Source organism: Pleurodeles waltl, chromosome 4_1 (genome assembly GCF_031143425.1).
Source record: "Pleurodeles waltl isolate 20211129_DDA chromosome 4_1, aPleWal1.hap1.20221129, whole genome shotgun sequence".
Taxonomy (NCBI): domain Eukaryota; kingdom Metazoa; phylum Chordata; class Amphibia; order Caudata; family Salamandridae; genus Pleurodeles; species Pleurodeles waltl.
Genome location: NC_090442.1, coordinates 14,280,400 through 14,402,295, shown reverse-complemented (window position 1 = coordinate 14,402,295; position 121,896 = coordinate 14,280,400). Strand labels below are relative to the sequence as shown.

General features: G+C 46.7%; 2 protein-coding genes and 1 pseudogene across 2 annotated transcripts; 2 read left to right on the top strand and 1 right to left on the bottom strand.

Annotated features, from left to right (window-relative positions):
• Window positions 1-1,159: 1,159 nt before the first annotated feature.
• On the bottom strand, window positions 1,160-50,649 carry LOC138287243 (zinc finger protein interacting with ribonucleoprotein K-like). The gene is made up of 3 exons (XM_069227605.1): window positions 50,126-50,649; window positions 21,182-22,326; window positions 1,160-3,481 (listed from the first exon to the last, which is right to left on the bottom strand). Exons 2-3 carry the CDS (start codon window positions 22,308-22,310, stop codon window positions 2,661-2,663), a joined length of 1,950 nt encoding a protein of 649 aa, XP_069083706.1. The 5' UTR covers window positions 22,311-22,326; window positions 50,126-50,649; the 3' UTR covers window positions 1,160-2,660.
• LOC138287244 (zinc finger protein 135-like) lies at window positions 50,644-69,240 on the top strand. Its single transcript, XM_069227606.1, has 2 exons — window positions 50,644-50,767; window positions 61,527-69,240. The coding sequence occupies exon 2, from the start codon at window positions 62,243-62,245 to the stop codon at window positions 63,554-63,556; it is 1,314 nt and encodes a 437-aa protein (XP_069083707.1). The 5' UTR covers window positions 50,644-50,767; window positions 61,527-62,242; the 3' UTR covers window positions 63,557-69,240.
• A 4,871-nt stretch (window positions 69,241-74,111) lies between these two features.
• LOC138286905 (zinc finger protein 883-like) lies at window positions 74,112-96,649 on the top strand (annotated as a pseudogene).
• The last annotated feature ends 25,247 nt before the right edge of the window (window positions 96,650-121,896 follow it).

Genomic DNA, 121,896 nt, shown 5'->3' with positions numbered 1-121,896 from the left:
TCCGCGCCGCCGGGCGTGCTCCTGGTATATGAGCAGGAATAGGAGTGCGGGGATGACCTGCAACTCTGGCTCCATACTGCCGGAATCTCGTGTGGAGTGCGTAGAGGTGAGCGTTTTCCCGTTCGTAGTCTGTTTCCGCCGTGTTCTTATCGGCGGTGCTCCCGCCCCGGAAAAGGTGGCAGATTGGTGGGTCGTAATAGGGTGGGCGGTACATTGTCTGCCGCCGGGCTGTTGGCGGGAACCGCCGCGCTGTTTGTTTGTACCGCTGTGGCGGTCGGAGTGTTAAGTTGGCGGGCTGTGTTGGCGGTTCCCGCCAGGGTCAGAATTGCATATTTTAGACCGCCGGCCTGTTGGCGGCTTGGCCGCCGCTTTATCACCGACCGCCAGGGTCAGAATGAGGGCCTATATGTGTCACTCATGTCTACACTTCAGTCCTGTAGACCCAAACACAGAAAATGTTTGTACATACAGAGCGCTGCTTTACCTACTAATTATGAATCTTATTGCAACTTAGAACTCCTGTTGGGCTATCAAGGGCACCAAGCATGGTTTTGTGGACAACTACTTCATGTATTTCAGAAAATCAGAATGGCACCCTAAAGGAAATAAAGGGGCTTTGTGGTTTACTGTTCACCTAGTTCTCTATTGTTGGGTGGACTGAGTGACACCAGTGACTGGCCAGACAAGGAAACTGGTGAAATGTCCTAGGCTATGGCCTCTGTCCTACACACAAGAAGCATGTGCTCTTCCCCCGTTATTTGTTTCTTTTGTTTCACTTATGGGGCTGCTGCCTTATGACTCATTCCAGTGGCCACATTTTACATGTTTTTCCTGTTACTCTTACATCCTTTTTCTTTGACTTTGCTGTGTCGTAGTTTGACTCTTGCTCTAGGCAAGACTGCTGGTTTAAGGTTGACAGCACTTTTTTGTTTGTAGGCGACCATGCCTATCCTACAACAAGTCACAACTGTCGTCCCAACCCTCCCAGCTCACAAGCATTACCTCACCAAACACATGACAGTAAAAGGTGATTTGCACCAACCTTTACGCTTGGACTCAATAAGACGACATCTCAGGGAGGTTGTGGTTAAACGGAGATTACCGTTTTCTGATATGAGCAATAAGTCTCATTCACACACAGGCAATGAAGGAGATGCAGTGAAGTTTACAATAGGTTTTATTTCAACAATACTGCGAACTGCTATAGAGTGCATGAGATGCAATAATTAGGATAATGAAAAATGCAAGGAACAGAATGGTAAAAACGAGAGTCATGAACACAAAATCCCCACCATCTTGCAATTACATGAAGTATGAATAGTTGTGAAATAGGCCTAGTACCCTAGCATGGAAAACCTAACCCCTAACCTAGAAGAGAGCTAGGTATGATAAACCTAAACTGCCACTGCCATGTCCATGGAAAGCGCCCCCAACCCTCATTACCTTGGAATGAGGTTTCTAGATCAGACTCCGTGAGGACACGAAGGCTGGGTCTGCATCAAAGCAACGTGTAGCATAGATAGCGTTGATGGCATCGGTAGGAATACCTCTGATGGCCTTGTCTGTGTGAGATGTATGTATACAGATCTGGTGGGACCCCTGACGCAGGTGTGTTCTCAAACAACAGATAAGAAGAAATACTTGGATGGCAATTCTATAAACAATTCCTTGAAAAGCACATTCTGGTGACTGTCGCACATAAGTAGGAAGGTACCTAATGTGAATACCTACGTAACTTCTTCTGACACTGATAAGGACGTCTTTACGAAGTAGCACTGATAATGTGTAATATAAACATCGTCCTAACTATAAACATGGCAGCCATGTTTGAAGAAATAATTAAATAAAGGTGCTAAAACAGAGCAGCCCACGTAGGTTAAAAGTCACTAGGTGATGGGGCACAGACCTGCAAGCCTAAAGGCTAAACTGAACTCCTGATTCCCGATAAAAACTAATAGGATCCACTACAGCTTCAGATCCAGGTCTTGCTACAAGCAACAGCACCCTCCCCACACATGCCCAGCTGTGGGTGGTGAGTTGGACACTGGTGTCTGCGTGACTCCAGAGCAGCCTCACGCAAGGCCTAATACCGGGTATCTGTAGGTTCCATGCTTCAAGGCCACAGATGAATGTGGCTGGATCTTTTTTGTGGGGTGGCAGAGGGGGAATGGGAGAGGAGACAACCTTCACCAGTATGCTTCATGACTCCATACACTAGAACAATTGCTTCAACGTAAAGGTTTGAAGGAAAGCCTTGTGCACTCACTGATGGCATAGGGCCCAGAGTAATCCGTCTATATTAATCCAAATAAGCTCAGTGAATACAAAAGTCCAAGCGACAAATGTGCTTCCAAAACAATTACTCTATTAAACTCCATAAGTTGTCTTCGGAAACATCAATGGTGCAAACTGTACTTGTAACACTTGGACTACTCTAAAAACACAGTGACAGTACTATCTACACACTTGATTGCCGCACATTGGAGGGACTGCACAGTCTCCACTCTGAGAAAGTGAGAACCTCAGCCCTGATGGATCCTTAGATGCTGTAGATGGCCTAATTTCATCTATACATTCTTAGATAACGTAAAAGATCAGCTTTCTTTTTTTAAATGATGCTGTTTTGGCAGTGCTTTGGAAAGGCTTCTGTCTTTTATGTGTTACTTGATGTTGCTGAGGAGCCGCCTTTTTTTTAAACCTTTTTTCATACCCTGTGCAGCAACATAGCGTTTTCCTGTGTGTATTCTCTGATGTCCTAAAAGTCGTTCTTTACAATAAAAGCTCTTGCGACACACACTGCAGTGAAAAGGCCTTCTGTGTGTGATTTGATGGTGTGCAAGGGTTCTCTTATGATTAAACCTCTTTGCACACACACTGCACTGATAAGGCTTCTCTCCTGGGTGTGTTCTTTGATGCCCTGCAAGGCGTTCCTTGCGGTCAAAGCCCTTGCCACACACAGGGCAATGATAAGGCGTCACCCTTGTGTGTATAGTGTGATGGTATACAAGGCTTCTCTCATGAGCAAACCTTTTAAAACACAGACTGCACTGATAAGGCTTCTCTCCTGTATGTGTTCTGTGATGTATTTTAAGATTTCCCTTCTGAGTAAAGCTTTTCTCACAGATATAGCAGTGAAAGGGCCTCACTCCTTTGTGAGTTATTTCATGGTGTATAAGAGTTGCCTCGTCAGCAGACCTGGTTTCCTGCTCAGGGTAGGGACACTGTCTTAGTCCTGTGTGTGTTTTTTCGTGCAGTAAAAGATGCGTCTTTCCAGTAAATGTCTTCGTACACTCAGCACATGGATACGCTCCTAGGCCGCTCTGTTTTCTTTTGGGCCCTAGAAGTGCAACATTGTTAAAACTCTCACTCTTGTGTAACCTTTGGTGTTTCTTTTCATTCATTTTGTGAGCAAAATTCTTCCTTCCAGCAGAAGCGTGCTGTATCTCGTTACCATTCAGACTTTCTCTCCGAGACTGCGGTGCTGTGGAGTGAAAACAACACTGAAAGTTACACACAGGAAATATTTCTTGAAACAAATACACTGCTATAATACGTGAAAGGTGGACTAATATCTAGGAAAGAAGGGGAAACTTACTACCTGTAACCAATCGTTTGCTGCTTGTCGTACTGCAGATCGCATGTGGTGCACTATCCTGCCATCACATTCTGGGCTCTGAAAAAACATGTTTAGTTCAACCATTGAGTTTCGATTTGGAGGACGACCGTGATCCTATAGCTGAAATGCAGAATGCTTCAGCATGCAGACTCCAACTTAAATTATTGTATGTTTTCTCCATAAACAGACATCTGTTTACATGTGCAATATAGAAAATAAACTGCTTAGTGAAAATGAGTAACCTATATACTTTCCACCCACACAGCAAGTAGGTGGCGCACATGTGACCCGACAACATTACAAGTAATATTTTCCCTTTGCACCATGGTGTGGCACCATGGTGTGCAACAACTTAGAAAAATCTTTACATTTGGGGAGGAGGGAAAAAGAGGTATTTGTGTGACTGATGGTTTCAGAACAATTAGGCACATTTGGGTTTCTTTCCTTGCATAGATTCCCACCCAGAATTACTTTATGAGTGAATGCACAGAACCTCATGTTGCTGCTTTACAACTATCTACTATAGGTATGTTGCTTAGTAAATCCATTTGGCACCTTTTCTGCCTGTGGAACGAGCCTGTGGTTTATTTTGGGGGTCTCTGCCCGAGTGTCAAACCTAGTGCCAAGGTGAGCAAAAAGTGATGGATTAATTGCTTGAGTTAATCTCAGCCCTTGGTAATTACTTGGGGGGACATCCCAGTCCTTCGTTACTTTCGCACACCATACCACCTCAGTTTGAACCAAGCTATATGCAAATTGGTCTTGACCTTGCTCCAATGGGAACAGTCCAGCCAGAACTGTCAAGCCAGGTCTTCCCTGAACCGAACACATGTAATCCAAGGCTGTTTTCACCCTTGTTAAGGGCTCATCGGCTGGGTATAGCTTGGTTCCAGTGACACAGTGTACTCCTTACCCACATCTGAGGACACCCTTCCCACTTAGTGTGACATATTAAAGTTTACATAAAGTGATGGATGGAATGCTTGAATTAATCTCTTTGGTAATTAGTCGTTATTTTACACACCACGCCACCACCATCACATTCTGAATGCATTAAAATCTCAACTGGGAGCCAGAGTCCTCTAGGTGGCAATAACCCTCCTCAACCCTTCCACGAATGTTTTAACTAGAGTTTTGTCAAATGTACTCAAACGTAAGTGTAGGCGGGGCCAGCTTCTTTATGTATATGTGTATATGATTTCTATGGTGCAAGCCTATCCTAAAGGCTGCAGAGCACTGTACAGGGACAAAGACAAGCACAGAGTTTGTTTAAAGAGGTGAGTCCTCAACTCTGCCCTTAACTGGACCAGCCCTGGGACGGTCCTGATGGATATGAGGATTTTGTTCCTGATCATTTGTCCATAGATGGAAAAGGCCTGCTAACATGTTGTTTTCTTTGTTACACTTGTAAGTCTGCAGTCTATTGGAGTTCTCCAACGCATTTGTTGTGTTTGAAAATAAGAGCTGGTCTTAAGGGAATGAGAATGACGAACCAGTGATTAACTTCATAAAAGGGATGACAGCTAGACTGACAAAACAGGAGGAAAAGGGAAAGGCTAAAAAAAGAAGCCATTTTTAACCGGAAAAGCAAGAGTACAGACTGGGAAGAGTCTTAACCTTTGCAACACAATACGATGAAGTAAGGAGAGAGGTAAAAAATGACTTTGACACAAAGACAACAGGAGCTTCTGACAGTGGAGTCCAGCTCAGAAGGTCACTCGGACTCAGGAGATTCTGCTGGTACTCCCCTAGAAGAAGAAACCCTAACTGCAACTTTCATTAGCCGAGTACAGGTACTCAGACTGGGGTGGACAGTGGAAAGTCATAAAAGAGGGAAGGCACAACAAAAGTGGCACCAACAGAGGAAGAGAAGAAGGAGCAGCTGGAAGACAAAAAGACAACTCGTCTCACAGGAAGATAAAGGTGATGAGCAAGTCAAGGCATGACCATAGGTGGGAATAAACTCTCTATTATCAATCTGACAATGTATGAACAAGATCTCCTGAACCTTGGCTTATATTCCTGCCCCAGTAGGCACTTTGATTACAGTCCATGTAGAATTTACCTATTTCTGTTTCTAAGAGACCTAAAGCTGGTTAAGGCACATCAAATCAGGCCTAAGCCAATGAACAGGAGACTAGCGGAGCCCAAAACAGTAATGTATTCAAGTGACACTGATACTTTAAAACATCATTGGGGCAGGATAATGGAAATATATGTGCAACAGAAGAGTGGGAAGCCATGCTAGAACGGGGGGTACAGATAGATTAGGGGATCCTATGTGGCTTCAAAAGGAAACCCACATATAACTCCTCACTGCCTCATGACAACCTGGATATCTTTAACACATTACGCAATGACAACAGCATTATCATAAAGTCCTCCGATAAGGTGGGGATTTGGGATAAAATCTCTTTCCAAGCACTGTATAAGGATGGAGTAGAAAATTCGGACTTATAGTGTTTTGCACTGTTGCGACTCAACAGTTACAACAAACAATAATTTGATAATTATCTAGGATGTGATTTCACTAAATGTACGTAAATAGCACACGTAAGGTTTAAGCGCATGCAAACACTTGTTTTGGAATAGAACAATATCTCAAAATGAATATACACTGATGTTTAGACTTTTGCCTACACAACAATATTTTCATATTTAAAAGTACGTATTACAGGCAATCCTCAGGAACAGCAATGGCACTTTATTCAAGGGCTGATGAGAGAAGCAGGTGGTCTGGACATCACAAAATAATGTGGGAAGAACGTAGGAAATAGCTGAAAGCGTCACCCAGAGACTGACTAAACATGATCTGAACCTAACATTCACTCATGAGATCACACAGACCAACGCCAGCATCAGGGACTACCTATCCCAGGATCCTAAGCGCTGCCCCAGATGACTAAGACAAGAAGAGCCTGAGCTATAAACAGCGCTTTTCACTGTCCTGCAGCGTTGGAGGCACGCAGCCGAAGCCTGGGACAAGGACAGGCCGTCCACGCCCGTCAGAGCCCAGTGGAGGCTGGGCTGAGCCACCCCTCTAACATTCACTGTCTTTTTATTACCGACTCCACCGTTTGCCTTTGTTGCTCACAATTAACTCCAGATACAACTGGGCAGTTCCGTAGTCTCTATGTGTTTTCAGCACTAGCTGGTGTCAAGGGAAAACCTAAACAACCTCCCGCACCTTGTGACCGAAAACAACAGTGCAGGGGTTCCAGTATTCTAACAGTTTTGGACTTCTGCTGTTGACGCAATAACCAACGAAATCATCTCAGTAGAAGAAGGTCTAGGCGCATCTGCTGCCATACATAACAATCGCATCACTGGCTGTAGGCCTTCACCTGCAGGGGGTGTTCCTTCCACAGGTGAGGTCTCCAGTTCACCCACAGCGGGCAATGTACATTTGGTTGAGGCCTTCAGCCACCTGCAGAGGGTTCTGTTCTACCATCACCACCCCTCAGCCTCTTCGGAAAAGCAAGAAAGTTGCAAAAGTCGGAGCACATAGCAATGTTGTGGTGTCACCGGAATTTGTGGGTGACATGCATGTAAATCACTTTCATGAACTGCAAAAGGCACTACCATCCAATTTTCCAGCTTGTAATGATTGGTTGGCTAAGGGAAAGTTTGCTTTGTCGATCGAGCTGAGACATTACCACCGCCTGCGTTAGGGGTTCTGTCGTCTGGTATTATTTCAACAGTACGGTCCCGGGACTTAACATCATCAGAAACAGGTGATCAGCATACCATCCAAGCTCATCTAGTTGATTAGCTCCAGTCAAAGGTTTCCCACAGTTAAAATAAAACAAAGTTATTCATTGGTTAGAGGGGCAGTTAAGAAATAAAAATCTACATTTGTATAATTCTATTATTATGGCACGAAAGGTAAACTGGTTCGGCAGGCTACCTAAAATATGGATTGGGCTGTATTGTTGTGAACTTTAATAATCCTAGTATTGCTGGCCATTTTTTGATGGGGCTCTCACATCTGTGTATGACCCATGCCACTAAGCAGTCTCTCCCTTTGTGTTATTTTTATAGACCTACAATTAAATCCTGTGCTCCTAAAATGTGCCATCAAATACCCTTACTTACTCATGCTGGAGCTGCAGTTAGAGACCTTACTCAAGGCGTTTCTACCCAAAATAGGTTTGGCCCTTTGAGTTGGCTCAATGACAATGAATGACTTTCCCGTGGCACGCCCTCTGACGACAGTGTCACCACAGAGACAGGATTCTCGAAAAGTTTGCTTAAGGTCAACCGGTTATTCTAAGTTGGAATAAGGCTGGGGTATCCGAAAATGCTAATAATGCTGGGTGGGTCTCTTTGCTGAGGAAGCACAAAGTGGTTTTCTTACATGAAACTTGGGGGGCATCGAACTGTTTGTTACTGGAGGGTTACAAGGTTTTTGTAGTCCAGGTGACAGGTTTTGGCTCGGGTAGAGCTAAAAAGGGTCTCTTAGTTTTTATTTCTCTAAGCCCGACCTCCGATGCTAAGCAAATGGATACTAGTTCCCTGAATTTGCATGCTATTTGCTTCTCATTTCGGTATTATGGAAATATTTTGCTTGTTAGTTTTATAAACGCAAACCCGTCCCTATCCCGGATGACAATGCACTCAAGCTAAGAGATTTGTTGGATAAGCATTACTTTCCACAGTGCTTCTGGGTGATTTTAACACTCACCAGTGTGAGGCCGGTCCCATTCAGGATGCTTGCAAGTGGTCTCCTCTCCCCCAGTTGCGCACCATTTTAGTCTCTCTGCTGATGGTGAACTTTTAAAATCTATTTTTAGCAGCTTCAACCTGGTCTTGCTTGAAGATCCTAGCTCATTCATGAGTCTTTCTCTGAGTGGGCCCACCTTCTTCAGGAGAAGCTATTTTTCTGTAATTTATTTTATTTTTGTTTCCTTGGGATTGGCTCTTTCTTTATTGAACTTTGAGGTGTTTTGGGACTCTTGAAGCGACCATAATCCCTTAATAATACTTTCACCTGGGCAAATAATTCTGTACCCTTCAATCACGATTTGTGCGAGCCAGTTTCTATTAAAGATCAGGGATGGGGAATTAGCTGGGACAAAGCTATTCCCAGTCAAATCTATCAAGGATTTTTCTACTTGCTTTTACGAAGACCAGTAGATTTCAACCTCTATTACTGCCATCTGCACTGAGGTGAAATCCATCATTATGACCAGTAGGACTAGTCTTCTAACTCCTAGATGATTTGACCATTCTTTTTCACTAACTCACAAAAAGCCCATGGAAGCCTTGAAGGAGAAGCCCAGAGAAAAAAACTAAAGTCAAATCTTGTTGTGATTATCATTCTCCCATTAGGAGCAGGAAGTTGATATTAATGCAAGAAGTCTGAGAAGATTTGGTGAGCTCATATAATTCCAAAGAATGTTTGAAATGCTGGGAAATAATTAATTGTCCTCTTTTAACTTGTTCTTCGAGGAGTGTTATTCTCAGGTTATTTCTGTATAGTCATGGCTTAAGCGCTATGCTACCATTTAGGATGTCCCTGCCCCTGATGGCGGCACAGATGTGCAGCTGGATAAGTCTACGTCCCTTTCTTTGGTCTTTGTTAGTGCTCAATTCAGCAGAAGTTAGGGATGCCATTACTGATCTCCCAAAGAATAAAGCCCCAGCTCTGATGCTGGACCACCCATTGCTTTTAAATCAAATGTTGACCTTTGGGTACCCTGCTCTAGGGTTTACGTGTTATGACACGTATTTAGGGTTCCCAAGAAAGTCGGGGTTGGAATGCGGTTGCGGGATGACCACGAGGCAGCTAGAGCTGGTTGCTAATGAGGAAGGAAGGGCTTTCTGTGCTCTTTTCTCAATCGCTATTTTGCTGGATCTAAAAAAACGTGTTCCATGACAACTACATTGTGTAGGAGCCCTCTTTTTCACTAAACACCCTTTTTATCTCTTTATATCAATCTAGCCATTAGACAACAACTTCCGTCCTCATGGTCAAATTCTGTAATTGTTCCTGAGGGTGACAAAAATGACCCTCGGTGTTGTGGCCCCATCTCTATGATTGTTTCCACTGTAAAGGTGATGGGGATAAACCTGTTAGGTAGGTTAACCAAGTGGGCTAACAAGCAGCAGATTCTGTCAGAGGTACAATATGGTTTTCAGGCTGGAAAGGGTACAGTGGACCAAGGCTTAAATCTCTAAGGTGGGTACACTTCATCTAGGCTTCATGGACCTAACATCTGATTTTGATAGGGTCAGTAGATCCAAACTGTGGAAAATGATGCTGGCCATGGGTGTTGACAGGTCCACTATGGGATTTCTTAGTGAGCTTCACTCTGATCTCACTGCTACTGTTCATTATGGGTCTTCAGGTGAGTGTACTTCAAAATTTGCCTTGAATAGGGAAGTCAAGCAAGGCTGTATATCAAGACCTATTTTACTGGTTTTGTATATCAATAATTTGAATAAGGTTCTTTGAACGGTAGATCGCGACCTTTTTAAGGTAGGCTGCCAGTCAGTACCAGCTTCACTGTATGCTAATGAAGCTATCTTGATTTCTAGTACTGCAGCAACTTTTGAAGAGCTTTGTCAACTTCATGGATAGTTTCAATTACACAAATTACATAAAATCCAATATTATGATTTTTATACTAAGAGTAGAGCATATTATACTAGAGGTAACATGCTCAGCTATAAACTGGATACACACTGGTGACAAGGAGCTATAATAAGAGAATACATGTACAAATCTATCATTAGAAAAAGCAGTCGAAGAAACAGCAAATAAGATTAAAAAAAGAATTAAACAACGGAATTGAGGAAACATCTGGTAAAGTTGAAGCAAAACCACCACCTCCAAGGAGAACATTTTTCAAAATGGATAATTTTTGTTTCAGATGTGAATCTAAATTTCATGTAGATTCATCTAACAGTATCTTCCTAGAAGGGAAGAATGTGTTAAATGAAATTTGTTAGGGACTTTGGGTAGAATATGCAGGAATAGTACTAGAAAGAAGGTGGTCAATATGGTGGTGGTGAAGACAGACAAAGGGTTGCCAACCGCCCAAATAACGTGATGTGTGTGTGAGTGGATGGGAAAGATGTACCACTGGCCAAGGATCCTATTCAGGGCTTCAATACTGTCTTTTAGGGGAATATTGGTAAACAAAGATGCATTATTAAGGGTAACTAGTAGCTCATGATTTGGATGCTGGCCACCTGGAGTGTATGTTGATCAGTACGGACCGTAATCCTTTCTTCAGCAATATATGCTGTTGGAAACGGTACATAGATGACATCCTTTTGATCGGGTAGGCACAGAAGGTACACTGAAACTTTTCACTGACTGTCTCAACAATTGCCAGCCTCACTTGAAATTCACATTTAATGTCAAACCCAAACTCCGCTCGCCAAAGCCAGCTGGAAGTGGCTGCCGGGAGCCCTTAATGCCCCCGCCTCGCATGAGAATCACAACTATCACGGGCACGTCCAGACCAGGAGCACCTAAGGCTGCAATCCTGGAACATAGCAGGTGCCCAATCATTGTTGAAAACAGGCTCGCCACCAAAAGCTTGGCACAACATGGATTTAATTGCACTCCAGGAAACCTGGTCAGAACAGGTCTTTCCGCTATTGGGTTTCACGTCCTTTAAAAAAAACGCAGTTAAGCACAAGCAGCATGGGAGAGCAAGTGGGGGTCTAGCAGTCTACCTCTCACTAACCCTGAAAATGGACATAGAAGAGCTGCCACAAGAAGACAAAGACTGCCAAGTGCTCAAACTCTGCAACTGGAATTCCCACAGTAGGCCACCGGTGTTATTGGTTAATGCCGTACACCCGGCTCTTCCCTCAAACGAGCTGCAATAAAAAGCCTAACAGCCATCATTATGTACCACCTCCAGACCTACCCTGGTTGGGACATCATTTTGAGAGGAGACTTCAACTCAAATCTATTCAAGGCTGAAGAGGAAGAAGAAATACTAAGCGCCGACAATTCCTACTGGAACGTCCCGACACAGGTGTCATTGACCTTTACTCACCGTGATCAACAGGGAGCACATTTGGTGACGTCACTGGTGTAGGAGGCTGGCCTGGCTTGTAGTGGGTACCAGAGGTACTTACACCTTGTGCCAAGTCCAGTTACCCCTTATTAGTGTAGAAGAGGTGTTTCTAGCAGCTTAGGCTGATAGAAGGTAGCTATGGCAAAGCAGCTTAGGCTGAACTAGGAGACATGTAAAGCTCCTACTATACCACTGGTGTCATATGCACAATGTCATACGAAAACACAATACACAGAAGTACTAAAAATAAAGGTACTTTATTTTTATGACAATATGCCAAAAGTATCTCAGTGAGTACCCTCAGTATGAGGATAAGTTATATACACAAGATATATGTACACAAACCAAAATTATGCAGGTAATAGCAAGAAAAGTAATGCAAGCAGTGTAAAATTACAGTAGATTGCAATAGGAGCACATAGGTATAGGGGCAACACAAACCATATACTCCAAAAGTGGAGTGCGAACCGCTAATGGACCCCAAACCTATGTGAGCTTGTAGAGGGTCGCTGGGACTGTAAGAAAACAGTGAGGGTTAGAAAAATAGCCCACCCCAAGACCCTGAAAGGTAGGTGTAAAGTGCACCTACTACCCCCAGAGAGCACAGAAGTCGTGATGGGGGATTCTGCAGGAAGAACAAACACCAGCAATGCAACAACAGTGGATTTCCGGACTTGAGTACCTGTTAGACAAGGGGACCAAGTCCAATAGTCGCAACAGTGTAATGCCAGCTGAGGGTGCAAGGAAGCTGCCACCGGATGGAAGAAGCTTGGAGTTCTGCAAGAAAGAAGAGAGCTAGAAGTATCACGACTTCTGTGCTCTTTGGGGAACTTAGGTGCACTTTGCACCCACTTTTCAGGGTCTTGGGGTGGGCTATTTTTCTAACCCTCACTGTTTTCTTACAGTCCCAGCGACCCTCTACAAGGTCACATAGGTTTGGGGTCCATTCGTGGTTCGCATTCCACTTCTAGAGTATATGGTTTGTGTTGCCCCTATCCCTATGTGCCCCATTGCATTCTATTGTGACTATACATTGTTTGCACTGTTTTCTATTGCTATTACTTCATATTTTGGTATTGTGTACATATATCTTGTGTATATTTGCTATCCTCATACTGAGGGTACTCACTGAGATACTTTGGCATATTGTCATAAAAATAAAGTACCTTTATTTTTAGTATATCTGTGTATTGTGCTTTCTTATGATATTGTGCATATGACACTAGTGGTACTGTAGGAGCTTCCCTCGTCTCCTAGTTCAGCCTAAGCTGCTCTGCTAAGCTACCTTTTCTATCAGCCTAAGCTGCTAGACACCCCTCTACACTAATAAGGGATACCTGGGCCTGGTGAAAAGTGTAAGTACCCCTTGGTACCCACTACAAGCCAGTCCAGCCTCCTACACAGTATGCCAATGTGAATTGGTAAAGTTAGTCACTAGCCTGTTAGTGACAAATTTGGAAAGCAACGAGAGCATAACCACTGAGGTTCTGGTTAGCAGAGCCTCAGTGAGACAGTTAGGCATCACACAGGGAACACATATAGGCCACAAACTTATGAGCACTGGGGTCCTGGCTAGCAGGGTTCCAGTGACACATAACACACATACTGACAACATAGGGTCTTCACTATGAGCACTGGGCCCTGGCTAGCGGGATCCCAGTGAGACAGTGAAAACACCCTGACATATAATCACAAACAGGCCAAAAGTGGGGGTAACAAGGCTAAAAAGAGGCTACTTTCTAACACCCCCCCCCCCAATTGAAGGACAATAAGGCTAACCTTGGCCAGTTGAGTCTTTATTGTCTAAGTGGTGATAAGTGGAGAGTAGCTCTGCAATAGACTGGTTACTCCCTTTATCATCCACTATATGGTTACTTCCCTGTGGGGATATAAACCACACTGTTTGAAGTTTTTTAGCTAACCAACAATGTGAAGATATATTTTCAGAGTTCCTATCAGTAAGTTTTAGTTTCGAACAGTGGGAATTGTCCACTGCACCTATCTCTAGTGATGAGAATGCCAAACAGGGATTCTGTCTCAGTAAAGCCATAGCTGGGCAAAAACGATGTCCATATGGCAGTAACAGAGAACAGGGATGCTGTTTCTCCTGTTTTGGAGCAGGGCAGGGATGCTGTCGTATGAGATCCACACTAGGGCAGGGGTGCTGTCCTAAGTGTTTTGAGGTAGTGCAGGGTTGCTGCACTAAAGTTTCTCTGGGAGGGTTGGAAGGATGCTCCATGTTAACTACAATGGTGGACTTTTTCTCACCAATATTAGTGATCCCACAGAGAGGTATTGCTACCTCAGGGAGTACAGCTGTGCCAGCTGATGGTTCCCTTGGTACAGGTGCCACCCCAGGAGAGGTTTCTCCAACCACAGGAATGCTATCCTGAATGGCAGGGTGGGTAGGGGATACTTTGATACCCTTTTTACCTGTTGTTGGAGAGGGATCCTGAGTTTTCAGGCCTATTTCTCTCCTTTGCTTTTTCATTTCAGTAGAAATTAGAGGGAGCAATTCCTCAGGGATACCCAGCATGGCTGCATGGGTATAAAACTCTACCTCAGCCCAACCTGAGGTCTCTAGGTCATTACCTAAGAGACAGTCTACAGGTAAGCTAGGTGACACTACCACCTGCTTAGGACCAGTAACTCCACCCCAACTAAGCTGAACTATAGCTAAGGGAAGAAACTTAGTGGAGTTATGGACATCAATAATCTTGTACTGTTGTCCAATGATGTGTTGTTCAGGAGGCACTAGGTTTTCAGTCACCAAAGTGATACTGGCACCTGTGTCCCTGTAGGCCTGGGCCTCAACACCATTTATTTAAACTGTCTACCTGTACTTATCCATTGTAAGGGGACAAGCAGCCAGTGTGGCAAGGCCAATGCCACTAGGTGTGACAGAAACTGTTATCCCTTATTAGTGTAGAAGAGGTGTTTCTAGCAGTTTAGGCTGATAGATGGTAGCCATGGCAAAGCAGCTTAGGCTGAACTAGGAGACATGTAAAGCTCCTACTATACCACTGGTGTCATATGCACAATGTCATACGAAAACACAATACACAGTAGTACTTAAAATAAAGGTACTTTATTTTTATGACAATATGCCAAAAAGTATCTCAGTGAGTACCCTCAGTATGAGGATAAGTTATATACACAAGATATATGTACACAAACCAAAATTATGCAGGTAATAGCAAGAAAAGTAATGCAAGCAGTGTAAAGTTACGATTGCAATAGGAGCACATAGGTATAGGGGCAACACAAACCATATACTCCAAAAGTGGAATGCGAACCACGAATGGACCCCAAACCTATGTGAGCTTGTAGAGGGTCGCTGGGGCTGTAAGAAAACAGCGAGGGATAGAAAAAAAGACCACCCCAAGACCCTGAAATGTAGGTGTAAAGTGCACCTACTACCCCCAGAGAGCACAGAAGTCGTGATAGGGAGATTCTGCAGGTAAAACAAACACCAGCAATGCAACAACAGTGGATTTCCGGACCTGAGTACCTGTTAGACAAGGGGACCAAGTCCAATAGTCGCAAGAGTGTTGAGAGTGCGCAGGAGCCCAGGAAGTGCCAGCTGAAGGTGCAAGAAAGCTGCCACCGGATGGAAGAAGCATGGAGTTCTGCAAGAAAGAAGAGAGCTAGTGACTTCTCAGTTGGAAGACGGATGTCCCACGTCGCGATGAAGCTTGCAGAGGTTTTCCCACGCAGAAAGACCGCAAACAAGCCTTGCTAGCTGCAAGGTTCGCAGTAGAGGTTTTTGGGTGCTGCTGTGGCCCAGGAGGGACCAGGATGTCGCCACTTGGAGGAGGAGATAGAGGGGGCGCCCAGCAAGTCAGGGAGCCCTCACAGAAGCAGGCAGCGCCCACAGAAGTACCTGAACAGGCACTTGGAATAAGAGTGAACCGGAGACCACGCAAAGTCACAAAAGGGAGTCCCACGACGCTGGAGGACAACTCAGAAGGTTGTGCACTGCAGGTTAGAGTATTGGGGACCCAGGCTTGGCTGTGCACAAAGGAAATCCTGGAAGAGTGCACAGGAGCCGGAGCAGCTGCAAATCACGCGGTACCCAGCAATGCAGTCTAGCGTGGGGAGGCAAGGACTTACCTCCACCAAACTGGGACTGAAGAGTCACTGGACTGTGGGAGTCACTTGGACAGAGTTGCTGAGTTACAGGGACCACGCTTGTCATGCTGAGGGGGACCCAGAGGACCAGTGATGCTGTCTTTTGGTGCCTGCGGTTGCAGGGGGAAGATTCTGTCGACCCACTGGAGATTTCTTCAGAGCTCCTGGTGCAGGGAGGAGGCATGCTACCCCAGAGCATGAACCACCTGTCAACAGTCGAGAAAGCCGGCAGGATGAAGCGATACAAGGTTGCTAGTAATCGTCTTGCTACTTTGTTGCGGTTTTGCAGGCGTCTTGAGCAGTCAGCGGTCGATCCTTTGGTAGAAGGTGAAGAGGGAGATGCAGGGGAACTCTGATGAGCTCTTGCATTCGTTATCTGAAGAATTCCCCAAAGCAGAGACCCTAAATAGCCAGAAAAGGAGGTTTGTCTACCTAGGAAGGAGGATTGGCTACCAAGAGAGGTAAGAGCCTATCAGAAGGAGCCTCTGATGTCACCTGCTGGCACTGGCCACTCAGAGCAGTCCAGTGTGCCACAAACACCCCTGTTTCCAAGATGGCAGAGGTCTGGGACACACTGGAGGAGCTCTGGGCACCTCCCCTGGGAGGTGCAGGTCAGGGGAGTGGTCACTCCCCTTTCCTTTGTCCAGTTTCGCGCCAGAGCAGGGCTGAGGGATCCCTGAACCGGTGTAGACTGGCTTATGCAGAGATGGGCACCATCTGTGCCAATCAAAGCATTTCCAGAGGCTGGGGGAGGCTACTCCTCCCCCAGCCCTCACACCTATTTCCAAAGGGAGAGGGTGTTACACCCTCTCTCAGAGGAAGTCCTTTGTTCTGCCTTCCTTGGCCAGGGCTGCCTGGACCCCAGGAGGGCAGAAACCTGTCTGAGGGGTTGGCAGCAGCAGCAGCTGCAGTGGAGACCCCGGAAAGGCAGTTTGGCAGTACCCAGGTGTTGTGCTGGAGACCTGGGGATCATAGAATTGTCCCGCCAATGCCAGAATGGCATTGGGGTGACAATTCCATGATCTTAGACATGTTAAATGGCCATGTTCGGAGTTACCATTGTGACGCTGTACATAGGTAGTGACCTATGTACAGTGCACGCGTGTATTGGTGTCCACGCTCTCACAAAGTCCGGGGAATTTGCCCTGAATGATGTGGGGGCAACTTGGCTAGTGCCAGGGTGCCCACACACTAAGTAACTTTGCACCCAACCTTCACCAGGTGAAGGTTAGACATATAGGTGACTTATAAGTTACTTAAGTGCACTGGTAAATGGCTGTGAAATAACGTGGATGTTATTTCATGCAGGCTACAGTGGCAGGCCTGTGTAAGAATTGTCAGAGCTCCCTATGGGTGGCAAAAGAAATGCTGCAGCCCATAGGGATCTCCTGGGACCCCAATACCCTGGGTACCTCAGTACCATATACTAGGGAATTATATGGGTGTACCAGTATGCCAATGTGAATTGGTAAATTTAGTCACCAGCCTGTTAGTGACAAATTTGTAAAGCAGAGAGAGCATAACCACTGAGGTTCTGGTTAGCAGAGCCTCAGTGAGACAGTTAGGCATCACACAGGGAACACATATAGGCCACAAACTTATGAGCACTGTGGTCCTGGCTAGCAGGGTCCCAGTGACACATATCAAACATACTGACAACATAGGGTCTTCACTATGAGCACTGGGCCCTGGCTAGCAGGATCCCAGTGAGACAGTGAAAAAACCCTGACATATACTCACGAACAGGCCAAAAGTGGGGGTAACAAGGCTAGAAAGAGGCTACTTTCTCACAACTGGAATACCTCAAATTATGGGTATTAAACGAGAAGCTCACTGGTGACCCCCCCCTCGAACCACACCTTCCACGGCCCTAATTCACGGTCTATTCTAGACTACACCCTAGTCACGCTACCCCTGATCCCATTAGTACAGCAATTTCAAATAAAATATACCATTTCCAGTGACCATTCGTATCAAATCCTGACCCTAAGGTCCTCCTTGTCTGTTCACGAACCTGCCCTACCACAAATGGGGCCAATAAAGTCAACGAGCTTGAAGAGACTACACTGGTCATCTGCCACAATAGAAGCCTTATCTTTATCCGCAAAATTGAAGATGCTGGAGAACCTTAAAACCCACGAACACATAATGGATGCCTGGAAGGACTTCCCCGTGAAAATACTGGACCATTATTCCCATCACAACCCATCACAGCCAACTTGTCGAGTCACTCCGGCCCACCTCTCAAAACAAGCTCAACTCCTCAAAAAAGCTCAAAGGAAGCTTGCAAGACTTCTGAAGGCATGCCTAGGCAACCTGCTACTCTGGGAACAACTGAAGAACTCAAAGAAAGCGCACAAAAGACAAATACATAAAGACAAGGACAAAGTCACGAGCGCCTTTTGACTAAAAATAACACATGCCGCTAAAGGGAAAAATCACAGGGAATTCTGGAGTATTATCAATAATCTAAATATGAGAGGAAACTCAATTAACAACTCAAACATCCCGGAAAAGGCCTGGAAGCACAACCCCAGGAGAAACACCCCGCAACTGCCAGCATGGACACCCGACACAGAAAACATCTCACTGGACAACGGGGAGATGATCAAACTCACCCAGTCGTGTGATAGGACTTACCGAGCACTCCTTAAGGCCAACTGGGAAGGAGCCCCGGGCCCAAATGGCCTTCCACAAGTAATTTTTAGGGAACAAGTTTAGGAGGAGGCATCCCTGAGAGCTGGCGAGGCTCTATAATCAATACAATCTTCAAGGGTGGCAATAGAGCCAATCCGGGGGACTACAGGTTAATCGCCCTTATTAACATTGAGGCAAAGACCTACGCCTACCTGCTCCTTGCTGCACTAACAACATGGTCTCAAAAATATAAAATCATCCCCATCAAACAAACAGGCTTCAGGAAAGGAGTGGATACTACGACGAATATCTTAATAACTTCCCTCCTGGTAGAGCAGAGTAAAGGGCGGCATAGGAAACTAGATCTTGGCTTCATCGATTTCAAAGCCACCTTTAATCGAGTGAACAGATATCTGCTCTGGAGCAAGCTTATGCAATGGGGCCTTCAGGCCCCGCTTCTCAACGCAATAATTGCTCTATACTTAGACACATGGGTATGGATAAAGATGGGCGATGGCACAAGGCTTTCAAGGAAAATCTCTACAACCCTTGGCCTGAAACAAAGCTGTATACTCGCTCTCATCTGTCCAATATATTTATGGCAGACCTAACACCTGCTCTGGATGCCGGAAACGTTCACCCCCCCATGCTCATTGACACACCTACTTTACGCGGACAATCTGGTACTGTTCAGCTGCAATAAGGTCAGGCTACAAAGATCTCTAAACTTTCTTGCAGAGTATGTTCAATCCATCAAACTCATAATGACCCTCTGTGTGTTTCACTACTATTGTGCTAGTGGTGTACTTAGTGCTTATATATTATTCTGAGACTATTTTGGCCATTGGGGTCAGTATCTAGGTTGAAAGGCTGGATTCTCCTTTGTTAGTCTCAGTGACAGAATTACTTCAATTCACTGCATCATGACTTATTGTAGCCAGCTTATGATCTACCTCTAACTATAACCATCATTGAATAAAAAACACTCTATGTATAAATATATATATAAATATATACTGTTTAACTATCATTGCCAATATATGTGCTTGTGCTAGTGTTATATTAAATTCATAATGCATCAGATATGTATGTGTTGCACCTCACTGAGCGTCCTTTTTGATTTGTATCTAATTAACAGCACTTGGGTTGGTTGCCAGCAGCCAGTCCAAGATAATTGCACTGATTTTTTGGATCTGTTTCAGATGCTTCATGTGCATCAGAAATTTGCCATTGTGCTTGTGGACTACATGCCAAGGTGGTTGGAAGTGAGGTTTGTATGTGCCAAAGTGGGTTTTCGGTGAATTGGTACTGGAAAAAGTTATACAATTTGTCTTGAGGGAGATGGAGTTTTTTTGTTTTTTGGTGGAACTGTTATCAGCCATAAATGTACTAGTCTTTATCACCCACAGAGTAATGGGCAAGCAGAGAGGATGAACAGAGTAGTCAGTGAGTGTATCTGAGGTTGTTTGGTGGCAGATATAAAAGTGGAGGACTATGCTTTGGGATTATCCTAACACAGGGTACTGCACCATTTAGTGCATTCAACGTAATATACATTGGATAGTCTACTCAGGCGCCAAGATACATTAGCCATCTAAAGATGGCGAAAATATGAATCGACTCTAAGAAATGCATGTGAATTTGCAAAGCTATTGTTCGCACAGACATGGTCATAGAGCGAACAATTTCTTCAGAAATTATCCTACTCTAGAATAATCGGGGGAATCAGATGTCATATTTCCCCAGTAATTCCACATATCTCAGAAAAATCACCATTACCTTCAACCACCCCGCAGCAGAGTTACTGGTATTGCTGATATTGGGGACTTAGTGGTGGGAAAAAGTGACAGAAATGTAAAGGGATATATACCTGCAGGCACAGCAGGGGCATTATAATGGTGCCCATTTCAGATATAATAAATGTTAGCAAATGCCTGTATACTACAATACAACTAAACAAGCTGGACCTTCAGACCACCTTATACTGTGTGCATAAGCCTACAGACTACAGCATCACAGACCCTAATTAATCTTCAAACCCCCTTGAACTGATATGTTGTTCTACATGAAACAGTACAAAACCGGCCCTCTCTGACCTGCAGGTCCACCAGTTCTACACACATGTCCTTACAAAGTAAAGTAAAACAGTCAATGTTTAAGAAAAAACTGTAGATGCCATGGCCCTTGCCCTATCCATTCCATCACTACAGACCAAGCCTGACCTACACATCACTTTCTCCTCTACACACGGTCTTCCTCCCCTCCCCTCCTGAGCCATCTTTAATATGTTTAGTATGCACTAGCAAGAAAAAAGGACGCTGTCTTTTACTCTCAGTGATTAACATCTCACTTGCATCTAACACTTAAAGGACGAGGAGTACGAAGGTGCTTGGGGTGAAATCCCAGATTCTGCCACTAATTCCTCAGAGCTCCTGAGACCAGAATGTGGACTATTATGCATAGACCAGAATGCTCATTGTTTTTCATATGCTCCCAATTCTCCGCCTAGTTCTGAAGAGTATGGAACAGCTCCATTGTGGAAATAGAGGAGATACCAGGTACAGAACCACTTCAGGTGTATTCATAAATTGTGAGGGTTCACCCAAATCACGGCCCCCCAAAGATACCACTCCACACAACTCAGATTCAGCCCACTTCAGGTGTTACTAAAAATCTGGAAAGATCCACTTGGGAGAATTTTATGTTAAATTCCTTTAGAACTACACAGTTTAGTACCCACTTGTTACAAAACAAATACCTGGAATGTCTTTGGACAGCAATACATCTGATTCCATATGTCCTCTCTCTGATGGATCTGTGGTGATAGCTTCACCCCTATCAGCAGTATTCTCTGCCAAGAATGATGAGCCTACAGACAGGCCATGCGCATTAGTGCACGGTTGTTGTAGGTCATACTCCTGATCGGGGTTTTCAGGGTGCATTGGCTTCGTCTTGCAGCTCTGATGTTGTTCATGTGCAGAAAGCACCTGCTTCAGGGATGCGTTGTGCTGTAGACTCTGGTCCTCTTGAAATGCTGGATGTATGCAGTGGTTTTGCTGTGGACCCTCGCGATCAAACCACAACAGCTCTTGTTCATCAGGTTCCTTCTCATCTGGGAGCACTGGCTGTCTGCAGTTGTTTTGCTGTGGCCCATGCTCTTCGTGAATTGATGGCTGAATGAAGAAGTTCTGTTGTGGGTCCCAACTGTCTGCATACAATGGTTCCTTCTTCAAGTGTTCCTCTGGTTTGTGTACATCTGGGATCACTAGTTGTATGTACTGGTCCTGCTGTGATTCCTGTTCATCATCAGTCACTGGCAGAAGACCAAGGCTTGGCTCACCTGGGATGACTGGAATATCGGGAGGCCACCTGGAGACAGTACAGTTCTGCTGTGGTTCACGGCCATCCGGAGACATGGGTTTGAGGAGCTGGCTCTGCTGAGGTTCACACCCGTATGGGGGTGTAGGTTGAAGGTATTGGTTCTGCTCCCTTGCCCTGACTAAAAGAGGGACCGGAGGGGACCTACTGAAAGAATATTCTCCAATCGTCACCGGACTGACCACCTCCAAAGACACACTACCATTGTCAAGGTGATATTGATCCCGTGCTATCCATATTTGCTCCATAAGCCCAGCGACCCTAGACGGTAAATCCTCTAGGGTATTCTGAAAGTTATCCAATTTGGCATCCAACTTCTCTAGCATAGATAAAAGGATCACATTGGGAAGGTTCCCAGATAGCGGCTCCAGCTGATGGTTCCTCTCAGCATTATTTTTGGATCTTGAAGCTGAAACATTATGGACAGGAGAAGATGGAAGTGTGACTCTTACGGGTTCAGGTGAACACTGTACTTTTCTTTTTTTTCCTGGAGCTGGTCTTCTCCCCATTCTGATATTCAAGTGCCTGTGAAAGGAAGAAGAGAGAACAGAAAAACACATCATCACATGATAATTAAGTCACAATACTCCATCCTGTCTTGCCAAGCCCCTGTGTTCTCAGTTTCAGCTTTAAGTAAACATATGATTCATTATTTGTAATGCTATATGCCACCCTTTTCAGATTACTAAAATCTAGATGTAAGGAAATGCATCCTTTTGCATGTTCACCACCACTTTTTGGAACTGATGCTGCTTGTTTTTTTACTTTAAAAGTTCACTGAGGCCTGCTTACCATACCACAGTGCCAGTGATTAACCCTATACAAAAGTATGTTTCTTTGGCTACCCCCCAATTGGCAAGCACTGCCTTACTTATAAGTCCCTAATATATGGTACCCAAGACATAAAAGGCAGAGTGTCCACACAGGACCGCAGCACTGTTTGCGTGCACAAATCGTGAGAGACACTTCGGGGTGCCACTGAATACTTGAAAGGGCAGTGTCAGACTCTTTTAAAGCAGGGCTACAAAGTCATATGGCAGGGAGCAATATATTTGTGAATGAAGCATATGTTTTTATATATCTTTCCAGCAACACTTCCAAATTGTCATTTTGCTGGGGAAAATTAGAAGCCCCATTAGCTAACACAGGGTTAAATGGTTTACCCTTAAACACGTCTAATTCCTGAAGAATGTAGGAGGCTGGACTGGCTTGTAGTGAGTACCAAGGGGTACTTGCACCTTGCACCAGGCCCAGTTATTCCTTATTAGTGTATAGGGTGTCTAGCAGCTTAGGCTGATAGATAATGGTAGCTTAGCAGAGCAGCTTAGGCTGAACTAGGAGACGTGTGAAGCTACTACAGTACCACTTAGTGTCATATGCACAATATCATAAGAAAACACAATACACAGTTATACTAAAAATAAAGGTACTTTATTTTTATGACAATATGCCAAAGTATCTTAGAGTGTACCCTCAGTGAGAGGATAGGAAATATACACAAGATATATATACACAATAGCAAAAATATGCAGTATAGTCTTAGAAAACAGTGCAAACAATGTATAGTTACAATAGGATGCAATGGGGAAACATAGGGATAGGGGCAACACAAACCATATACTCCAAAAGTGGAATGCGAACCACGAATGGACCCCAAACCTATGTGACCTTGTAGAGGGTCGCTGGGACTATTAGAAAATAGTGAGAGTTAGAAAAATAACCCTCCCCAAGACCCTGAAAAGTGAGTGCAAAGTGCACCAAAGTTCCCCTAAGGACAAAAGAGTCGTGTTAGAGGAATAATGCAGGAAAGACACAAACCAGCAATGCAACAACTGTGGATTTCCAATCTAGGGTACCTGTGGAACAAGGGGACCAAGTCCAAAAGTCACAAGCAAGTCGGAGATGGGCAGATGCCCTGGAAATGCCAGCTGCGGGTGCAAAGAAGCTTCGACTGGACAGAAGAAGCTGAGGTTTCTGCAGGAACGAAAAGGGCTAGAGACTTCCCCTTTGGTGGACGGATCCCTCTCGCCTTGGAGAGTCGTGCAGAAGTGTTTTCCCGCCGGAAGGACGCCAACAAGCCTTGCTACACGCAAATCGTGCGTTTGGCGTTTTTGGACGCTGCTGGGGCCCAGGAGGGACCAGGAGGTCGCAAATTGGACCTGCAGAGAGAGGGGACGTCGAGCAAGACAAAGAGCCCTCACTGAAGCAGGTAGCACCCGGAGAAGTGCCAGAAACAGGCACTACGAGGATGCGTGAAACGGTGCTCGCCGAAGTTGCACAAAGGAGTCCCACGTCGCCGGAGACCAACTTAGAAAGTCGTGCAATGCAGGTTAGAGTGCCGTGGACCCAGGCTTGGCTGTGCACAAAGGATTTCCGCCGGAAGTGCACAGGGGCCGGAGTAGCTGCAAAGTCGCGGTTCCCAGCAATGCAGCCCAGCGAGGTGAGGCAAGGACTTACCTCCACCAAACTTGGGCTGAAGAGTCACTGGACTGTGGGGGTCACTTGGACAGCGTCGCTGGATTCGAGGGACCTCGCTCGTCGTGCTGAGAGGAGACCCAAGGGACCGGTAATGCAGCTTTTTGGTGCCTGCGGTTGCAGGGGGAAGATTCCGTCGACCCACGGGAGATTTCTTCGGAGCTTCTGGTGCAGAGAGGAGGCAGGCTACCCCCACAGCATGCACAAGCAGGAAAACAGTCGAGAAGGCGGCAGGATCAGCGTTACAGAGTTGCAGTAGTCGTCTTTGCTACTATGTTGCAGGTTTGCAGGCTTCCAGCGCGGTCAGCGGTCGATTCCTTATCAGAAGGTGAAGAGAGAGATGCAGAGGAACTCGGCTGAGCTCATGCATTCGTTATCTAAAGTTTCCCCAGAGACAGAGACCCTAAATAGCCAGAAAAGAGGGTTTGGCTACCTAGGAGAGAGGAAAGGCTACTAACACCTGAAGGAGCCTATCAGCAGGAGTCTCTGACGTCACCTGGTGGCACTGGCCACTCAGAGCAGTCCAGTGTGCCAGCAGCACCTCTGTTTCCAAGATGGCAGAGGTCTGGAGCACACTGGAGGAGCTCTGGACACCTCCCAGGGGAGGTGCAGGTCAGGGGAGTGGTCACTCCCCTTTCCTTTGTCCAGTTTCGCGCCAGAGCAGGGGCTAAGGGGTCCCTGAACCGGTGTAGACTGGCTTATGCAGAATTGGGCACATCTGTGCCCAACAAAGCATTTCCAGAGGCTGGGGGAGGCTACTCCTCCCCTGCCTTCACACCATTTTCCAAAGGGAGAGGGTGTCACACCCTCTCTCAGAGGAAGTTCTTTTGTTCTGCCATCCTGGGCCAGGCCTGGCTAGACCCCAGGAGGGCAGCTGCCTGTCTGAGGGGTTGGCAGCAGCAGCAGCTGCAGAGAAACCCCAGGAAGGGCAGTCTGGCAGTACCAGGGTCTGTGCTACAGACCACTGGGATCATGGAATTGTACCAACAATGCCAGGATGGCATAGAGGGGGCAATTCCATGATCATAGACATGTTACATGGCCATATTCGGAGTTACCATGGTGAAGCTACATATAGGTAGTGACCTATATGTAGTGCACGCGTGTAATGGTGTCCCCGCACTCACAAAGTTCAGTGAATTGGCTCTGAACAATGTGGGGGCACCTTGGCTAGTGCCAGGGTGCCCTCACACTAAGTCACTTTGCACCTAACCTTTACCAGGTAAAGGTTAGACATATAGGTGACTTATAAGTTACTTAAGTGCAGTGTAAAATGGCTGTGAAATAACGTGGACGTTATTTCACTCAGGCTGCAGTGGCAGGCCTGTGTAAGATTTGTCAGAGCTCCCAATGGGTGGCAAAAGAAATGCTGCAGCCCATAGGGATCTCCTGGAACCCCAATACCCTGGGTACCTCAGTACCATATACTAGGGAATTATAAGGGTGTTCCAGTAAGCCAATGTAAATTGGTAAAAATGGTCACTAGCCTGTCAGTGACAATTTGGAAAGAAATGAGAGAGCATAACCACTGAGGTTCTGATTAGCAGAGCCTCAGTGAGACAGTTAGTCACTACACAGGTAACACATTCAGGCACACTTATGAGCACTGGGGCCCTGGGTTACCAGGGTCCCAGTGACACATACAACTAAAACAACATATATACAGTGAAAAATGGGGGTAACATGCCAGGCAAGATGGTACTTTCCTACACAACCCCCCCCCAAACGAAGGACAATAAGACTAGCCATTACCTGATGAGTCTTCATTGTCTAAGTGGAAATATCTGGAGAGTCCATCTGCATTGGAGTGGCTACTCCCAGGTCTATGTTCCACTGTATAGTCCATTCCCTGTAGAGATATGGACCACCTCAACAATTTAGGATTTTCACCTTTCATTTGTTTTAGCCAAAGTAGAGGTTTGTGGTCTGTCTGAACAATGAAGTGAGTGCCAAACAGGTATGGCCTCAACTTCTTCAGAGCCCAGACCACAGCAAAGGCCTCCCTCTCAATGGCAGACCAACGCTTTTCTCTAGGGGTCAACCTCCTACTAATAAAAGCAACAGGTTGATCCTGGCCCTCAGAATTAAGTTGTGATAGGACTGCCCCTACTCCTAATTCAGATGCATCAGCTTGGACATAGAATTTTTTAGAGTAACAAGGGCTTTTCAGGACAGGTGTAGAGCACATGGCCTGCTTCAGCTCCTCAAAAGCTTTCTGACAGCTTGCTGTCCATAATACCTTTTTAGGCATTTTCTTGGATGTGAGGTCATTAAGAGGGGCTGCAATGGAGCCATAGTTCTTAATGAACCTCCTGTAATACCCAGTGAGGCCTAGGAAGGCTCTCACCTGAGTCTGAGTGGTAGGGGGAACCCAATCAATAATAGTTTGGATTTTCCCCTGAAGTGGTGCAATCTGTTCCCCACCAACAAGGTGTCCCAGATAAACCACCTTACCCTGCCCTATCTGGCACTTTGAAGCCTTGATAGTGAGGCCTGCCTTTTGCAGGGCCTCCAAAACTTTCCAAAGGTGGACCAGGTGATCATCCCAGCTGGAGCTAAAGACAGCTATATCGTCCAAATATGCTGCACTGAAAGCTTCCAGCCCTTGCAGGACTGTGTTCACCAACCTCTGAAAAGTGGCAGGTGCATTTTTCAAACCAAAAGGCATTACAGTAAACTGGTAATGTCCTCCAATGGTAGAAAATGCAGTCTTAGGTTTAGCATCTTCTGACAATTTGATCTGCCAATACCCTGCAGTCAAATCAAAAGTGCTTAGATACTTGGCAGATGCCAGTGTATCTATAAGCTCATCTGCCCTGGGTATAGGGTGAGCATCAGTTTTGGTTACCAAGTTGAGACCTCTATAGTCTACACAAAACCTCATTTCCTTCTTTCCATCTTTAGAATTGGGTTTTGGTACCAGTACCACAGGAGAAGCCCATGGACTGTCAGAGTGCTCAACCACTCCTAGTTCCAACATTTTCTGAACTTCCTGCTTTATGCAGTCCCTGACATGGTCAGGCTGCCTATAGATCTTACTTTTGACAGGTAAACTGTCTCCAGTATCTATAGTGTGCTCACACCAAGAAGTGGTGCCTGGCACAGTAGAGAAGAGTTCTGAAAATTGTCCTAGGAGATTTATGCAATTATCTTTCTGCTCAGCAGTAAGACAATCAGCCAAAACTACACCTTCCACAAGAGCATCTTGTTCTGTGGAAGAGAAGAGATCAGGTAGAGGATCACTGTCTTCTTCCTGTCCCTCATCTGTTGCCATGAGCAGGGTGAGATCAGCCCTGTCATAGTAGGGTTTCAGGCGGTTGACATGGAGCACCCTAAGGGGACTCCTGGCAGTGCCTAAGTCAACCAAGTAGGTGACTTCACCCTTCTTTTCAACAATTGTGTGGGGTCCACTCCATTTATCTTGGAGTGCTCTTGGGGCCACAGGCTCCAAGACCCACACTTTCTGCCCTGGTTGGTACTGAACCAAAACAGCCTTCTGATCATGCCATTGCTTCTGGAGCTCTTGGCTGGCCTGAAGGTTTTTACTGGCCTTTTTCATGTACTCAGCCATCCTTGATCTGAGGCCAAGTACATAATCCACAATATCCTGCTTAGGAGCTTTTAAAGGTTGTTCCCAACCCTCCTTTACAAGTGTGAGTGGACCCCTAACAGGGTGTCCAAAAAGAAGTTCAAAGGGGCTGAAGCCCACTCCTTTCTGGGGTACCTCCCTGTAGGCAAAAAGGAGGCATGGTAGAAGGATATCCCATCTCCAGCGGAGTTTTTCAGGGAGTCCCATAATCATGCCTTTGAGAGTTTTATTAAATCTCTCCACCAGTCCATTTGTTTGTGGATGATAGGGTGTTGTGAACTTGTAAGTTACACCACACTCCTTCCACATGGCCTTTAAGTATGCAGACATGAAATTGCTTCCTCTGTCTGATACTACTTCCTTTGGGAAGCCCACCCTGGAAAATATTCCCAGGAGGGCCTTTGCCACTGCAGGAGCTGTAGTGGTCCTTAAAGGAATAGCTTCAGGATATCTTGTGGCATGGTCCACTACCACCAAGATAAACCTATTGCCTGAAGCAGTAGGAGGGTCAAGGGGGCCAACTATGTCAACCCCTACCCTTTCAAAGGGAACCCCAACCACAGGCAGTGGGATAAGGGGTGCCTTTGGAGTGCCACCTGTCTTGCCACTGGCTTGACAGGTTTCACAGGACTTACAAAATTCCTTTGTGTCCTCAGACATCCTAGGCCAATGAAACAATGGAACCAATCTGTCCCAAGTTTTCATTTGACCCAGGTGCCCAGCTAGGGGAATGTCATGTGCTAGTGTTAGGAGGAACTTTCTGTACTCCTGAGGAATCACTAATCTCCTGGCAGCTCCAGGTTTAGGATCCCTATGCTCAGTGTACAAGAGGTTGTCCTCCCAGTAAACTCTGTGAGAGTCACTGACATCCCCATTAGCCTGTTTGACAGCTTGCTGTCTGAGACCCTCTAATGTGGGACAGGTTTGCTGTGCCACACTCAGCTCCTCCCTGGCAGGCCCCCCTTCACCCAAAAGCTCAGCAGTGTCTGCTTCCAGCTCCTCTGGTGTAGGTTCTGCACAGGGAGGGAATTCTTCTTCCTCAGAAGTTGAATCCACTGTAGAGGGAGGGATAGTAGGAAGTGGTTTGCTTCTACTAGCCCTAGCTTTAGGGAGCACTTGGTCCATTGTTCCAGGATCCAAGCTTCCCTGTCCTTTTTGCTTTTTGGCCTGAGCCCTTGTCAAAGCAAAAATATGCCCTGGAATGCCCAGCATTGCTGCATGGGCCTCCAACTCCACATCTGACCAAGCTGATGTCTCCAAATCATTCCCTAATAGACAGTCTACAGGTAAATCTGAAGCTACCACAACTTTCTTTGCACCAGTTACCCCCCCCAGTTGAGATTTACAACAGCCATGGGGTGGCTTTGTGTTATGTTGTGAGCATCGGTTACTTGGTACTGGTGTCCAAGTATGTGTTGTTCAGGGTGCACCAGTTTCTCAATCACCATTGTGACACTGGCACCTGTGTCCCTGTAGGCCTGGACCTCAACACCATTTATTAGGGTTAGTTGCTTGTACTTCTCCAAGTTATGGGGGCAAGCAACCAAAGTGGCTAAATCAATAGCCCCTTCAGAGACTAAAGTAGCCTCTGTGGTCTCCCTAATCAGACCAACCCCAACTAAATTACCAAAAGTGAGCCCAGCTACTCCCTTGGATTGGCTATTAGTAGGTTTGCTCCCACAACTACTGCTATTAGTAGGGACACTAGGTGTAGCAGTAGGGGTTGTAGTGGTAGGAGCTGTGGTGCCTTTCTTTGGACAACTGGGATCTGTTGTCCAATGGCCTTTTATTTTACATAAATAGCACCATGGTTTCTTTTCCTTGTTCTGATTAAAGGAGGATTTGGACCCACCACCCCCACCAGAGTGTTTTTGTGGGCCTGATGAAGACTCATTTTTAGATTTGTCCCCACCCTTGTCAGAAGACTTACCATCCTTCTTTTTGTTGCCATCTTTGTCACCCCCTGTATGAACTTTTCTGTTCACTCTTGTTCTGACCCATTTGTCTGCCTTCTTTCCCAATTCTTGGGGAGAGGTCAGATCAGAGTCCACCAAGTACTGGTGCAACAAATCAGACACACAATTATTAAGAATATGCTCTCTCAGGATCAAGTTATACAGGCTGTCATAATCAGTAACTTTACTGCCATGTAACCACCCCTCCAAGGCCTTCACTGCCTGGTCAATGAAATCAACCCAGTCTTGTGAAGACTCCTTTTTGGTCTCTCTGAACTTTATCCTGTACTGTTCAGTGGTTAAGCCATAACCATCCAGGAGTGCATTCTTAAGAACTTGGAAATTATTAGCATCATTTTCTTTTACAGTAAGGAGCCTATCCCTACCTTTTCCAGTAAATGATAGCCATAGGATAGCAGCCCACTGCTTTTGAGGGACATCCTGTACAGCACAGGCCCTCTCAAGTGCAGCAAACCACTTGTTAATGTCATCCCCCTCCTTATAAGGGGGAACTATCTTGTGCAGATTCCTGGAATCATGCTCTTTTGCAGGATGACTATGGGGAATACTGCTGCTGCCACCATGGGTATCTAAACCCAACTTCTGTCTTTCCTTCTCTATTTCTAAAGACTGTCTATCCAAATCCAGCTGTTGCTTCTTGAGCTTCAGTCTGGTTTGTTCCACTCTCAATCTATTGAGCTCCCTTTCTAACAATCTGTCATCAGGGTGGGTGGGAGGGACATTTCTAGATACAGAGGTATGATGGGAATGAACAGAAGGAGACCTGTCCCTTACAGAGGGCACCCTAACAGCTTGGCTACCAGCATAATGTGAGAGCACACCATCAGTATGGTGTGATTCAACCTCTGTACCAACTATGCTAGACTGTCTAGTAATGGGCAGGCGGAGAAGTTTCTTTCCTGAATCTTTTCCTGGGGGAGTCCCTGGATCAGATTCAGAACCATTAGCTACTTTTTCCACAGATTGGGCACTTATGGCCTTATCCTGTACTCTAAGCATGTTAATTAACAGTTCTAAGGAAGGATTCTTCCCTACACTCAAACCTCTCTCTATGCAGAGACTCCTTGCTCCTTTCCAGCTAAGGTGATCATATGCAAGTTTGGACAGTTCAACATTTTTTCCTGTGCCAGACATTTTTTAGAGAGAGTTAAAGTGATAGAAAAAGAGAAAAAAGTTTTCAGAACTTTTTGGAAAGACAGAAAAAAACTTTTTAAACTTTTAGGAACTTTTTGAAAGTTTAGAAGTACTTTTCAGCACTTAGAAAAGAGTGAAAAGAGGAAATGCAAAACTTTTTGGCTATGTGTATATACACTGACCTTGTTTTGTATATTTTTCTCTTATGAAAAGTACAATGACAAGAGTGGTAAGTAGTCTCAAGCACTTATCCCACCACTGCACAACCAACGTAGGAGGCTGGACTGGCTTGTAGTGAGTACCAAGGGGTACTTGCACCTTGCACCAGGCCCAGTTATCCCTTATTAGTGTATAGGGTGTCTAGCAGCTTAGGCTGATAGATAATGGTAGCTTAGCAGAGCAGCTTAGGCTGAACTAGGAGACGTGTGAAGCTACTACAGTACCACTTAGTGTCATATGCACAATATCATAAGAAAACACAATACACAGTTATACTAAAAATAAAGGTACTTTATTTTTATGACAATATGCCAAAGTATCTTAGAGTGTACCCTCAGTGAGAGGATAGGAAATATACACAAGATATATATACACAATAGCAAAAATATGCAGTATAGTCTTAGAAAACAGTGCAAACAATGTATAGTTACAATAGGATGCAATGGGGAAACATAGGGATAGGGGCAACACAAACCATATACTCCAAAAGTGGAATGCGAACCACGAATGGACCCCAAACCTATGTGACCTTGTAGAGGGTCGCTGGGACTATTAGAAAATAGTGAGAGTTAGAAAAATAACCCTCCCCAAGACCCTGAAAAGTGAGTGCAAAGTGCACCAAAGTTCCCCTAAGGACAAAAGAGTCGTGTTAGAGGAATAATGCAGGAAAGACACAAACCAGCAATGCAACAACTGTGGATTTCCAATCTAGTGTACCTGTGGAACAAGGGGACCAAGTCCAAAAGTCACAAGCAAGTCGGAGATGGGCAGATGCCCTGGAAATGCCAGCTGCGGGTGCAAAGAAGCTTCGACTGGACAGAAGAAGCTGAGGTTTCTGCAGGAACGAAAAGGGCTAGAGACTTCACCTTTGGTGGATGGATCCCTCTCGCCTTGGAGAGTCGTGCAGAAGTGTTTTCCCGCCGGAAGGACGCCAACAAGCCTTGCTACACGCAAATCGTGCGTTTGGCGTTTTTGGACGCTGCTGGGGCCCAGGAGGGACCAGGAGGTCGCAAATTGGACCTGCAGAGAGAGGGGACGTCGAGCAAGACAAAGAGCCCTCACTGAAGCAGGTAGCACCCGGAGAAGTGCCAGAAACAGGCACTACGAGGATGCGTGAAACGGTGCTCGCCGAAGTTGCACAAAGGAGTCCCACGTCGCCGGAGACCAACTTAGAAAGTCGTGCAATGCAGGTTAGAGTGCCGTGGACCCAGGCTTGGCTGTGCACGAAGGATTTCCGCCGGAAGTGCACAGGGGCCGGAGTAGCTGCAAAGTCGCGGTTCCCAGCAATGCAGCCCAGCGAGGTGAGGCAAGGACTTACCTCCACCAAACTTGGGCTGAAGAGTCACTGGACTGGGGGGGTCACTTGGACAGCGTCGCTGGATTCGAGGGACCTCGCTCGTCGTGCTGAGAGGAGACCCAAGGGACCGGTAATGCAGCTTTTTGGTGCCTGCGGTTGCAGGGGGAAGATTCCGTCGACCCACGGGAGATTTCTTCGGAGCTTCTGGTGCAGAGAGGAGGCAGGCTACCCCCACAGCATGCACAAGCAGGAAAACAGTCGAGAAGGCGGCAGGATCAGCGTTACAGAGTTGCAGTAGTCGTCTTTGCTACTATGTTGCAGGTTTGCAGGCTTCCAGCGCGGTCAGCGGTCGATTCCTTATCAGAAGGTGAAGAGAGAGATGCAGAGGAACTCGGCTGAGCTCATGCATTCGTTATCTAAAGTTTCCCCAGAGACAGAGACCCTAAATAGCCAGAAAAGAGGGTTTGGCTACCTAGGAGAGAGGAAAGGCTACTAACACCTGAAGGAGCCTATCAGCAGGAGTCTCTGACGTCACCTGGTGGCACTGGCCACTCAGAGCAGTCCAGTGTGCCAGCAGCACCTCTGTTTCCAAGATGGCAGAGGTCTGGAGCACACTGGAGGAGCTCTGGACACCTCCCAGGGGAGGTGCAGGTCAGGGGAGTGGTCACTCCCCTTTCCTTTGTCCAGTTTCGCGCCAGAGTAGGGGCTAAGGGGTCCCTGAACCGGTGTAGACTGGCTTATGCAGAATTGGGCACATCTGTGCCCAACAAAGCATTTCCAGAGGCTGGGGGAGGCTACTCCTCCCCTGCCTTCACACCATTTTCCAAAGGGAGAGGGTGTCACACCCTCTCTCAGAGGAAGTTCTTTTGTTCTGCCATCCTGGGCCAGGCCTGGCTGGACCCCAGGAGGGCAGCTGCCTGTCTGAGGGGTTGGCAGCAGCTGCAGAGAAACCCCAGGAAGGGCAGTCTGGCAGTACCAGGGTCTGTGCTACAGACCACTGGGATCATGGAATTGTACCAACAATGCCAGGATGGCATAGAGGGGGCAATTCCATGATCATAGACATGTTACATGGCCATATTCGGAGTTACCATGGTGAAGCTACATATAGGTAGTGACCTATATGTAGTGCACGCGTGTAATGGTGTCCCCGCACTCACAAAGTTCAGTGAATTGGCTCTGAACAATGTGGGGGCACCTTGGCTAGTGCCAGGGTGCCCTCACACTAAGTAACTTTGCACCTAACCTTTACCAGGTAAAGGTTAGACATATAGGTGACTTATAAGTTACTTAAGTGCAGTGTAAAATGGCTGTGAAATAACGTGGACGTTATTTCACTCAGGCTGCAGTGGCAGGCCTGTGTAAGATTTGTCAGAGCTCCCTATGGGTGGCAAAAGAAATGCTGCAGCCCATAGGGATCTCCTGGAACCCCAATACCCTGGGTACCTCAGTACCATATACTAGGGAATTATAAGGGTGTTCCAGTAAGCCAATGTAAATTGGTAAAAATGGTCACTAGCCTGTCAGTGACAATTTGGAAAGAAATGAGAGAGCATAACCACTGAGGTTCTGATTAGCAGAGCCTCAGTGAGACAGTTAGTCACTACACAGGTAGCACATTCAGGCACACTTATGAGCACTGGGGCCCTGGGTTACCAGGGTCCCAGTGACACATACAACTAAAACAACATATATACAGTGAAAAATGGGGGTAACATGCCAGGCAAGATGGTACTTTCCTACACCTAACCAGGTCAAGTAAGGCATCAAATTAATGGTGAAATTAAATCCGATTGATGGTCAGATCAGATTTAATGTCACTATTAATTTTATGCAACTTTTAAAAAGTTGCTACCTTGCATTGCAGCTAGTATAGTGGCCTCAAAACGGCCATTTACTCGACTCGTTCCAAGACACAGAGATTGTGGCTGCCATAAAAGCTACGGTTGATGGCATGCCCTATCCTAAAGGATTTCCTAATAAATATCAATACTTCATGGGAAGTATGCTCAACGCTGAGGTTAAAATACCTAGTGTAGGCATACGCGAGATCCCCAATAAAGTTGTAAGACCACAATTGATTAATGCAGCACATGAGGGAGTGGCATCTGCACATGCTGGCGTGGCCGCCACAATTTCACTATTACAGGCCCGTTACTGGTGGCCTGGTCTCTATAAAGAGACTAAGCAGTATGTCCTTTGTTGTGACATCTGTCAACAAATTAAAGTTTCAACAGCTAAGCGCCCGCCGCAGACACCCCTCTTAATATCCAACAGACCATTACAATGTGTGTACTTGGATCATTGCGGTCCACTTACATCGGATAGTGCATACAAATATATACTAGTCGCTGTTGATTCTTGCTCCAGATTTGGGTGGGTGTGGCCACATCGCTCGCCTGACGCTTGAACTGTTATTAAAGATTTGTGTGTCTTTGTCGGTACATATACAGTTGCAGCATTCCATTCGGACCAGGGCCCTGTTTTTGCCTCAAGGGCATTCAGGCCCACCATGGCTTTATTGGGGTCCAGCTCCAGTTCTCGTCTCCATTTCATCCTGAGGGAAATTCTGTTGTGGAGCGATTAAACCGCGATTTAAAGCACTCCTTAACAGCCAGAGTCTTAGGTAAGGTCGTAGTTGGCTAACCCACCTGTATGGAGTTCAGAGAGCACTGAATAACCTGCCTAGAAGGTCCCTGGGGGGTCGTACTTCATATGAGTGCCTGTTCGGAACACAAATGTTTGTTCCGGATCTTGATAGTCCTGGTGTGGAGGCAGCGGAAACGCCTTTTGACATAAATGATCGTGTCACTGTTTTGCAGGAATTACAACAGTTCTGTGAAGATAACTCTTCTAAAAGTGCTGCCTCCACAGGAATTAAGGATGTGCCAGTAACACCTACTGACTGGATTCCCAGAGTTGGGGCTCTTGTGCGTGAAAAGGTCGCAGTGAAAAAAGAAGTTGGCCCTTCTTATCGAGCACCAGTCCCTGTGTTGGGGATACACGGAACGAGAACTGTTATTTTACCACCGTTGCCAGGTGCCAAAGAAAATCGCTTTGTCTCCATTGACAATGTCAAGTTACAACATGTGGCCGATTCTGCACAGCAGACCAAGAGGAACGTCCAGTAGTTCCCGAATCCCTCTCACTACTGGGGAAGATGTTCCGCTTCAAGTTATCTATACCAACAATGTTGCCTCTCTGATCTTGGGGAGGGTGGATGATGATCTTGCATTAATTCCACTGACAACAAATAACTTAGAAACATTTGATCGAGTCACCATGATTACTGACGTGGAGGATGGTGCTATCTACAGTGTACCACTGCGAGAAACACCAACTCCTCCATTGAATACGGCGACACCTTTTGCACTAACTGCCTCTGGGTACTTTGCCAACAACAACGATGGTCTATCGGACTCGTTTGCCTCTTCAACTACTGACCCAGGTCCACGTAAGCTGATGTGTTGGCTTAAAGATACATATTTTGTTTTTCCTTGGAACTATTTGTGGCTCTTATTGTAGGAAAGTACCATCTTGCCTGGCATGTTACCCCCATATTTCACTGTATATATGTTGTTTTAGTCTATGTGTCACTGGGACCCTGCCAGGCAGGGCCCCAGTGCTCATAAGTATGTGCCCTGTATGATGCCTAACTGTCTCACTGAGGCTCTGCTAACCAGAACCTCAGTGGTTATGCTCTCTCTGCTTTACAAATTTGTCACTAACAGGCCAGAGACTAAATTTACAAATTCACACTGGCATACTGGTACACCCATATAATTCCCTAGTATATGGTACTGAGGTACCCAGGGTATTGGGGTTCCAGGAGATTCCTATGGGCTGCAGCATTTCTTTTGCCACCCATAGGGAGCTCTGACAATTCTTACACAGGCCTGCCAGTGCAGCCTGAGTGAAATAACGGCCACGTTATTTCACAGCCATTTACCACTGCACTTAAGTAACTTATAAGTCACCTATAGGTCTAACCTTCACCTGGTGAAGGTTGGGTGCAATGTTACTTAGTGTGTGGGCACCTTGGCACTAGCCAAGGTGCCCCCACATCGTTCAGGGTCAATTCCCCGGAATTTGTGAGTGCGGGGACACCATTACACGCGTGTACTGTACACAGGTCACTACCTATGTACAGCGTCAAAATGGTAACTCCGACCATGGCCATGTAACATGTCTAAGATCATGGAATTGCCACCGCAATGCCATTCTGGCATTGGGGGGGAAATTCCATGATCCCCCGGGCCTCTAGCACAGAACCCGGGTACTGCCAAACTGCCTTTCCGGGGTCTCCACTGCAGCTGCGGCCAACCCCTCAGACAGGTTTCTGCCCTCCTGGGGTCCAGGCAGCCCTGGCCCAGGAAGGCAGAACAAAGGATTTCCTCTGAGAGAGGGTGTAACACCCTCTCTCTTTGGAAATAGGTGTGAAGGCTGGGGAGGAGTAGCCTCCCCCAGCCTCTGGAAATGCTTTGATGGGCACAGATGCTGCCCATCTCTGCATAAGCCAGTCTACACCGGTTCAGGGATCCCCCAGCCCTGCTCTGGCACGAAACTGGACAAAGGAAAGGGGAGTGACCACTCCCCTGACCTGCACCTCCCAGTGGAGGTGCCCAGAGCTCCTCCAGTGTGTCCCAGACCTCTGCCATCTTGGAAACAGAGGTGTCTGTGGCACACTGGACTGCTCTGAGTGGCCAGTGCAAGCAGGTGATGTCAGAGGCTCCTTCTGATAGGCTCTTACCTCTCTGGGTAGCCAATACTCCTTCCTAGGTAGCCAAACCTCCTTTTCTGGCTATTTAGGGTCTCTGCTTTAGGGAATTATTCAGATAACGAATGCAAGAGCTCACCAGAGTTCCTCTGCATCTCCCTCTTCACCTTCTGCCAAATGATCGACTGCTGACTGCTCAGGACGCCTCCACTCGACGGACTCTTCCCCCTGAAACCGCAGGCAACAAAAGACGGCATCACTGGTCCTCTTGGTCCCCTCTCAGCACGACGAGCGTGGTCCCTGGAACTCAGCAACTCTGTCCAAGTGACTTCCACAGTCCAGTGACTCTTCAGTCCAAGTTTGGTGGAGGTAAGTCCTTGCCTCCCCACTCTAGACTGCATTGCTGGGTACTGCGTGATGTGCAGCTGCTCCGGCTCCTGTGCACTCTTCCAGGATTTCCTTCGTGCACACCCAAGCCTGGGTCCCCGACACTCTAACCTGCAGTGCACACCCTTCTGAGTTGTCCTCCGGCGTTGTGGGACTCCCTTTTGTGACTTCGGGTGGACTCCAGTTCACTTTTCTTGTAAGTGCCTGTTCAGGTACTTCTGAGGGTGCTGCCTGCTCTGTGAGGGCTCCCTGTCTTGCTGGGCGCCCCCTCTGTCTCCTCATCCAAGTGGCGACATCCTGGTCCCTCCTGGGCCACAGCAGCCTCCAAAAACCCTAACCGCGACCCTTGCAGCTAGAAAGGCTTGTTTGCGGTCTTTCTGCGTGGGAACACCTCTGCAAAATTCTTCATGAGGTGGGACATCCATCCTCCAAAGGGGAAGTTCCTTGTCCTCTTCGTTCTTGCAGAACACCAAGCTTCTTCCAACAGGTGGCAGCTTCCTTGCACCCTCAGCTGGCACTTCTTGGGCTCCTGCCCACTCTCGACACTGTCGCAACTCTTGGACTTGGTCCCATTGTCTTACAGGTACTCAGGTCCGGAAATCCACTGTTGTTGTATTGCTGGTGTTTGTTCTTCCTGCAGAATCCCCCTATCACTACTTCTCTGCTCTCTGGGGGTAGTAGGTGCACTTTACACCTACCTTTCAGGGTCTTGGGGTGGGCTATTTTTCTAACCCTCACTGTTTTCTTACAGTCCCAGTGACCCTCTACAAGCTCACATAGGTTTGGGGTCCATTCGTGGTTCGCATTCCACTTTTGGAGTATATGGTTTGTGTTGCCCCTATACCTATGTACTCCTATTGCAATCTATTGTAACTTTACACTGCTTGCATTACTTTTCTTGCTATTACCTGCATAATTTTGGTTTGTGTACATATATCTTGTGTATATAACTTATCCTCATACTGAGGGTACTAACTGAGATACTTTTGGCATATTGTCATAAAACTAAAGTACCTTTATTTTTAGTATATCTGTGTATCGTGTTTTCTTACGATATTGTGCATATGACACCAGTGGTATAGTAGGAGCTTTACATGTCTCCTAGTTCAGCCTAAGCTACTTTGCCATAACTACCTTCTATCAGCCTAAGCTGCTAGAAACACCTCTTCTACACTAATAAGGGATAAATGGACCTGGCACAATGTGTAAGTACCTCTGGTACCCACTACAAGCCAGGCCAGCCTCCTACATTGGTTGTGCAGTGGTGGGATAAGTACTTGTAACTACTTACCACTTTGTCATTGTGTACTTTTCATAAGAGAATAATATACAAAACAAGTTCAGTGTATGTACACCTAACCAAAACGTTTTGCTTTTCTCCTATTCCACTTTCTACTAAGTGCTGAAAAGTACTCTAAAACTTCTAAAAGTTTCCAAAAAGTTTGAAAAAGTTTTTGTTTCTCTGTTCTTTAAAAAGTCCTGAAACTTTTTCTTTCTTCTCACTGTCTCTAAACCTTCTTCTATCATGTCTGATGTAGGGGCTGCTCTCAAAATGGTCAATACTACCTATGACAATTTAAATTTCAAGAGCCTATGGAGTCTCTGCTTAGATAGAGGTTTAATGATAGGAAAGAACCCTACAAGAGAGTTTCTATATAGCATGCTCATTGTGAATGATGAGTCCCAAGCAGGCACTTCAAATGAGAAGTTAATAGATGGCTCCCATTCTGACTCAGAGGAACTCCTTGAGGGAGGTGGGGAGGGTTCTGTTCCAAATCTGCCCCTTAGCAGACCAACTAGCAATGCTGGTAGTAATAGGAGCTCCCATCATAGTAGTGATGTTTTTATTCCTAGAGGCCAGGTTGTTAGACTCCAAGCAGTTAGGGACAGATCTCCCTCTGTTGTTTCCAATTTATCCTCTGTGTCCAAGCATTCCCAACCCACCCACTCTGAAGACAACATGTTAGAAAGAACTCAAAAGTTGAGAGTGGAAGAGACCAGACTGAAGCTTAAACAGCAACAGCTGGCTCTAGACAGGGAATCCCTAGACTTGGAGAAGGAGAGACAGAGATTGGGGTTAGGACCCCATGGTGGCAGCAGCAGTATTCCTGATAGTAATCCTGTTAGAGAGCATGATTCCAGGAATCTGCACAAGATAGTTCCCCCTTACAAGGAGGGGGATGACATCAACAAGTGGTTTGCTGCACTTGAGAGGGCCTGTATGGTACAGGGGGTCCCTCAAAGACAGTGGGCTGCTATATTGTGGCTATCTTTCAATGGAAAGGGTAGGGATAGGCTCCTTACTGTTAGAGAAAGTGATGCGAACAATTTTGCAGTTTTGAAGGATGCACTCTTGGATGGATTTGGCTAAACCACTGAAAAATACCGGATTAAGTTCAGAGACACAGGAAAAGAGTCCTCACAAGACTGGATAGATTTTGTTGACTGTTCAGTGAAGGCCTTGGAGGGGTGGTTACATGGCAGTAAAGTTTCTGACTATGAAAGCCTGTATAATCTTATTCTGAGAGAGCATATTCTGAATAACTGGGTGTCTGATTTGTTACACCAATATCTAGTGGACTCAGATCTGACCTCTCCCCAAGAACTGGGAAAGAAGGCAGAAAAATGGGTCAGAACAAGAGTGAACAGAAACGTTCAAAATCACGGAGTACATGGCTTTGCAGTCTAGCGTGGGGAGGCAAGGACTTACCTCCACCAAACTTGGACTGAAGAGTCACTGGACTGTGGGAGTCACTTGGACAGAGTTGCTGTGTTCCAGGGACCACGCTCGTCAGGATGAGAGGGGACCCAGAGGACCAGTGATGCAGTCTTTTGGTGCCTGCGTTAGCAGGGGGGAGATTCCGTCAACCCACGGGAGATTTCTTCAGAGCTTCTGGTGCAGGGTGAAGACAGGCTACCCCCGGAGCATGCACCACCAGGAAACAGTTGAGAAAGCCGGCAGGATTAGGTGCTACAGTGTTGCTGGTAGTCATCTTGCTACTTTGTTGCGGTTTTGCAGGCGTCCTGGAGCAGTCAGCGGTCGATCCTTGGTAGAAGGTGAAGAGGGAGATGCAGAGGAACTCTGGTGAGCTCTTACATTCGTTATCTGAAGAATTCGCCAAAGCAGAGACCCTAAATAGCCAGAAAAGGAGGTTTGGCTACCAAGGAAGGAGGATTGGCTACCAAGAGAGGTAAGAGCCTATGAGAAGGAGCCTCTGACGTCACCTGCTGGCACAGGCCACTCAGAGCAGTCCAGTGTGCCACAGACACCTCTGTTTCCAAGATGGCAGAGGTCTGGGACACACTGGAGGAGCTCTGGGGACCTCCCCTGGGAGGTAGTGGTCAGGGGAGTGGTCCCTCCCCTTTCCTTTGTCCAGTTCCGCACCAGAGCAGGGCTGGGGGGATCCCTGAACCGGTGTAGACTGGCTTATGCAGAGATGGGCACCATCTGTGCCCATCAAAGCATTTATAGAGGCTGGGGGAGGCTGCTCCTCCCCAGCCCTTCACACCTATTTTCAAAGGGAAAGGGTGTAACACCCTCTCTCAGAGGAAATCCTTTGTTCTGCCTTCCTGGGCCAGGGCTACCTGGACCCCAGGAGGGCAGAAACCTGTCTGAGGGGTTGGCAGCAGCAGCAGCTGCAGTGGAGATCCCGGAAAGGCAGTTTGGCAGTACCCGGGTTCTGTGCTAGAGACCCGGGGGATCATGGAATTGTCACCCTAATACCAGAAGGATATTGTGGTGACAATTCCATGATCTTACACATGTTACATGGCCATGTTCAGAGTTACCATTGTGACGCTATACATAGGTAGTGACCTATGTATAGTGCATGCGTGTAATCGTGTCCCCGCACTCAGGAAGTCCAGGGAATTTGCCCTGAACGATATGGGGGCCCCTTGGCTATTGCCAGGGTGCCCACACACTAAGTAACTTGCCACCCAACCTTCACCAGGTGAAGGTTAGACAGATAGGTGACTTATATGTTACTTATGTGTAGTGTAAAATGGCTGTGAAATAACGTGGACGTTATTTCACGCAGGCTGCAGTAGCAGGCCTGTGTAAGAATTGTCAGAGCTCCCTATGGGTGGCAAAAGAAATGCTGCAGCCCATAGGGATCTCCTGGAACCCCAATAACCCTGGGTACCTCAGTACCATATATGGGTGTACCAGTATGCCAATGTGAATTGGTAAATGTAGTCACTAGCCTGTCAGTGACAAATCTGGAAAGCAGAGAGAGCATAACCACTGAGGTTCTGGTTAGCAGAGCCTCAGTGAGACAGTTAGGCATCACACAGGGAACACATACAGGGAACATACTTATGAGCACTGGGGCCCTGCCTGTCAGGGTCCCAGTGACACATGGACTAAAATAACATATATACAGTGAAATATGGGGGTAACATGCCAGGCAAGATGGTACTTTCCTACACTGAGCTGGTGTATTGCATATCTGGCCAGCTCAACTATCTTGAAGTCCCATCCCAGGGTATCAAAGGCCTGACGGATATCCAGGGACAGTCAGCCAGCAAATAGGTAGTGCTCTTGAGCGACATCCATTATATGAAATAAACTATAGATATGTAGGAAGGTGTTACGTCAGGGAATGACGCCACATCGATCGGTTTACAATAACCTCAGGAGCAATGGGAGCAGCCTACGCACTAGGATTTTATATTTAGTGTTTAGCAGTGACAATGGTCATTACAAAGTGAGCTCCATGGGTGGCTGAGATAGGGGCGCTAAGGGCCTCTGGATCATCTGCAGGCACCCAAGGCAATGCCACCTGGTGGAAGAAAGAGGCAAAATCTGCTGGGTCAGGAGGCATCGAAGGGTTTACAGCAGTGGTCTTCAAACTTTTTAATGCTGCGCCCCCCCAGTTGAAAAATATAAATCATTGCCCCCCCCCTCAGAATTTTTCACTATTATTGTAGGAAGATGGCAATGTTTAAATAGGTTTAAACCTATTTAAACATTGCAGTTAAGTACTGTTACCTTTTTAAAACTGCAATAACATGCTTCTGCTTAAAACAAAGGCATGTTATCTGTATAATATTTATTTCGGCCAGAGTTTGGCACCCCCCCTGAGATCACTTGGGGCCCCCCAAGGGGGGCCCACCCCCCAGTTTGAAGACCTCTGGTGTACAGCATTTTATAGAAGTCTTGAAAGGCTGTGTTGATACCCAGCTGTGTCTCAGCTATTCCTTGGGTCAGTGTGTTTATTGATAGAATAGATGTGGTAGGGGTGTGGAATTTAATGAAATATTTACTTGTCCATGGGACAGGTTGCTTCATAAATCTACTTATCCTGTAGACAGAGCCACTTGTCCCTTTAGTGCCATGTAGTCCAGTGACACATTTTGGCAGCAATCTCTTAAAATAATGATATTTTCCTCTATGGTTATGCCAGGGTTCCTACTATAGTAGAGCTTGAATTCCAGCAATTCCCTTATTTTGCACACCTTTCTGCAGATCTTCCATCTGGGGCTGGAAATAGTGTTATGCAATGCCCTTTTGGAATGGCCTTTGAGTCTGCAAACCTACTAACTTGCATGTTTTAGGGTTTTTGCCAGCTCTTCTTGTTAAAAACGAATAAAAATGGTTAAAGAAAATTAAGTTTCATCGCGACGGCCCTAATGTACTCCAGACACACCCTGGACCCCTACTTCTTCTCCAGCGACAAGGTTAAAGTCAGCCACATCACTCCACTCACATGGACGGATCACTCCATCGTCCACTACGACATGGCAGGGCAACCAACCACCCCTCAGTACCCTACAGTGCAGCTGAAATAAAGTAACAGTAATAGAATGGCTCACCAACCTCCAACTAAACTACCCAGACTCCACCAACAACACAAACAACTTCATCCACTGGATAACCGCCTGCGCCAGTACCCAAAGTGCCCCTGAAAAACCCAAATCCAAATGATCCAAGTAAAAGGCTAGCTGGTACAATGCTGACTTAAAAGGAAAAGGAGAACTACACAAGGTACCATAAATAGAAACACCTACAAGGCTGCTCTTAGACGCTAAAAACATCAATTGATATAGACCAAGAAAAGACTCTGACCCTGAGAATCGAATCCAGCTCAAATAACCAGAAGGAACTTTTTACCATTGCCAAGGAATTCACCAACCCTAGCCGTCTTTATCCTCTTTGAACTCTCTGTCATCCTTAAAACAAACTACCACCACACACTCATCACCACACTACATGCAGCAGGAATACACAGACCAACTCTGAAATCGATAGCCTCCTTCCTCTCTATAAGAACTCAATAAGTCAAGATCACACTGTTCACATCAGAACCCAAATACCTCATCTGCAGAGTCCCACAGGGGTCATCACTCAGCCCGGCACTTTTCAACAGGTACGAGACTCCTCTGGCTAACATCATCAGATCCCATGGAATCAATATAATCTCCTATGCTGATGACACCCAGCTCATTATTTCCCTTTCATCTTTCAGATGACACCATCAGCACCAAGACAATCTTCAAACAATGCATGATCAACGTGGCCAATTGGATGAAACAAAACTGCATCAAGTTTAACAGCAACAAAACTGAAGTGCTGATCCTCAGGAATAAAAGCTCACCTTAGGACTCCACCTGGTGACTCCCCCTGAACGTGGACCCCACACACCCCAACTGACTAAGCTAGGAACCTAGGCCTCATCTTCGACACCAACCTCACCATGAAGTCCCTGATCAACACCGTCATCTCCTCATGTTTCCACATCCTCTTCATGTTATGTAAAAACTTCAAGTGGCTCCCACTGGGCACCAGACATACCATCATGTTTGCACTAATCACAAGCAGATTGGACTATGGCAACACACTCTACGCTAGTATCCCATCCCATCTTCTACACAGACTTCAAACCATCCAAAATGCCACCACCAGACTCATACTCGACCTCCTGCACCGAACCCACACCACGCCACCTCAGACAGTTCCACTGGCTTCCCATCCAGAAGTGATGCCAGTTCAAACTTCTCACAGATGCACTGAAGTCACTACACAACATGGCACCTGTATACCTTAATCAACAGCTCTACTTTCACCATCCCACCATAAAACTTCGCTCAGCCACCAACGCAACAGACAACTTCGTTCAACATCATTCTCACTGGCACACACCCTGCATCCACAGAAATAGAACAAGAGTTACATCATTTATAATTGATGATGAACGCTCAGAAATAAAGGTACTAACTCTGGGACTATCATTTTGTGAAAAGTCAGAATTTTCTTATATTCAGACTAAAATAGATCTGTATAAATATATTAGGAACTCGAGCTAATAAAAGTTTATAAAAACAATGTTAGTAATTTGTGTAAAATACTGAGACTCCACCAATACTGGATACAGAATTTGCTGAAATCATATTTAGACTTAATGAAAGAATTATTGGAACTGGAGAATAAAAGTGCAAGCAGCACTGGGAGTATTACTGAAAAAATTATAGTCAGAGTGAGACTATATAAATTACTGAAGAAGGAGGTACCACATTTAGACCTGGATGTAGTGAAATGTGTGTTTTGACCACTGACCTTGTGTTGCACCACTTTGCACCTGGATTAGCTGTCCAGTGTTCACCAGTTACAGACTACATTCTGTATTCAGTTTAGCTTTACAGGGAGTGCAGAATTATTAGGCAAATGAGTATTTTGACCACATCATCCTCTTTATGCATGTTGTCTTACTCCAAGCTGTATAGGCTCGAAAGCCTACTACCAATTAAGCATATTAGGTGATGTGCATCTCTGTAATGAGAAGGGGTGTGGTCTAATGACATCAACACCCTATATCAGGTGTGCATAATTATTAGGCAACTTCCTTTCCTTTGGCAAAATGGGTCAAAAGAAGGACTTGACAGGCTCAGAAAAGTCAAAAATAGTGAGATATCTTGCAGAGGGATGCAGCACTCTTAAAATTGCAAAGCTTCTGAAGCGTGATCATCGAACAATCAAGCGTTTCATTCAAAATAGTCAACAGGGTCGCAAGAAGCGTGTGGAAAAACCAAGGCGCAAAAAATCTGCCCATGAACTGAGAAAAGTCAAGCGTGCAGCTGCCACGATGCCACTTGCCACCAGTTTGGCCATATTTCAGAGCTGCAACATCACTGGAGTGCCCAAAAGCACAAGGTGTGCAATACTCAGAACATGGCCAAGGTAAGAAAGGCTGAAAGACGACCACCACTGAACAAGACACACAAGCTGAAACGTCAAGACTAGGCCAAGAAATATCTCAAGACTGATTTTTCTAAGGTTTTATGGACTGATGAAATGAGAGTGAGTCTTGATGGGCCAGATGGATGGGCCCGTGGCTGGATTGGTAAAGGGCAGAGAGCTCCAGTCCGACTCAGACGCCAGCAAGGTGGAGGTGGAGTACTGGTTTGGGCTGGTATCATCAAAGATGAGCTTGTGGGGCCTTTTCGGGTTGAGGATGGAGTCAAGCTCAACTCCCAGTCCTACTGCCAGTTCCTGGAAGACACCTTCTTCAAGCAGTGGTACAGGAAGAAGTCTGCATCCTTCAAGAAAAACATGGTTTTCATGCAGGACAATGCTCCATCACACGCGTCCAAGTACTCCACAGCGTGGCTGGCAAGAAAGGGTATAAAAGAAGGAAATCTAATGACATGGCCTCCTTGTTCACCTGATCTGAACCCCATTGAGAACCTGTGGTCCATCATCAAATGTGAGATTTACAAGGAGGGAAAACAGTACACCTCTCTGAACAGTGTCTGGGAGGCTGTGGTTGCTGCTGCACGCAATGTTGATGGTGAACAGATCAAAACACTGACAGAATCCATGGATGGCAGGCTTTTGAGTGTCCTTGCAAAAAAAGGTGGCTATATTGGTCACTGATTTGTTTTTGTTTTGTTTTTGAATGTCAGAAATGTATATTTGTGAATGTTGAGATGTTATATTGGTTTCACTGGTAATAATAAATAATTGAAATGGGTATATATTTTTTTTTGTTAAGTTGCCTAATAATTATGCACAGTAATAGTCACCTGCACACACAGATATCCCCCTAACATAGCTAAAACTAAAACAAACTAAAAACTACTTCCAATAATATTCAGCTTTGATATTAATGAGTTTTTTGGGTTCATTGAGAACATGGTTGTTGTTCAATAATAAAATTAATCCTCAAAAATACAACTTGCCTAATAATTCTGCACTCCCTGTAGATTCATTCTGCCTATTGACTTTATCGTAGCATTAGACACTGCCATGTTAAAGCTGCCCGTGATTTTCCACATTGTAAACTGTGCAATCTGTCTTGTTTTCGTGCTCTTTCTCACCGAAGAGCTAGTACATAATAAGGAGGAGTTAGTCAGTCAGCATGATAAGGACTGATGTTTTTGGTACAGCAGGGAACGGCTTAGGCTTGGGAGAGACACCTTGGGAAACTGGCCAGTTCTAACCTGTTTCTTTAAACTCTGACCTAAACGAGCCAGCATGTTTCGATTGCGAAATGAGGGGGTTTTCCAGAAAGCTCCTTTTGTTTTTTAAGATATAAAAAGACACAGTGCGATAGTGAGAGTGTGAGTAGCCTCAATCAGGATTCTAGATGTCAGATACCTGATATCTTTCCCGGCAGGGTACAGATCTCTTTCTCAGTCAAACGGGGTCATTGTCTTAATGGCATGAGAAAGATGAATAATCTGGCAGGCCCTACAGTGATGCATTTTTAATTCATTATTTGCTTTGCATTACATATATTTGCTATGTATAGTGCAGTGGAGAATCATTTTGATATATTTTCCTTTCATTGCTGTGACTACTTTTAAACGTGTGCTTTCAACATGCTAATCTCCTTTTAGGAACCCCATGGTGAAATAATAAATGTCTTCTTTGAACTGAGAAGTGCATTTCAGCGATTTCTGTCAGCTCGGTCATTAGTGAAAAGCAAAACACTGGACCACTCTTTGTACTCATTATTTCACCCGATAGCATAGATGTGTTTTCAGAAACAGTGATTAAAGAACTTTGCCGTTTGCAAATATAAACAACCAGGAAGAGATTGGCCACATCTCAACAGTGCCGTGGGTAATCATAAACAGACCAGCACTAAATTGAGAGATAACAAAGATTGTGTCATAGGTGCATGACAAAGACAGCAATGCAGTGCTATGGCCAACTGAGCTGTATATGCAGGAATCATATAGTCAACTTTCAAATACTGAGTGCTATAAAAAAGATGCGAAGGCATATTATCTGAAGGAAAAACAAGATTTCCCTAATGATTTAGTGGAATGAAGAGATCAAGGACACATTAGCTATGATGAACTCGGATTCCTGAAGACATATTAACCAAAACTGTCTGTTTTACCTTATACCTAAAGTTCACAAGAACAGCAAGTTGTCTCTAGGGAGACCTAAGATAACGACACGGGAAGATCAATTTGGGAGCACATCAAACTGTGTACATAAATTAGTAACATAGTGGGATAAACAAAGCACTACAAGCATCCATGGAGATCATGGGGGACAGAACAGAAATTCTTCCTCTAAGGAAGAGGTTTCAATGGCACTGCAGGAAAAGGTTAAGAGGCGGGGAGTGAGTGACAGTGCAGGAAGGGAGTGAGTGAGAGGCAGTGCAAACAATGAGTAAGGCAGTGCAGGAAGTGAGTGAGAGGCAGTGCAAACAATGAGTGAGAGGCAGTGCAGGGAGTCAGTGACAGTGCAGGAAGTGAGCAACAGGCAGTGCAGGGAGTGAAGGACAGTGGAGGAGGGGAGTGAGTGTGAGGCAGTGAAGGGAGTGAGTGGAGGTGCAGGAGTGAGTGAGTCTGAGGCAGTGCAGGGAGTGAGTGAGAGACAGTGCAAACAATGAGTGAGAGGCAGTGCAGGGAGTGAGTGACGGTGCAGTAAGGAAGTGAGTGAGAGGCAGTGCAAACAGTGAGTGAGAGGGAGGGAATGACAGTGCAGGAAGGGAATGAGACGCAATGGAAATAATGAGTGAGAGGGAGGGAGTGAGAGGAAGTGCAAACAGTGAGTGTGAGGCAGTGCAGAGGGTGAGTGGAGGTGCAGGGAGTGGGTGAGGGGCAATGGAATAGTGAGTGAGAGGGAGTGCAGGGAGTGAGTGGCAGTGCAGGAGGGGAGTGAGTGAGAGGCAGTGCAAGGAGTGAATGGAGGTGCAGTGAGCGAGTGAGAGGCAGTGCAGTGAGTGATTGACAGTACAGGAAGGGAGTGAGAGGCAGTGCAAACAGTGAGTAAGAGGGAGTGACAATGCAGGAAGGGAGTGAGTGAGAGGGAGTGCAGGGAGTGAGTGACAGTGCAGGAGGGGAGTGAGTGAGAGGTAGTGGAGGGAGTGAGTGGAGGTGCAGGAGGGAAGTGAGTGAGAGTAAGTGCAGGGAGTGAGTGACAGTGCAGGATGGGAGTGAGTGAGAGTGAGTGTAGGGATTGAGTGCAGGTGCAGGAGGGGAGTGAGTGAGAGGGAGTGCAGGGAGTCAGTGACAGTGCAGAGAGTGAGTGACAGTGCAGGAAGGGAGTGAGTGAGAGTAAGTGCAGGGAGTGAGTGACAGTGCGGGAGGGGAGTGAGTGAGAGGGGGTGCAGGGAGTGAGTGACAGTGCCGGAAGGGAGTGAGTGAGGGGGAGTGCAGGGAGTGAGTGAAAGGCAGTGCAGGGAGTGAGTGACAGTGCAGGAGGGGAGTGAGTGAGAGGCAGTGCAGAGAGTGAGTGACAGTGCGGGAGGGGAGTGAGTGAGAGGGAGTGTAGGGATTGAGTGACAGTGCGGGAGGGGAGTGAGTGAGAGGGAGTGTAGGGATTGAGTGACAGTGCAGGGAGTGAGTGAGAGGCAGTGCAGAGAGTGAGTGACAGTGTGGGAGGGGAGTGAGTGAGAGGGAGTGTAGGGAGTGAGTGCCAGTGCCAGAGGGGAGTGAGTGAGAGGGAGTGTAGGGAGTGAGTGACAGTGCCGGAGGGGAGTGAGTGAGAGGGAGTGTAGGGAGTGAGTGACAGTGCCGGAGGGGAGTGAGTGAGAGGGAGTGTAGGGAGTGAGTGACAGCGCAGGAAGGGGGTGAGTGAAAGGCAGTGCAGGGAGTGAGTGACAGTGCAGGAAGGGAGTGAGTGAGAGGGTGTGCAGAGAGTGAGTGACAGTGCGGGAGGGGAGTGAGTGAGAGGGAGTGTAGGGAGTGAGTGACAGTGCCGGAGGGGAGTGAGTGAGAGGCAGTGCAGGGAGTGAGTGACAGTGCAGGAGGGGAGTGAGTGAGAGTGAGTGCAGGGAGTGAATGACAGTGCAGGAGGGGAGTGAGTGAGAGGGGTTGCAGGGAGTGAGTGACAGAGCAGGAGGGGAGTGAGTGAGAAGCAGTGCAGGTTGTTTGTTTTGTGTAGGGTTTTGCTTCTTTCTCTTTTAATGAGTTTCTGCCTCTTTTGGGGGGCCCCGTCTGCGTCACCCCCAGAGCTCCCTTCAGTCCAGTGTGTCTCGGCCTGAAGCTGTGTAAGCGGCTGGGGGCTGGTGTTTGTGTCTCCTACATGAAACGCAGGTGAAATAAAGTAATTCCGGGCCCCTTGTTACCTTTTCAGTTTCCGACGAGGCCCAAACAATGGCTCCTTCTCGTCCTCGGCGACTCGGGCAGTCTGCGCATGTGCGGGAGAGTAGTGCCTCCACTCGGTAACTGGGTCAGTCTGCGCATGTGCGAGAGTAGTTCCTGATTACGTCAGATGCCTGTGGGCAGTCTGCGCATGTGCCAAACAGTGGTGTCCAGACACTTCCGGAGAGGTTTATCTTTTGTCTATGAGAAGAACCTTCGGATCCGCGACGGCGTTCTCCTGGCACACAAGATCTTACCAGCAGGTACACTTATCTCTCGCGCATGCGCTGCAAAGACACAAATATCATGGGCCTACGCAGTAAAGAGACGTCACTTATCTGATGGGCATGCGTACTATAGACACGGCACTTAGCTCATGAGGGTGCGCGGTTAAGACACTACACTTCTTGACATGCGTTAGAAGACAGGACACCTTCCTCCCGGGCACGTGCAGTAAGGCACGAAGGAGCTATCCCGGGCTCGCGCAGTAGCACGCGGCACTTCTCTCCCGCGCATGCGCAGTACAGCGACAGAGACAGAACCAGCAGCGGATGTGACATCACTTCCGGCCGCTCCCTCCTGCTCCCGCCTCCTGTGCTGATGGTTCTCCCGGACTCCTGCCTGAGGTGAGTTCTCTTCACTTCAGTTTGTTGATCCCTCTGGCTTCGGGGTCTCCCCGCTCCGCGGCCTGAGAGAGGGACCCTGACACTGAAAGAGAGGGGTATTAAACGTGAGCTGACGGATTCCTGCATCTCACTGCACTGTGAGGGTCTGTGCACTGCATGTCACTGCACTGTGAGGGTCTGTGCACTGCTGCTCACTGCGCTGTGAGGGTCTGTGCACTGCATGTCACTGCGCTGTGAGGGTCTGTGCACTGCATGTCACTGCACTGTGAGGGTCTGTGCACTGCTGCTCACTGCACTGTGGGGGTCTGTGCACTGCATGTCACTGCACTGTGAGGGTCTGTGCACTGCATGTCACTGCACTGTGGGGGTCTGTGCACTGCTTCTCACTGCACTGTGAGGGATCTGTGCACTGCATCTCACTGCACTGTGAGGGTCTGTGCACTGCTGCTCACTGCACTGTGAGGGTCTGTGCACTGCTGCTCACCCCACTGTGAGGGTCTGTGCACTGCATGTCACTGCACTGTGAGGGTCTGTGCACTGCATCTGACTGCACTGTGAGGGTCTGTGCACTGCATCTGACTGCACTGTGAGGGTCTGTGCACTGCGTCTGACTGCACTGTGAGGGTCTGTGCACTGCATCTCACTGCACTGTGAGGGTCTGTGCACTGCATGTCACTGCACTGTGAGGGTCTGTGCACTGCTGCTCACTGCACTGTGGGGGTCTGTGCACTGCATGTCACTGCACTGTGAGGGTCTGTGCACTGCATGTCACTGCACTGTGGGGGTCTGTGCACTGCTTCTCACTGCACTGTGAGGGATCTGTGCACTGCATCTCACTGCACTGTGAGGGTCTGTGCACTGCTGCTCACTGCACTGTGAGGGTCTGTGCACTGCTGCTCACCCCACTGTGAGGGTCTGTGCACTGCATGTCACTGCACTGTGAGGGTCTGTGCACTGCATCTGACTGCACTGTGAGGGTCTGTGCACTGCATCTGACTGCACTGTGAGGGTCTGTGCACTGCGTCTGACTGCACTGTGAGGGTCTGTGCACTGCATCTCACTGCACTGTGAGGGTCTGTGCACTGCATCTCACTGCACTGTGAGGGTCTGTGCACTGCATCTCACTGCACTGTGAGGGTCTGTGCACTGCATGTCACTGCACTGTGAGGGTCTGTGCACTGCTGCTCACTGCGCTGTGAGGGTCTGTGCACTGCATGTCACTGCGCTGTGAGGGTCTGTGCACTGCATCTCACTGCACTGTGAGGGTCTGTGCACTGCATGTCACTGCACTGTGAGGGTCTGTGCACTGCTGCTCACTGCACTGTGGGGGTCTGTGCACTGCATGTCACTGCACTGTGAGGGTCTGTGCACTGCATGTCACTGCACTGTGGGGGTCTGTGCACTGCTTCTCACTGCACTGTGAGGGATCTGTGCACTGCATCTCACTGCACTGTGAGGGTCTGTGCACTGCTGCTCACTGCACTGTGAGGGTCTGTGCACTGCTGCTCACCCCACTGTGAGGGTCTGTGCACTGCATGTCACTGCACTGTGAGGGTCTGTGCACTGCATCTGACTGCACTGTGAGGGTCTGTGCACTGCATCTGACTGCACTGTGAGGGTCTGTGCACTGCGTCTGACTGCACTGTGAGGGTCTGTGCACTGCATCTCACTGCACTGTGAGGGTCTGTGCACTGCATCTCACTGCACTGTGAGGGTCTGTGCACTGCATCTCACTGCACTGTGAGGGTCTGTGCACTGCATGTCACTGCACTGTGAGGGTCTGTGCACTGCTGCTCACTGCGCTGTGAGGGTCTGTGCACTGCATGTCACTGCGCTGTGAGGGTCTGTGCACTGCATCTCACTGCACTGTGAGGGTCTGTGCACTGCATGTCACTGCACTGTGAGGGTCTGTGCACTGCTGCTCACTGCACTGTGGGGGTCTGTGCACTGCATGTCACTGCACTGTGAGGGTCTGTGCACTGCATGTCACTGCACTGTGGGGGTCTGTGCACTGCTTCTCACTGCACTGTGAGGGATCTGTGCACTGCATCTCACTGCACTGTGAGGGTCTGTGCACTGCTGCTCACTGCACTGTGAGGGTCTGTGCACTGCTGCTCACCCCACTGTGAGGGTCTGTGCACTGCATGTCACTGCACTGTGAGGGTCTGTGCACTGCATCTGACTGCACTGTGAGGGTCTGTGCACTGCATCTGACTGCACTGTGAGGGTCTGTGCACTGCGTCTGACTGCACTGTGAGGGTCTGTGCACTGCATCTCACTGCACTGTGAGGGTCTGTGCACTGCATGTCACTGCACTGTGAGGGTCTGTGCACTGCTGCTCACTGCACTGTGAGGGTCTGTGCACTGCATCTCACTGCACTGTGGGGGTCTGTGCACTGCTTCTCACTGCACTGTGAGGGATCTGTGCACTGCATCTCACTGCACTGTGAGGGTCTGTGCACTGCTGCTCACTGCACTGTGAGGGTCTGTGCACTGCTTCTCACTGCACTGTGAGGGTCTGTGCACTGCATCTCTCTGCACTGTGAGGGTCTGTGCACTGCTTGTCACTGCACTGTGGGGGTCTGTGCACTGCTGCTCACCCCACTGTGAGGGTCTGTGCACTGCATGTCACTGCACTGTGAGGGTCTGCACTGCATCTGACTGCACTGTGAGGGTCTGTGCACTGCATCTGACTGCACTGTGAGGGTCTGTGCACTGCATGTCACTGCACTGTGAGGGTCTGTGCACTGCATGTCACTGCACTGTGAGGGTCTGTGCACTGCTGCTCACTGCGCTGTGAGGGTCTGCGCACTGCATCTCACTGCGCTGTGAGGGTCTGTGCACTGCTTCTCACCGCACACTGAGCGCCTTCGCATTCTGATTCATCTCAGTGCAGTGGAGGGATCTCACTGCTGCCGTGTAATGCACCGTTAGCAGTCAGTGCACGCTGCGCTGCACCTTGCGAGACTCAGGCAGCAAAAGCCCGTCCCCGAGCCCCGCGCGGAGGTCCCCGGGCCAGGGCTGCCTTCTGCTCCCTTAGAAGACTTTGCAACCACAAAACAAACTGCATTTTTAATTATTCTAACCCTGCACTATTTTTTAACCTGACACTAAACAACGGGCCTTGATAAACAGGAGAAAGAGGCACCAAAATGCACAATGAGTGTAAGAGTGTGTACAGAGGACATGTGTGCACTGCCATTCCTCCAGTTTCCCATGAAGTGCCCCTTCTACTCGCCACCAAGTTTCCCAACCAGGGAGAGTTACTTCAGCATTTTGCTGGAGTATAATTAACAGTTTACAGCGAGGGGAAAGGTCAGATTGGAGTTTGTGACTGCTCATATACTCACAAGTTAGTGGTCATTCACAAACTGAGAAATCAACAATGCATGTGGTGCTTGTACAGTTGTGCAATTCTACATGTCTGGCTAAGAATCACACTGTGTTAATACATTTAGACTACCGGGCATCATTTTGTGCATAGCTGTCACACATCAGTGTAGCCATCAATGGCTTTCTGACTTTGTACTGAGATGCTTGTTGACATAAAAAGTACTGAAAACACTTGGGTTGGTTTTTTATTGCTTCAGTGGTCCTGTACCTGACAGATCCTGCTCATAGTACCCAGATGAAGTGCCCAGAGAGAGTTTTCAGCTCTTCTGGTCAGCCCTTCTTCCAGCTCCTGTACCTGACATGCCCTGCCTGAGAGTACCCAGGTGGAGTTGTTCAGAGCTTTTCCAGACTCACAGGCTCAGTTACTTGTTTTATGTTCCAGTTGTATACAGAGTTTTACTGTGTTACGCACATACTGGTTTCTTGATCATTTCCAGAAGACTGAGTATTTCAACTCTCTCACCAAATGGCTCAATACCTCAAATGGTACAATAATGGAAATATTTCATAGCTGTCTAATATTTACATCATGTCAAAGCATACACACTTGACATTTATAACTATTGCTGTAAATTGCATAAGAGAGGGTGGTCCTCTGGAGAAAACTCAACTCTGTCTCTAGATTTTATCCCCAGAGGGTGAACACTTAGAACTCTCCTAGGCAAATTATTTAATGCTCTCTGAACGCCATCCAGATTATGTAGCCAACTTACTCTTGTACTTGATACTGTTGGCACACTCTACTAACCCATTGCTCAGCACAGAAAGTGTATGAGTAATGTAGGCATAATCCCAGAGCAGATGAGGCTTCTCTGAATACTTTTGCACCAGTGCAGAACCATTGTCTGAATGAAAGGTATGAACTGCGCCCTGTACACCCCTCGACCGTCAGAATTCCTTTACGGGTGTACCCACAGGAATCTATTCTATATATTTTGTTTATAGTGGAAAGATTCTTGAATTTGGAGAGTCAGAGCAACGTTTACATCAACTGCACTTAAAGATGCAGCTTCTGCACCCAAAGTAGGTGTAACCAGAACCTCAGTGGTTATGCTCTCTCATTACTTTCAAATTGTCACTAACAGGCTAGTGACCAATTTTACCAATTTACATTGGCTTACTGGAACACCCTTATAATTCCCTAGTATATGGTACTGAGGTACCCAGGGTATTGGGGTTCCAGGAGATCCCTATGGGCTGCAGCAATTATTTTGCCACCCATAGTGAGCTCTGACAATTCTTACACAGGCCTGCCACTGCAGCCTGAGTGAAATAACGTCCACGTTATTTCACAGCCATTTTACACTGCACTTAAGTAACTTATAAGTCACCTATATGTCTAACCTTTACCTGGTAACGGTTAGGTGCAAAGTTACTTAGGGGGTGATTCTAATCCTGGCGGGCGGCGGAGGCCGCCCGCCAGAATTCCGCCCCCATAATACCGCTCCGCGGTCAGAAGACCACGGAGGGTATTATGAGTTTTTCCCTGGGCTGGCGGGCGGTCTCCAAAAGACCGCCCGCCAGCCCAGGGAAAAACTCCCTTCCCACGAGGATGCCGGCTCGTAATCGAGCCGGCGGAGTGGGAAGGTGCGACGGGTGCAGTAGCACCCGTCGCGTATTTCAGTGTCTGCAAGGCAGACACTGAAATACCTTGCAGGGCCCTCTTACGGGGGCCCCTGCCGTGCCCATGCCACGCCCATGCCCCGCGACCCCCCCTACCGCCATCCTGTCCATGGCGGCTTTCCCGCCATGAACAGGATGGCGGTAGGGGGGGTCAGAATCCCCCATGGCGGCGCAGCAAGCTGCGCCGCCATGGGGGATTCTGAGGGCAGCGGTAAACCGGCGGAAGACCGCCGGTTTACCCTTTCTGACCGCGGCCAAAGCGCCGCGGTCAGAATGCCCTGCGGGGCACCGCCGGCCTGTCGGCGGTGCTCCCGCTGACCCTCGCCCCGGCGGTCAAAGACCGCCGGGGTTAGAATCAGGCCCTTAGTGTGAGGGCACCCTGGCACTAGCCAAGGTGCCCCCACATTGTTCAGAGCCAATTCCCTGAACTTTGTGAGTGCGGGGACACCATTACACGCGTGCACTACATATAGGTCACTACCTATATGTAGCTTCACAATGGTAACTCCGAATATGGCCATGTAACATGTCTATGATCATGGAATTGCCCCCTCTATGCCATCCTGGCATAGTTGGCACAATCCCATGATCCCAGTGGTCTGTAGCACAGACCCTGGTACTGCCAAACTGCCCTTCCTGGGGTTTCACTGCAGCTGCTGCTGCTGCCAACCCCTCAGACAGGCAGCTGCCCTCCTGGGGTCCAGCCAGGCCTGGCCCAGGATGGCAGAACAAAGAACTTCCTCTGAGAGAGGGTGTGACACCCTCTCCCTTTGGAAAATGGTGTGAAGGCAGGGGAGGAGTAGCCTCCCCCAGCCTCTGGAAATGCTTTGTTGGGCACAGATGTGCCCAATTCTGCATAAGCCAGTCTACACCGGTTCAGGGACCCCTTAGCCCCTGCTCTGGCGCGAAACTGGACAAAGGAAAGGGGAGTGACCACTCCCCTGACCTGCACCTCCCCTGGGAGGTGTCCAGAGCTCCTCCAGTGTGCTCCAGACCTCTGCCATCTTGGAAACAGAGGTGCTGCTGGCACACTGGACTGCTCTGAGTGGCCAGTGCCACCAGGTGACGTCAGAGACTCCTTGTGATAGGCTCCTTCAGGTGTTGCTAGCCTATCCTCTCTCCTAGGTAGCCAAACCCTCTTTTCTGGCTATTTAGGGTCTCTGTCTCTGGGGAAACTTCAGATAACGAATGCAAGAGCTCATCCGAGTTCCTCTGCATCTCTCTCTTCACCTTCTGATAAGGAATCGACTGCTGACCGCGCTGGAAGCCTGCAAACCTGCAACATAGTAGCAAAGACGACTACTGCAACTCTGTAACGCTGATCCTGCCGCCTTCTCGACTGTTTTCCTGCTTGTGCATGCTGTGGGGGTAGTCTGCCTCCTCTCTGCACCAGAAGCTCCGAAGAAATCTCCCGTGGGTCGACGGAATCTTCCCCCTGCAACCGCAGGCACCAAAAAGCTGCATTACCGGTCCCTTGGGTCTCCTCTCAGCACGACGAGCGAGGTCCCTCGAATCCAGCGACTCTGTCCAAGTGACCCCCACAGTCCAGTGACTCTTCAGCCCAAGTTTGGTGGAGGTAAGTCCTTGCCTCACCTCGCTGGGCTGCATTGCTGGGAACCGCCACTTTGCAGCTTCTCCGGCCCCTGTGCACTTCCGGCGGAAATCCTTTGTGCACAGCCAAGCCTGGGTCCACGGCACTCTAACCTGCATTGCACGACTTTCTAAGTTGGTCTCCGGCGACGTGGGACTCCTTTGTGCAACTTCGGCGAGCACCGTTTCACGCATCCTCGTAGTGCCTGTTTCTGGCACTTCTCCGGGTGCTACCTGCTTCAGTGAGGGCTCTTTGTCTTGCTCGACGCCCCCTCTCTCTTCAGGTCCAATTTGCGACCTCCTGGTCCCTCCTGGGCCCCAGCAGCGTCCAAAAACGCCAAACGCACGATTTGCGACTAGCAAGGCTTGTTGGCGTCCTTTCGGCGGGAAAACACTTCTGCACGACTCTCCACGGCGAGAGGGATCCGTCCACCAAAGGGGAAGTCTCTAGCCCTTTTCGTTCCTGCAGAAACCTCCGCTTCTTCTGTCCAGTAGAAGCTTCTTTGCACCCGCAGCTGGCATTTCCTGGGCATCTGCCCATCTCCGACTTGCTTGTGACTTTTGGACTTGGTCCCCTTGTTCCACAGGTACCCTAGATTGGAAATCCACAGTTGTTGCATTGCTGGTTTGTGTCTTTCCTGCATTATTCCTCTAACACGACTTCTTTGTCCTTAGGGGAACTTTAGTGCACTTTGCACTCACTTTTCAGGGTCTTGGGGAGGGTTATTTTTCTAACTCTCACTATTTTCTAATAGTCCCAGCGACCCTCTACAAGGTCACATAGGTTTGGGGTCCATTCGTGGTTCGCATTCCACTTTTGGAGTATATGGTTTGTGTTGCCCCTATCCCTATGTTTCCCCATTGCATCCTATTGTAACTATACATTGTTTGCACTGTTTTCTAAGACTATACTGCATATTTTTGCTATTGTGTATATATATCTTGTGTATATTTCCTATCCTCTCACTGAGGGTACACTCTAAGATACTTTGGCATATTGTCATAAAAATAAAGTACCTTTATTTTTAGTATAACTGTGTATTGTGTTTTCTTATGATATTGTGCATATGACACTAAGTGGTACTGTAGTAGCTTCACACGTCTCCTAGTTCAGCCTAAGCTGCTCTGCTAAGCTACCATTATCTATCAGCCTAAGCTGCTAGACACCCTATACACTAATAAGGGATAACTGGGCCTGGTGCAAGGTGCAAGTACCCCTTGGTACTCACTACAAGCCAGTCCAGCCTCCTACAGGCATCACACAGGGAACACATACATATAGGCCACAAACTTATGAGCACTGGGGTCCTGGCTAGCAGGATCCCAGTGACACATAACAACCACACTTACAACATAGGGTTTTTCACTATGAGCACTGGGCCCTGGCTAGCAGGATCCCAGTGAGACAGTGAAAACACGCTGACATATACTCACAAACAGGCCAAAAGTGGGGGTAACAAGGCTAGAAAGAGGCTCCTTTCTCACAATGGACAATATTAGTTCCCATATTGAATCACAGCGTAGAATATTGATTGCATATTACAGTGCATGCAACCCCAATACAGGCAGAGGTCCAAGTTGGCAACCACAGGCGATTCTGGTTCTCGCTTTGAATCACAACAGGCAATATATTCACCTACTGTAGTAAATGCAAACCGCAACGCAGGCAGGGCTCCAAGGCGGTAATAACCGTCAATGTTTGTTCTCACATTGAATTGTAGGAGGCACGATTGATCACCTATTGCAGTACATTTAGACCCCATGTCAGGGGTCAAGGGGTTAGCTGGCAGTGGAATTCACAACAGGATGTTGTGGGCAGAGGTCCGATGGGACCGCTGAGAAGATCGATGTGATGGTGGCAGCAGTCTCTTCTGGGTTGATGATGGGCCATTTGGTTAGCATTTGCTGTTTGGATAAGATCGGGAGGCATTTGACTAGGTCTGTCGGGTCTGATGATAGGTTGAAGATACTGTAAATGACTAGAGATTTGTTGCTAAAGAATTGAGAGGGGTCCTCCGAGGGGGTATTGGTACCAAACAGCAATAATCGATACTCAGTGGGTTTCCTAGATCCTTAGGCCCCTATGCCACTGCACCTGCTGCACCATTCAAATAGTGGCCTCTATTGCCTACAGGGTAACTGCAGTTGTGACTGCTTGTTTAGTGGTAAAATATAGAAATAATTGGCGCTTAGTGGTTTTCCTAGAGCTTTTGACCCCTGTGCCATTGCACTTGTTGCACCAGTCATATCATGGCCCTCGTGCCTGCAAGGTAACTGCTCTTGGGACTGCTTGTTCAGTGGCAACATATAGCAATAATTGGTGGGTTTCCTAGAGCTTTTGGCCTCTGTGCCCCCTGGGAACAACACCTCCCTGTGGAATGACATCTGGTAGCCTTCAGCACTCGGACCCACACCGACAGAGCACACCTGCAACCTCAGCATCATCCTAGGCAGCAAACTCACCATGAAATGCCAGATCAACGTAGTCTCCTCCGCCTGCTTCCACACCCTACGCATGCCCAAAATGATATTCATTGGCTCTCTGTCAACACCAGGAAAGTCATCACTCAAGCTCAAGTCACCAGCCGGCTGGGCTGCAGCAGTGCACTCTACGCAGGACTCATTCCCCGTATCCGCTGAAGCGACAGTGGAGGATACTCCTACCTCGCCGCCAAGTCCTGGAACAACCTCTTCCTACCCCTCAGAATATCACCCTCTCTCCCTGAATTCATAAAAGGACCCAAGACCTGGTGCTTCACCTGATCCCAGCAGAAACCCAGTGGCTGGATACCCTACAGGTAATTAGCCGTGCTCTACAAATCTGAATTGACTGATTGATTGATAAGCCAAGTATGAGTTTGCCACTAGTTGCCCCCTCACCGTCTTTTCGATTTAAGGAGTTCCATAGCAGACAGATTTGTTTCCTGATGAAACGCAGTGTGAGTCTGCTTCGAAAGTAGGAATAAAATAATTGACTGCATCTGTGTTTGGCCATTCCCTGGATATTCAAAGTCAGTATGCAATATGTGGGCATAAATGTTGTGTGAGGCGTTAGCATTTCAGTGCCTAGGTTGTCCATCTGCCCTCCTCCAGCTTTGGAATTCTAGAGGCTGTGATCACAGTCGGTCTCCGCCCCGCATGTATAGAGTAATGCTGAGTGTCCACTAACAGAACCATAAAACACTTACCCCAACCCCCGTTCCTGGTTGTGTCTTAAACATGGCCATGACCAAAGGAAAGCTGAAAAGGAAATCGGAGACGAGAGGAACATGTTCCATCAAGGTCTGGGGGATTACAATCTCTTGGGTTGTTGTTCAAGAGAGATATGCACAATCCGTACCCTAATAGTGGTGCCCATTTTTGCTCTCCCTATCCCCCAGCCAAGGCCACAAGGAATATAGCCTTCTCAACATGCGCTCTGAGAGGCCCCTCCACTCCAAAACAGGGCACAGTTTGTGGTGTCATGGCACTTGGTCAGACGCCATTGGCATTCATTTCATGTGATGTGATGTGGGTCAGCGAAGGCGCAATCCAGCCAGCACTGACTTGTTCACATCTATTCTGTCCCTGAGGACGGCCTGATCTGCTTGTAGGAGTCCCATATCAATCACTAAGAAGTCTAATTTAGTTTCCAGAATAGCTTTCACATCATTGATGACCTGTAAAGACAAGGTAAAGACAGGAGTTGGCACTTGAGCTGATCCAATGTTAACAGGGAAGGATTGAAGTATGTGAATGCAGTTACCTTTGTTATATACTTCCATAGGAGTTAACTTTGTTATATACACTTCCTGAAACTAAAGAAACAGCAGTACATCCAGATCCTTCATTTTCCACAATCTGTGTTTGTTTAAATTAAATCTTGTCCATGTGTATCTCCCTAAAGCTGCACCTGTAGCATGAAGGTACTCTGTGTGTGCCGTTTCTTTAATAAGTAACTATGTGAACACGGTAAATCACCTCTTTTTAAGAAGAAAATAGGATGTGATGTGTTCAACAGAACATTTAGCTAAATATCTGTGTATGGTGAATTAACCCTGGCTAAGTTTCAATCATGGTAAAGAAAAGATGGTGTTTATATCCAGTTAAATATTGTGTATCACATTCTAGTACATTTGTATTTCGTAATTTTAAATCTCTTTACATCCCACAGGACAAATTCCTTGAATGCATCAATTGCTTAGGAATAACAGCAATGATTCAGTAAATCAACAACAAATGGTCAGAAATAATCAACTCCAGTATTCAGGAAAACATCAGTGCAGTCAAAGACTGAGGAACCTGAACATAGACTGATAGACGCTGGAAGAAGCTCCGAAGGACAATTCAGTGAACGCAGGAGTCTGAGCTTTGCACCTTCACACCTCAAGACTAAGAAATGACCTCTAGAAAATTAAGGCAACAACACTGATAAACCACCTCCTGAATAAACAGGCGACCAACATCAGCTTTAATCATGGGATCTTTATGATGTGGCTACCACAGTGCTCTGATTCCTAAAATGATAACAGGCCATAATTCAGTGCTCCAGGTGTATTGTAAACTCTTCCTCCCTACACCACAGCAACCAGAGAAAAACACAACGGAGTGAAGAAAACAACTGAAGGGTAAAGGAGAGAGGACTTCTGCTGTCTTCAATACAGCGGACTCTCCCAATGTGCACCAACCAAAATGAGGTTAATCCTTACCCACAAGCATTGAAAACTGTTATCCAATCTAAAGACATAATCTCTCGTAAGGAAGCCTTGCTCATATTATGAGTGTGGCAACTATTTAGTGACCATTGTATTTTACTTTTAAATTGGAAATCAGATGTCTTGAATACGAAAAAATACAGGAAAGCGAGAGTAATACAAGTGCTTTACAACCATGTTGGCCCGTCAGGAAACACAGTCTTGTGATGTAGACAAACATAGACCCGACCCAGAGACTCTAACCATGAAAGAAGAATCATACACAGGCAGTGAGAGCTTTAGTTTGTCATCACTATTAAAGCACCAGCAGCAAACACACACAGGAGAAAAGCCATTCAGATGCAGTGAATGTGTGAAGAGTTTTAGTCAGTTATCATACCTGCAAAGACATCAGCGAACACACACTGGGGATAAACCATACCATTGCAGTGAATGTGTGAAGAGCTTCGGTTGGTTATCACACCTACGAATACATCAGCGAACACACACAGGGGAGAAACCATACCATTGCAATGAATGTGTGAAGAGCTTCCGTCTTTTATCAGATCTCCAAAAACATCAGCGATCACATTCAGGTGAAAAACCATACCATTGCAGCGAATGTGGAAGTAGTTTTAGTGAATCTTCAACATTAAGGAAACATCAGCGAATACACACAGGTGAAAAGCCATTCAAGTGCAATGAATGTGTGAAAAGCTTTAGTCGATTATCAGCTCTCCAGTGCCATCAGCGAACACACACTGGGGAAAAACCATACCAGTGCAGCGAATGTGGAAGTAGTTTTAGTCATTCTTCAACATTAAGGACTCATCAGCGAATACACACAGGAGAAAAACCATACCATTGCAGTGACTGTGGAAGTAGCTTTGGTGACTCTACGACATTAAGGACTCATCAGCGAATACACACAGGAGAAAAGCCATTCAAATGCAATGACTGTGGAAAGAGCTTCAGTTTTTTATCGAACTTTAAACAGCATCAGCGAACACACACTGGGGAGAAACCATATAACTGCAGTGAATGTGTAAGTAGCTTTAGTCAAATATCTCAATTACAGAGACATCAGCAAACACACTCAGGCGAAAAACCATTCAGTTGCACTGAGTGTGTGAAGAGCTTTAGTCACTCAGCACTCCTAATAAGGCATCAACATACACACTCGGGGGAAAAACCATTCAGATGCAGTGAATGTATGAAGAGTTACAGTCGCTTAGCACACCTCCAAAGACATTATCGAATACACGCAGAGGAAAAACCATACAGTTGCAGTGAATGTGTGAAGAGCCTTAGTTGGTTATCACACCTCCAAATACATCAGCGAACACACACAGGGGGAAAACCATTCAAGTGCAGTGAATGTGCGACAAGCTTTAGTCAGTTACCAATCCTACATAGCCATCAGCGAATTATAGACGATGATAAAATTACAACTATGTGGGACATCCAAATGCCAGATGATAAAAAAGTTGATGATAGAAGACCTGACTAGTCAGAAAAGAAAAATCACACTCAAAGCTTTGTAGAATTATAAGGGTGTCTGTTGTCAATGATTGCTCATTTCATTTCTCCACTGATAAGAAGAAAAGAAGTTGCAAGCAACACATTCATACATCAGCAGAGTGTGGACTAAAGGAAAATAAACTATTTTTTCTTCGATATAGTAGAGTTATAAAGAAAAACCTCCAAGCACACCTGTTCATGCCGCCTGTAAAAACAACACTATGAACAATGCTTGGACTAACAAGTGTATTTTCAGCTAACTTTGGGATTTAGGGCCAGATGTAGCAAAAAGCCAATTTGCGAGTTGCAAATTGCGAGTCCCTGCGACTCGCAATTTGCAACTCGCAAATTGGTATGCAGAACGGTATCTCAGACACCGTCTGCGAGTCGCTATGGGGTCGCAAATTGCGGCCCCATAGCGAGTCTAGGCACTTGCAAACATGGAGGCCTGCTGTAGTCAGCAGACCTCCATGTTCGTGACTGCTTTTAAATAAAGCAGTTTTTTTTTTTAAAGTGTAGCCCGTTTTCCTTAAAGGAAAACGAGCTGCACTTAAAAAAAAAAACCGAAACCTTTAGTTTCGGTATTCTTTCAGGGCAGGTAGTACTACCTGCCCTGAAAAAATAGTTTTGGGTCCATTCACAAAGTGGAAGGGGTCCCATGGGGACCCCTTCCAATTTGCGAGTGGGTTACCATCCACTTGAAGTGGATGGTAACTGCGATGCCATTTGCGACCGCGTACGCGGTCGCAAATGGTATTCCATACCACTCAGACTCGCAAATAGGAAGGGAACACCCCTTCCTATTTGCGATTCTGAAATGCATACTGCGAGTCGGTCCCAACTCGCAATATGCATTTCTGCATAGGAAAATGCGATTTGCGAGTCGCAAATGGCAATTTTTGCCGTTTGCGACTCGCAAATTGTTTCCTGCATCTGGCCCTATGTGCTAAAACCCATGAACCCATAACGCTCAAACAGATTTAACAAGCACAAACTGGAGAATATTCATAGCTGGTTGTGGTGTTTGGTAATATTATGCCACATTGATGGTTGAGTGACAGCAGCCAGAGAACAGTGTCCAAAAACATGAGAAGTGAAAGTAGGAAAATGTGAGCTGTAACTCTCATGGTTAATGCTTGTAGTGCACAACATTTACCTCCCAAGGCCTGATGCATGAGAAGTGATGCTCATTTCCATCATCACATGGTCCTTCCCCAGTGGCGTTCAACAGCTGCATCCTTAGGAGACTGGACGGCTCACCATGGACTATGTAAATGATTCATTGTTAGAATAATTGCATGTCAATATATTTTATGAGTTTCTTATTTGCAGTGAATCATTCAACCAAATCCTGTTTGGTGCAAGGTTAGAATCAGTGTATGCTCATCAATTAATACTAACTTTATTTAGTCGTTGCCAGCCGTAAAGTGCATTATTACCATTTGTACAAAAACCCATCTACCCACCATATCATGCAGTATTTCATCACAAACAGCTTATAAAAATCACAACTGTGTCCAAAGCAGTGGCCTTCAACCCTGAAGTGCATTATTCAAACATAATTAAGATCACAGTCACATTTTATAGCTTCTATAAAGTACATAAACAAAAAACATAAACAAACTTAAGATCACATATTAAAAACTATCAATAAAATCACTGGACTATCTTAAAATACTATTATTTAAAATGAACTATTAACTAGGTGCGTCGCGAAACATGTCATCTACGAATATGATAAATCACCACTCCCATCCTTTAATTGTCTGACTTCCTTCTAATTTTGTAATATTAATAGCTTTGCACATGCAAATATAGTATATTGTCCTAGATGTACTTATGCTGCTTTTTCAAGAAGAACATTTATAGTAGAAGCAAACTTTGCTCCACAACATGCCAAAGGGGTTGACGTTCCCGATAGCCAAGTAATAATGGCTTGCCTACAAGTGGGTTTATTCATCTTCTTGAAAACTGGTTCAAAAAATTGCTTCCTGTAAGTAGTGACTCTTGGACATGTGCACATTATATGACAAAGTGACTCTAATTCATAACCTCATAAGCGACAATTTGTTTCTGTCTTTTTACCCTTCCACGCTGGGGTGAGATCTTTGGACTCAAATATGCCAAATCGAAAAAACATGAAACATGATGGAAGTGCATGGTGATATATGCTTGAGGTTTTCAACTGGTATACATATCCATAACAGTCCAAGCGTGCCGTCGTTTTGCTAGGATTTTTATTTTTATCTAAAATAATGAATTGTTTTTTGAAGAAAGATTACTGCACCTAGCAAATGCTGCACACCCTATCTTACTCGCCTAAGCCTCCTGTATTCCTAGCTCTGTCATAGGTTCCTCAAGATAGGCACCCCAAGAGTTGGCTTGCTTTCCCTCCATCTGGGCCTTTATCTCCAAACAGCACAGACTATTCAAAGTTCCTCTCTCTGTGAAATGGGGACGCCAACATAATTTCACAAAGGCTTTAAGTTGTTGGAATTTGCAAACAAACCTGTGCTGGAGAAGTTTCTTTTGGGTAGCAAAAGACTGCCTTGTAGGCCTTTGTTTGAAGCTGATTTAACGTAGCAGTTTTGTGCCAGAGTTCAACACCATATGTCAGAGAGGGTAAATCGATGGTAAACAAACGACAAATTGCGTCCCACAGACACTCCCAGGTATTTATATAAATAAACAGATTCTACCTGCTGGACTTTTATAAACCAATTGTGTGCTTTTTATTTAAAGTCCACCAGACGCACAACTTTTGTTTTCCGTAAGTTCAGCCCTTGCTTCTCAATATAACGTGCCAGAGCATTGATCAATCTTTGAAGGCCGATGGGAGTTTGACTTAGTATTACTATGTCATCTGCATATTGCAGGAACACTATCTTCTTTACTAATACTGGAGGGTGGCTTTCTTCAATTGACAAATATTTGTACAAATCGGCTAGATATAAATTAAAAAGGCACAGGGCCAAAACACATCCTTGTTTTAAGCCATTGCTTGTACACATTTTTTAAGTGAGTCTACTGCCATCCCCTAATATCACCGGGGCCCACGTATCACTATGTAGGCCAATAATTGCAGTTAGCTTTTTCTCTGGCATCTCAATGCTCTAATTTCCTCCAAAGACGGTCTTGCAGCACTCGATCAAAAGCTGACTTAAGATCAATAAAACAGGGAAACAACCTGGATAGAATCAGTGTATGATAGCAACATTATTGCTAGGAGAAAAAGACATTGAAAAGTTTAGCTCCTAACAGGTTTCTGAAGGCTTCACGGTTAAGTAAAGACTTAGGGGGTCATTCCGACCCTGGCGGTCCATGACCGCCAGGGCCGGGGGCCACGGAAGCACCGCCAACAGGCTGGCGGTGCTTCAATGCCCATTCTGACCGCTGCGGTAAAGCCGCGGTCAGAAAAGGGGATCCGGTGGTTTCCCGCCGGAATACCCCTGCATGGGCTGAATCTCCATGGTGTCGCTGCTTGCAGCGCCGCCATGGAGATTCCGACCCCCTTCCCGCCATCCTATTTCTGGCGGTTTTTACCGCCAGGAACAGGATGGCGGGAACGGGTGTTCCTGCACTGCCCATGCCACTGGCATGGGCAGTGCAGGGGCCCCCTGACAGGGCCCCATAAAGATTTTCACTGTCTGCATTGCAGACAGTGAAAAGCGCGACGGGTGCAACTGCACCCGTCGCACCCCTGCAACTCCGCCGGCTCCATTCGGAGCCGGCTTCATTGTTGCAGGGCCTTTCCCGCTGGGCCGGCGGGCGCTCTTTTGGCGGTCGCCCGCCGGCCCAGCAGGAAAGCCAGAATGGCCTCCGCGGTCTTTTGACCGCGGAGCGGCCAAATGGCGGTGACCGCATGGCGGGCGGCTACTGCCGCCCGCCGCTGTCAGAATGACCGCCTTAATCTTGAGTAGTAAAGAATTCCAGCTCTTAGAAGCTAGAATCCAGAACTGTCCACTCCCGGCTATACATTTCTCTGGAAAAAAATCTGGATTCAGAAGAAAAGCGACACAAATGATAATCAGGTCTGTGTGTATAAACAAAAAGGAACGCTCATTTTATAAATTCTGCTGGTAAATGCAAGGACTCAAAAAGTATGTGCTGCCTCGTGATTAAAGAGAGAACATTTATGACGCAGTTGAGCCTTTCTTAAGCCACAAATAGTATAGACAGCAGCTTTCTGAATCATTTTAAATGTGCTTTTGTGTTGCTGGAGCCACCAAATGCGGAGTCTTCTCATAGCCCAGCCTTTCGTAAACAAAGGAGTCTCCAATAAAATATTCATGAGAATGCATTCCACTGAATCAATAGTAACAAAGTGCAGAGTCCCTGCTGCTGACCACCATCACCACATCCTAGTAGTGGTAGTTTGGGATGGGGTTGCTTTTAGAACCTAGAAATTAAACTGTTACTTGTTGTTAAATGCCAGAATTAGCACAGCACATCTGTGCCGCCAGAGCTCTGTACATCCGGTGAGTGAGCTTGTGAACCAGTGAGTCAAAGAGTATCAGCACCTGTGACTATAGAGAGATCACTTCTGATGGATACTTCTACCTGCTGATTCCTCACCTATAGCATGATCCCCAGGTGCCAGTCTGGGTCAGGAATCTTCAAGGTATCACATTGCCGGTAGGGAGCCTGGCATTGCATCATTGCCAAAAGCGGCATTCAGTGGCGTCACCAAAGCCATATGGCGTTCACTCCGGCACAAGGACACAGTTCTTTTTTTTTTTTACGCTTGTCGCAGATCTGGAGCTCGTTTTCTCTTCACTTGGGGGTATTGCAATGTGAGAGCATGCACTTAGAGGAAGATTGTTTTGTAGACACCTTTTGGGACTTCCACTGCGCAGCCGAGCTACTCTGATTGTGCGTCCTTTAATCTAATTGTAATCGAAGAGTGTCCTTCCCGTGACTTTGGTTACAAAGTACTCTGGCGTCATTATGCTAGGACCACCCTAGCTAGACTGGGGAGACCTGCCTTATGTATTTCAACTGCTTTAAAAGCTGCTAGTGAAAAGCAGCGGGTAAAGTTGTCCTTTATGAATGTAAGGCGGGCGGCCACAGAATCTGTGGAACCTCAAAAACCTTTTATCAGGGCTTACGGCGTGGTCCATACCACACTGGGGCTGGAACCCTCTCTTATCACAATACATGCTTGGGAACGAACACTTATACACAATTTAGTTTGTTTGTTGTCATTTATCCTTTCCATTAGGATAATATGAAACAGTCTCAGTCTGTATTTGTCACTGCAATAAATTATTACCACAAACGCTGTTACATTTGACTTTTTTGTGCAAATATTATAATCCTTTTATCATTCGCTACTAGACACGCCTTTTGAAAATATTGGGTTTCGACAGACCAGCCTTACGTTATTTACAGATCTTTTTCTACACCTGAGGTTTGCTTGAAAGTGGGGCTTTTTTTCAAAATCAGCTGTTCGGCACTGCAAATCTTTGTTGTTTTAATAGTATTCATTTTATGTGCTGCGGGTTCGTTTTTAAACGTACACCTTAAAATACTGTATTGGTTATTCAATGTGCTAGGCTTTCTACGTATGTTTTAATCTTGGCTTATTTATTGTTTTTATGTGTTTTGTTTCCTATTTTTATCTGCTATTATGATTATTCACTAATATTCAAATAAAGATTGATTGATTGATAATGAGAGGTTGTGGATTAGTTGTTATTTTTAAGGAAAACTGGAGCAACAAAACTCTACAGCTTGATGCCCCTCACATTACTGAATTATCCAACTTAGTGCTAAAACTTTCTCCCTCGCTCTCCCTGGTTGTGGTTATATCTTACCGTCCCCTGGACCTGCTACTAACCTTGTTCATTCCTTGACCAAACTGATTTCACCGGCACTATCTTACCCTCATTTTTTATCTTGAGGGATTTTAATATTGGGGTAGTAGATGATATCTCAGATGCAATTTCTAGAGACCTTATGGGCTCCATGGAGGCAGTTGGTCTTACGCAGCTGATCACTGGACCTACTCTCAAGGATGGTCAAAGTATTGACCTTATCCTTGCCGTGGATAATTTGAAACCATCAACAAAATACTCACCTAGATTTGGACTGGTCATTTTCCTATTCTTTTTCTTAGTCAGGCTTCTGATTCCTCACACTCCATCTGCTCTTTGACAAGAATCATCATTAAGGACTGGCCAAGGGCAAAACAGGTGCCTGAAGCTTTGTCGAGTGCGCTTTTTACCTCCTTATTCTGGTCAACCAGAGCTGAGGCCGACAATAATAGTTCAGCCCCTGCTATGGACACAGAAGGGCCTGAATCATTCGCCTTTTTGCCACCTGCATTTCCAGTGGAGGAAGCTGCAGTTTTATATCAGAAATGGATTAAGCAGACCTTGCACCTGTCTCCCAGTTAAGACAATTCATCCCTGCAAACGGCCCTAAGCACCAGGTTAAAATGACGAGCTAGGACTAGTTATACTCAAGTGTAAAACTATTGAAAAGCATTGGCGAGTAAATGAAGGGCCTGATTTAGAGTTTGGCGGACGGGTTACTCGGTCATAAACTTGATGGATCTCCTGTCTGCAGTATTATAATTCCCATAGGAAATAATGGGATAATAATACAGCGAACAGGATATCCGTCACATTTGTGATGAAATAACCCAATCCGACAAACTCTAAATCAGGTCCTAAGTGTGAATTAATAAGAGCACAAAAAAGAAACTATTCACTCATTTCTGCTGCTAAAGCAGAGCACTATACTAGAGCATCACTCAATGCGTCTACCGCCTCTGCATTAATAAGAGCACAAACAAGAAACTATTCACTCATAGAGCACTATACTAGAGCATCACTCAATGCATCTACCACCTCTGAATTAATAAGAGCACAAACAAGAAACTATTCACTCATAGAGCACTATACTAGAGCATCACTCAATGCGTCTACCACCTCTGAATTAATAAGAGCACAAACAAGAAACTATTCACTCATAGAGTACTATACTAGAGCATCACTCAATGCGTCTACCACCTCTGAATTAATAAGAGCACAAACAAGAAACTATTCACTCATAGAGCACTATACTAGAGCATCACTCAATGCGTCTACCACCTCTGAATTAATAAGAGCACAAACAAGAAACTATTCACTCATAGAGTACTATACTAGAGCATCACTCAATGCATCTACCACCTCTGCATTAATAAGAGCAGAAACAAGAAACTATTCACTCATAGAGCACTATACCAGAGCATCACTCAATGCGTCTACCACCTCTGAATTAATAAGAGCACAAACAAGAAACTATTCGCTCATAGAGCACTATACCAGAGCATCACTCAATGCGTCTACCACCTCTGAATTAATAAGAGCACAAACAAGAAACTATTCGCTCATAGAGCACTATACTAGAGCATCACTCAATGCATCTACCACCTCTGCATTAATAAGAGCACAAACAAGAAACTATTCACTCATAGCGCACTATACTAGAGCATCACTCAATGCGTCTACCACCTCTGAATTAATAAGAGCACAAACAAGGAACTATTCACTCATAGAGCACTATACTAGAGCATCACTCAATGCGTCTACCGCCTCTGAATTAATAAGAGCACAAACAAGAAACTGTTCACTCATAGAGCACTATACTAGAGCATTACTCAATGCGTCAACCACCTCTGCACTAATAAGAGCACAAACAAGAAACTGTTCACTCATAGAGCACTATACTAGAGCATCACTCAATGCGTCTACCACCTCTGAATTAATAAGAGCACAAACAAGAAACTATTCATTCATAGAACACTATACTAGAGCATCACTCAATGCGTCTACCACCTCCAAACAACTGTTCTCTGTAGTCCAGTCTCCAGCAAAACCATCTTCACCTCGAATACAGTTAAACACTCTCAACAGTTGTGTGACTGTCTCTCACTTTGCTTTGAGGTAAAAGTTGTAAATAGTGTGAGTAGTACCTTCTGGCTGGAAAAAGTGGTGGCGATTTCATTCAAAAAATGCCAACAGACCCCTCGGTCTCTTGTAATTTTAGACGTATTTCTGTGCTCCATTTTGTGGACTTTGGAAAAATATGTCAACAAGCCTCTTTCCTATTTTCTCGAAGATCTTGATTTACTTGATCGAGCGCAGTCTGGCTTTCGGCCGATTCATGGCACTGAATCTGCCTAGGTTCCTGTGTTAGATGATCTTCGAAGGGCAGCACAAAAGAGTCATTTTTTAGCCTTGGTGGTAGCAGACCTGTCTGCTGCTGTTGATGCAGTAAATCATAACATCTTGATTTCTAGGTTAAGGGACGTTGGTGTTTGAAGTGTGGCCTCAATTGGTTTTCATACTATTTAGATGGCAGAACACAAGCTATACATCTCCCTCCTTTTTTTACCCAAGTTTAGATGAAGTTTCCAAGTTTTGGGCAGTAGGGCAGGGAGTTCCTTGGGGGCTTTTCCTTTTATCTTTCCTCTGTTTACCACCTATCTGAAACCCTTGGGGAAACTCCTTTGTAGTCATGGAATTAATTTCAAGATCTGCGCCAAAGACATGCCCGTTATTTTGTTAGTCGATTCATCTAGCCCTTTGTCCCTTGACTCCTTTCACATTGTTTAAGGTGTCCCTCCTGCTGGCTTGGAAGGAGTTCACTTAAATTAAATTAGTTAAAAAATGAAATTCTCCACTGCTCCATTGGCAATCTCCCCTCTCTTTACTGGCTAGCATTTGGGCTCAACCAGCGTATTCTACACCTGGTGCATCCCTAGTGGTTCATAACCTGGGGGTTTACATGGATGCCGGTCTGTCCATTTCTATTCAAGTGAAAAAACTTTCATCCATGTGCTTTTTCCTGTTAAGGACACTATGCAAATCCTTTCTTTTTCTTCCCTCCACTCCCAAGTGATCAGTCACTCATTCTGACCCGTCTGGGTTATTGTAATGCCTTGATGTTAGGTGCCCCTGACTATCTCATAAAACAGATGTGTCGGATTTAGACTGCTGCTGCCAAGCTTGCTCGGTACCGCCCTGGTACTTCTTGTGTAGTGCTGGATAAATTGCATTGGCTCTCTGTTCCAAAAGGATCCAGGTGGAAGGTACTGGGTGTAGTACACAGAGCTTTACACCAGACTGGTCCCTGTTTTCTACAATCAAGATTCTGTTGTCACAGACCTTCCCATCTGTTTCGCTCGACTAATGCCAGACTATTCATTGTGCCCCAAGTGAAGAGGTGCTGATTCGGTGGTCGCTTTGTCTCTATGCAGGCTGCTCCACTGTGGAATTTCTTGCCTGTTCAATGATACCAAATCAACGATCTGCTGATGAATAGGAGATTACTGAAAACCTAGCTTTACATGCAATAACAAATTCTGTTCACCCTATGGGGTCCTTCCCACTAAGATAATCCTATGGTTTGTAAGGTAATTGGAGCCCAGAACTGTACAGCCGATTACCCCGGATCCCCATCACAATTGAAATATTCAAACTGCTCAGTGCTTGCAGATATGTGTGTGGCCGTAACATCGGAGTGGGGATACGGTTGGAGGGACAGCCTTACGAGACAGAGCATGCCACGCATTGTGGTGGATTGGTGAGCAGGGTGAGGGTGACCCTGTTGGATGTACGACTGTGGTTTCCCTGCCTGGGGTTTCCTACTTGTGCCACGACCGCCTGGGGCCCAGGGGCTGCGACTGCTGGACGCCAATAAACGGTGGCACCCAATACCACCAATCACAACATAGTTGCACACCGCGTAGAAACTGATTGTGGATATATATGACCTGAAGCAGCGCCAACTGGCGCTGGACGTTGGATCCTTACTGCCCTAGCAGGAAGCTAAGCCGAGCGAAGAACTGCCGCAGTCAGCAGTGCCACGGCACGGAATGAAGCAGGAAATGCACTGCATTATCTGAGAACTCCTCATCACAGTAAGCTGTGGTACTGCCAGGGGGGCTCCTGGGGCTGCTGGGCCCTGGGTAGGACACCAGCAACCGGGGGAGTGCCCCATGTAGGGCTGAGGAGCTGAAGTGACCACTGTACCACGAAAACCAGGTCAAAGGCTAGTGGGCTTCACATATGCTGCTGTACTACTACTTACCGGGATGGGCGAAAAGCCTACAGGAGGGGGTTGGGGACAAACTCAATGAGGATGTGCTATGGTAGAGTGGCTTTGAGCCTATGCTGGCCCATGAGAAGAGCAGAGGTGTGAGGCCTTAGGTGAGGGGACACAACTGAGTTGTGTGCTGATATTTAAGTGCAAGGAGACGAGGGATGCTAAAAGAGAAACTGAGCTTGTCTGCAATTTGTCTAGTTTCTGCACAGCAAATACTGTCCCATTGATTCTATCTCATAGACTCACACTGACAAGCCTACCATGGTGAAAGACAAAGGGTCGAAGATGGTACAGTCTATTACAATAGTGCAATACACAGTCCCCTGACTGGTCCCCCAGGAAAAGGTGTCACAGGTAGATATGGTGCAGGAGGCTGCGACCATCCACAGGACACCCCTGAAATACTAGCAGCAGTCCAGGGCTCCAGGCAGGTGCTGGAAACCAAAATGGACGCATTGTCCATGGACATGAATCATCTTCACCTGGACCTGCGCAAGGTGGCTGGAAGGGTGACCACTACTGAAGAGGACGTAGCGGCTCTTAAGATGGAAATCAGGGACCTCAAAGCCATGGTGGCCGGGCTCAAGTGCAATGTGACACAAGTAGAAGAGCTTGTGGAAGATGCTGAGGGGCACTTTGTTTTCTCAGATAGGGTGGAAGGCCCCTCTGCAGAACTTTTTCTTGAAGATTGGATAACTAACGCACTCAAACCTAAGTGCCTTTCAAAATTATTTTCCATAGAAAGGGCCAACAGAGCACTGATGGCGACACTGCACCTAGGGGCACGCCTAGAGTGCTGATAGCCAGCACGTTTAACTACAGAGATCACAACATATTCCTACAACAAGTGCGTATCGCCTGTTGTCGATGTACAATGAGGCACTGGAGAGGTGGTGCTCCCAGATTCCATGACAGAGGAACTCATTGGCCTAATTCCAAGGCAGGAAAACAACCCTCTAGAGGCAGGTTCCTATCAGACTCTTTCCATGCTAAATGTGGACCTGAAAATATTTAGTCATGTCCTGGCAGCTAGGTTACTTCCACATCTCCCCCAGTTGGTCCACATGGACCGATCAGGCTTTATAGCGCCCCCTAATACGCTGTGAAGCCTTCGCCGCATGACTCATGTCATGCATGCCCCAATACTAGCAGAGGACCAGTTCACTCCGACCTTTTTGGGCATACAGCAAGCTTTTGACTTGGTGAGATAGGAATATGTCTGTCATTACGATTAAATTGGCCCTGATGGGGAACATTTCTCTCATTAAAATGGTGATACTACCCCGTTGTTTGTATGTACTACAGGGCGCTACGTACAAAATACCAAGAGCTGTGTTCTGGGAGCTTGACCACTTGTTAGTGGAGCTCCTGTGGGCTGGTCCCAGATCTGGAACTTTATTACTTAGCAGCACATCTGCAGCATGCTGTCTATTGCCTGGATGGGGAACATAATTGGGAAAGGGCCTTATTGGAATACACTCTTGAAGGAACCAACTGGGGGTGTCCTTGGTGCATGGAGGAGTCATGCCTGATGTATTCCCTCATGAGCAAGTTGTGGGAGAGAGTGGTGCGGTGTGTAATGGGTAGAGTGCCATATGCCCCAGAACTAGACATATGGTTAGTGTGCCATTTTGTACACATATCCCGAGCAATGGCAAATGAACGATGGCAGGAGGGAGGTTGCAGTATGCTGTCAGATTTATATCTGGCTGGGCGATTTGTGACCCTGAGTGATGCAATGGAGACATTTGATCTAGGGAGGAGACAATTCCTCCAATGTGCCAAAATAGCAACCACGGCTCGGCAGTTGTGGCTGTCATTCCCCGAGGCCCCTGAGCCTACCCAAACTTTGGTGACACTCCTTTCTATGACGGGAGGTCGTACATTCATTACACATATTTACTGCATGCTCCGCGCTGCTAGGCGCTTAGCTCCACTCCATGTGGAGGAAATCTGGCAGTGCAATAGCCTAAAGACTGGTATAAGATACATGCTGCAGGATGCAGGGTCTCTGTTACCCACAATTTAAATGGATTCAATTTAATATAGTGCACATGACATATCTCTCTACTAAAAGGCTACTCACAATCTACCCCTCCAGACCACCGGATTGTCCTAGATGGGGACCTAACTTAGCTGATTTTCTGCACATGGTGTGGCGGTGCCCGGTTATCATGCTATACTGGATGGGGGTATTACGCCGCCTTCGAGGGGTGATGGGATGGGAAGTGTCACATATGATTAAACTGTGGGTGCTGGGCCTCCTCCCTGATAACCCAAAGAATAAATGTAGCTGCCGCTTTACAATGTTGGGGTTACTGGTGGCTGAAAGGCGCATCGGGATCAGCTGGATCAGTCCTAGACCTCCCAGACAAGAGGACTGGTGCAAGGATTCACTTGAATGGTCAGGGGCGGAGGAGGCACATATGCAGAAAGCCCGCAGAGACAACAGGGTTATAGATGCTTGCTCTCCTGGGGTGTTATGACACAAGCAGTGCTGGAGTCTCCTGCAGAGAGTCATCAGAGGGGACGTTACAAGAGGAAGCAGCAGTAGCCAGGATGTGCGAGTAGCTCCATGACGCAGTCTGAGGGACATACAAGGCCCAAGAGGTCTTCTCACGAACTGCACTGAGGATCATGAATGTAGCTTTAATCGTGATTATTAGGCAAATGGAAGCAGGGCGGGTGGGGAAGGGAGAGGTAGGAGGTTGTTGGGAATGGTAATGGTCATTGTACCCTATCTCTTTATTTCCGTTGGTAAACACAGAAATGCCAAAGTTAAAATTAATAAATGTGATGTAATTTAAGGTTCTACTTAAGAATCCTGTCCGGGCTTTGCAGAGTGGTAAAACATGAACAGATGGCCGGTATTTTTCTCTAGGAATGGCTGCAACCCCAGAATTCAACAAAGCAGCTAACAAAAAGACTGTCAAAGTTTCATTTGAAACAAAAATTTGGAGTGTTGTTGGAGGAGACCCATCTGTATTAATTATGAAGAATACCCCACAGAACAGGAACATTTTAAAAAGATGTTCAGTTTAATTGCACCCATTACCTGCCTTTTTATATATTTAATGAAATACAAAGCTGTCACTTCCGGTAATGACCTATATACTAGATACACTTCAGTCCTCTGCACCAAAATACAAATAGTTCTGGTGGAGTCTGGAAGACGCAGGGTTCTTTTTGACCCCAAGACAAACACAAATTGAGTGTAGAACATTCATGTCTGTGACATTCAAACAACCCACATCCTGGATCCCAGCATAATGTATGCAAAGGCGGCGTTCCCACGTTAGGGGAGGGCGAACAAAATGGTGTAAGGAAATCTAACAGATTTCCATGCGTCATTTTGTACGGCACTTATAACGCATACTCAGAGCAGGCAAAAAAAAGGGGGCTTCCATTATTTATAATGGGACCCTATGTACTTGTATGTAATATTTTGGTGCTACTCCTGGAGAGTACATCAATAGCGTCATGAAAAATGATGCTATTGCCCCCTACCTTGTGCCATGGTGCGCCCTATTTTAAATACAGCACACACATGGAGGCAGTAGGGGGGCGCTAAAGGGCACCACTTTTCTTAAATATGCCCCTAAGTGTGCTGAATAATTACTGTACTCAGATGAAAATAGTTACTATTATTTTAGCTGTAAGGTGCTTCTCTGCACACAGTAAAAATCTGAAGCAAAGACACTTGTGAAGCTCCAGTTTCATGCCCCCCGCCACCCATCATTTCTAAGATCCAGCTGGTGTGAGTAAGATTTCAGCATGACTGCAACATATGTGAGTGTCACTCTTGATGAGTGAGACATTAGGGCTCTTTGTTTGTGCACGTCAAATCTGATGTCATGCGGAGGCACCACAGGCAACTTTTCACGAGAGTGCTAAGTGCCTTATGATATAGCAGCTAAGGTTACCTCCTGGCTGGTCTTTTACAGTCACGACCAGTATTTAATGTCCCGGCCAGTACGAAAAGTATAAAAACAAACTACAGCCAGTATTTTTCCTCTTATCGGTGCACACTTATAATAACAAATATAAACACTATAAAATGTGTTCTAACGCTGCCTTAATGACCCGTTACTGATAGTTAAAGTAAACGAAGACAGCAAAATCATGGTGAAAATAGATACAATTTTATACAAAGCCCTATTCAAGTATCATGTCCATGCCTTTGCAAAATCTTAAAACACAAACAAATGGCAATTTTTTTTTCTTTGGAAAAGTTGGCAACCCTAATAGAAGTCTGTGTGAATGAGCGTCATATTTTTGAGTGGTAAAATACCCTCTTCATCTTTCAGACCTAGCACCACTAACTCATTTTCATAATAACACCCTCTATGTGAGAAATCTCTGTGTGAGTCAAACCATATTGGTTTGTCTTATGAATATATTGCCACTACAATATATTTCTTTATTTGTTTTCTAAATTAGCCTCTGTTGAAAGGAAGTGGTCAACAAAACTTGCATGGCAACAGACCCAATTTAGGCTGGGGACTCCTGGTTTTTAAAGATAAAGCCGACTTTACTTTACCTGTCTCTCGCCTAAAATTCCCTCTGGCTCAAAAATAGGTAAAATATGTTCCCCCAGTTCTGTTTTTTAAATCTCCCACTTTCCTTTATTAAAATGTTAACCTGGGTCACGTATGACAAAGCATACAGGCCAGCAATCTGAAAAAAGGGAGATTTAAAAACAAAATCAGGATGAATTAATATTACCCATTAACATACATAAAAGCTGGAGGCAGCTAAAATAATTCACTTTTCGGCTTAAAAAAATCCTTTCTCACCTGAATTGGGTCAAGTGATATGAGAAAGCAGCCAATAAGAGACATAAAGTCTGCGGTTGCAAAGCCTGGCAAACAGAAGCCTCTGGTTTAATATTTTAAGGCGCAAATAATGGCCTTAACCCCAAACTCAGTTTGATCCAAAGTGCCATAGAGTTGTTTGAGGATACGCAGGTGTATTAAACACAAAGAATATTCGACATGAACAGAAAAATTTGAAAAAAGTGCAGTTTAGTTGTAGCAGAAACCTACAGTTTCATATATTTTTATTAAACACAAGCCCTCATTTCAATTCACTCTTTTCTGCCACAAAATGCTTCTTTGTGTGAAATGTATTCACTGCTGGAGCCTGGAGGCGGCGGTTCCGTCAGCGGCCACCGGAGGGCGCTCCTCGCCTGCTGGTGAAATCCACTGAGCACATTGTATGAAAGGGAGGAGAGTTTCCTCTTCCGGGTCAGGGGCGGCAGAGACAGCAGCGGGTGCTGACATCACTTCCGGCCTCTCCCTCTGTGTCCAGCCTGCTGCAGAGGAGGAAGGACCCCCTGTCTGTCTGTGCAGTTATCTTCATCTTCAGACCCTCACAGACCCCCCCCGGACCCCAAATCTGCACCTCCCCCCCCCCCCAGCCCCAGGAGGAGGAGAGAGCCTGGAAATGTCTGCACAGGGTTCTGCTCAGGTAGGAGATTGTCAGCACCTTCTGCTGTGTTTGTAGAAATAGACTGAATAATCCTGGAGGAAATCTCTGCCAGGAGCTGGGCTGAGCTGGGCTCTTCTATCCGGGGGCCTCTGGGGGGCTTTCCTTCCGCCCTGGGGGTGTTTGTGTCATCATTTGTGTTAAAGAGGGGATCTGTGCACTGCAACTTACTGCACTGAGGGATCTGTGCACTGCATCTTACTGCACTGTGAGGAATCTGTGCCACTGCACTGCACCTTACTGCACTGTGAGGGATCTGTACACTGCACTGCATCTTACTGCACTGAGGGATCCGTGCACTGCATCTTACTGCACTGTGAGGAATCTCTGCCAGGAGCCGGGCTGAGCTGGGCTCTTCTATCCGGGGACCTCTGGGGGGCTTTCCTTCCAGCCCTGGGGGTGTTTGTGGTCATCATTTGTGTTAAAGAGGGGATCTGTGCAATGCACTGCATCTTACTGCACCGAGGGATCTGTGCACTGCACTGCATCTCACTGCACTGTGAGGAATCTGTGCATTGCATCTTACTGCACTGTGAGGGATCTGTGCACTGCACTGCATCTTACTGCACTGAGGAATCTATGCACTGCATCTTACTGCACTATACAAATCTATGCACAATGCACTGCGTGTTGCCACCCTGTTTATTAGAAACTGTGCATACTCCACTGGATCTTACTGCACTGTAGGGAATCTGTTCCATTGCACTGCATCTTCAGTGCTCTATGAGTAATCTGTACGCACTGCACTACATTTTACTACAGTATGAGGAATCTGTGTGTACACTTCCCCTTACTGCACTATGAGGACTCTATGCACACTGCACTGGTTTTTACTATACTATGAGGGGTGTTTACAGAGACAATGTATCCACTGGTGTTTGCTGCAGTATGCCGTATCCGTGCACACATGCACTTACTCAATCATTTATCTGCCTTCTCATCCATTCAGTCATTTATCCATGAACTCAGTAATTCGCAAATGATTCATTCATCAATTTACTCGCCCATCAACCTTTCATTTATCCACTCACCCATTCATTCACATCACTCACTCCTTCATTTGTCTATATTATCACTTGTGTGTGCATTCATGCATTCATCTCTGCACTTACTCACCCATCCATTTAGTCTCCCATTGACTTATTCACGTAGTTGCCCACTCACCCATCCAAACACCCCCACACACAAGACTGCCAATAAAATAATACGCGCTTTGTTAATAAAGAAGCACACTTAGCTTTTTGACTTTATCGTTTCCTTATCTTTCTTGGAGCATGGTTCTCAAGGGGCCGTTGTAATTCTTGGAGGGAAGATACTCTGAGGAAATTCTGATACCATGGGGTTTTGTTTTGTGTTACCTCCCCATTCCTAGCACCACAGGGTGAAGTGGGGGATAGTCAGGAGCATCGATGAATGAGCAGATGAATGAATGGGTGAAATATTGATAACCTTACCAGTTGTATCTGTGACAGGTTGTGTAAAGAAAAATTGCAGAGTATGAGTTGTAATACTGATTTGATCATGAACACGCATTACACCCTGAATTATGAATTCATTGCCCCTCAGAAAGGGATCCATAGTTATTTGATCTTAGCATTGAGAAAGACGACACACATTCCAATTGAACAGACAGAGCTCACTCATACGACTGCAAATACAGCAGGCACAGAGGCTTCAGCCAGATGCTGATCTCTAACAGTCTGACATACGAACGTTGTTGATATGTATAATGCACGTGTACTGGGAACACATTGGGAATCTGACCCGATTGCCTAAGATGCTTCATCGGCTCATGTACATCTGATTGTTTCTGAATTCAGCTGATGTCACATCCTCTTGTACAGGCACCATGGACTCTATGACGTGTGGCATGTATTTAAATATACCAAGAATGTGCTCACACTGCTAACCAGTCCATCCCTTTAATCAATTATATTTATTGTGGATAAAGGTAAAAAATCAACCATCAGTAAGTGGATGAAAGGAGGAACTGCCTCGAACACCAATGGGTATCTAGTAAACTCACAAGGATGAATTGTGTTGAATTGAACCAACATAAACACATTGTAAGAACACAGTGATAGCTCTTCCTCCTGCAGTCGACATTGAATAGAGATTGAACACTGTATGACATACTACTCCTGGCCAATATCTTGTCTCCATTTGGGGCATTACATCTCCACACACGCAGGCCCAGCTCCGGTGGTTAGGCCTTCTACATCACTCCTGAGGCGTGCAGTTACGCATCAGAACGCCCTCACCACTTCTCACTAATCCACAAGAAGCTGATGGCCTGGCTCTTCAATTAGTATCCTGACATTTTTTTATCTCTAATGAACCCCCTAAGTGAGCACTATATTCTGGAATGCCAACACTAAGACCCTTATTAAATGCATCTCAGAATTACATTTTTGTTCTGGGTCAGACTCCACTATATCACCCTCATGACTCAAGGGCAAGTGAGTGGGCTCCTGTCAAAATTATTCACGGTAGAAATGGGAAGGAACAAGCCAGGGATGTTCCCGCTTTCGGTTGCTTTATGCAGTAATACAAGAACCTTTACCAAACTGGATAACAGGAAATGCACGCACTGATAGAGCCCATAATAGGAAAATATCATTGTACGCAGACGGTATCCTTCTGGTCATCGCACACCCCGCCACATGTATTGACAATATGAGAAATTAACCTGGATTCAGCATTAATTGCCATAAATAGTACTATATCCTCTTTAATCGATGCAACACTTTCTCTGAGTTCCAGAGAGACGTTCAACAATGGTGATTGCTTTCTTCCTCTTGTTTGTGCGGTATCCATACTTCAGAATGCGCCATATTGGGCACCTGGGAATTTGTTTCTAAAGGCTTGGTGCAACACTTGTGGAACAAGGGTCCTGCACAAATGTCTGTAGATTCATTGACACATGGAATGCATGAAGGGTGAATCACACTGCCAGTTATAAAGAAGGATTATTGCATGTGCAGTCTATTGGAAATAAATGACTTGGCTGCGGTAGAGGCCGGCTACCAAATAGCGCAGTTGTGGCATACAGCACCAGAGGATATGCTGCAAGGCACAGCCACGGTGATACAAGTGAATAGGACGGTGTCCAGGAAGAGAGGGTGAGACATTAAATTAACAGGTTATAAACCTCTGGACAAAGAGTCTCCTGAATTTTCACAGACGTTTCCATGTGGAATTTGTCCTCCGTGACCCTGACCTCTGGACTGAAAGAAGAGGGTGCTTCTTTGATTGTCATTCCATGTGCTTTTGCAACGGGGAACTCCTTTGTGTAGTCTGGTAGGAGAAATGGCCCCTCCCAGCCCTAGTGAAAAGGCCTGATCCAAAGAAGTAACTATGTTGTCAGATCTGGTTACTTCTTTTACTAAGGGATCTCCGAACAGAAGGTCTCCACCTGAAGGACTGGCACCATCAATTGCTATATCACTAAGAATGGGATTAATACATAAAATATGGATCTACAGTGTTCAGCCGATAGGGATAATTGACGTTGCCCAAGAAACAAATGACTCTTTGAGTCCAACCTATTAAAATTTGACATGAGTGTTCAGGGTATTGGAGAGGTAGTAGTGGGTGGGACTGCCCGAGCTCTGTTTCTAATATGCAGTTAAAATCGCCGCCACTTATCCATTGGAGTTGGGACCAGCAGACCAGTTGACCTGTCAGCTCTCTCAGAAATTGCGACTGGTCTGTATTCGGTGAGTAGACACTTCCATATAGGATCCTTTCCACAAACAAGTAGAGCCCCTGTGCTATGGTATCCATGCATTTGAAGAGGCACTGGAGTCTACTCCACATCCACCTTACACCTCACATAGCCATCCTCATATAGGCAGAGTATGTCGTGCAGTAGCCCTGGCCCTTCCAGTGTTTCTGTTATCTATGTTCCTACTCCTTACCGGTGTGAGATTCCTATAGAAAGGCGATGTGTGCCCCTGTTTGAGGTATACATGTACCACGTGTCATTTTGTAGTGGAGCCCATACCCTGAACATTCCACGTTATTAGTGCTATTCTACCCATAGTATGTGAGGGTTAGACCTAGCATCTTTTGGTGTGTTTCCCCTGTCTTTTGCCTTCTGAACTCCTGTTTTTATGGTATGCTGGATTAGAGGTAGAGGCTCTCAGAGATACTGGAGCCAGTGTGACCGCGGTCCAGTGTCACCTGGTGTCTGAAGAGCAGATAGTCCCTGGTGTATTCCACCAAGTATTTGCAGTGGACAACTCAGAGGGCCAGTGTAGATTGGTGCAGATTCCTTTTGAGTGGGGGAGGTCTCATGATCCTTAAGGATAGAAGTGAGCCCCACTATGCCTGTTCACTGTCTGCTGGGCAACGACCTGGAGACCTCCGCCTGGACAGAGGTGGAGCTCAGGTCACACTTGGGTATGTTGGGGTTGCCAGAGTGGGCATATGTGACAACCAGGTCCATGGCAACCAGTCAGGGTGATCAGGAGGACCTGGAGCCTGAAACAGTGGCCCAGGTGCCTGCCAAGAGAAAGGGCAAGGGGTGTGGGAAACCGGCCCCTGAAGTTCCCATGGTCAGGGAGGAGGCTGACCTCGAGGGGGACACCCTGGCACCTACAGGGGAACAAGTGGGTGAACTGGGAGACCTCTGATAGGTCATTAGGAGGATGGCAAGACCTTTAACAGGCTTGTCACCCACTTCTACTGGCTCCAAATGAGACATAATACAAATGCTTTTCGTAGGTCCTGCCAGACTTGCCACGTGAGTGGCAAAAGTGGAGGGAAAAGTAGAGCTCCTCTGCAACCCTTCCCTGTCGCGAGCACCCTTTTGAGTGGGTGGATATTGACATAGTTGGGCCTCTGGACCCCAAGACCGCCCTGGCCAGCAGGTTCATCCTAGTCTTTGAGGGCCATGCCACTCAGTACCCCAAAGCTATCCCTCTGAATTCAGTGACAGTACCCATTGTGGCCCGGCACTGATGGGGATCTTTACCTGAGTGGGTTTCCCCAATGAGGGAGTATCTGACTGGGGTACCAACTTTATGTCAATGTACATAAGGACCCTGTGGAAGGACTGTGGATTTAACTACAGGTTTACCACTCCTTACCACCCCCAAAGTAACAGGTTGGTCAAGAGATTCAACTGTACCCTGAAGGGCATGATTGGGGATCTGTCATACTCCATGAGGCGTAAGTGGGACGTCCTCTTGCCATGCCTTCTCTTTGCCTACAGGGAAGTACCACAGAGAGGGGTTGGCTTTAGCCCCTTTGATCTGTTGTATGGGCACCCTGTGAAAGGACCTCTAAGTCTGGTGAAAGAGGGCTGGGAGCAAGCTCCTAGGAAATTACCCTAGGATGTTTTTAGTTACATGCTGGCCTTCAGAAACCAGACTGCCTGCTTCAGGAAGCTCACTCAGGAGTATCTGGAGGCAAGCCAGGAGGACATGAAACGCTTGTACAACCAGAATATTACTTTGGTTGAGTATCAGCCTGGTCAGAAGGTGTGGGTCATGGCCCCAGTAGAACCCTGTGCTCTACAGGACAAGTGAACAGGGCCATTAGAGGTAAAGGAGCGCAAGAGTGATGTCACCTACTTGGTGGACTTGCAGACTCCTAGGAACTCCTTGAGTGTCCTACATGTGAACCTCCTCAAACCCCACTTTGAGAGGTCTGGGTTAACCATGCTTCAGGGAACAGGGTGGGTCAGTAGAAGGCATGATCCTCTCCCCTTCTCTGACTTTAGAACAACAGAGTGACTGTTGCCAGTTACTGGGACAATTTTCAACCCTGTTCTCACTCACTCCAGGTGTCACCCATCTATGCACGCATGATGTGGACATTGGAGACAGCCTGCCTGTAGAACACAAGGTTTACAGATTAGCTGACAGAGTGAAGACCAGCATCAAAGATGAGGTATCCAAGATGTTGGCTTTAGGGGTGATTGAGCACTCCAGCAGCCCTTGGCCGGCCCAGTGGTTTTGGTACCTAAGGCTGCTGCATCTGGTGCCACACCAGAACTTCAGTTCTGTGTGGACTACTGTGGGCTCAATTCATTCACCAAGACTGACGCCCACCCCATCCCCAGAGCTGATGCTCTCATTGATCGGTTGAAAGTTCCTCAGCACGTTTGATTTAACGCCTGGGTACTGGCAGATTGTCTTAACTGATGGGGTCGAGGAGAGGTCAGTGTTTTCAACGCCAGAGGGGCACTTTCAGTTCCGGGTCATGCCCTTTGGGTTGAAGAACACCTCAACCACCTTCCAGAGGCTGATAAATCAGATCCTGGCTGGGCTTGAGAACTTCAGTGCGGCCTACCTTGACGACATTGCTGTTTTCAGCTCCAGTTGGGAGGACCACCTGTACCACCTGTGGTAACTGCTGAAGGTGCTGCAAGCCTCAGGCCTTACTATCAAGGCCAGGAAGTGCCAGATAGTGTAGGGGTCAGTGGTGTACTTGGGACACCAGGTAGGAAGCTGCCGGGTGGTGCCCTTGCAACCCAAGACTGATGCCATTCGAGCTTGGGCACACCCTAAGATCCAGACAGAGGTGAGAGCCTTCTTATGCCTCACCAGATACTACAAGAGATTCGTCAAGGGTTATGGCATCATTGTTGCTCCCCTGACAGAGCTGACTTCTAAGCAGCAGCCTAGACAGTTGATCTGGACTGAGACATGCCAAACTGCGTTTGACACTCTGAAGGAGGCCATGTGCATGGCACCCTCCCCGCTGGCCCCTGACTTCTCCAAGGAGTTTGTGGTACAGGCAGATGCTTCAGTGCATGGTGTTGGAGCGGCACTTTCACAGCTGAACGAAGAGGGCTTAGGCCAACCTGACAACTCCCCAGGGAATGGAGATGGAGTCCAATTGAACGGCAAGCTTTTGCTGTGGTCTGGGCACTGAAGAAGCTATGACCCTACTTGTTTGGGTCTCACCAACCACAGGCCCCTCAGGTGGTTAATGCATATGAGGGGTGAGAACTCAAAACTGTTGAGGTGGTCAATTTCCCTACAGGGGATGGACTTTACGGTGGAGCACTGTCCTGGCACAGAACACACCAACGCTGATGGTCTGTCCAGGTTTTTCCACCTTAGTGAGGAGAACTCCCAAGGGGTTGGGTAGTTCTCCCTACTCTCAGCTGGAGGGGACATGTTTAGACCTGGCATCTTTTGGTGTGGTTTTCCTGTCTTTTTGCCCTCTGACCTCCTGTTTTCATGGTATGCTGGACTCTGTTTTTGCTGGTTTATTGCCCTGCGCACTTTACCACTGCTGATCAGTGCTAAAGTGCAAGTGCTCCCTATGTTAATTGTAGTGGTGATTGGTTTATCCATGATTGGCATATTTGATTTAATAGTAAGTCCCTAGTAAAGTGCACTATGTGTGCCCAGGGCCTGTAGATCAAATGCCGCCCACATGAGTAGCCCTGTAAATATATCTCAGACCTGCCACTGCAGTGTCTTTGCTTGAAGTCTTGCACTGCTAATTGGACCTGGTAAGTATACCGATTTTCCAGGCTCAAACCTTCCCTTTTACTACATGGAAGTCACCCCTAAAGTAGGCCCCTAGGTAGCCTCATGGGCAGGCTGTAGTGTATTTAAAAGGTAGGACACATACTGATGTGTTTTACATGTGCAATGCTACAGCTGTACGACCGCCTTGGGCCTACCGACAACAGCGCTTCAGCAACGCAGCCTCCACCGTGACCTGGAGACACAGCACGTCGCACCGCCCCGCTTCACACCGCAGCCCTGGTCATACTGACGCCGCAGGATGCCATCACCGAGCTGCTGCCTACACCGTGGCCTGTGGGCACCACAAGTCACATTGTCCCGCACCGCAGCCACGACGTCATCAACGCCAGCACTCCTGACTTTGTCCTCAGCCCGGAGTTCAAGATTGTGTAAGAGCTCTGATAATAGCCTCTCTGATTATGCCACTACTATAGTAGGGCTTGAATACTTGCAATTTCAATCCCTACTATAGCAATTTCCTTAATTTGCCACTTTTCCGCAGATCTATGTACTGGTTCTGGAGGAAGCAGTAAGCAATAGTTCTAGGGCTGGAATGTCTTTGAGTCTGCAAACCTGCTAACTTCCATAGTTGAAGGATTTTCACCAGCTCTTCTATAATCGTTTCCCATAATGAAAAAGGTTGGAAATTTACTCATGACAATGGCAGAAGTAGAAGTTCTTCTAGGGTTGGGAAAAAAGTGGTTGGAGGGAAAGTGAACTTGTAAACGCTCAATAGATTTTCACATGAGCACATCTACACATGCATATTTGCTCATGCTAAAATACAGTTCACAAATATTTTCTAGGCATACAGTTTCCTGGGCTACTTCTGTAAGTTCTTGTGAATTCATGAAAGCCACTAATTCAAAGACATATACCATGGGTGCGCTTTTGTGAATTCTTTAAGAATTGGGCCCCTAATTAGGTCTGGCGTTAACAAAGACATTTTGTTTTGATAAAACTTCTATTTCTCTCTCTATCGGCTGGCTTTGCAGTTAGTGATCACATTCTGCTCTTCCACAAGGAGTATATTGGCACACAAAGTAGTTTTGTTCAGTGCAGGGACTATTGCGGCAATCAGTGACGTAATGAAACTGGAGGGGCCTCCCTGCAAAGAATACAGAGATCCTCCCCCTAGACTCATTCAGGGCTGGTGCTGTGCTGAGGGGGCCCCCTATAGGAGGCTGAGGGGCCTTTGTTATGCCACTGGTGGCAATGTGTGCTGTTTGAGACCAACAACTTTTTTTTCTTTTTACCAGTGTTTGTTACAATGGTGAGGGCCTGGCAGCTCCCACAACAATAAAGTGTTTTCAAAAGCCATGTCAAAACAAGACACGCATTGACAAAACCTAAAGACTCAAAAAATATGTGAGATAGGTTGGCTTTGCCAGTGCTTGTTTATTTTCATGCTTCCCATAATCTTGTTGAAAATGGTTTTCCATTAGGAATATTTTTTGGACATACTAGCATGCATCAATACATTTTACTAAATGACCCTTCAAAGAAATAGCACCTAACATTTCATAGTAGTAAAACGTTATTTTCCTACTTGCATTTTTTTCTGAACATTTTATTTTGAAAGCAAAGAATCATCACTCTTGCTTACAAGCTTCTGCAAACATCTGTATATAATCAGAGAAAATTATTTGATCATTATACTTAGCCTCATATTGTTAAACCTTTCAAACATGAGTGTGCACTTTTTTTTTTGGAACCACTGTAAGTAGGGCACTATGACCTTAAAACGTTTATTTACAGCGCTCACCCTAATAATGGAGGTTTTTCATTAATGAACCATAAATACAAGTTCGAACAGCATTAACTTATGGACACATATTACCTCCACTGCAGACAGTTCCCTTCTTTGTAAACTGGCAGCCAAAGGGTTGGACCTACTTGTCCCAAGGACAAAAGAAACATGAAAACTTGTTGCCCTTGATGCCCAAAAATATGTCCTGGGCGTCGGGTGATATGAATTCCACATCCATGTGTATGTAGTAAAGACATATGTATTACAAACGGGATGTATAACGCTAATGGCCAAGTCTATAAAAATAATGTGACGTTAAAAATACCTGACATGTATACATATGTGGCAGTGGTAACAAACGTAATTTCCTGTATTATGCACCCTTTTTGTTTCTTAGTTTATTAAAACAATTAAGATCTATGGAAAAAAGTTATTGTGTGAACTCTGGTAAATGTCTACTTTTTCTGAAGTAAAGAAGATGTGATTTGCTCAACAGAACTTTTAGTTAAATATTTGTGTATGGTGAAATGTCCCTTGATGAGTTTCAAAGATGATGATAAAACAATGACTTTAACAACCAACTTTATTTTGTTTACACATTCCTTTACGTTTCCATTTAGTGATTTTCAATCTCTTTACATCCAACAGGAAACAAGCCTTGAATGTGCAAAATGGTTATGAATAATGAAGAGAATATTGCAAATCTGAAAAGGCTGTCAGAAATGATGAGATAAAATATTTAGGAAAACATCAGTGAATAAACAGACGACCAACACCAGCTTTGATCATGGGATCGGTATGATGTGGTTACCACAGTACTCTGTTCTTTAAAAAGATAATAGACCATCATTCAGTGCTCTAGGTGTATTGTAAACTCTTCTAGGCCAAACCACAGCAACCAGAGAAAAGCACAACAGAGCGGAGACAAACAATTGAAGAGTAAAGGAAAGCAGAGTTCTGCTGCCTAAAATAGAGAGGACAGTACCAATATGCACTGACCAGAAGGAGAAGGATTAATCTTTACCCACACATGTTGAAAACTGTTATTCAATCTAAAAACACAATATTTCTCAAGACAAATATTATGAATCTAGCAAGTATTTAGTGACCATTGCTCTTTACTTTTAAATAGGAAATCAAATGTCCTGAATACCAACAAATACAGGAAATGTGAGAATAATACATGTGCTTTATCAACCATGTTGACCCATCAGGAAACACAGTCATGGGAAGTGGATAAATATATACCTGACCGAGAGACACTAACCAAGAAAGAAGAATCATACACGTGCAGCGAAAGCTTTAGTTCCTCATCCATATTCAAGTGCCACAGGCTAACACACATAGGAGAAAAAACATTCAGATGCAGTGAATGTGTGAAGAGATTTAGTCAATTACCAGACCTGCAAAGACATCAGCAAACACACACTGGGGAAAGACCAAACCACTGCAGTGAATGTTTGAAGAACTACAGTCAGTAGTAAAAACATAGGAGAAAAAACATTCAGATGCAGTGAATGTGTGAAGAGATTTAGTCAATTCCCAGACCTGCAAAGACATCAGCAAACTCACACTGGGGAAAGACCATACCACTGCAGTGAATGTTTGAAGAGCTACAGTCAGTTAGCACACCTCCAAAGACATCATCGAACACACACTGGGGAAAAACCATACCATTGCAATGAATGTACAAAGAGCTTTAGTGACATATCAAACCTCCAAAGACATCAGCGAACACACACAGGGGAAAAACCATTCAGATGCAGTGAATGTGTGAAGAGCTTCAATCGGTTATCAGATCTACAAAGACATCACCGAAACACACCGGGGAAAAGCCATACGATTGCAGTGAATGTTTGAAGAGCTTTCGTCGATTATCACACCTCCAAGTACATCAGCAAACACACACTGGGGAAAAAACATATAACTGCAGTGAATGTGAGAAGAGCTTTAGTTGGTTATTGAACCTCCAAAGGCATCAGCGAACACACAGAGGAGAAAAGCCATTCAGATGCAGTGAATGTGTGAAGAGCTTTAGTCAATTACCAGATCTGCAAAGACATCAGCAAACACACACAGGGGAAAACCATACCATTGCAGTGAATGCGAAAAGAGCTTTAGTCGGTTATCAAACCTAAAAATACCTCAGCGGACACAAACAGGTTAAAAGCCATACCATTGCAGCAAATGTGTGAACAGCTTTTGCCATTTATCAGATCCCCAAAGACATCACCGAACACACACAGGGGAAACACCATACAACTGCAATGAATGTGTGAAGAGCTTTAGTCACTTAACCATACAACAACATCTGCAAACACACACCAGGGTAAAATCATACAACTGCACTGAATGTGTGAAGAGCTTAAGTCAGTTATCACACCTCCAAATACATCAGCAAACACACACAGGGGAAAAAACATTCTAGTGCAGTGAATAAGAGAAGAGCTTCACTCGATTACCGAGCCTACATAGCCGTCAGCAAATTACAGAAAATGATAAAATTACAATTATGTGGGACATTCAAATCCCAAGTGATTATAAGTAGATGATAGCAGCCCGGCTAGTCAGGAAAGAAGAAATACACAGATAGTTGTAGAATTATAAAAGTGCCTGTTCTCAGTGACTTCTCATTTCTTTTCTTCACGCATAAGAAAAAAAATGAAGCTGCAAGCAACACATTAAGACTTCAGCAGAGTGTGGACTAAAAGAAAATAAACAGTTTTGTTTTTTTCTTCAGTAAAATAGAGTTATAAAGAAAAACATTCAAGCACACCTGATCATGCTACCTGTAAAAGCAACACTATGTGCAATGCTTCGACTAACAAGTGTATTTTCAGCAAACCTTGGGGATTACTGCTAAAATCCATAAACCTAACACACTCAAACCAATTTAGCAAGCACCAACTGGAGAATGTTCATAGCTGATTGTTGTGTGTGGGTGCTTTATGCAGCATTGATGGTTCTTTGACAGCAGCCAGAGAACAGTGTCCAAAAGAATGAGAAGTGGAAGTAGGAAAACGTAAGCTGTAACTCTCAGGGTTAATATTTGCAGTGCACAGCATTTACCTCCCAAGACCTAATGCGGGAGCAGTGATGATCATTTGCATCATCACATGCATCTGAAAATGCACCGTCGATAGTGGTACTTCCCCAGTGGTGTTCAACAGCTGGATCCTTGGGAGATTGGACTGCTCACCCTGGACCATGTAAATGAATCATTGTTAGATTAATTGTATGTAAATATATTTTATGAGTTTCTTATTTGCAGAGAATCAGTCAACCAAATCCTGACTGGGTGCAAGGATAGAATCAGTGCATGATGGCAACATTATTGATAGGAGATAAAGATGTTGAAAAATGTAGTTCTTAATAGGTATATGAAGGCTTGACGGTTAAGTAAAAATGTAATTGTGAGCAGTAAAGAATTCCAGGTCATAGAAGCTAGAACCCAGAACTGTGGACTCCCTGCTATACATTTTTGGAACCTTGGCAATGCAAATGAAATCTGGATTGAGAAAAAAAAGGAACACAAATTATATTCAGGTTTGTGTTTACAAGCAAAAAGGAACCCTCATTTTGTGAACTGCTTGTGAATGCAAAAACTTAAAAAGTATGTGCTGCCTTTTGAGTAAAGAATGAACGTTTGTGATGTAGTTGGGACTTCCCCAGACCACAAATAAGATAGATCGCAGCATTTTGAATCATCTGAAATGTGCATTGCGTTGCTGGGACCGCCAAGTATAGTGTTCTCATCGCCCAACCTTGTGTAGAGGAAGGAGTTCTCCAATAACATTTTCAAAAAAAAATCTTCAATCGCCAAGGATGGTAGAAACAAATGCATTCCAGAGAATTAATTTTTAACAAAGTGCCAAATTCCTCCTGCCAATGACCATCACCACCTCCTGGTAGTGGTAGTTTGGAATGAGGTCACTTTCAGAACTTGAAAATGAAACTGCTTCTTGATGTTAAATACCAGAATGAGCACAGCACATCTGTGCCGCCAGAGCTCTGTCCGTCCAGGCATGTTTCACATGGAAGGATTCCTGAATCAACGAGAGTCAAGAGTCTCAGCACCTGTGACTAAAGAGAGACCGCTTCTGATGGATACTTCTACCTGATGATACCTTACCTTTAGCATAATCCCCAGGTGCCAGTCTGGAGCAGAAACTTCTAGGTTATCACATTGCTGGTAGGGGGCCTGGCATTGCATCAGTGCCAAAAGTGCCATCCAATGGTGTCACCAGAGTCATATAGGGCTCACCCTGGCACAAGGACATCAGTTCCCTTTTTTCTACTCTTGGTGCAGATCTGGAGCTCGCTTTCTCAAGGAGTCTTGAGTTTTTTCACAGAATCTTTCCAACAAGTGCAGTACCATGTCTACTCTCAAGAGATCAGGGTTCAGGCCCTGTAGGGATTGGGGAAGACAGGTGTCCATAACAGATGCCCACTTCATCTGCCACTAGTGCCTCGGTTCAGACCACGACTCCTGGTCCTGTAACTACTGCCAGAGCAAGCCCCCAAAGCCCATCAAGGACTATGAGATGAGGCTGTTCATGGCCCAGGTGAGGGATGAGAAGTGCAGATGACACTGCTTCCGACCGCACTACAGGTCAAAAAGGAAACGTTCAAGAGGCAGGCCCTAGCACAAGTGTTACTGACTTTGGAAGCTGGTGACTGTATGGTGTCACTCGATGTGCAGGATGTATACTCCCACATCCCGATCCTGCATTTGCATCAGAGGTATCTGCGTTTGGGAGTGGGTTCTACGCACTACTAATTTGTTGTGCTGTCATTTGAGTTAACATCGGCAATTCGAGTTTTCACAATGGTGATGGCAGTCGTTACAACTCATCTCTGAAGGTCAGGCACACCTACTTTGCTGTACCTGGATGACTGGCTAATCAGAGTTGGATCGCCGGAGGCGATATCTCCCCATCTACAGTCAGGTGTAGCCCTACTTTTTAACCTGGGATTGTCAACAAATGAGCGGAAACTCCACCTGACTCTCTCCCAACGATTCCATTTTATAGGGTCAGTACTGGGTTCCACCTCAGAGGATTGCAGACACTCAGTAGAAATGGTTCCCTCTTTCCAATACAATGCAAATGTCCCAGTTCTCCTAGGTCTGAAGGGTTCCTGCATTCTCCTAGTCGCATATAAATGTTGTGGGCCCTACAGTGTTGCCTCTGCAGGCAGTGGCTAGAGTGCAGGGGAGACCTATCGGAGTACAGCATAATCTCCCCAGTGCTGCAGCAGAAGTGGTTTACTTGGGGGACAAGGTGAGCCTGAGTTGCAAGATGGCACTTGCTCCCCTTCCGACGTGGCTACAATAGAAATACACTTCAGGGTGGGGCGCTTGCCCAGAGGATCTGGTGATCAAAGGTCTTTGGTCTCTGGAAGAACAGGTTCTGTCAGAAATTTGGACAATGTGGCTGGCACTCAACGCCTTCTCCATCCACAGTCAGTCTGTCCAGATCCTGACGGATGACTCTGCAGTGATGTGTTATGTCAATAAGCTAGAGGGAATAGGGTCTCATCTCATTTGCCTGCAAGCATTGAAACTTGTCTTGGGCACACCACCAAGGAATGTGATTACCAAAAGCCCCGGAGCGGAGTGTTCCTGAATGCCAGAGCCGACAGCCTTTGCTGCCGTTATCTTGTAGATCATGAGTGGCATCTGCTATGGCTATTAGCTCAGGAGATTTTTACCAGTGCGGTACTCCCCAGGCGGACTTGTTTCGCATTTTCCTAATATGCTCAGTTCTAGAGTTCTGTGCCCTCCAGTATCCATTTATGGGAGACTTGGGGGCCACATTTCAGTTGAGGTGGAGCTTTAAACTGCACTACACATTTCCTTTGATTTCTTGGGTTTTGCGGAAGATACACCAGACCGGTCATAAGTAATCATCGCCCAAATTGGCCAAGGGAAGTGTGGCATGAAGACCTTCACTCTGCTCCATATGTCCCCTTTTGAAGCTGCCTTTCAGACTAGACTTTCTCTCCCAGTTGGAGAGAATGGTGCTGCATCCCAGTTTCCAACAGGGACATCTGAACTCCTTGCAGCTGCCACCAGAGGTGGTAGACATCACCTTGTCAGCGCGTCTACCCTCCACCAACTCCATCAGAACAAGAGGTTACTTACCTGCGGTAACAACCTTTCTGGGGTATACTCTAGCTACCTCCTCCTTGACCTACCCACCTCCCTGTTTAATGGATGTGTTATAGGGCGAGTTAATATGATTCCAAATTCATGTTGGTACTGGGTGACTCTATTGATGTTAGTCAGTCTGCTGGTCTCGAAGCTGGTAAAAATGGATGAAAACTGATGTCCTTGTGTGCTATATGGCTTTGGTGACATCATCAGGCACCACTTCTGGGCCCGATGTGAACCAACGCCCCCTACCGGCGATGTGAGAGCTTTGAGGTTTCGGGATCCAGACTGGCGCCTGGGATTATTCTACAGGTGATAAATCTGCTGGCAGATAAGAGTATCCACCAGAAAGGTCTTTACCACAGGTAAGTACCTTCCTTGCCTCGCGCGTGGCACGGTGGGAGTTCACTGAGAACTGTCTTCTCCGCCTCGGCTGAGGCCACTGGGAATGTTTGATTAATTTAAATGGTTTGTTGATTGATAAGGAATCTGTCCCTAACTTTCAGTGCGGATGGGCAGAGATGAGGAGCTGCAGGAAGTCGCTCAGACACCCAGGTGTGTGACTTTAAGGCAACAGATATCAGGAAAACAGAATTGCATTTTGCAAGCTGCTTTTGTCAATGTATTGTAGCCCTCAAAATTAAAATAACAAATCTTTTTAAAAAAAAAACAAATGTGAGAAGTTTTAAATATCTAATAATTTTGCTCCTAATACCACATGACCCAAGTGTCCTGTAAAAATTGTCCAAAAGTATGAAAGACACTGAAGCTGGAGAGGAATGACCTCAGTGTGTGAGTTTTAGGCCATAAATCAACGTCTTTAGCCTTAAAATTCATGTCATCCGTAGGTTGGAGGACGCTGCTGGTACATGTTTCTGCAAGTTTCATTCAGCCATTGGCGTTTTAAACTATGGATTCCTTTAAGTTAGTCTGTGCATCTTTGAACATTTCATCAAACGTATAATCATTTATTGACATTAGATGTGCATTATAGTTTTGGTGCAGCAGTTCCTTGTTTCCCTACTACTGTTTATGAATTGATTAGCTGATGTTAATATGCATTTTTATCATTGATGTATTCTGTACTATCGATGTAATGATTTCATGGAATATACCTTAATATACATTAATTGTAAAATAAAACTTGATTGATCCATTCACTCAAATTCTGTCAACTCTTCGGTGATTTCCTTATTGATGAAGACAATACTGAAATGTGGGGTCCATTGGTGTCTGTGAAGCCTACTCATGGGGTCTGTAACTGCTTAGAAAATCATATTAAGAGATTAATAAAGTGAATGTAAGAAGAGACACCCAAAGTACAACCGAAATGTTTTTGAACATTCTGTAAATGTGAAGGACTTTGAAACTGGAGGATGAAAATTAAGTTGCTATCCTCAGATTGATTTCTGGGAGATTTCGTCATTTGTTTTGCTTGTTTGTTCGTTTTTGTGTACTGTTTTGTGATTCAACTCATCAAAAATGGTTTGGCTGGGGTCCCCGGCTTCCACTAATGACACAGTGTGGGTCCCCAAATTCCAATAATGACTTGGGTGTCCATCAAAGTCAGAAGGTTAAGAACCACTGGTATAGGGTCTTCCTGAGCACTTGTAGACGGCTGGTACATGAACATCGGACTCTATCTCACAAACCCATCCTACTCTACACCTTCTCCAGCAGCACCTATAGGAAACTGGCAGTGAACACCAGGCTCTCTCACAACCCAGCCTACTCTACACATTCTCCAGAACCACCTACAGGAGACTGGCAGTGAACACCAGACACTCTCTCACAACCCAGCCTACTCTACACCTTCTCCAGAAGCACCTACAGGAGACAGGCAGTGAACACCAGGCTCTCTCACACCCCAGCCTATTCTACACATTCTCCTGAAGCACCTACAGGAGACTGGCAGTGAACACCAGACACTCTCACACTTTTGGAGTATATGGTTTTGTTGCCCCTATACCTATGCATTCCTATTGCAATCTATTGTAACTTTACACTGCTTGCATTACTTCCTTTTGCTATAACTGTATATTTTTGGTATTGTGTACATATATCTTGTGTATATTTGGCATCCTCATACTGAGGGTACTCACTGAGATACTTTTGGCATATTGTCATAAAAATAAAGTACCTTTATTTTTAGTATATCTGTGTATTGTGTTTTCGTATGATATTGTGCATGTGACACCAGTGGTATAGTAGGAGCTTTGCATGTGTCCTAGTTCAGCCTAAGCTGCTCTGCTATAGCTACCTTCTATCAGCCTAAGCTGCTAGAAACACCTCTTCTACACTAATAAGGGATAACTGGACCTGGCACAAGGTGTAAGTACGTCTGTAACCCACTACAAGCCAGGCTAGCCTCCTACAGCTTGTGACAGTGGCAGGGGTACCGACTGTCCCGAGTTCCCGGATGGGCCAGGCTGGTCATCTTGATCCAGGTGTGCAGAGCTGCTGTCATCACTGTGGGCCTCTTCTGTGGGGGGACTGCATATGTCTGGCACCTCCTGTCCGGTGACGTTGGGTAGGGGACCTGTTGGGGTGTAAATGGATGATTATTGTATGTTTGTGTGCCATTGTGTGCAATGGGTGAGTAACCCTCTACTCCAGTGCTTGCATTATTGTCTTGGTCCTTGTGTGATTGGTGATTTTGGGGCATGAGTGAGTCTCTGTACTGGCCATGCTTGGGTGATGCGTGTCCATGCATTGGTGTTTCATGCAGGGCTTGGTTTTGGGATGTGTGGGTTGTGTTGGTGGGGTATGTGTGGGTTTTGGGGTGATGGGTGTGAGGGTAAGGGTGGGAATATGTGATGGCATGCAGGTGGGATGGGGGGGATATAGTAGTAAAGATATGACTTACCCAAGTCCAGTACTCCTGCGAGGCCCTCAGGATGCAGTATTGCCAAGACTTGCTCCCACCATGTTGTTAGTTGTGGGGGAGGAGGTGGGGGTCCACCTCCAGTCCTCTGTACAGCAATCTGGTGTCTGGAGACCACGGAACGTACCTTCCCCCGTAGGTCGTTCCACCTCTTCCTGATGTCATCCAGTGTTCTTGGATGCTGTCCCACTGCGATGACCCTGTCGACGATTCTGCGCCATAGCTCCATCTTCCTTGCAATGAATGTCTGCTGCACCTGTGATCCGAATAGCTGTGGCTCTACCCGGATGATTTCCTCCACCATGATCCTGAGCTCCTCGTCAGAGAACCTGGGGTGTCTTTGAGGTGCCATGATGTGATGTGGGTGATGTGTGAGGTGGTGTCCGTTGTGATGTGTGAGGGGATGTGTTGGTGTGTGTTGTTTGAGGTGCGTGGATGTTGTGTAAGTGATGGTGTTTTGTGTCTGTGGATGCTGGTGTTGTTTTAGGTAGTGTCTCTCTCTGGCCTGCTTTCAATTTTCTGTTAGTAAGGGTTTGTGGGTGATGTGGGTGTGTGTTTTATATTGGATTGGGTGTGTGGGTGTGGTTTGTGTACGTGTATCAGGTGTGTGTATTTTGAATTGTCCAATGTGGTTGTGTTTTGTAAGTGTGTGTGTATTTTGAGCCCGGCGGTGTGTACCGCCAATGGTTTACCGTGGATGAGAGACCGCTGCATGGATTCGTGGGTCATGATAGTGTGGGCGTATTCTTGTTGGCGTGACGGTGTAGGTTTTGTTATCGCCAGTTTATCACTGACCTTTGGTGTGGCGGACTTGTGTGGGTGTCTGTATTGTGGCGGATTCCGGGCTGTGGGTCGTAATCCCTGTAGAGGAATTCCGTGGCTGCAGCGGTATGTTGGCGGTCTTCTGCACGGCGGTAAGCGGGATTTACCACCAGGGTTGTAATGAGGGCCTATGTTTCTTACAAATGCTATTTTTATTTTGGTTTCCTCTAGGGACTGTTCTGAGCATTACAGTCAAGCTGCTACAATATTCACTGCACTTGGGGAAACTCGCTCCATAATGCTTTGCAGGCCATTTCTTTTACAAAGCATTTTTGCCTATAATTCACGGCACAGCATGCTTTTTCTGTCTAAGTCATCTCTGGGTCCCCACACTAGATTGGGGGGGGACCTCAAAATTAAAATATAAAACAATAAAATAAATAATAGCAATATTTTCATTTTTTGCTGCAGATAGAGGAAGAAGGTAAATGGAAGTGCTTTCGTTATATGCAGGGACAGTAGAATTTTGTAGCAGAGAGGACCAAATTAAGCAGCAGGTTGACCAATTTATATGGCAGGAAAAGTCCAGTTATGCATCTACAACTCTATTAGCTCTAACTCAAGCAAATGCGAAATCTATTGCATTACAAATGCTTGTTTGTATTATGTCTCACCTTTGCCAGGTTTCTTTTCTCTTCTTTTTCCAGATCTTGTCACTCACGGTCATGAATTGTCAGGAGTCGATTTCACTGTCGGTTCACTCTGATGTTTCCAGCAATCAATGCTCTTTATTTTACTGATGTTTCTCCATTTTGTTTCCAATGTGAATCGTCAGGGAAGCTCACTGATAGCGCATCTGTTTTATTTAGTCTTTTGTAGTCATTAATTTCAATGGCTTCTGGGAACTGCAGTCTTTTTGTAACTGCAAACATATTAGAGGTGCACTGTATGGATAAACATTTAAGAAAATAGTCCTTTTCAAATTCTCAGTTATGTCCAGTTCTTCGCTTTATTTTCCTTTTCTCTTTAAAAACACCATTCATCAACAGCAAGCAACAGCCAACGCGTTTCGTCCACACAAGTGGACTAGTTCTGGGCACCAACAGTTTCAGTGTCGATCCTCCAAATGGATCCACTCCTCCACTGTTTGGGATTTGAGGAGGACAGATGTGCGCGGCTAATGGCACCTAATGTAGTGCCACTGTGGGATGTAATTGGTTCCAACTTTTCATGGGATGGAATAAGCTTCTGAAAAATAGAGGCCCTTGGACGGACAAATATCAAAGAGAATGGGACATTAGCATTGAGTCTCTTTTCATGCCCAGCCCAGGGCCTGTTAATTAAATTCTACTAGTGGGCCTGCTGTACTGATTGTACCACTGACTGAAGTAGCCCTTTAACCATGTCTCAGGCGCGGCTCCTCCGCCCACCCTACCCCCGCCAGCAGCAGCAGCTGAAAACCTTTTACTATAAAACAATTATTCAATTCTACTAGTGGGCCTGCTGTGCTGATTGTACCACCGACTTAAGTAGCCCTTTAACCATGTCTCAGGCCTGCCATTGCAGAGCAGGGGTGGCTCCTCTGCCCACCCCACACCCCGACAGCAACGGCAGCTGCAAACTTGTCACTAAAAAACAATAATAAACTATGTTTATTATCGTTTTATAGTGAAAGGGGAGGGGCCATGGAGCTGTGATGGGGACAAGGGGGAGTGCACAGCACTCCCTCTCAGTGCGCATGTATGTTTGGCTGGCCATCTTGGGCCGGCCATACACACATGCGCAAAAGGGGTCTTTCCAACTCAGCAATGCAGGCACTGCGTTGCAGGATTGGAGACAGCAGACGGAGCCTTTCACTCTGCCTGGGCGATCCGTCCAGTCCCAATGCTGCTATCATGCTGCTAGCAGCTTGAAAGCAGTGTTGGAACTGGATGCAGGGCAGGCTGGGAGCTTGTGCCTGCAGTCCAGTCTAGGAGCAGATGGGAGCGGCGCGGAGTGGAGCAAAAAGGTAAGTTTTTTTTTTATTACATTATATTTTTTTTGTCATGTACCCCCCTCCCCTGCCATGCACCGCACCACCCCGCCCCTTTTCCCTCCTGTGAGCTACCACTGTTGCAGAGCCTGTGTGGGCAGTTTTACACTGCCATGTTGACTTGGCAAAATAACCTCTTTGCCAGGCCCATACCTTCCCTTTTTATACATACAAGTCACCCCTAAGGTAGCCCTTGGCAACATAGAGGCAGTGTGCAATGTATTTAAAAGGCAAGACGTGTACTTTTACGTTTTACATGTCCTGGTAGTGAACCACTCCCAAAGTTGTTTTTCACTACTGCAAGGCCTACCTCTTCCATACGTTAACATTGGGATTCCCTTATTGCCTCTTATAAGTGTAATTCACAATCTAGAAGAGATAAACTTTTCGGGTTTGGTGTCCTTGGGACCACAATTTTAAATCACAACTTGTGGTGATGTCTGATTTCAAATTTAAATTCTGGACATGTCACTTTTAGAAAGTTGGCATTTTCTGACTTTAGCCATTTTGTGTGTAATGCCCGTCTATGATCACATGTCTGTGGTGTGTCACAACTGGGCTTTGTGTATTCCCCCTTGACTGCCACACACAATGGGAGCTTAGTTGTGAGTTGGTGGGCCACCCTGGCATGATGGGTGGGAGGAGCTGGGCCCAGCCTCACTTACAGCTGAACAGGCTGGGTCCTGTCCCCACATAAAAGGCTGCATAACCCCCTGTAGTAAGTCTGGAGCCAGGGCCGGGAGGGAGGACATTTGTGCACTTCAAATGCCTGTCTTTGAAGTCTCTCCCACTTCAAAGGCCTCACTAGGTATAGGTACTGGAACTCTCACACTGCCAACTCAGTACACTTCTAGACTTGTGCATAGATAGGTAGAGGCCCTGCTGTTCTGCTGAAAGACTGCCACTCTGCTTTACTCCTGCTTTGCTGGACTCCTGCCTTGCTGTGCTACCCTGCTATCTGCTGTACCCCTGCCTTAGTGAGAAGGACTGGACCTACAATTGTCTGGCCTCCTGATCTGAAAGACATAAGACTTTCAAACACCCTGCTTCTGCACCTGGACTCTGCCACCTGTGAGCCTGCCCTGCCAATAGGTGCCACTCCAGTCCAGGTCCTTTGAAAGTGGGCCTAAGGTATTTGTTCCTGTGGGACTAACGCATTCTCTGCTGCGGGAGCAAAACCAATGCATTGTTGCTGTTGCATGGAACAGATCTGGTGCATTACCACTACTGCTTGGGTCGGAATCGACGCAACAGAGTCGCAAAGCAGGATCTTGAGATCAGCGCGTTGCCTTCAGAACCGCCACTGCGCAACATTTTTTCTTGCGCTAGGTCCTTGCATCCCTTGTTGACGGCAGCCTTGGCGAAGACTCTACAGCTCCCCATTGCAGCCTCAGTGCTCATTGGAACTGATGCATCGTCTGAGCTGCAAAACTTATCTTCAACACCGACCTTCACAACACAACAGTAGGGGCTGGTGACTTGAGAAAGACGTGGGGCGTAAACAAAGTTTTTGACTTTGACTGAGCAAGACAGTAAAGAGAATGAGCTAAATTGCTAGGCCACATATAGGGTAAGCATTACAACTTCCCTTTTAGTTCACTAAACGATCGCTTTAACATCAGACAGGGAGGGTGTATGTTTATAAGTTGAAGGGAATGTTGCCTAGTGGGTAAAGCTTCCAACCATGCAACACGAGGAAGCACCTTCGAATCTCTGCAGATCTCTCTGTGCCAAAGAATGGAATGTGGTATTTCTTTGGTGAAGCACTCTTGTGACCTTGGGCAAGGTTCGCTCTATGCAAAACTACTATTGCATAATTATTTTATATATTGGTCTATGATCAGTACAATGGCCACTGAAAAGCGTGGGTTAGATTGTTGTACGTAATCAAAGGGTAAGGCACAAGTAACAAGATGGTCGATGGTGTTAGGGCTGGTGGTAAGGTCAAGTGAGAAAGAGTGACCTAGTGGTTTACGGTAAGATGTATTAAGTGTAGCTACTGACTATGTCCGTGTAGTGTTGAGTCATGTGGCAAGGTGTGAATGATTGCAGTGTTCTGGGTGTGGAGTTTGGAAGGTGTGCTGCGGGTGGTATGCCAGTGAACACTGTGGTAGTGTAAGATGAGAAGGCAGAGTAGAGACTTGGATTAAGCAGCCAGTGAGTTTTATTTGGAGACTCAAGGTGTGAATGATTGCAGTGTTCTGGGTGTGGAGTTTGGATGGTGTGTTGCAGGTGGTATGCCAGTGAATACTGTGGTAGTGTAAGATGAGAAGGCAGAGTAGGGACCGTGGATGAAGCAGCCGGTGGGTTTTATTTGGAGACTCAAGGTGTGAATGATTGCAGTGTTCTGGGTGTGGAGTTTGGATGGTGTGTTGCAGGTGGTATGCCAGTGAATACTGTGGTAGTGTAAGATGAGAAGGCAGAGTAGGGACCTTCGGTGAAGCAGCCGGTGAGTTTTATTTGGAGACTCAAGGTGTGAATGATTGTGGTGTTCTGGGTGTGGAGTGTGTATGGTATGTTGCGGGTGGTATGCCAGTGAATACTGTGGTAGTGTAAGATGAGAAGGCAGAGTAGGGACCTTGGATGAAGCAGCTGGTGAGTTTTATTTGGAGACTCAAGGTGTGAATGATTGTGGTGTTCTGGGTGTGGAGTGTGTATGGTGTGCTGCGGGTGGTATGCCAGTGAATACTGTGGTAGTGTAAGATGAGAAGGCAGAGTAGGGACCTTGGGTGAAGCAGCCGGTGAGTTTTATTTGGAGACTCAAGGTGTGAATGATTGTAGTGTTCTGGGTGTGGAGTGTGTATGGTGTGCTGCGGGTGGTATGCCAGTGAATACTGTGGTAGTGTAAGATGAGAAGGCAGAGTAGGGGCCTTGGATGAAGCAGCTGGTGAGTTTTATTTGGAGACTCAAGGTGTGAATGATTGCAGTGTTCTGGGTGTGGAGTTTGGATGGTGTTCCGTGGGTGGTATGCCAGTGAATACTGTGGTAGTGTAAGATGAGAAGGCAGAGTAGGGACCTTGGATGAAGCAGCTGGTGAGTTTTATTTGGAGATTCAAGGTGTGAATGATTGTGGTGTTCTGGGTGTGGAGTTTGGATGGTGTGCTGTGGGTGGTATGCCAGTGAATACTGTGGTAGTGTAAGATGAGAAGGCAGAGTAGGGGCCTTGGATGAAGCAGCTGGTGAGTTTTATTTGGAGATTCAAGGTGTGAATGATTGCGGTGTTCTGGGTGTGGAGTGTGTATGGTGTGCTGCGGGTGGTATGCCAGTGAATACTGTGGTAGTGTAAGATGAGAAGGCAGAGTAGGGGCCTTGGATGAAGCAGCTGGTGAGTTTTATTTGGAGACTCAAGGTGTGAATGATTGCAGTGTTCTGGGTGTGGAGTTTGGATGGTGTTCCGTGGGTGGTATGCCAGTGAATACTGTGGTAGTGTAAGATGAGAAGGCAGAGTAGGGACCTTGGATGAAGCAGCTGGTGAGTTTTATTTGGAGATTCAAGGTGTGAATGATTGTGGTGTTCTGGGTGTGGAGTTTGGATGGTGTGCTGTGGATGGTATGCCAGTGAATACTGTGGTAGTGTAAGATGAGAAGGCAGAGTAGGGACCTTGGGTGAAGCAGCCGGTGAGTTTTATTTGGACACTCAAGGTGTGAATGATTGCAGTGTTCTGGGTGTGGAGTTTGGATGGTATGCTGCGGGTGGTATGCCAGTGAATACTGTGGTATTGTAAGATGAGAAGGCAGAGTAGGGACCTTGGATGAAGCAGCTGGTGAGTTTTATTTGGAGACTCAAGGTGTGAATGATTGTAGTGTTCTGGGTGTGGAGTTTGGATGGTGTTCCGTGGGTGGTATGCCAGTGAATACTGTGGTAGTGTAAGATGAGAAGGCAGAGTAGGGGCCTTGGATGAAGCAGCTGGTGAGTTTTATTTGGAGATTCAAGGTGTGAATGATTGCGGTGTTCTGGGTGTGGAGTTTGGGTGGTATGCTGTGGGTGGTATGCCAGTGAATACTGTGGTAGTGTAAGATGAGAAGGCAGAGTAGGGACCTTGGATGAAGCAGCTGGTGAGTTTTATTTGGAGACTCAAGGTGTGAATGATTGTAGTGTTCTGGGTGTGGAGTGTGTATGGTGTGCTGCGGGTGGTATGCCAGTGAATACTGTGGTAGTGTAAGATGAGAAGGCAGAGTAGGGGCCTTGGATGAAGCAGCTGGTGAGTTTTATTTGGAGACTCAAGGTGTGAATGATTGCAGTGTTCTGGGTGTGGAGTTTGGATGGTGTTCCGTGGGTGGTATGCCAGTGAATACTGTGGTAGTGTAAGATGAGAAGGCAGAGTAGGGACCTTGGATGTAGCAGCCGGTGAGTTTTATTTGGAGACTCAAGGTGTGAATGATTGTGGTGTTCTGGGTGTGGAGTATGTATGGTATGCTGCGGGTGGTATGCCAGTGAATACTGTGGTAGTGTAAGATGAGAAGGCAGAGTAGGGGCCTTGGATGAAGCAGCCGGTGGGTTTTATTTGGAGACTCAAGGTGTGAATGATTGTGGTGTTCTGGGTGTGGAGTTTGTATGGTATGCTGTGGGTGGTATGCCAGTGAATACTGTGGTAGTGTAAGATGAGAAGGCAGAGTAGGGACCTTGGGTGAAGCAGCCGGTGAGTTTTATTTGGAGACTCAAGGTGTGGATGATTGTGGTGTTCTGGGTATGGAGTTTGGATGGTGTTCCGTGGGTGGTATGCCAGTGAATACTGCGGTAGTGTAAGATGAGAAGGCAGAGTAGGGACCTTGGATGAAGCAGCTGGTGAGTTTTATTTGGAGATTCAAGGTGTGAATGATTGTGGTGTTCTGGGTGTGGAGTTTGTATGGTATGCTGTGGGTGGTATGCCAGTGAATACTGTGGTAGTGTAAGATGAGAAGGCAGAGTAGGGGCCTTGGATGAAGCAGCCGGTGAGTTTTATTTGGAGATTCAAGGTGTGAATGATTGTGGTGTTCTGGGTGTGGAGTGTGCATGGTATGCTGCGGGTGGTATGCCAGTGAATACTGTGGTAGTGTAAGATGAGAAGGCAGAGTAGGGACCTTGGATGAAGCAGCCGGTGAGTTTTATTTGGAGACTCAAGGTGTGAATGATTGCAGTGTTCTGGGTGTGGCGTGTGTATGGTGTGCTGCGGGTGGTATTCCAGTGAATACTATGGTAGTGTAAGATGAGAAGGCAGAGTAGGGACCTTGGATGAAGCAGCTGGTGAGTTTTATTTGGAGACTCAAGGTGTGGATGATTGTGGTGTTCTGGGTGTGGAGTGTGTATGGTGTGCTGCGGGTGGTATGCCAGTGAATACTGCGGTAGTGTAAGATGAGAAGGCAGAGTAGGGACCTTGGGTGAAGCAGCCGGTGAGTTTTATTTGGACACTCAAGGTGTGAATGATTGCAGTGTTCTGGGTGTGGAGTTTGGATGGTATGCTGCGGGTGGTATGCCAGTGAATACTGTGGTATTGTAAGATGAGAAGGCAGAGTAGGGACCTTGGATGAAGCAGCTGGTGAGTTTTATTTGGAGACTCAAGGTGTGAATGATTGTAGTGTTCTGGGTGTGGAGTTTGGATGGTGTTCCGTGGGTGGTATGCCAGTGAATACTGTGGTAGTGTAAGATGAGAAGGCAGAGTAGGGGCCTTGGATGAAGCAGCTGGTGAGTTTTATTTGGAGATTCAAGGTGTGAATGATTGCGGTGTTCTGGGTGTGGAGTTTGGGTGGTATGCTGTGGGTGGTATGCCAGTGAATACTGTGGTAGTGTAAGATAAGAAGGCAGAGTAGGGACCTTGGATGAAGCAGCTGGTGAGTTTTATTTGGAGACTCAAGGTGTGAATGATTGTAGTGTTCTGGGTGTGGAGTGTGTATGGTGTGCTGCGGGTGGTATGCCAGTGAATACTGTGGTAGTGTAAGATGAGAAGGCAGAGTAGGGGCCTTGGATGAAGCAGCTGGTGAGTTTTATTTGGAGACTCAAGGTGTGAATGATTGCAGTGTTCTGGGTGTGGAGTTTGGATGGTGTTCCGTGGGTGGTATGCCAGTGAATACTGTGGTAGTGTAAGATGAGAAGGCAGAGTAGGGACCTTGGATGTAGCAGCCGGTGAGTTTTATTTGGAGACTCAAGGTGTGAATGATTGTGGTGTTCTGGGTGTGGAGTATGTATGGTATGCTGCGGGTGGTATGCCAGTGAATACTGTGGTAGTGTAAGATGAGAAGGCAGAGTAGGGGCCTTGGATGAAGCAGCCGGTGGGTTTTATTTGGAGACTCAAGGTGTGAATGATTGTGGTGTTCTGGGTGTGGAGTTTGTATGGTATGCTGTGGGTGGTATGCCAGTGAATACTTTGGTAGTGTAAGATGAGAAGGCAGAGTAGGGACCTTGGGTGAAGCAGCCGGTGAGTTTTATTTGGAGACTCAAGGTGTGGATGATTGTGGTGTTCTGGGTATGGAGTTTGGATGGTGTTCCGTGGGTGGTATGCCAGTGAATACTGCGGTAGTGTAAGATGAGAAGGCAGAGTAGGGACCTTGGATGAAGCAGCTGGTGAGTTTTATTTGGAGATTCAAGGTGTGAATGATTGTGGTGTTCTGGGTGTGGAGTTTGTATGGTATGCTGTGGGTGGTATGCCAGTGAATACTGTGGTAGTGTAAGATGAGAAGGCAGAGTAGGGGCCTTGGATGAAGCAGCCGGTGAGTTTTATTTGGAGATTCAAGGTGTGAATGATTGTGGTGTTCTGGGTGTGGAGTGTTTATGGTATGCTGCGGGTGGTATGCCAGTGAATACTGTGGTAGTGTAAGATGAGAAGGCAGAGTAGGGACCTTGGATGAAGCAGCCGGTGAGTTTTATTTGGAGACTCAAGGTGTGAATGATTGCAGTGTTCTGGGTGTGGAGTGTGTATGGTGTGCTGCGGGTGGTATTCCAGTGAATACTATGGTAGTGTAAGATGAGAAGGCAGAGTAGGGACCTTGGATGAAGCAGCTGGTGAGTTTTATTTGGAGACTCAAGGTGTGGATGATTGTGGTGTTCTGGGTGTGGAGTGTGTATGGTGTGCTGCGGGTGGTATGCCAGTGAATACTGCGGTAGTGTAAGATGAGAAGGCCGAGTAGGGGCCTTGGATGAAGCAGCTGGTGAGTTTTATTTGGAGACTCAAGGTGTGAATGATTGTGGTGTTCTGGGTGTGGAGTGTGTATGGTGTGCTGTGGGTGGTATGCCAGTGAATACTGTGGTAGTGTAAGATGAGAAGGCAGAGTAGGGACCTTGGGTGAAGCAGCCGGTGAGTTTTATTTGGAGACTCAAGGTGTGAATGATTGTGGTGTTCTGGGTGTGGAGTGTGTATGGTATGCTGTGGGTGGTATGCCAGTGAATACTGTGGTAGTGTAAGATGAGAAGGCAGAGTAGGGACCTTGGATGAAGCAGCTGGGGAGTTTTATTTGGAGACTCAAGGTGTGAATGATTGCAGTGTTCTGGGTGTGGAGTTTGTATGGTGTGCTGTGGGTGGTATGCCAGTGAATACTGTGGTACTGTAAGATGAGAAGGCAGAGTAGGGACCTTGGATGAAGCAGCCGGTGAGTTTTATTTGAAGACTCAAGGTGTGAATGATTGTAGTGTTCTGGGTGTGGAGTTTGGATGGTATGCTGTGGGTGGTATGCCAGTGAATACTGTGGTAGTGTAAGATGAGAAGGCAGAGTAGGGACCTTGGATGAAGCAGCCGGTGAGTTTTATTTGAAGACTCAAGGTGTGAATGATTGTAGTGTTCTGGGTGTGGAGTTTGGATGGTATGCTGTGGGTGGTATGCCAGTGAATACTGTGGTAGTGTAAGATGAGAAGGCAGAGTAGGGACCTTGGATGAAGCAGCCGGTGAGTTTTATTTGAAGACTCAAGGTGTGAATGATTGTAGTGTTCTGGGTGTGGAGTTTGGATGGTATGCTGCGGGTGGTATGCCAGTGAATACTGTGGTAGTGTAAGATGAGAAGGCAGAGTAGGGACCTTGGATGAAGCAGCCGGTGAGTTTTATTTGGAGACTCAAGGTGTGAATGATTGCAGTGTTCTGGGTGTGGAGTGTGTATGGTGTGCTGCGGGTGGTATGCCAGTGAATACTGTGGTAGTGTAAGATGAGAAGGCAGAGTAGGGACCTTGGATGAAGCAGCCGGTGAGTTTTATTTGGAGATTCAAGGTGTGAATGATTGTGGTGTTCTGGGTGTGGAGTTTGGACGGTATGCTGCGGGTGGTATGCCAGTGAATACTGTGGTAGTGTAAGATGAGAAGGCAGAGTAGAGACTTGGATGAAGCAGCCGGTGGGTTTTATTTGGAGACTCATGGTGTGAATGATTGTGGTGTTCTGGGTGTGGAGTGTGTATGGTGTGCTACAGGTGGTATGCCAGTGAATACTGTGGTAGTGTAAGATGAGAAGGCAGAGTAGGGACCTTGGATGAAGCAGCCGGTGAGTTTTATTTGGAGACTCAAGGTATGAATGATTGTGGTGTTCTGGGTGTGGAGTGTGTATGGTATGCTGCGGGTGGTATTCCAGTGAATACTATGGTAGTGTAAGATGAGAAGGCAGAGTAGGGACCTTGGATGAAGCAGCCGGTGAGTTTTATTTGGAGACTCAAGGTGTGAATGATTGTGGTGTTCTGGGTGTGGAGTGTGTATGGTATGCTGTGGGTGGTATGCCAGTGAATACTGTGGTATTGTAAGATGAGAAGGCAGAGTAGGGACCTTGGATGAAGCAGCTGGTGAGTTTTATTTGGAGACTGAGTTTTAGTGGTGGTGAGTTTTTGAGCAAGTGGGGGTCAGGAGCAGGTGTGGCAGTGAGCAGGAGGGGGAGAGGTGGGAGAGAGCTAGAGAGGAATCCACAGTAGATAGTATTTTAGCCAAATGCAGAAGTATTGTTGTGTTATATGAGGTGAAATTATAAGAAACGGTGTGTTGTACGGCGTACTGTTGTGTGGGAAGGTGTGATATCAGCTTCTGATGTGGAAAGTGGCCAGGAGTCGTGTGTAGGTAGTTGGTGGTTGGGGACTGTGGTGGGGGGAGACAGGGGACAAGAGGGTTACAAGTAGAGTGAAAGTAGAAAAGAGTGAAGAGGTGAGAGGAAGGGAAACCTTGAAATCAGGGTGGAGTTAGATGTGAGAGGGGATGAGAAGAGCCCACATGAGGAGGCAGAGTATTCGTCGGTGACACGAGGGTGGTGTAATACAGAGGAGTTCATATGATGAGCAGGAGCTGTCTGAGATGCTGCAATGTATCCACAATCTCAGGAAAGGAAGGTTGGAGACCAGTTATTTTTAGGTATACGAGGAGCTCAGCTGTGTGGGACTAGATGTGTTGTGAGACTGTGGTAAAGAGCTGAGCAAATTGAGGGGGTGAGGCTAACAATGAGATGGATCAGAAACATGAAAGTAGGCAGAGGTGAGGAAGAGGTGAGAGAAAGTGGTAGGCGTAGTAAGAGGTGGAAGTAGTGAGGTTATCCGTTATGTGCTGCTGTCAAGTACGCTGAGTGTGTGCATAGATCAGGAGTTATGATTTGGTTTCAAACAGCCAGAAGAAAAGAAGAGCAGAAGATGATGGAGTCACCAAAGGAAACGGTAAGTAATCGGTGGCAACAGCAAGAAAGTGAAGGAGAACAAGAGGAAAAAGCAAGAAAAGATAGTGGAGAGATTAATAAACGAGATGACAGCAATGTAGAATGTCATAAGAGAAAAGAGGGAAGTGGGGGAGGGGATTAAGGATGGGTCAGTGGCAGGGGGAGAAAAAAACAGTAGAGGGGAATATGTGAGAGCGAATAAAAGAATAAGAAAAAAGGCAGAAAGGTAGCGGCAAGAGGTTGTTGTAGAGGAGAACACTAAAAGGAAGATGAGGAAAGGGATCATAAAAAGTGATGAGATAAAAGCAAGAAACGGGAGATGAGGAAAGGGATCATGAAAAGTGATGAGATAAAAGCAAGAGAGCTGAAAGAGAAGGTGAGGAAATGAGAAAAGGAAGAAGGGAAAAGACCAAAAGCGGAGGAAAGGAAATTAAGAGAAAATGAGGGAGAGCAAATTAAGAGGAGGCACAAAATAGAGAAGAGATGAAAAGGACAGAGGAGAGGAGAAAGACAGAGAAAGGTGGACAGCAGAATGAAGAAGGGTGAGAGAAGAGGATGGAATAAAAAGATGGGGGTCAAGTAAAGAATCTGAAGAAGGAAGACAACCAACAAAAGGAGAGGTGAGAAAAGGTGAGAGAGGTACATTGGAGATTAACAAAATGTGAAGAGTTGTAATGTAGAGAGAAAGAGAACAAGAAGGAGAAGAGAGTAAACAACTGGAGAAGAAAATAATATGAGGGAATACAGAGGGGAAGAAAGGAAAGAGCAGAGTGGATGGAGAAGGGGACAGGGAAAAGGAAAGAGAGGGGATGAAAGCATGAGGGGAGAGAAGGAAAGGGGAAAAGATAAGGAGATAAAAAGAAAAAGAGGGAACAAAATAAATCAAGTGTTATAGGAGGGTGAGAGGTAAAAAGACAAGAAAAAGAGAAAGAAGAAAAAGCAAAGGGAAGAGAGGAAAGCAAGAAAGGGAAGAGGAGAAAGAAAAGAGCAAGAAAGACAAAGAGGAAAGGGGAGCACAATGGCAGAACAAGGAACATGAAAGAAGAGAACAGAAAAGGGCAAAAACAATATAAAGGGGGGGGAGTAATAAGTGGAGAGGGAGCAACAAAGGGAAGGAAAGAGCTGGTTAGAGGAAATGTGGACTTTTTTTGGGACGCCTGAGGCTTTGCAGATATTGTTTAGGAGATGCACTAACCCACTTATGCTTCTGAATGAGATAAGAACCAGTCCGCAGCACCCCCCTCCCCCCTAGCATGACCTCCGCTGAGGCCTCCTATCCTTCTGAATGAGATAAGAACCTGTCAGCAGCACCCCCCCCTAGCATGACCACCCGCTGAGGCCTCCTATCCCTCTGAATGAGATAAGAACCTGTCAGCAGCACCCCCCCCTAGCATGACCACCCGCTGAGGCCTCCTATCCCTCTGAATGAGATAAGAACCTGTCAGCAGCACCCCCCCCTAGCATGACCTCCCGCTGAGGCCTCCTATCCTTCTGAATGAGATAAGAACCTGTCAGCAGCACACCACCCCCCCTCCCCCAGCATGACCTCCGCTGAGGCCTCCTATCCTTCTGAATGAGATAAGAACCAGTCAGCAGCACCCCCCCCTAGCATGACCTCCCGCTGAGGCCTCCTATCCTTCTGAATGAGATAAGAACCAGTCAGCAGCACTCCCCCTAGCATGACCTCCCGCTGAGGCCTCCTATCCTTCTGAATGAGATAAGAACCAGTCCGCAGCACACACACCCTAGCATGACCTCCGCTGAGGCCTCTTATCCTTCTGAATGAGATAAGAACCTGTCAGCAGCACACCCCACCAGCATGACCTTCGCTGAGGTCTCCTATCCTTCTGAATGAGATAAGAACCTGTCCGCAGCACCCGCCCCTAGCATGACCACCCGCTGAGGCCTCCTATCCTTCTGAATGAGATAAGAACCAGTCAGCAGCACACTCCCCCTAGCATGACCACCCGCTGAGGCCTCCTATCCTTCTGAATGAGATAAGAACCTGTCAGCAGCACTCCCCCTAGCATGACCTCCGCTGAGGCCTCCTATCCTTCTGAATGAGATAAGAACCTGTCAGCAGCACCCCCCTCCCCCCAGCATGACCTCCGCTGAGGCCTCTTATCCTTCTGAATGAGATAAGAACCTGTCAGCAGCACCCCTCCTAGCATGACCTCCCGCTGAGGACTCCTATCCTTCTGAATGAGATAAGAACCTGTCAGCAGCACTCCCCCTAGCATGACCTACACTGAGGCCTCCTATCCTTCTGAATGAGATAAGAACCTGTCAGCAGCACCCGCCCCCTAGCATGACCTCCCACTGAGGCCTCCTATCCTTCTGAATGAGATAAGAACCTGTCAGCAGCACACCCCCAGCATGACCTCCGCTGAGGCCTCCTATCCTTCTGAATGAGATAAGAACCTGTCAGCAGCACCCCCCCTAGCATCACCTCCGCTGAGGCCTCCTATCCTTCTGAATGAGATAAGAACCAGTCAGCAGCACACTCCCCCTAGCATGACCTCCCGCTGAGGCCTCCTATCCTTCTGAATGAGATAAGAACCATTCAGCAGCACCCTCCCCTAGCATGACCTCCGCTGAGGCCTCCTATCCTTCTGAATGAGATAAGAACCTGTCAGCAGCACCCCCCCTAGCATGACCTCCCGCTGAGGCCTCTTATCCTTCTGAATGAGATAAGAACCTGTCAGCAGCACACTCCCCCCAGCATGACCTCCGCTGAGGCCTCCTATCCTTCTGAATGAGATAAGAACCTGTCCGCAGCACCCGCCCCCTAGCATCACCTCCGCTGAGGCCTCTTACCTCTGGCACTGTTTGTTTCTGTGGGGCGCTGTCAGAAAGGTTTTGTGTGGGGTCGAGGAACGCTTGAAACGTTCTCCGTAGCTTCCTGGGAAGTTCTGATCATTTGGACCTAGACTACACTCACTGCCTCCCGTGACAGGTAGCATGACCACAAGGACATGTTTTAAATGTATACTGACACATTTCTGTACAATTTCACGCATACATACACTCACATATAGATGCACTGGTGCAGGCTCACAGACACTCACATATACATACACTGATGCAGGCTCGCAGACACTCACATATACATACACTGGTGCAGGCTCATAGACACTCACATATACATACACTGATGCAGGCTCGCAGACACTCACATATACATACACGGATGCAGGCTCATAGACACTCACATATACATACACTGATGTAGGCTCGCAGACACTCACATATACATGCACTGGTGCAGGCTCGCAGACACTCACATATACATACACTGGTGCAGGCTCATAGACACTCACATATACATACACTGGTGCAGGCTCATAGACACTCACATATACATACACTGATGCAGGCTCATAGACACTCACATATACATACACTGGTGCAGGCTCATAGACACTCACATATATATACACTGGTGCAGGCTCATAGACACTCACATATACATACACTGGTGCAGGCTCACAGACACTCACATATACATACACTGGTGCAGGCTCATAGACACTCACATAAACAATCTAGACACGCTCCCCCTCATACACACGAGGTGAAACTTACGTGGGGTAGTCCTCAACTTGAACGTCATGATTCACAACTAGCAACTGCCCAGATTCAACAAACAGGTCGCCAGAGCGAGGCACAACCCCTTATGCCCAATCAGAAGTTTAGCTAGGATGAGAGGCTGTCTCTTTCCATTATCAGACAAGCTGCCTGACGCTAGTGCAGTATGTCAGATGTGCATTGTGTATGTGTAAGGATGGGCTGTAACAGCCCACGCCTGACACATGTGCAGTACAGCCAAAGGAGCCATATTGTGACACAAGATGATATTACACTTTTATATGTAAACAAATAATCAGTGAGATCGTTTGTTTTTATGTAAAAGCTGTGATGTGTTAGTAATGAGATGCAGAGTGAGGCATGATGGTTTGGGGGGTCGCCGCCCTTTTGTCCCCTATAAAGGAGCTGCCACTGCACCACACGCCTCGTTGGAACCAACGCATCGCCTCAGCTGAGTGATGCATCTGTGGTTCGGGCCCACGCAATCCTCTGTAACCAGGATTTAAAGGTTCTTTCGTTCAGCAGGCCTAGCTCGGTTCCTGTAGCCAACTCATGCTCCATAGCGGTCAGCCTGACAGTTTTTAGTTTGTCCTGGTCCGGGGTGACCAGATATTCCCGGTTGGCGCTTCTTGCCACTAAACGCCAATTTGCAGTTTACTCTTTAAAAATTCATAACTCAGTTTCTACTTAATGGATTTTTTTAATTTTGTTCTTGTTTTATATATTAAGGTCAGGTCTGTTTTTCAAAACTGGTGTGGAATCTTTTTGTGTAGTATTTTCACTGTTTTACTCTTTGAAGTGTTGCACAAATACTTTATGCTTTGCCTCTAGGTTACACCCCAGTCAACCAACAACCTAATTTCTACCAGGATGGCAATGAGTTTATTTAGACCAGTGGTTCCCAACCTTTTGAGTTCTGTGGACCCCCACTTTAACATTAATGGAACGCAGGGCCCCCCACTGAATCATCATTGGAATCCGCCTGAGTCATTACTTGGAAGCTGGGGACCTAATTTGTCAATATTTGTTAATATTTTTTAATTTTCTAGGCTCTTGCGGACCCCCTGGGAAGGGTTCACGGACCCCCAGGGGTCCCCGGACCACAGGTTGGGAACCACTGATTTAGACCAATGAGTAGCTCGTGAGCTACTGGTAGCTCTCCATCTACTTGTAAGTAGCTCTCCTGTGTGCAGCCAATCCAATTAAATGAGAAGCTTTTGTTTGGTTGAGTTAATTAATGTATCCCAAAATTTAAAAATGTGTATACAAGATTAAATTTGTGTATTTTCAGAACTCTAATGTTTGGAAAAAATGGTTGAATTTGCAAAATATTTTTAAAGCTGATATTTAAGTTATAAAGTTTGTGGCACTGAGGAGGTGCTTTAGTCATATTACTATCTTGGTGTGAGGGCAATGCAGATGCCATTAAGTGTGACCTATGTAAAGGCATCCCAAGCTGACATTACAACTGGTAACCTCCCCCCCGATGCACCGAGGTGATCACTGCTTGTAATCTTGCGTGGGATGGTCACTAAAGTAATCTTGTCTGATGCGATCCCTATTGCAACACTAATAACATTAGTAGTTTGGGATGATTTTCATTGAGCGTAAGTAGTTCTTATTACAGAGAAGGTTGGAGACCCCTGATTTAGACAGTCAGGGGTAGAGGATGTGCTGATCACTTACACTGAACAATGCACCCATGACCTGTGTGAGACGCTTGGGTTAGAGAAGGTTACTAGTTAGATTCCAAGCAACAAACCTGCAGTGAGCAGCCGAATGCCAAACATTCAAACCCAGAAAGAGTTTCAAAAAATACCCCTGTGTGTTGCGATGTTCCCATTTTTGTGCTCCACATTTTTTTCAAGTATGCGTTCATTCATAGATTAATTCATTTTAAAAAAAGGTTTTGTTTTTGTGCACCTGAATTCATATGCTAATTTGTGCATGTAACATCATTAAACATGATATCTGATTCGTTCTAAGATAATGTGCGAAGTGTATTCAACCTGAACGCACAGGCAATTAATCAAAGAGGACATCTTCAGATTTCAAGGGATAATAAGGCTTGAAATGCAAACATCTCAGTCCTCGAGGCCATGGACTTGTAGCTCAGTAAGACTCAAGCTCTCTAATCTCTGAGTATGGAATGCCAATAAGAAATGCAAAGCCTTTCACAGCAGCAGATTGACAAAACACCTTCTGGAGTATACATGTCCCTTCCTTCTGACCAGCTTGTGTAGGCATTCTTCATGCTGAGCAGGTTTAAATGAGCTACGGCTTTGAACGTTCCATCATATAGTGATTATATCTAAAACCATCAATAACATTGGCATTTTTGCTAATCTACTGTTTTATTGCTGCTGTTTTCATGTATGTTCTGTTTATATTGATTACATGGATTCATAATATTGGCACCTAGGGATTCATTTTCATTAAAGCCTTCTCAAATGTAAGTGTGGATTTCTTCTGTGTGGTCACACACGTGGGAAAAGGTCTCGGGAACTCACTTATAAATAATGCTGAGTTTGAGTGTCCCTGGGACGCACCCACAAGACCTGACCAATTATGACTAACAGGGAGGCACCTTTCATAATATTGATTACATCCTTCTCAGCTAAGGATTACCTAGTAACTTTAGGATTTGCTTAATGCTTGATTAGAAGAAAATACCCATTTCAGTTTCATCAGTTTGAATCAATGTTAGCGGTTCATTGACACAGTAACTCACGGGACAAGTGTACCCCAGGCTGAGGGCATCTTAACTCTAGTAGTCTCTATGCACAACTCCCTTTCAAATATTGTATTTGTGGGGAGAATATTGAACCTGTAGATCCTACAACTAGACATTTCACAACATGCGGAGCTCCTACCGTCCTGATTTTTCTGCAAATTATGATTATGATCCATTCACAATATTAGAAATCTCTGAACGTTTCGCAGTAGGTTTTCAAGAATATCAAGCATTGTTGAAGGGGGAGTTCCCACTTGTAGTGAGAACAGTTAGAATGGTTCCATAGGCCTTCCAGGCGCTACTTGGCAGGAGTTAGTTACATCCCTCGTCATAACAATCACAGTTTGCTGCTCCAGAATTGAGACATTTGTTGACAGAACTAGTGGCCATTGATAGGGACTTAAACAATCCATACCACAGATGATAGGAACTGGTACGTCACCTCATGCGGCTGCTGTGCAGACACCAGCACAAAAGCTGATGATTAGTTCATGGACAAGTCATAGAGCAATGTCAAGGACTCATCAAAAGAGGTTAAATTCAATTCTGGATCATTCACAAAACAAACCAATTGGAGGTTGTTTAACCTCATACAACACCCAAGAAAAGCACAGAGTATTAAGTATGCACGCTTTTCTTGCAAGCAGCGTACTGCCGGCAGAGGACTGTACTACACGGGGAACACGACTTGTTATCAGATGCATGGCACACCCTCTTTAGTGGCACTATCGAAGGTATTCAGATCAGTACGAGAACGACACGGAGCCGCTCCAGCAGATGCATAGCGCACCCTCTTTAGTGGCACTATCAGAGGTATTCAGATCAATACAAGAACGACACGGAGCCGCTCCAGCAGGTGCATAGCGCACCCTCTTTAGTGGCACTATTGGAGGTATTCAAATCAATACAAGAACGACACGGAGCTGCACCAGCAGATGCATGGCGCACCCTCTTTAGTGGCACTATCGGAGGTATTCAGATCAATAGATGCATAGCGCACCCTCTTTAGTGGCACTATCGGAGGTATTCAGATCAATACAAGAACGACACGGAGCCGCTCCAGCAGATGCATAGCGCACCCTCTTTAGTGGCACCCTCTTTAGTGGCACTATCGAAGGTATTCAGATCAATACAAGAACGACACAGAGCCGCTCCAGCAGATGCATAGCGCACCCTCTTTAGTGGCACCCTCTTTAGTGGCACACTCTTTAGTGGCACTATCAGAGGTATTCAGATCACTACAAGAATGACACAGAGCCGCTCCAGCAGCTGCATATCGCACCCTCTTTAGTGGCACTATCAAAGGTATTCAGATCAATACAAGAACGACACGGAGCCCCTCCAGCAGATGCATAGCGCACCCTCTTTAGTGGCACCCTCTTTAGTGGCACTATCAGAGGTATTCAGATCATTACAAGAACGACACGGAGCCGCTCCAGCAGATGCATATCGCACCCTCTTTAGTGGCACTATTGAAGGTATTCGGATCAATACAAGAACGACACGGAGCCGCTCCAGCAGATGCATAGCACACCCTCTTTAGTGGCACCCTCTTTAGTGGCACCCTCTTTAGTGGCAGTATCAGAGGTATTCAGATCAATACAAGAACGACACTGAGCCGCTCCAGCAGCTGCATATCGCACCCTCTTTAGTGGCACTATCGAAGGTATTCGGATCAATACAAGAACGACACGGAGCCTCTCCAGCAGATGCATAGCGCACCCTCTTTAGTGGCACTATCAGAGGTATTCAGATCAATACAAGAACGACACAGAGCCGCTCCAGCAGATGCATATCGCACCCTCTTTAGTGGCACTATCGAAGGTATTCAAATCAACACAAGAATGACACGCAGCCGCTCGAGCAGATGCATAGCGCACCCTCTTTAGTGGCACCCTCTTTAGTGGCACTATCAGAGGTATTCTTATCAATACAAGAAGGACACAGAGCCGCTCCAGCAGATGCATAGCACATCCTCTTTAGTGGCACTATCGAAGGTATTCAGATCAATACAAGAACGACACAGAGCTGCACCAGCAGATGCATGGCGCACCCTCTTTAGTGGCACCCTCTTTAGTGGCACTATCAAAGGTATTCAGACTAATACAAGAAGGACACAGAGCTGCTCCAGCAGATGATTTGAGCATGAAGTTAATTGGTTATTTTGGCACCGTCTCTTCAATACTTCTGAGTAACATCCGGGAGAAGTGGCACCACTGGTGGTGCAGCGGAGCTTGTCTGCTGTTCCCGCTGTTCCCGCTGAGCACAGTGAACATAAACTCCCTAAAATCATTTCAGTTATGAAGCAGCACAAATATCACATATCAAAGAATGTCTCAGAGGGGAGAAGGATACGCTCTGGAACACATTAGACCAAAATCTTACAGAAGGCCCTGGCTTAAATCATCAGAGATGCCGTAACTTATACATTTCGTGAATCACTAGAGGGACTTTAAATACCTGGGGCCATTTAACTAGAATAAGGGATTTGGCACCCGCCCTTCACCAATGACTCCTGTTGTGGGTATCACAGATTTTTCCCTGGGCCTCGAGCGGTAGTGCCTCCAAAACCTGGATAACCAGAGAATGCTATTGGCTCAGTGATATCTACCACAAGGGAGTAATCCGATCATTTGAGGACATTAAAGCTGCATCCTGATCCAGAGAAAGGAAAATATAATTCCTAGAAAGTAGGACATTAGATTTCCCAGCTGTAAGTCAAAGAGGTGGCCATACGTCCACTCTCCACCTTTGAGAGTCTCCTTCAAACTCTCAAACCTACAAACCAACTAGTTTCTAGGCTCTATACTTGACTGTACTCGAAGCCCCCAGATCTTCTTAACTCTTACCAAGCCGGCTAGGAGAGATACCTGGATACTCAACTAGTTCAGAGACAGGTGGAGGCAATAATTCACCATTCTGATAGTTTGCACACCACACACAGGGCAGAGAAACACTTTCTAAAATTGTATAGAGACAGCACTATGCCTCCTCTAGATCACATACTATAGATAGAACACGCTTGGGTTCACGCTGGAGACACTGAGGAAGCCCAGGTACCACACTGCGTATCCTTGGGTCAGGTGCCAAATTTGAGGATTTTTGAACATTGATTCTTGAAATTATGACAGAAGTTGAGGGCGCGGACCTTGGTAAAAACACGGCTTCTGTCATCCAGGGGGTTCCGATAGAGGGCCACACCCACTCCGTTCCACTAAGGGGAAGAAGTTCTCCCAGTTACTAATGGCTGCCAAGCAAACAGCCTTCGGTGCATGGGAAGAGCCCTGCCCTCACGATGGGACATTGGCTTCAGAGACCGTGGCAGCTGCTATTCACTTAAAGAGTTGCGTATGATTTGAAAAATGAACCTCCCAAATGTACTAAAATGTGGGACTTCATTGATCCTGAAAAGAGACAATAGAGGTCACACGCCCAAAGAGGTTATGGCTGTAGAGTCCAGCTGGACTCGTTCTAGTGTTTCTGCCAGGCACTCTGCTGAGGGCTGGTCTTACAGATGTAACCCACACCCACCCAACACAGGCGTCACCAGTCAGGTGACCCTGCCAATAAAAGGGGCCGGGCGCACGTGCCTGTGGCCAGTTCAATACCACCCTACCACTGTGTCTGCGTCCCCTTATTTACCAGCATGAGGGCCTAGGGCCCCACATTACATTGGCGACGAGTGGGATCTGAAACCCCACGTGGTCACAGACATGGGCTCAACTTGGTGAAGAGGAGAAGTGAGGCCGTGGAGTCCCAGCCCCATCGGTACGAAAGAAGGTGGTGAGTGCTGTCGATGACAGCGTCCCGCAGCGCTGCCAAAACAGCTGCGGTGCTGAAAGTGAATAAAGCGCTGTGAGGCTTGTGTTCCCGGTGCCCCCAGAAGAAATTACCCTGAGTGCGCCCTCCCCAGAGTCAGCACATGGGTAGAAGGCGCTGTTACGCGCCGTGAAGAAATTTATGGCCAAAAGAAAAACGCGCACCGAAGAAAACAAAGAGGAAGGCCTAGGGCCGCCCCCCTCCCCTCGAAGAAAGTGCGGAAATGTGTCCGGGGCGGTCGCTCCGCAGCGTGTGGCGCAGCTGCGGCCGTGTGCGATGTACACGGTGCGATCGGCACCGAGGAAAAAAGAAAATCGCCGGGCGTTTCCCCCTTCTACGTTTGAAGCGTCGCTGTCGCGCGCCGTGCGCCGCGAGAAGCCGCCAAAGCGTGGCCGCGTGTGATGTACATGGTGCACCTGAGGTGTCGCGCGCCGCGTGCCGCGAGAAGCCGCCAAAGCGTGGCCGCGTGTGATGTACATGGTGCACCTGAGGTGTCGCGCGCCGCGAGAAGCCGCCAAAGCGTGGCCGCGTGTGATGTACATGGTGCACCTGAGGTGTCGCGCGCCGCGTGCTGCGAGAAGCCGCCAAAGCGTGGCCGCGTGTGATGTACATGGTGCACCTGAGGTGTCGCGCGCCGCGAGAAGCCGCCAAAGCGTGGCCGCGTGTGATGTACATGGCGCACCTGAGGTGTCGCGCGCCGCGCGCCGCGAGAAGCCGCCAAAGCGTGGCCGCGTGTGATGTACATGGTGCACCTGAGGTGTCGCGCGCTGCGAGAAGCCGCCAAAGCGTGGCCGCGTGTGATGTACATGGTGCACCTGAGGTGCCGCGCGCCGCGAGAAGCCGCCAAAGCGTGGCCGCGTGTGATGTACATGGTGCACCTGAGGTGCCGCGCGCCGCGAGAAGCCGCCAAAGCGTGGCCGCGTGTGATGTACATGGTGCACCTGAGGTGTCGCGCGCCGCGTGCTGCGAGAAGCCGCCAAAGCGTGGCCGCGTGTGATGTACATGGTGCACCTGAGGTGTCGCGCGCCGCGAGAAGCCGCCAAAGCGTGGCCGCGTGTGATGTACATGGCGCACCTGAGGTGTCGCGCGCCGCGCGCCGCGAGAAGCCGCCAAAGCGTGGCCGCGTGTGATGTACATGGTGCACCTGAGGTGTCGCGCGCCGCGCGCCGCGAGAAGCCGCCAAAGCGTGGCCGCGTGTGATGTACATGGTGCACCTGAGGTGCCGCGCGCCGCGAGAAGCCGCCAAAGCGTGGCCGCGTGTGATGTACATGGTGCACCTGAGGTGCCGCGCGCCGCGAGAAGCCGCCAAAGCGTGGCCGCGTGTGATGTACATGGTGCACCTGAGGTGTCGCGCGCCGCGAGAAGCCGCCAAAGCGTGGCCGCGTGTGATGTACATGGTGCACCTGAGGTGTCGCGTGCCGCGAGAAGCCGCCAAAGCGTGGCCGCGTGTGATGTACATGGCGCACCTGAGGTGTCGCGCGCCGCGAGAAGCCGCCAAAGCGTGGCCGCGTGTGATGTACATGGCGCACCTGAGGTGTCGCGCGCCGCGAGAAGCCGCCAAAGCGTGGCCGCGTGTGATGTACATGGTGCACCTGAGGTGTCGCGCGCCGTGTGCTGCGAGAAGCCGCCAAAGCGTGGCCGCGTGTGATGTACATGGTGCACCTGAGGTGTCGCGCGCCGCGAGAAGCCGCCAAAGCGTGGCCGCGTGTGATGTACATGGCGCACCTGAGGTGTCGCGCGCCGCGCGCCGCGAGAAGCCGCCAAAGCGTGGCCGCGTGTGATGTACATGGTGCACCTGAGGTGCCGCGCGCCGCGAGAAGCCGCCAAAGCGTGGCCGCGTGTGATGTACATGGTGCACCTGAGGTGCCGCGCGCCGCGAGAAGCCGCCAAAGCGTGGCCGCGTGTGATGTCCATGGTGCACCTGAGGTGCCGCGCGCCGCGAGAAGCCGCC

Coding starts and splice junctions, on each gene's coding strand:
- LOC138287243 (XM_069227605.1), bottom strand. CDS start 22,310: ATGGGGAGAAGACCAGCTCCAGGAAAAAAAAGAAAAGTACAGTGTTCA. Junction 3,482..21,181: donor GCTGTCCAAAGACATTCCAG/GTATTTGTTTTG, acceptor TTCACTCCACAG/CACCGCAGTCTCGGAGAGAA.
- LOC138287244 (XM_069227606.1), top strand. CDS start 62,243: ATGTTGGCCCGTCAGGAAACACAGTCTTGTGATGTAGACAAACATAGA.